The sequence below is a fragment of the Hyaena hyaena genome, unplaced genomic scaffold, assembly GCF_003009895.1.
Source record: "Hyaena hyaena isolate Hyena2069 unplaced genomic scaffold, ASM300989v1 scaffold_19, whole genome shotgun sequence".
Taxonomy (NCBI): Eukaryota; Metazoa; Chordata; class Mammalia; order Carnivora; family Hyaenidae; genus Hyaena; species Hyaena hyaena.
The window spans coordinates 103915-245737 of NW_024080651.1; the positions used below are offsets into that span (position 1 = coordinate 103915).

The 141823-nt window shown below is 50.1% G+C and overlaps 2 protein-coding genes and 1 long non-coding RNA gene across 5 annotated transcripts in view; 1 reads left to right on the plus strand and 2 right to left on the minus strand.

Moving 5' to 3' along the window:
• The window catches only part of LOC120227860, a 24671-nt gene extending 16105 nt beyond the window's left edge, over nucleotides 1-8566 (minus strand). For all 3 annotated transcript variants that reach the window (XR_005527352.1, XR_005527354.1, XR_005527353.1), the window contains exons 1-2: nucleotides 8519-8566; nucleotides 1170-1368 (exon numbers count right to left, since the gene is read on the minus strand). This is a non-coding gene — a long non-coding RNA (uncharacterized LOC120227860). The remainder of the gene's footprint in view (nucleotides 1-1169; nucleotides 1369-8518) is intronic.
• A 2911-nt stretch (nucleotides 8567-11477) lies between these two features.
• On the plus strand, nucleotides 11478-107574 carry SGSM1 (small G protein signaling modulator 1). Its single transcript, XM_039225925.1, has 25 exons — nucleotides 11478-11534; nucleotides 11633-11676; nucleotides 44791-44866; nucleotides 48104-48266; nucleotides 49822-49974; nucleotides 53548-53615; nucleotides 53866-54011; nucleotides 54142-54273; nucleotides 58345-58469; nucleotides 63493-63560; nucleotides 65083-65246; nucleotides 65660-65792; nucleotides 72088-72226; nucleotides 73701-73765; nucleotides 76001-76146; nucleotides 79692-79820; nucleotides 84743-84925; nucleotides 86205-86273; nucleotides 88003-88593; nucleotides 90542-90666; nucleotides 93093-93175; nucleotides 99218-99327; nucleotides 100183-100279; nucleotides 101658-101825; nucleotides 105392-107574. The coding sequence occupies exons 1-25, from the start codon at nucleotides 11516-11518 to the stop codon at nucleotides 105478-105480; spliced, it is 3285 nt and encodes a 1094-aa protein (XP_039081856.1). The 5' UTR covers nucleotides 11478-11515; the 3' UTR covers nucleotides 105481-107574.
• A 7549-nt stretch (nucleotides 107575-115123) lies between these two features.
• Nucleotides 115124-118715, minus strand: TMEM211 (transmembrane protein 211). The gene is made up of 3 exons (XM_039225281.1): nucleotides 118515-118715; nucleotides 117411-117549; nucleotides 115124-115386 (listed from the first exon to the last, which is right to left on the minus strand). The coding sequence occupies exons 1-3, from the start codon at nucleotides 118713-118715 to the stop codon at nucleotides 115124-115126; spliced, it is 603 nt and encodes a 200-aa protein (XP_039081212.1).
• Between the last annotated feature and the right edge of the window lie 23108 nt (nucleotides 118716-141823).

Below are 141823 nucleotides of genomic sequence, written 5' to 3' on the forward strand. Positions count from 1 at the left end.
CGGTTAAGCGTCCGACTCTTGGCTGCGACTCAGGTCACGATCTCTGTTTGTGAGTTGGAACCCTGCATCTGCTGACAGCATCCGGCCTGGTTGGGATTCTGTCTCCCTCTCTCTCTGCCCCTCCCCTGCTGGTTCTCTATCTTCTCTCAAAATAAATAAACTATAAAAACAAAACAAAACAAAACAAAAACCTTTTTTAGGGGCACCTGGGTGGCTCAGTTGGTTGAGCGTCCGACTTTGGCTCAGGCCATGATCTTGTGATCCATGAGTTCAAGGCCCACATTGGGCTCTGTGCTGACAGTGTGGAGACTGCTTGGAATTTTCTCTCCCTCTTTCTTTCTCTCTGCCCTGCCCCCCTTCTCAAAAATAAATAAAAACTTAAAAAAAAAAAAAGAATAACCTGAGGTTAGAAGGCACTACTTCAAGTCAGAATCCCAGGGGCTCACCAGGGGAAGAGCCCTGTTATTGCAGAGTGGAGGCCCCAGGGTCGCCCAAAGCAAGGTTGAGCTTAGACTCATGCCCACCCTTGCCGATAGCCTAGCAGCCCCACATCCGCAGTGGGCACAGTGAAGGGCATCCCTGCCACCCAGGGCCCCTCATCAACTGCCCGGGGCTTGGCTGGACACAGAACTGTCCATCAACCAGCTCCCTTCCCTCTGGTTCCAGATCTGTGACCCGAGGAATTCTGCTAGGAAGCCGAAGCTGACCTTAAAAGAGCAGCTGGCTTGCCAAGGTAGCTGGCAGCCAGCTTCCCGCACCCCGGGCCTTGTTTCTGCTTTGTCTGGATTCCTAGCACAGGCTGATCTCTGATGTCTGCATTCTACCAGGAAACTAGAGGCCCAAGACCCGTGAGGGAGCGTGAGGAGGAGGAGGAGGCGGAAGAAGCCAGGCGGAAGTGGGCCTTTTGCAGTGAGAATTCCACCGGGGAGCCAGGAGGGCAACAGGTCTGTACTGTCACCCTGGCCTATCCCACCCCAACCCCCACTCCTGTGGGAGCCCAGTCGGGGTGTCATTTCCTGGTTGTCACTGTAGACCTCCCTATCCTCACATCATTGCAAGCGAGGCATGAGTCTCCCTAACCTCTGCCTTGCTTGACCTTATATAGAAAAGGTTTCTTTCCTCTGCAGCCTCCACATCTGTTCCCTCAGGTTCAAGTCCATGTAACTCACCGGGTCCTTGGTCGAGCGTCAGGGGAGATGCTCCGAAGTCCAGCCTAGCCCTGGGAACAGTCCCTGGGTGTGCTCCTATGGATCCACTCTTCCCACCGTGTATACCAACCATGCAGAGACACGGCATTCCACTCGCACTGCCTTCCCTCTGGTTCTGCCTCAACTTTGGCTGGTCTGAGGCTGTCAGATCCTGGTGATTCTCCTGGAACAGAAGAGGGAGGCCCTGGGCACGTTTCCCTGCAGACTGGGAGCAGATGGATGCTCCACCGCTGCCTCCGGTTCCTCTCCCCACCCCCGTTTTCCTCCCATGACATGTCTGTCTTCTACATGTTTTATGAACAGTCTTGCTACTGCTCCTTCACATAATTCACAAAGGGTGTCTTTGCTCTGTACATCAAGGGTGGAGGAAGTATCCACTTGTATTAAGTGAAGGTATGGCAGAAGGGTGGAGCCGGGTTCTTCACGGCTGGGGTTGGAGCAAAGGAAGGAGTCTGGAACGACCCACGTGGTGATGGAACAGAGATATCAGTGCCAACTTGTGTTTGGCTTAATAAAGACACACAGGTGAACATACACACATTTCCTGCCTCTGTCACCTGACATGATCTGGAGGCAACGACACCCCAGTAGCAACAACCACACCCGGCCCCCAGATCTTGGTTCCTAAAACCACTTTCCAAAGCAACAGTCCAGGGCTCCCTAGAGAAATTGTTGTTTCACAAGGAGACAGGATCCCCAAAATAGGCCAGTACTTTCAACTCCATCTGAGACCAAACCCATAATCTCTATCATTATCATTATTATTTTATGTTTTGTGAAACATATTAACATATGTTCACAGTATTTAAGAAGCACACTACTGGGGAGCCTGGGTGGCTCAGTCAGTTAAGCGTCCGACTTCAGCTCAGGTCATGATCTTGCGGCTTGTGGGTTCAAGCCCCATGTCAGGCTCTGTGCTGACAGCTTGGAGCCTGGAGACTGCTTCACATTCTGTGTCTCCCTCTCTCTCTGCCCCTCCCCTACTCTTGCTCTGTCACTCAAAAATAAATAAATGTTTTAAAAAAATTATAAATAAAAAATAAAAGTCACACTACTGAGGGGTACCTGGGTGGCTCAGTCAGTGAAGTGTTTGACTCTTGATTTTGGCTCAAGTCCTGATCTCACAGTTTGTGGGTTCAAGCCCCATGTTGGGCTCTGCACTGTGTCAACATGGAGCCTGATTGGAATTCTCTCTCCGTCTCTCTCTCTGCCCACCCCCCACTCATGCTCTCTCTCTCTCTCTCTCAAAATAAATAAACTTAAATTTAAAAAAAAAGTCACACTACTGAAAAGAGGTCACAATTAAAAGTAAGTCTCCTTCCCATACACTAGTCAAGGGAGAGAGGCCCATTGGCAAAGAGAAAAAAGGTACATGGAGCTAGAGACAAAATCAACAGCTCAGAGATTGCAGGATGATGCCTGACTTGCACTTTTCTTCTTTTCTTTTCTTTTTCTTTCTTTTTTTCTTTTTTAAGTTTATTGCAGAGTCCAATGCAGGGCTTGAGCTCACAAATGTGAGATCATGACCTGGCCTGAAATCAAGAGTCAGATGCCTAACTGACTAAGCCACCCAGGCAGGCACCCCACTCTTTTTTTTCTATCAGATCCCCCCATATCTTCCATTGACTTAAGTGACTCAGTGTGAGCATTTTTTCTGTCCCAAGAATCTTGATTGAGATCTGCTTTAACACCTCAATAGAACAGTTTTACCACTTCTTTGGTAAATGAATGAGCCAATTACTTCCAAGGCATTTACACCCAGAGTCTCCATAAACACGATGCCCTTGGTTGCTCCTCCTCTGAGGTACAGTTGAAGACAGATAAACAGAAGTAACACCTCTCCCATTCTGCAGATGAGAAATGAAATCCTTATAACAATCTCAAAAACTATTTTTGCAGAAAAGGAAAAACTGGTCCTAAAATTCATAAGGAATATAAAGATTCCCCAAATGGCCAAAACCATCTTGAAAAAGAAGAACAAAATTAGAAGATTCATCATGCTTCCTTACAGTGATCAAAATGATAGTACGAATAAGAACAGCTATATAGATCAACTGAATAAAATTGAGAGTGCAGAAATAAACACATACATCTATTATCAATTGGGTTTTTTTTAATGTTTTTTTTTTAAATTTATTTCTAGGAGAGAGAGAGAGAGAGAGACAGCGTGAGCAGGGGAGGGTCAGAGAGAGAGGGAGTCACAGACTGAAACAGGCTCCAGGCTCTAAGCTGGCAGTCAGCACAGAGCCCGACGCGGGGCTCGAACCCACGAACCGCGAGATCATGACCTAAGCGAAAGTTGGACGCTCAACTGACTAAGCCACCCAGGCGTCCTCCCCGATCAATTGGTTTTTAAGAAGCTGCCATGACCATTCAATGGGGAAACACTAGTCTCTTCAGCAAGTGGTGCTGGGACATCTGGATGTTCACAGGTGAATACAGTTGGGCCCTATCTCATACCACAAAGAAAAATCAACTTAAAATGGATTAGAGACCTAAATATAAAATCTGTAACTATAAAACACTTAGAAGAAAATATAGGGCCAAATACTCATGACCTTGGGTTTGGAGATGGGTTCATAGATATGGCGCCAAAACCACAAGCAACAAAAGAAAAAATAGACAGATAGGACTTCATAAAATTCCAAAACTTTTGGGCACTATCTCGATAGTCCACTATCAAGAAAAAGGCAACCCACAGAGTCAGAGAAATAATTGCAAATCGTATGTGTAACGAGAGTCTAATATCCAGAATGTGTACAGAATTTGCACAACTCACCAACAAAAAGACAGTCCAACTTAAAAATGAGCAAAGACTTGAATAGAACTTCTCCAAAGAAGTTTTACAAATGGCTCACAAGCATGGGGAAAGATGCTCAATATCATTAGTCATTAGGGAAATGCAAATCAAAACCACAGTGAGATATCACTTCACACCCACTAGGATGACTATCATTTTAAAAATGGAAAATAAGTTTGGGCAAGGCTGTGGAGAAATTGAAGTCCTTATACATTGCTGGTAGAAATGCAATGGTGCAGTCGCTACAGAAAATAATTTGGAGGCGCCTCAAAATGTTATATGTAGAATTATTACATACGACCTGTGACCTGTCTGTTCAGGTGGCTAAAACAAAGTACCACAGACTGGGTGGTTTAAAAATAACAGAAATGATTTATCACAGTTCTGGAGCCTGGGAAGTCCAAGATCAAGGCATTGGCAAATTCATGGTCTGGTGATTCATAGATGGCTATTCTTCTCATTGTGTCCTCACGTGGTAGAAGGGGAAATAAAGAGAGCTCTCTGGGGTTTCTTTCATAAGGGCACCATTCTCCTGACCTAACAGCCTCCCAAAGGCACCACTTCCAAACAACACCTCCAAAGCATCTCCCAATATATAGGGATTAGGTTTCAACATAGGAATTTGGTGAAACATGAACATGCAGTCTTTAGCACTCAGCAACTACACTTCTAGGTATATGCCCAAGTGAAATAAAATATATTTGCCCACTACAAGAACTTGCACACAAATGTTCATAGTAGCACTATTCACGGCAGCCAAAAGGTGGAAACAATCCAAATGTCCATCAACTGATGAATGGAAAAACAAAATGTGGTCTATCCCTGCAATGGAATATTATTAAGCCATAAAAAGGAAGTAGTGACCCTGCTACGACATGGATGCATCTCAAAAATATAACTGTAAAGGCACCTGGGTGGCTCAGTCGGTTAAGTGTCTGACTCTTGGTTTTGGCTCAGGTCATGATCTCACAGTTCATGGGATTGGGCAGGCACAGAGCCTGCTTGGGATTCTCTCTCTCCCTCTCTCTGCCTCTACCCTGCTCATACTCTATCTCTCAAAATAAAGAAATAAACTTAAAAATTTTTATTAAGAGAAGATTTTTATTAAAAGAGAAAAGTATAATTGTATGTGAAAGAAGCAAGACATAAAGGCTTCATGTTGTATCAGTCCATTTACATGAAATGTCAAGAAAAGCCAAACTCTTAGTAGGGACAGAAATCAGATTAGCGGGTGCCTGGGGCTGCAGGGTCAGGAAAATGGGGAATGACTGCTTCGTGAACACAGTTTCTTTTTGAAGTCAAAGAAGTGTTCTGGAACTAGATAAAGGTAATTGTTTCACAGCATTGTGAATGTACTAAATCCACTGAATTGTCCACTTTAAAATGGTTCAAATGGTGAATGTAATCACCATAAATTTTTTTAAAAGCTTGCTGCTAGACAGATGGTGTGGGCTGAAATGATAAGAGAGAAATCAAGACTCTCCTGGTTTCCTCTGGGGAGTTATGGACTGCAGGAACCTTGAGCACTCAGTGGGTTTCAGCTTCCACTGCATCCTTTCTCTTCTTTGCCTAGGTATGTTCAATCTCACCCCAGGGCCTTTGCACCTGCTTTCCCATGTGCCTGAATGATTTTCCAACACTTCTTGGCCTGGCTACTGCCCTCTCCATTCATGTCTCAGCTGTGCTGTCACTCCTTAAACACTCTTCCACAAGCCTGACTGGCTCCTTCTCATCTCCTTGGAGTCCTCACCACAAGGCCCCTCCCCAATGTCATGCCATTCAGTTCACATGCTTCACAGCATTGGTGACAATCTGTTATTTTATGGATTTCATCACTTGCTTATTGTCTGTCTCCCTTCGGCTCAGATACGAGTTCCATGAGAAAAATAATGTCATATGGTCACCAGCTAGACCCCAAGACCTAACTTTACTCAACTGCTTGTACTCATTGATCCATTATCCCACAATTTCCCTTAAGTTCTTCTTTCTAGTTTATCTCTTAGCTCAGGCAAAAGATCCAAAGGGCACAGCATCCACTGATGGAAACTGGAAATACCCCTTAAGCAATAATGACCGCCTGGATGAAGAGATCTGGCAGTCAAGACCACTCAGATCAGTTTCAGCTTAACCACCAACTCATGCCCACAAAGACGGATGATGAGGTGACCCACAGAGTGGTCGACAGTTACCATTACCTCATTATAATATTAAAATTTCCATCCACAGAGGAGCACAAGCCTCATTCACATAACATGTCATGTATGTAAAGTCATGTATCCTTAAGGTGCACATGCAAACTTATGGCCACCTCTACATATGATAACAATTCTCCCCTTTCTAAATGTTCATCCTGACCCTAAATAAAAGGAACCCATTCACCATTGCTTGTGGAATCACAGCTTCAGAAGTTATTCACTGTGATCTACTTATTTGCTGCCAATAAAGTATTCTTTGTGGGACAATTCTATCCAGTGTAGTTTCTACCTGTGACTCACCAAGGAGTGAATTTGTATTAGTTTGGTTGCAATATGACTTATCTACATCATATCCCCAATGGTGGGCATATAGTGTGCTCTCAATAAAGACTTGAACAAAGGAATGAATGAATGAAACTTGCCTGGGAAAAAAATCAGGGGAAAAAAAAATCCAGTCTTGTTAAAATGAATTCAAGCAGATCAAAGTGGAGATTAGCAGTTATTATAAGGAGGAAATGAGATTTTTTTTGGCCCCAATTTTAGAAATTTATCAGGATGAGATCATCTCATCCAATGACCTGGTACGTACCTAGCTCCCCAAAATGCTTTGCTACAACACTATTTACTCCATACCTGATCTGTTACAATGTTAAACCTGGCACAAACCTTTGAGATTAGATCTAAGAAAATAATTAAGGGTGCTCTCCATTTACAATATCGTTTATGATAGCAAAACCTGAACCAAGCTAAATATGCAATAATAAGGGCACCTGGGTGGCTCAGACGGTTAAGGGTCCCACTCTCTATTTCATCTCATGGCTTGTGGGTTCGAGCCCAGCATCTGGCTCTGTGCTGACATTACGGATCCTGCTTGCGATTCTCTCTCTCTGCCCCTCTTCCGTTCATGCGCTCGCTCTCTCTCTCTCTCTAAGTAAATAAACATGAAAAATTTTGAATATGCAATAATAGAGGATAGTAAAAACTCTGAATGATCCATATTTGTGAAATCCTTTTGTATATCTGAAAATTAATGATATAGATCTATATTTGTTAACATATAAAGATGTCTGTTTTTCGGAGCCTAAAAAGCAAGTTACACTTTTTTTTTTTTTTTGCTATTCATGTTCATGGAAACAGATAAATATATTATCTTGAATAATTGTATCAGGAAGACGTTTTCAACTTCCAGTAAGAGAAAACCCTAAGTCAATGAGCTCGCGTTGAGGAAATTAACTTTGCAAAGTAAGAAAGCCAGAGTCGAGGAGCTCTGATCCCACTTCTCTGCGGGTCTGTCTCCTGGCTCTACTCACCTCGCTGTGTTGGCCTATCCTTCCGGCCGCCAGACACCCGCAGCGCGTAAAATGCCAACACCCCAGATGGGTGGACTGCATTATGGGTCTCTCTTTAAGAGCAAGTGCGTCTTTCCCAGAAGGCACCGAGCTGACTTCCCTTATATCTCATTGGTCAGAACTCGGTCACGTGCTCACATCAAAACCAATCACTGACAGAGGGGAGGGGAGCACCATGATTGGCTTGGACCAGTCAGGACCTACCCAGGATGGGGAAGGGGGTGCCTCCTCCCAGGCACGGGGAGAAGGGTGGATGCCGGGACAAATTCATTTTCATTAGGAAGACGGGGAGGAGAAAGGATCCTGAGGTGTCAACTCTTATCAGTAGGGGTTCTCTATTGAAACAGAACCAACTGGACTTATTTTCATTTTTTACAAGGAATTGGCTTATGTAGTAATGGAGCCTGACTAGTCCCAACATCTGCAGTTGGCAAATGGGAGACCCAAGAGAGCTAATGGTGTAATTCCACTGCAAGCCTGTAGGCTCGAGCCCCAGGAAGAGCTGGGATTTCTGTCTGAGTCTGAAGGCCCCAAAAGACAGATGCTTCAGCTCACGCAGTCGGGCTGGAAGAGTTCCCTCTAACTCGGCCTTCTTTGTTCTACTCAGGTCATCCATTGGTTAGCTGAGGCCTCCCCACACAAGGGAGGGCCATCTGCTTTACTCAAATGTGAATCCCATCTAGCAACACCCTCACTGACACACCCAGAGTCAAATTGCACCAAATATCTGGCCACCTCGTGACTCTGTCAAGTTGACACATAACAATTGGCCATCACAGCAATGAAAAGCAAATGCTACACGGGGCCCACAAGACGATGCTAAGTACGATTTCTCTGCAGAGCAAGTTGGCTAAGAGCACCTGGGCTTGAATCCAGCCTCTCTAGGTTCTAGCTACATGTCTTTGGTTAAGTTGTTCAACTTCTCTGGGTCTTCAGTGCAAAATACAGATAATGAGAGGAACTTACATCATGGGGTTGTTTGGCGAATTAAATGAGATAATATGTAAGACGTTCATAACCCAGTGCCAGACACATTGAAGCACTCAAAAAATTCCAGCCACTCGTATCATTATTATTATATCAAGCATTGTGAGGTCATCCTTCAGGCAGTTATCAGCACATTGCATCTCCATTCCAAATTCTCCCTCCAATGCTTGTTCCTCTGTAATAGGCAGGGATTCCGAAGCATTTTTAATTTATACTGAGCACTTTGCTGAGCTTCCTTAAGGGAGGCCACAGAAGGGGAATGGCAGGAGAAAGCGACTTTCCCACTGGTTCTGGCTGCTGCACCATTGGTCCGCACAGCGAGTATGAGGCATAGCCCGGGATGCAGGTGTCAGATGAGTCTCAGACCCCGGGAAGGCTTTGGCACGCAGCAGTTTTTCTGCTCTGGCCTCAGGTAGCATCCAGTACTTCCCAATCTGATTCTAAATGATGGCGCCTGTAAGTGGTGAGTGCTCTAACTGCAGCAGACGCAGTCGGAAGATGAGCCCGTAAGGAAGGTAGGAAGGTAGGGTTTGCTCAGAAACCCCGAGCAAATCCTGCCAGGTCCCACTCGTGCCCACCTTCTGCTTCTACTAAACCAAACACTACCCAGTCCTTTACTTCAGAAGAAAATCTCCAGGCTTTCATGGAAGGACCAGCACAGGTCAGCTTCTCAGGCTTAGTGCTTGTCAGGGAAAGGAGAACCGTGAGTTTTGAAAAATGGTTTCCCAGAGTGATGCGTAGGCACCCTACTTTTCTAAAGTACCCCAGTTAACTTAGGGGTACAGTCAAGGGGGAGAAGCACTGACTCAATCTCTTGGGCCTTGATGTCAGAAATCTGGCTGTGGCTCACTTGCTGTGTGAAATTTGGACAAAACCCTCTCTAGGTTTGGCTTTCTTCTCACAGGATATTAAAAACAACAACAAAAATCACAGTGTGGTGGGGGTGGAGCAGAGCCAATAAGATCAAGCAGACAACACCTAAGCCCTTAATGCAGTGGCTGGCACAGAGTAGCTCCTCAATATATGGTTCTTTTTTTTTTATTTTTTATTTTTATTTATAGGAGAGAGAGAGAGAGACAGCGTGAGCAGGGGAGGGTCAGAGAGAGAGGGAGTCACAGGCTGAAACAGGCTCCAAGCTCTGAGCTGGCAGTCAGCACAGAGCCCGACGCGGGGCTCGAACCCACGAACTGCGAGATCATGACCTAAGCGAAAGTTGGACGCTCAACCGACTAAGCCACCCAGGCGCCCCTCTCAATATATGGTTCTAATATATGGGGGGTTGGGGAGGGATTGGCTACCAAGCAACCATTTCACATTCTCTGGGCTCCCTGGGGAGTCGCCACACTCTCCCTGGTGATAGTGGGGTGGTGGGATTGTGGTTGAGAGCCCCCTTGCCCAGCAAGGAACAGGCGTGTGTCTCATGCCAGGCTGATAGGATGCTCCCTTCTTGGAATGGGAACCTTCAACAGCTGGAGCTCCTTCCACCTGAGCGGTGGCACCCTAACCATGCTGTCCTTGGCAGGGGATTATTCCCAAGGGTCTCTCTTTCTGGAGATACCTTGCTTTCAACCCAGTCCCCCAAACCCCTTGGACTCTGGAAATGCCCATTATCCTTCCAGCTTACTTTCTGTTCCCTAAGCTACTCAAAGTCATCTTCTCTGGCTTATGGCACTGACAAATGGAAAAGAGGGGACTCTGAATTGCCTCGGTGAGAGGGCACACTCTAAACTGTCCCCAGTCCTAGTGACAGGAGGGCTGAAACCTGGGGGGCTCTTGAGGGCAGGACGAAAGTCCTTTAAGTGGACTTCAAGGCCTTAACACGACCTTGGCTGACTGCCAATCCCCCTAGTTCATGCCACTCCAGCCCCTCTGGTCTAGATATTTGTCACACCCAGTGCCACACTCCTACCTCAGGGCCTTTGCACTTGCTGTTTCCCTTGCCCGGAGTGCTCTTCCTCCAGAAATCCCCCAACCTATTCTTCTCTTCTTACTTCAAAAATACAAACCCCACCTGTCTGCACTCTCCCTGTCTCCTTTGCCTACTTAATTTTTCTCAGAGACTTCCAACATACCACATCATCTGCTTATTTATTTTGCTGTCTACCTCCTAAGCCCTGCGAGGACAGGCTTTTGCCTGTCTCACTCACTTCAGTATCCTCAGTACAGTAACCTGGCACGTGGTAGATGGTCAATAAATGTTTGTAAACTGGAGTTGCAGTCTGGGTGGACGCTGTCAGGAACTTGGTGGAAAAAGTGTTGGTCCTAAAGAGTCTTGGAGATCCTGGCTGTCAGGATCCTGGCTGACAAGTCCTGGGAGGATCCCACTCTCTCAGTGACCTGCATGTGGGGGAGGGAGCCACTTCAGGCCGGGCCGATCCTGGATGGAGAGCCACTATATCTTGGAAGACTCAATAATAATGATGATGAGGAGGAGGATGATGATGAGGATGATGATGGCAGCTTTACGGTTGGTGGCCTTTTTTGCTAGGTCTCTGTTAAGTGCTTTACATTCACTATCTCATTTATGTCTCAGCATTCCGATTAAGTGATCCTATTATATTCATTTTAAAGATAACACTGACGCTTGGAGAGTGTCAGTCGTAGGCCCCACAGTCTCCCGCCGCTTCCTGCAGCCTGGCAAGGAGCGGACCTGGAATAAATGATGCAGCTCTGCCCTGCCCAACTGCCCAATAGAGGGGACGTGGGACCCGGGGCGCTGGGCGTGGGAGGCGGGGCTGCCCGCAGAGGCGGGGGCGCTGGTGGTGCGGGGACCCGAGCGTGCGTCCCGCCCAGAGGACCCTCCCGCCCGCCAGGCGCGCGGGAGCGCGGCGACGGCGGCTCTCCGGAGGGGCGGGGCGGCTGCGCGGCGGGCCCTGACGTCATCGGGCGCTCGGCCCTGCCCCGCCGCGGCTGCAGCTGCGGAGCCGGAGAGCAGGCACCGCCGCCGCCAGGACCGGGAACGCAGCGCGCGCGGCCATGGCCTCGGGCGCCGCGGGTAAGCGGGCGCGGGGCGCGGGGGCGGCGGGAGGGCAGCCCCGGGCCCCCGCCGCCAGCGCTCGCCTGACCGGCTGCCCCCCCCGTCTCGTCCCACAGAGGCGGACACTCGGCAGAGGCTGCTGCGCACCGTCAAGAAGGAGGTGGGTGTCGGGGCGGGGGCGGGGAGGGGGCGCGCGGGGCGCGACCCAGGGGGAGGGGGCCGCCGCAGCCTCCCGGGGAAGGGTCTCCGAAGAAGAGATGGCTGGTGGCGGCGGGGACGGCCATCTCCGGTTTGGGGCTCACCTGGCTGGGTATTTACCTCCCGCAGGACTGGGAGGCGGGTGAGTTTGGGGGTGGGGGTACTGGGGGGCTCTGGATGTTTTTATGCGGTGTGCAGGGGCGGGTGCAGCGGGAGGGCCCCCCAGGTGTGGGGCACACCTGGATGTGCCTGGGTAGGGCCCCTCTTGAGGAGGAGCAGGTGGTTGGGTCTCAACTGAGGTGAGGCAAGCACCTAGGGGTGCTGACTGGGCCTATTAGAAGGTGGGGGGGGTGGGGGGTGGATGGAGCTGCAGGAGGAAGACCAGACTTGGGAAGGGGGAAAAGGTTCACTCTGGGGAAATGTCCCTCCTCCCAGAGCTCCCCCTTCCCCTAAATTCTTGGTCCTCGGTCCTGGGAGCCACCCCCAGGAGCCAGGGGACTCCTCCCTCCCTGAAAGTCCCCGGGGAGAGGGTTACTCCATTTGTGGGCATGTCCCTGTTGTGTGGCAGGTGGGTTTCCCTCATCCCCTACCCCACGCCCCACACGCAGTAGAGTGAGAATCAGGCAAGGCTCAGCTGCCCCTCTGCCCCTTCACTCTCCTTGGGGCCCGCTGGGAGCGCAGTCCAGCCTTTAGTTTATAGCCCTGGACTGGCTGCAGAGGGAGGATCCATAGTGGTTGGTCCCTGGGAAGCATTTAGATGCCTGGACTGTGTGCGCGCGCGTGTGTAAAGCATGCACACGGCTGTGTGGGTGAGGACATGTGGCTGTGAGCGTGTGCCTCTGAGAATGTCTGTGCATCTGCCTGGAGCTATCCAAGTATATCTCCATATTGCGTGTACCTGTGTCTGTACGTTTATGTGTTTTTGTGAGTATGAGGTGTATCTGTGTCATGCAGGAGTCTCTGTGTGCATGAGTGAGGCTGTAACCACGTATGTATGATTGTATGTGTGTATATCGCCTTCCTATGTCACCCCACATCCTGGGACCCCATCACTGCTGAGCTGCCTCACCCCAGAATCTTGAGTCCTCAGCCTGAGACCACAAATGCCCACACACCTTGGGGGCTGGCTTCGTGCCCGTGCCTGTGTCTGTGTGTTGAGGGTGTCCGCATCTGGTGTCAGCGCTGAGCACCAGGAAGCCCCTCCCTGCCTGGTTGCAGACAGCCGCCAAAGGACAGCCATGAAGCCAGCACCTGTTGCTGCCCCTCCCTGCTCAGAAAGCTCAGGCATATGTCTATGTCTGTGTATACACACTCTGTGTGTGGCGTGTCCCATGTTGTTTAAAGAATCAGCTCCAGGGCTGATTGTACATTCTAGCATTTCTGAGTAAGATGAGAAAGGCCCAAATCTTTCCAGTGTAGCCCTCTCAGAGGCCCTGTGGGGACCCGAAGAAAGCTCTGTGTGGATAGAGCATCTTCCCACCAGAACACACAGACCTACAGTATTCTGATGACTATGTTAGGGAAGGATGTCTCTAGAACCTGGAGGGCATTAAATCCTGCAGACTGTGTTCATTGTTTAACCGAACCTGGACGTAATATGTGCTCTCCAGATGTGTGCACCTGGAACGGCTGTGTTTTCAAGGAAATGGTTGGCTGATTCAACTGGGAGGGAGGCTGCAGGAAAAAGAATGTGTGAACAAGGCATCTGCCTCTGGGCGGCTCTGCCAGCAGCTGCCCCGATGCCCTGGACAAGTCCTTTCCCCTCTCAAGGACTCAGTTTCCACATCTGGAGAAGGACGCGTTGGCCCAGTGTCCTTGGGGGTCCTACCCATGTCAGTCCAGTTTGGGTTATTGGCCAGGCTGTGGGGGATACTTTGCCCCTGGTGACCAGAGGTGTGGGCCTGCATCCTCTCTCCTGGGAGCAGCTGAGTTTTGGGGCCTGGAATGAACTTCGTGCTTGACATAAGGCCAAGGGCATCACCTGATCAGAGGGACCTGCTGGGCATCCTGCTTGGCGCCTCGAGGGGCGGGGGCAGGGACAGAACCTTGCAAGTTTGGGCAAAGGGCCTCAGGCGCCCATTGGTCCCGGATCTGCAGTCAGAAGTCATGGCTCACAGTAGCGAGTTATGGCTGATTCTGATTTCTGCATTTCTTGGGGGTGCTTCGTTTCAAGAATCAGAGCTCCTGTTTACTGGGGGCTACTTTGTGCCCTACCCTGTGTGTGTAGGTCACTTCATGAGGTGAGTGAGATTGTCCCCACTTTGCAGACAAGGAAACTGAGCTTGGAGGGGAGGCGTGAGCAGTTCAGGAGCACCCCACCGAGAAGATGCACAGCCGGGGACTTAGGCCCGGGGTCTGTCGGACATCAGAGCCAGGCTCTTACCTCTTATAACCCACACGTGCCCATCCACGTCCACACAGCACGGCAATCTCAGCACGTGTGCTGGCATGATTTCCATCGCACAGATGTGAAAACTGGCCCAGAGAGAAGAAACGATGTCTCAAAGGCGCAGAACCAGTAAAGCAAAACAAGTTCAGTTCTTCTGTTTGTGAGCCCTTTGTTCAGCATGCGTGCCCCCTAAGGGCATGGCAACAAGCCCCTGTCCCACCAAAGCAGGCTTCCTCTCTCCTTTCCTCCTCTTTGGGGAGCATCTCCCCATAGGATCAGAGAGCCAGAGTCCAGTGGGGAGGAGGAGGGAAGCTCTTTGCCTAGAAATCCAGGAGTCAAGTTAGCTCTTCCTTCTCCCCATCTTCTGGATTCAGAGGAGCCTGTCACAGCCTTGCCCTAAGACACCTCCCATCCTTCTTTCTGGAACTGGTGGCTTAACAATCAGTTTCTTTTTTATTTTTTTTTTAATTTTTAAAAATGTTTTATTTATTTTTGAGAGAGTGATAGAGACAGCATGAGCGGGGGAGGGTCAGAGAGAGAGGGAGACACAGAATCTGAAACAGGCTCCAGGCTCTGAGCTAGCTGTTGGCACAGAGCCTGACGCGGGGCTCAAACCCACGACCTGTGAGATCATGACCTGAGCCGAAGCCGGATGCTTAGCCGACTGAGCCACCCAGGCGCCCCAACAATCAGTTTCTTTAGACAAGGGGTGCAGGCTTGGGCTGAGCCAATGAAGCCACGAAGGGCAGCAGAGGCTACGGGACTGGTAGCTCTGGCCAGTGCTGATCTGGGGAGCCAGTATACCCAGCACCCACCATGAAACAGGTCAGGAAGGAGCTGGGGTCAAATTATGGTTCGTTTGTTTACGGGCGGCGGGGGTTGGGGGGGGGGAGCATCTGTGTGCCAGACACCGGGCTGGGCTCTGTGGACACAGCAGTGAACAAAATAGTCCTGCCCTCTTGAGGCTGACATCCCGGTATGGTAGACATTCTGAGTGTAATTAAAAGGCATATTACAGGATTTGCACCACGGTGTGAAGGAGAGGCGCTTGGCATCACCAGAACGCATAACCTCATGCAGGTGGCCCAGGAAGGCTTCCTGGAGGAAGTGATATTTAAGAAGATATGTGAAGCACCAGTAAACCCTTTTAGGTGAAGGCAGAGGGAGCTGCATCTACAAAGACTTTGTGGCTGGAGGGGGCACCGTGAGCTCGAAGAAAAGAAAGGGCTCAGAAGTGGCTGGAGTACAGAGAGAAAGGAGAATGGTGCCAAATGCAGAGGGGCAGGGCACATGGTCCTGTCCTAAAAGCACAAGGAGAGGAGTGGGAAGGAAAAGAGCTATGTGGAAGGGGAGGGTGGAGCTAAAGTCGATTGCTTGTAAATCGCACAGTCCTAGACCACGTCTGTCTTTACCTTCCGGAGGGCCTGGGGTTCCGTTTATCCCTGATGAGGATGAAAATCACTCACCTGTCAGGATAAGCCACGGGAAAACAGCTACCGCGTTAGCCTGACTGCTGCTGGGCAGCCATCTAATGTCTTCTGTCTCCTCGGTGTCCCCAAGGGAGAGCTGGGGACACGGTGGCCTCAGCAGGAGTTCTTCCAGTTAAGATCCAGCCCGCTCTTACCCTGGCTCCAGCCAGGCTCTCTTCGCCCTCCCCTCCTTTCCTCTCCCCGCCTCCACCCCTTAATTTTGTTTTGGTTCCCAAAGCAGCGGGGACTGGCTTCTCGTTGCCATGACAACTGCCATTAAAGGAGCCAGCCACGTGACACAAGTTGATCACGGAAGCAAAGTGACTAACAGCCCTGTTTTCTGGCCTCGGGCTGGGCCTGGCAGGCCTCTTAATGGGCTGGAAGGCAGGTGCTTGAGGGCTGGTGGAGGGACCCCCTGGGAAGCCAGAGGGGGGCGAGGAGGCGGTACTGGAGGGGAGGCCACGTGTGCCTCTGCAGACTGGAGCCTCTGTCACTGCCGCTGAGCTGGGTGTGTTTGGGGAGCTGCACCTCCCAGCCCTTGGGTGTGGGGTGATGGGATGGGGGAGGAGGGCATCACATGCTAAGATTGGAGGAAAGTGAGAGAGTCAACCGGTGTTTCTACCAAGACCCCGTGGCGCTTCCCCTCTAACCCAGTGGTACTTAATGAACGAGGGGTGGCAGTTTTGCACCCCCCCCCCAGGTGTAGGGCTGCCAGATAACATAGAGGTCACACAGTTAAACTCGAATTCCAGATGAACAGCACATACTTGTTGAGTATCAGTATGCACTGCGAAGTCTGGCAGCCCTGCTCCGGGGGACACTTGGCAGCGTCTGGAGACATTCCTTGCTGCCACAATAGAGTCCAGGGCTGCTGTTCCACTTCCTACAGTGCATGGGACAGCCCCCACCACGGAGAAGTGGGCAGCCCAGAGTGGCACCTCCGCGGAGGTTAAGAAACCTCTGTGTTAGGCGCTGTGCTGAGGGCATGCCGGATGCTCCTTCCTTCACTCTCCACAACAGCCCTGAGAGGGAAGGATAATCATCTTCACTTGATAGAGAAGCTGGAGGCCCAGAGTCATGAAGCAGCTCGCTTTAAGGCCCCACAGCCAGTCCTTGGAGAAGCTGGGATTCAAATCCTGCTTTCTCCAGCTCCGAAGAGTGGCCTCATGGAGGTTCAGCTGAGACCCTGGAAACGTGGCTTGCGGTCAGGTGGGGGGAGGATGGATGAGGCAGGGAAGGTCCATGAGTCACAGCTCACTGTGGGGCTGTGAATGCCAGGCTGCGGCGTTTGCTCCGTCAGGTAGTGGGGAGCTATGGAAGACTTAAGAGCAAGGAGCGTCTTGCTTGGACTTGGACTTCAGAAAGCTTCAGCTCATAGTAGGGCCGGGATTGCCCCTTTCTGCCGTTTCTTAGAAGAAAACTTCTTCCCTTCCTTCTTTCCTCCCTCCCTCCTTCTCTGCTCCTTTTCTCTCTCCCTCCCTCCATTCCTTCCTTCCTTTCTTCCACCAGTATTTACTGAGCATCTGCTATGTACCAGGTACAGCTTAGGAACTGTAGAGAAGGAACAATTCTATGCTCTCACGTGCTCTCAGGCATAGAATCTAGTTGGGGGACAGATAGACAAACAATGCATATATACAGGCACACCTGTGAGACATTGCGGGTTCCATTCCAGGCCACTGCAAGAGAGCAAATGTTGTGATAAATCAAGTCAAAGGAATTCTTTGGTTTCCCAGTATAGATGAAAGTTATGTTTAGGGACCTCTGGGTGGCTCACTTGGTTGAGCACATGATTCTTGATTTCAGCTCAGGTCATGATCTTGTGGTTCAGGGGATCGAGTCCTTGGTTCCCAGGTTGGGCTCTGTGCTGATGATGTGGAGCCTACTCAGGATTCTCTCTCTCTCTCTCTCTCTCTCTCTCTCTCTCCCGCCTCCCTTGTGCTTTCTCTCTCTCTCAAAATAAAAAAACCTTTTTTAAAAAAACTTATGTTTACACTATGCTGTAGCATTATGTCTAAAAAACAATGTATGTATCTTAACTTAAAAATACTATGTTATATAATTATACTAATTTTATTTTTACTTTATGGTATATATTGTATACATTTTTAAAAGTTTTTGTGATAATTTTTAAGCTTATTTGTTTATTTTGAGAGAAGCAGCACGAGCAGAGGAAGGGCAGAGAGAGAGAGAGAATGAGAGAGAGGGAGAGAGAATCCCAAGCAGGCTCTGCAGGGTCAGCGCAGAGCCAGACGTGGGGCTTAAACTTAAGAACCATGAGATCATGACCTGAGCTGAAATCAAGAGTCAGATGCTTAACTGACTAAGCCACCCAGGCGCCCCCATTATATAATATTTTTTCTTAAATAGTTTATTGTCAAGTTGGTTTCCATATAACACCCAGTGCTCATCCCAACAAGTGCCCTCCTCCATGCCCATCACCCCCTTCCCCTCCCCCCCACCCCCATCAGTCCTTAGTTTGTTCTCAGCAGTCAAGAGTCTCTCATGATTTGCGCCCCTCCCTCTTCCCCAACTAAATATACATTTTTTAAAGGGAGTGAGAGGTGTAGGCTTCCCTAAATAACACTTTATGTTGAAAAATGCTAACCATCATCTGAGTTTTCAGCGAGTCATAATCCCTGATCACAGATCACCATAACAAGTATAATAATAATGAAAGGGTTTGAAATATTGTGAGAATTACCAAAATGGGACCCAGAGGCACAGAGTGGGCAAATGCTGTTGGGAAGATGGTGCTGATATAGACTTGCTCAATGCAGGATTGCCACAAACCTTCAGTTTGTAAAATAAATAAAATAAGATAAAATAAAATAAAATAAAGCTGGAAAGTGAGTGGAGAGGTGTGAGAAGGTCTCTCCAGAAGCAGTGGTCAGGGTTGGCGTGACAGTTGAACAGAGACCTGAAGGGAAGGAGGGGACCATACTGACATCTGCAGGAAGGGTGTTCCTGACCGTGGTAATAGCATATGCAAAGGCCCTGAGGAGGGAACAATGAATAGGGAAGAGGCTAAGGTGCCAGGAGGAGGAGGAGGAGGAGATGAGGGAATAGAAGGGGCAGGAGGCCCCGCCCACAGGGTCTTCTGACCCTAGGGAGTGAGACGGGAGCGTGGGAGGATCTTGAACAGGGGAAGAGACATGAACTTGTCCATGCGTGGACCACCCAGGCTGCAGGACCAGCAAACAAGTGTGGGGGACACCAAAGCAAGGGAGGAGACTTGTTTTCTGAGCTTTCGTTTCTTGGGCTGGAAAGCACAGCCCCCCGACTCTTCCCATTTCCCCGCTGGCCTGACCTCCTAAGGGTTCCAAAAATGCTTGCCAGTCGAATGCAGGAATACTGGGTGCGAATATTTTTGGGCTCTCTGATGCTTCTAGGGGTGACGCAGATCAGCTCGTGCGTGTCGTGTTTTCAGGCTTAAGACGGCAGAGATGGTCCTCATGAATAATGCAGCCACATCCGTGCGCGCGGTGCGTTTTGATGCTTTTTTCAGGTCTCTGGCAGTGTGGCTTCCGGGAGCTTTAGCTGGTGCAGGGCTTGGGCCTCGGCATCCCGGCTCGATGCGAAGGGGGTGGCAGGAGGCGCCTGGCTGCCCGGCTTGGTGATGTGTCCTGGGCAGTCTGGCTGGGTCTCCGCTGCAGTCACCCCGTGAGGGGCTCCCGGAAGTGGCAGTAGCTCTTGTTGCCGGTTGGCAGGTAGAAAAGGGCATTTTTGTCACCCCAGTGGCCTGCAGTTGCTGGCTGCTGGCCCCAGGATGGGAACTGAGGACACCAGAGTCCTTGTCCCAGCTCTGCCCCAAGCCACGGCCCTTCTCCCTGTGTCAGTCTGCTTTCTAAGTGGACGAGGTTGGACAGCTCCGGGATTCTAAGAACCTCAAGCCATCATATTTGGCCAGCATCGCTTTCTGAGAGCCAAGTCTTCCGTTTTCTGGACTCCACGTTTGCCAAGCCCGTATTGAAGACCTATTAAAATTCAGTAGCTAATAAGACTATTTTGGAGCCTTCCTTCCGCTCAGGAGACACAAGGGTTCACCTGAGGGCATTCTAACAGGATAAAGACTCTTGTTTTTTAACCAGCACTTGCTGAGCATTTCATATAGATGACCTCAGTTAATTGTCCCCTTGCCACTTGACATGGGTAAAACGCTGATAAGGAAATTGACACACACAGAGGGCGAGTAAAGTGCCAAAGGTCACGGACGTTGCCAGTGGTAGAGCTTAGGGTTCTGGCTCTAGAACCCTGCTCTGCGTTACTCTGGAGTCGCAGCCAGTGACCTCCATACAGTTGTTAGCTACTCTGAGAACGTGGAGTTGGGGAAAGGTCCCAGGTTTGCACCCGGACAGCCTTGAGTTCGAGTTCCAGCCCTGCCGTTTAGTAGATCCGTGACCCTCTCTGGCTTCAGTTTCCTCGTGTCTGGGATGGGAAGGGGGTCGTGTACCACGCAGCGCTGCACCGTGCTGTCGCTGCCGGATGTTGGCCAGTACTTGTGCAGGGACCACGCACAGTGTTTGGCTTACCCATTTAAGAGTCGTAGAGGGGCTCCTGGGTGGCTCCGTCGGTTACGTGTCCAGCTCCTAATTTTGGCTCAGGTCATGCTTTCGTGGTCCTGAGATCGAGCCCTGCATTGGGCTCAGCGCGGACGCTGAGCATGGATCCTGCTTAAGATTCTCTCTCTCTCTCTCTCTCTCTCTCTCTCTCTTCCTGTCTGTCCCTTTCCTCTGCTTGCACTCTCTCTTGCTCTCTAGAATAAATAAAATAAAGTGAAATAAAGTGAAATAAAATAAAATAAAATAAAATAGAACTCAGTTGCAGAAGGATGTTTTGCTGCCCTCTTTGCTGCAGATGTTTTCAGCACAAGATCTCTGCCTGGGCAAGCCTGGGACTAGGGGGTGTTGTAGACTGGGAAGGGGGTGTTTCTTGGGGTCCAAAGGAATGAGCCCTCAAATGGAGGTCAGGAAGGCTGAGTCTCGCCTGCCGACTTCCCCGTCCTGAGGGCAGCCGGATCGTTCCCCTGGGCCAGGTACTTCATTGGCCCCATGGAGGTAACCCCTTAGCCAAAGAGCATCCAGGGCCCACGTGAGCCTGCTGGCCCTCCCGCTTAGCCACTCTGAGCCTCGGGAGCAGCTGAGACTGCTGAACTCCAGCGGGAGGCAATGTGTTTTTCGTTTAGCAGGTGCAGGAGGACTAACGAATAGATTCTTGTGCTTTTTTCCCAACAGAATCTCGAAGGAACTCCAGTTTATAAAGGATGGTAACATCTCCTTTTGCAGGGAGCATCCCTTCAAAAATCAGGTAGCTGAGAGGCACCGCGTGGCCCGGTCAGCTAAGCATCCAGCTCTTGATTTCGGTTTGGGTCTGATTTCTCAGTCCTGGGGCCAGGCTCTGCGCTGACAGCAGGGATTCTCTCTCTCTCCCTCTCTCTCTGTGCCTTCCCCACTTGTTCTCTCGTTCTCTCTCTGTCTCTGTCTCTCCCTCTCCTTCCCCCTCCCTCCCTCAAAGTAAATAAAACTTTAAATTAAAAACAATCAGATAGCTGAAGGCCCAAGAGTTCAAGGGATTTGATGATGCCTGGAGCTTGAATGAATTCTCCTTTAGTTTGTATTATTTAGTAAGTTATGTTTAATTAGTAAATTCAAATTATAGCAACTATCATGCATTTTTTCTTCTTTTGTTTTTCCTCCCTCTTTTTGAGAAATAAAGACATCTTTCCAACTCCCACTTATTAAGCCCTGCTCTAAATTGCTAATCCACAAAGCAAGCTTCCTGTCGAGTGGGTACAAGTAGCAACTCCTCTTTTTTTTTTTTTTAATTTTAATGTTTTTTATTTATTTCTGAGAGAGAGAGAGAGAGACAGCGGGAGCAGGGGAGGGTCAGAGAGAGAGGGAGTCACAGAATCCGAAATAGGCTCCAGGCTCTGAGCTGCCAGTACAGAGCCTGACGCAGGGCTCGAATCCACAAACTGTGAGATCATGACCTGAGCCGAAGTCGGATGCTTAACCAACTGAGCCACGCAGGTACCCCGCAACTCCTCTTTGTTGATGAAGGAAACCAAAGCTTAGAGAGGTTAAGAAACTGGACTAAGGTCACACAACTTGAGAAGCAGGACAGCAGGGCACTGTAGCCAGCTCCACCCATTTCCCTTTGGGGAATCACTTGCTAACAGAACTAGCTAGAACAATAAATACATACAAACATAAAGCCAAAAGAGAAAGAGGCCAAAAAATGGATATTCATTGTTTCAAGGGTATGGGAAGTTTGGGGTGATGACAGCTTCAGGTGCAGCTCTGTCCAGGGGTTCCAGTGATGTCGTCAGGACCTTCTCCATGCTGATTTTCCATGCATTGGCTTTATGCTTTGCCTGTCTCTGCAGGGAGGGAGGGGTTACCCAGCAGCTCTCGGGGTACAACCTGCCAGCTTGGCATCAGCAGGCGGAGATCCTCCCTTCCCCTTGGTTCGAGGGGAAGATTTAGGATTAGGTTCCATCAGACCAGCCTGGGTCACATGCACCTTTTGCCCCTATCACTGTGGGACTCATTGCTCAGATTGCTCAAGCCTGAGAGGACAGTGTGGCTTCAGCCCAGTGAGAGTGAGGGAGGGGACTCAGCGGAGAGTCAAGGTGAAATGACCAGACAGGGACGTGAGAACTAGGCAGACAAGCCACAGATGTCCAGTGTGACAGGGTGAAGGCACTGGCCTCTGGAACCCAGCCCCTATGTGTGGAAGTGCTTGGCTGTGGTACCAGGTGCTGCCTGGGGACCTGCCAGATGTCTCCCGGGTCACAGATTCGGCTCTAGAGGGATGCAGAACCCTGAAATTGTGCACACTTTGTACTTGCTGTAGGGAGAGCATATCCTCAGTACCTCTAAGGAGTCCACACCCAAAACCCAAATACGGTTCAGAGCCACCTGCAAGGTGCTGGGAAGCAAATGAGTACAGTTTCTCCGACCTAGGCAAGCTCAGAGATGAGATGCACCCTAATTGCTAACCTGGTGAGCCTGCTAATAACAACCCCTAATAATAGTCATAATTAGCATTAGCATTATGGCCACCTACTGTGCTCCAGACCCACAATGTCCAATGGGAGCCACTAGTCACATGTGCTAATTTACATTTAAATGAAGCAAAACTCAGTTGAATAACGGATACTGTTCCTGAGTCACATTCGCCAAGTTTCAAGGGCATAAGAACGACATGGGGCTAGAGATCCTGTTTTGGACAACACAGGCATCGAGCATTTCCAGAAAGTTCTATTGTGTTCTAGACATTGGTGCTAAGTGCTTTACATCCATTAACATATTTAACCTTTTTTAAAAAACCCAGAAGGGTAAGTTCTGTTTTACCCCATTTTATAGATAGGTAAATTGAAGCATGGAGGAAATAAAGTGACTTGCCCAAGGTCACACAGCTGCTGAGCGGGAGAGCCAGGATTCTCATCCAGCCCTTGGATGCAACACCTGCCTGCTTCTCCTCCTGACGTGGGCTAGACGTGGTTAGTCTGTTGTCTAGCTCGCTCTGGGCATGTTCGAAGCAACTGACCAGGAATTTCGTTCTTACTTCCTGCAGCTGCCCAGACCCCCAAAGGGAACGTAGGCACGCTCCAGGGCTGTGCGTGCCTTCCTCATCCAGCAGGCCCATGGGTCTGCGGAAGTGGGGCGCGTTGCCAGGGGAAACGCCTCATGCGGCAGGCAGAAGCACCCAGAAGAAAGCTGGCCGGTCTCCAGGGTGTGGGCTGGGAACGTGAGACACGCAGGCCATTTTCTCTGGGAACAGAGGGGCGGTGTGTGTGTGGGGGACAGAGAGGTGGCCGGGGTGGGACTGTCTTCACAACTCCGTCATCTCTAGGAGTGGCTTTGTTGGGGGGGGAGGGGGGGCGTTGCCAAAAGGACCTTTTTGCCACGATGCCCCCAGGTGAATGCTCCAGAACCAGGCCCTGGGGGGACCTCCTTGTCAAGGGGCTTCTGAACACCCCTGCGAGGCTGCGATGGGAGGCCTGTGTGCGGGAATCCCCCCACCCCCCCCGGCCCCAGGTCAGGGCAGGTTGGCGGCACTACCCTGTGCAGAACGATGCCCGGTGCCTATTTATAGCACCCCAGTAAACGATTAACTGGGGCCAGGCTAGCAGCAGCCGAATGAGAGAGAGGCTCCTGCTTCCCCTGCAAGGCCAACAGCCACATTTAGGGCAGGTTAAGAAGGTCGTGTAGAGGGAGGACTTTTCTAGCGCTCCGAAGAGCCACGTGTCAGGCTTTATCACTGTCTCCCTGCTCCGCGCTCTCTCCTGCACAGACGGGGCTGTGGAATGACCCTCATGTGTCTTTGCTTTCACTGTCCATCCGTGTGGCTGTGGAGGGCAGGGTGGATGTGTGTGGGTGGGAGGCTGGGGCAGGTCTGTTCTGGAACTGCGCTTGAGAGTGTGTAGGAGGGAAAGCTTTGATCCATTCACCAGTGCCTGCTGAGCGCCTGCTGTGTGCCGGGCCCCTTCTCTGCAGCGCATTGCAGGCCCGAGGGGCTGAGGGCGCAGAGGATCCCACCTTGAAGGAGGGCTTCGCCCATGTGCCAGATCACTGGGATCCCTGCTAACATCCTGCATCAGCAGCAGAGCACAGAAAGGATATTTCCCTTTTCCTTTCTTTTTAATAGACTTTATTGTTATTTTTTTTACAGCAGTGTTAGGTTCACAGTGAAAATCAGGTGGAGAGTACAGAGATTTCCTATATATCTGTCTCTTTATCTGCCCTAAAACTCTTCCGTGCTCTGCCCATTCATCCCTCCCTCCCTCCCCCAGCCCCTGGCAACCACTGAGCTTTTTACTGTCTCCATAGTGTTGCTTTTTCCAGAATGTCCTGCAGCTGGAATTGCACGGCATGTGGCCCTTTCGGATTGGCTTGTTTCACCCAGTAACAGTATTTCAGGTTGGACATTTTCCTTTTGTTGCTGTGATTCTCCCTCCGAAGCCGACGTGTGGCGTGGGAAGCGGTGGGGGGCTGTGAGGCCCCGGGCACGCCGGGGAGGTGAGGGGCGAAAGGTGATGGTGGGGCACAGGTTGAACGGGTGGGGCCGCAGGACCCGGGCTCCAGGAGCAAGCAGTTGGCAGTGGCTGTGACTGGCTTCGGCCCTGGGCCGAAGGAGCAGGTGCGTTGGCCACCTGGGGCTTGGGAGCAGGAGACCTTGATTCACATCCCAGCTACTTCACAGGCCAGATGGTCTCTGTCCCTCCTGGGTCGGCAGCCTCAGTGGGAGAACGGAACGACAGCAGTGACACCCACATTGCACGTTTGTCGTGAAGCTTTTTTTAAACATATATTTTAAAATAAAAATTTCTAACGTTTATTTTTTGAGACAGAATGAGCACGAGTGAGGGAGGGGCAGAGAGAGACACACACACAGAATCCAAAGCAGGCTCTTGGCTCTGAACTGGGGCTCGACGTGGGGCTCAAGCTCATAGACTGTAAGATCATGACCTGAGCCAAAGTTGGACGCTTAACTGACTGAGCCAGCCAGGAGCCCTTGTTATGAATCTTTTGTGGGATACACCTGTAGGTGTCTGTTGAATGAATAAATGAACCTAATGTGTGCCAGGCTCGGTGCAGGGTGGATAGTCACAGGTTGAAGTCCCCACTCTGCCGTCCAAAAGCTGTGTGCTCTCGGGCACGTATCTAACCTCACCAAGACTCAGTTTCCTCATCTGTAAAATGAGTACTAATACCCGTCCTGATGACCCTGAGGATTCGATGAAGTCACACACCAGGCAAGCCGCCAGGCTCAGAGAACACTTTATAAATAAATGTATAAAGTGCTTATGGTGTGGCTGCCACTGTGTTAAATGCTTTTGATGTATTGTGCCTGTGAGACTAATATAAATATTACCCATTCTCCTGATGGGAATGTTGAGGTTCAGAGAAGCGACCTGGTTTGCCCAAGATCATCTGTGCAAGAGCTGGGGTTTGGATTCTGGAAGTTTGATCGAGATCCTGGTGCTCATGGCTGACCATAGGGAGCTTGGAAGAGAGGGGAGTCATTTCAGCTTTGGGGGGGGCTCTCGGGAGGGAGTGAAGAGAAAGGCGTGTTAGTGAGTCCCGGAGGATGGCGTGGTTTTCCCAGAGTGGGAGATGGAGGGAGGAGTGGGTGGGGACATCAATGGAGGGGATCACACAAAGCAAAAGCTGGAGGTGGCAGTTGTGTGAGTCACACAGAAGGAACGGCACGTGTGACCAGAGCTGAGTGCAAGCGGGAAGGGGAGGGGACGAGATTTGGCAGGACCACACAGGAAGGTCAGGCCACAAAGTGGAAACAGTCACAACTTGCTGTCCTACCCCAGCCCTTCCCAACCCACCTCCTGTGCACCCCACCTATAACAAGTTTAAAATAGAAGCTACCAGCTATTTCCATGTAGTGCTTTTCCCTGCCACATTGTCCTTACGTCTGTCCCTTGCTGTGAGCTCCAGGGTGACTCTGTGGGGGCAGTTGTAGGAGAGAGCGTTTCCCCCCTCTGCTTTAGAGTTGGAGAAATCATGGACCAGAGAGTTCATTTCTGTTCGTTCTTCAGATCTTAAGCATCACCTCCTCCAGGAAGCCCTCCCTAATCTCCCTACCTCCTCGGGTCAAGATTCTTTGTTACTTGTTCTCAAAGAACCAAATTCTTTTGCTGTAGAGAACTAGCCTCACTTTGTCATAACATACCCATTTGTGGGACTTGGCTAATGTCTATCTTGATGGACTGTCACCTCCACAAGGACAGCGATTCTGTCTGCTTGGCACCTAGTACTAGACTCGTAGGAGGTGCTTCATAAATGTTGCGTGAACAGGCTACAGTTTTGGCCCCTGTGATAAATGCTGGGAAGGTGGGTGTTCCTACAACATGGAAGAGGCACACTGATCCCTGCTTGGGTAGGGAGGATCCAGGAATGCTCCCAGGAGGAGGTGACATCTGAGCTGAAGCCTGAATTGCACTTAGCTGGCTGGAGCATGTAGGGAGGGGCACCTGGCAAAAGGTGTGTGTGAGCAAAGGCATGGAGGAGAGCCCACAGCGCTGCCTTCCGGGAGCAGCATCCGAGGGTCAGTGGTCCAAGGCAGGGCTGGAGACGCCGGCCTGCTGGGCATCTGCTTCTGGTCCTCACAGCCCAGGGTGCCCGCAGGGGGGAGGCAGAGTGGCACAGCCTGCCCTCTGCTCATTCCCCTCTCTCCTCCTCACTTTGCCCAGATGCTGAGAGCTATTCTTTTTTTTTTTTTTTAAATGTTTTATTTATTTCTAGGAGAGATAGAGACAGCGTGAGCAGGGGAGGGTCAGAGAGAGAGGGAGTCACAGACTGAAACAGGCTCCAGGCTCTGAGCTGGCAGTCAGCACAGAGCCTGACGCGGGGCTCGAACCCACGAACCGCGAGATCATGACCTAAGCGAAAGTCAGACGCTTAACCGCCTAAGCCACCCAGGCGCCCCAACTGAGAGCTATTCTTAAGGCCATCCTGATGGCCCTCCAGACATCCTAAATTAACCGGCTTCTCCACTGTGAGTTTTTCGCAGACATGAGAGTCTGGGGGCCCTCATCGCTTTAGCTACTGCTGGCTCAGCGTTACTTACCCACCTGCACGGCTGGACGCCAACCACCTGAGGCCCCAGCCAGGGTGAGGTATGCCTTGAGTCAGGACGGAGGCAGCAGGCCTTGTAGGAGCAGATGGCTACTCGGCTGGTTTTTATTTTGGCCTCATATGCACCCCAGATATGGTGCTGGGTGCTTTATACCAGGCAGTCCCCTGGGCCAAATGTAGCCTGTTTGTGAAACTCTTAAATGCTCTTTGCTCTTAAATGAAGAACGGTTTTTACATCCTAAAAGAGAGTTGTAAAAACAAGAGACAGAAGGGGAGACACAGCATCCGAAGCAGGCTCCAGGCTCTGAGCTGTCAGCACAGAGCCTGACACGGGGCTTGAATCTACAAACTGTGGGATCATGACCCGAGCTGAAGTCAGACGCTTAACTGACTGAGCCACCCAGGCACCCCTGTGCTTTTTTTTTTTTTTTTTAATGAAATCTGCACATAGCAGCCCAGAGAGGTGGTGTGTCACCTCCATTTCACAGATGAGGAAACTGAGGCCTGAGGTCACCTCACTAATGGCAGAATTGCAGTTTGACCTAGGCCTAGTGGCTTTTTGAGCTCATGTTTTACCAACTTCACTCAGACTCCTTCCTTCACATGGTGCCAGCCATGTGCTGGGTCCTGGTTGAGGCCCTCTGCCCAGATTTTCCATAATCCTTCTGAGAGCCCTGCACACTAGGCTGTATTACTCCTATCCTGGCACAGAAGAGGTGAGCACAGAACCATGCGGAGAGAGTGGGGGAGGGGTTGAAGCCAGGCAGGGTTCAAGGTGGGCAGCATGAGGGTACCCTGTGTGGGTGGGGCAGGTGGCGGGAGTGAGGAGAGAAGATAAGGCTGGGCCCAGAGCCCCAGGAGCCCTTTCTTCCGTCTTTGTGGGTTGGTCTGGCTTTGCGGGTTGGCCCGGATTTCCCTGCCTGATTCCCTCCTGAGATTACGCCTCCTATGCGTTGTTTAAATATTTGCAGGTGAAGGGTTCGAGGGTGGGGCTGGTTTCTGCATGGTTGCAGGGTGGGGCTGGAAGTGGGCAGGGCTCACTGGTCCCACATGGAGGGGTGGGGCCGCAGCCCCAGAGGCCACTGAGGTCCTGACTAGCCTGTGGATGAGAAGCTGGGCTGGGTGACTAGAGCCCAAGGGCCCCTTTGCAATTGCCTGTTCACCCAACTCACACTCATGAGCGTCCACTGTGGGCCAGGCAGTGAACCCCACAGTCACGTGTGCCAGGTGCTGTCTCATTTGCCAATGAGGTAGGCCTTCTGTTATCCAACGCCCCACTTTACAGGTGGGGAGACCCGTGCAGCATCATGAGTGGTCAAGGATTCGACACCAGGTCAGTGACCCCACATTCTGGCTCCTAGCCTCCTAGCTTCCTGTCATTAGAGCTAATAAGCTGGTTTCAAAAGAAGTGAGCTCCCCATCATTGGAGGAATGCAAGGAGATGTTGGAGGACTCAGAATGGATGCTGGATGAAATCTTCCTGACCACTTTGACCTTTGAGGTTTCCCCCCAAAAAGACCCCCACAGGACATGGTTGTAAGAGCCATATCCAGGTGAGCCAGGTCTCCTGACTCCCAGCTCAGTGCTGTTTTGGTCCCCACATTGGGCGAGACTGAGGAACCCCTTCTCATAGATTTCTCAGCACTTTGGGATTTCAGAGGCCTGACTCATTTCTGGGTAGGTTGTAGGCAGAGCTGACCGTCAGACCCAAGTTTAAGTCCTGACTGTGGCCTTTCCTGGTTGTGTGACCTTAGGGCAAATTGCATAAACTCAGTTTACCCATATTTAAAAGGCGGACAAGAGGGGTCCCTGGGTGGCTCCGTCAGTTAAGCGTCTGAGTCTTGATTTCAGCTCAGGTCATGATCTCGTGGTTTGTGAGTTCAAGCACCATGTCGGGTTCTGTGCTGACAGCACAGAGCCTGCTCAGGATTCTCTCTCTCTCCCTCTTTCTGCCCCTCCTCCACTCACATGCACACAGGTGTTCTCTCTGGAAAAAAAACACCAAACTTTAAAATAGGATGATAATATTCTTGTCAGGATTAAATAACGTATTCTGTACAAAGTATGTGGCGCATAGTAGGTGCTCAGTAAACATATTCTTTTACTCTAAGCTGGGCAGTAACAAAAGCTGTTTGTTTCAAATGGTCTCCAGCTTCTGCTATGAGGCAAAGTATTTGTTAGAATAAAAGCCCTAGGTCTGAATCCTGCCTCCTCTGCATGACCTTAGGTGGGTTATCTAATAGCTCTCTGCCTCAGTTTCTCCATCTGTAAAATGGGACTAATTCAGTAATCTGTCTCATTCGGGTTGTCATGCCATAAACAGTCCCAGGAACACCGTGACTGCTCAAAAAAAAAAAAAAAAAAAAAAGCAGTGAGCTTTTAGCATCACAAAACTCCTACTGTGTGCTAGCCAGGCCTGCCCTTTTGCAAATAACACCCCATTGAATCCTAACCCCTGAACATGAGGGGCTGAGCTGGGATGCAAACGCGGGTCTCCGTGGCTGCAGTCACACCACCCAGAGCCACTGCCTCTGTGCTGCCTGAATCAGGCGTGATTAGAAAATCACATGGGCTCTGCAGGGAGCCAGGATGCCACACTCCCACTGCCACCATCCCCAGACCACCTGAGGTCAGATCTGTCGACCCCCACAGCAGACCGAGTCCAAGCTCGTGCCTGGAAGGCTGAGAGGGGAAGGGTACTTGAGCTGAGTGTCAGAGCCCTCTGTGGCCCTCCGTCCCCCACCACCCCATGCCCACAGGTCTGGTCAGTTCCCCGGGGAAGGTCCTCCCCTACCCCTTGTGAGTGTGGGCCCCAGCCTCTTCCTGAAGTGAGACAGTGCCCTCTCCTGTAAGGCTCTCAGGGACCCACCTTCCGGCTTCCACCCCCCACCCCCGCCTTTTTAATTTCCTCTTCTGGCCTCAGGCTGTCAGCGCCGTTATTAACTTCTGGGGAAGTTGGGAGCCAGCCTAGTGGGGGAGGCACCTCCCTTGTCAGAACCCCTCCTTAGGGCTGAGAACGACACCCTCCGTGCTGTGTTCCCACCTCCACTACTCACCCCGCCGCAGATCCATCATACCCAGGAGCCTGCCTTCCTGGGGGTCACCCTTTCAGAGTTTCAGGGTCCACAGCTCCAGACAGCCTTCTTCCTGCAGAGTTTGGACTTGAGATGATGTGTGTATACCGTCCAGGGAACAATGGGAAACAGATGATTCCTCCAACCTGAGCACATTAAGGGGAGTTTAATAAAGGTGATCTTGACTAAGGCAGGGTGGGGTGGGTGGGGAAAAGGGTGCAGCACCCTGTGATTGTAATAGTGGGGAACTGGGAACTGTTACCTGCCCCAGTCTGATACGGGGAGCAAGGTGAGCTGGCCAGAAGGGACTGGCTGTGTGGGGAAGGTCCCCAGACAGGAGCCGTGATTGCTGAGTCTCTTCCTACGGGTTTTGGGTCTGAAACCCGCCGGTGCAAGCTGAGCATGCGTGAGAGTAGCTTGCAGAGCTTGATAAACACCCCAGAGTTGCCAACTCCACAGGTCCCCAGTATTTGTATCTCCAGCCCGCTCCCAGCTGGTGCTGGTGCTGCTGGACCCTGTGTCAGCAGCTCTGCTCGGCCGCGTCACACTTGCTCTGTACCTGTCTTAGCTTGTCCTACCTTTTGGCTCTTTGGACTGAAAGGTCTTCCAGGGCAGGTCTGTTGGACTCCATCCCCGCTGCTCCATGCGCTCAGGGCATCAGGGCCTCTGCCCAGCTGAATTCGCCAGCGTTTGAACGGTTTGCAGCTTGTTGACTGTTGACTGTTGCCTGGAAGCACCCGTGTTGTGGCTTAGCGGTCCCTGAGGGGCGGATGTCGCCAAGATGGAGGTCCGTGCGCGGGTTTATTAGGGCACGCCTTTGGGATTAACACCCAGGGGGTGCAAAGTAAAGCAAGTGGCGGTGGACAAGGGGAGAAGATGGGTCATGAGGCTTTCATGGAAGCCACATGGGGAGTTCTCAAGTTGCTGGGATGGCCCTTCACTCTGTTCCGAGTTGGGGGCAGGGATGCCAGATCTCCACAGCCTACATGTTCCCATCACTGGATGGGATCCTCCCGGGGAAGCAGTGGGACCTTGAGGGAGGGTTTCCCTGTAGCCAGAGGGATCCCTGTCCCCTAAGGGGCTGGCAGCTGAGGGTTCTTACCTCCTAGCAGCCCCCAGTCCTGAAGGGGTCTATGTGGCACATTGTAGCACCTGCCACATCCTCAAAACCTGTCCAAGGAGCCGGAGAGGGGCCAGAGGCTGTCTCGTGGCCCCCAGTGCCCTCCCTTCTCTATCCCTGAGTCCTGTGGCCCCTGTTCCCTGACCAAAAAACGCTCTTGCTAACCCTCAAGCACACAGAACCTCCTGCCCATGGTTTTGCCAACAGCCGACTTCCGAATCTTAGCTTTGCTGGGCCCGGCCATCCTGCGACCCAGAGAGGCAGAAGCCCCCCGGACCCCACCCTGGCTTGTGCTGCGATGTGGAAGAAACACATCAGTGCTGTTATTGGCCATGTGCAGTGGTTACGGGGTCCTCCAGGCCTTCTGGAGAGAGGGAGAGGAAAGGGAAGGGATTGTACTATGTGATGTGTCATGTTCCTGAGGCCGGAGGTCCCAGGGAGTGCTTCTGACCCCTATTTCTGGGGCAGAGTGTGGTGGGCAGAGGCTCCCCTTGGAGTCATATTGACCAGCATATAAACCTCAGCAGGATTTATATGGATTTTCTGGTGACTTGGGCTAGGTAGTAACCAATACCTCCGAACTTATCTGTAAAGCTTGTGCTGGTGGCCGCTGTGAGGATCATGTGGGGCCTGCTCTGTGTCTCAGCTCAGGCAGTTGAAGCAAAACATCACAGATGGAGTGACCTAAACAGACACTTATTTCTTGCAGTTTGGAGGCTGAGAAGTCCAAGGTCAAGGTGCTAGCCCATTCAGTCCCTGGTGAGGGCTCTCTTCCTGGCTTGCAGATGACTACCTTGTCACTGTGCTCTGATTGTCTTCTTCTTTTAAGGACACCAATCCCATCATGAGGGCCTCTCTTTTATGACCTCATCCAACCCTAATTTCCCCCCAAAGGCCCCACCTCCAAATACCATCACACGGGGGCTGGGGTAGGGCTTCAGCGTATAAATCTTGGGGGGACACAAGCATCCAGTCCATGACACCATGTATGCTTAGCCCAGTGCTGTGTACCTAGTAAGTTAGAGCATTATTATTTTCAAAGACAGGCCATTGGCTGAAGCTTCTAGAATAGCATCAAGAGCCTGGGTGTAGATTCTGCTTCTGCCTCCTGTTCCCTGTGTGACCTCGGGTCTGTTGCTTAATCTCTCTGATCTTCATTCTCATGGTGTGAGAAATCGGTATAAAAAACCAACCACGGGGCACCTGGGTGGCTCAGTCGGTTAAGCGTCCAACTTCAGCTCAGATCATGATCTCGTGGTTCATGGGTTCGAGCCCTGCGTCGGGCTCCCTACTGTCAGTATGGAGCCTATTTTGGATCCTCTGGCCCCCTCTGTCTCTGCCCCTCCCCTGCATATGCTCGCTCTCTCTCAAAAGTAAATAAACTTAAAAATATATAAAAAGTAAATAAATAAAAATAGAACCAAGCCTCACAGAGCTGTGGAGCGGGTATAGCGAGTTAATAATACAGGTAAACGTAGAATTCATTCATTCATTCATTCATTCACTCATTCATTCATTCATTCATTCACTCATTCATTCATTTTCTGGCACTGAAGAGCTCATTTGGAGAGAGAAGGGTGGTGAGGATGCTGATGGTGGAAGTATCAGTCTGCCCTGGGTGCTATAACAAGGTGCCACACACTGGGTGGCTTAAACAGCAGAAATGTATTTTCTCACAGTGCTGGAGGCTGGAGGTCCAAGGTCATGATGTCAGCAGGGTTGGCTCCTTCTGTGGTCCACGAGGGAAGGCTCTGTTCCCGGTGTTCCTTGTGGATGGCCCTCTTCTCCCTGTGTCTTCATGTGGCCCTCCCTCTGTGGTGGTCTGCCTTCCAGTTTCCTCTGTGAGGACACCAGTCAAACCAGATGAGGCCCCACCCTCGTGACCGCATCTTAACATCATTACCTCTGTAGAGATCTTGGCTCCAAATAGATCACATCCTAAGGTACTAGGGGTTAAGATTTCCACTTGTGAATGGGTGGGGGTGGGGGGGGCAGTCACGGTTCAGCCCATCACAGTTGGGGAGGTGAAGCCATCCCTGAAAAGTGGGAGCCGGGTGGGTCTTTGAGGCCAGAGGGGTAAACTGAGGCCCCACAGGGCAGTGCCAGCCTGGTTGGTAGCACAGCCGGAATGTAGGGCGGGTCCTGGCTGCCTCTCATGGCTGGAGCAGATGGGTGCCGCGGTTTCTGCACCTGCCCCGGGGGAGGGCGCGGACAGGCAGCAGGGCTCCTGCGTCATGTCACAGTCACTCTAGCAGGCGACAGCGGATGGCCGCCCCTGAGGGCAGGAGGGCTACAAGCTGCCTACCAGAGCGCTGGCCCTGCGCGTGGGGCCGTCAGCTGCGTTAGCCCTCCCCCATGCTGTCCCCCTCTGTGACACTGGCACCGGGCTGGCCCCGTGCTGCCAGGCATTCTCGTGCAGGATCGGTGAGTTGGAAGAACACACTCCTATGTATTTCTCCTTTACCTCACACTCTCACCGGACTGGACGATATCGCGGGCCCCAGTGTGTGGCTTTGCTACACATTGGGCAGTTCCCTGACACCAGCTGATGGCCTGCCCTTCATTGAATTCTGATGCTACCTGCCTGGAGTTGGTGCCAGGTCCCACAGGTTAGGGGCCCCATGCCTGGAAGACCCCCCCCCCACTTTAGGTGCAAGTCTCAGATTGTCATGGTACTTGTTTTTTTGTTTGTTTTGTTTATTTATTTTTGAGAGAGAGAGAGAGAGAAAGAGAGAGAGCGTGTGTGTGCACAAGTAGGGGAAGGGCAATGAGAGAGAGAGAGACACAGAACTCGAAGCAGGCTCCAGGCTCTGAGCTGTCAGCACAGAGCCCGACACGAGGCTTGAACTCACGAACTGTGAGATCGTGACCTGTGCTGAAGTCAGATGCTTAACCAATTGAGCCACCCAGGCATCCCGTCCCCTCTACTTCTCGACAGCTACATATTGGGGTTCTCCTAACCCCTTCCTGGGGTTCAATCGTTTGCTCATAGAAGTCAGGGAAACATGTTTACCAGTTTATTACGAACGGGCATGGTAAAGGATACAGATGAACATCCGGATGGAAGAGATGTTAGGGCAAGGTCTGGGGGGAGGGGCATGGAGCTTCTGGGTCACCTTGTGCCACCCTTTCATCACCTCCATGTTCAGCAACCCAGAAGCTCTCCAAGCCTCATACTTTATGGAGGCTTCATTAACACACACACACGATAGATAGTTAACTCAGTCTGCCTCCCCTGTCTCCTTCCTGGAGGATGGGAGATGGGGCTGAAAGGTCCAAGCTTCTCACCATGGCTTGGTCTTTCTGGTGACCAGTCCCCATCCCAAAGCGATCCAGGGGCCCACCAGGCATCACCTCCTTAGAACAAAAGACATTCCTATCACCCAGGAAATTCCAAGGGATTTAGAAGTTCTGTGTCAGGAACTGAGATCAAAGACAACAGAAGATGCTCCTAGTTCTGTGATCATTTAGGAAATTAGAAGGGTTTTAGGAGCTCTGTGCCGGGAACTGGGGGCCAAGACCAACAGATATATGTATTTTTATTATTTCATAGTCAGTAAACTATTGCCCAAAGGACAAACCTGGCTCTCCACTTGTTTTTGTAAATAACGTTGTATTGGAACAGAGCCATGCTCATTCATTTACATATGGCTGCTCTCCTGATGCAAGGGTGACGTTGAATAGTTGAGACAGAGACCAGATGGCCAGCAAAGTCAAGAACACCTACTCCACAGATCACAGTTTGCAGACCCCTGGCTTTGTGCCTTGCTGACTTTAGTTCTAGGTACCACATCTGCCCCTGGAACTTCCTTGTTGTGCTGACTTGGAGAAGTGTCTTCATCCATTTGTGCAGCTAAAACAAAAATATCACAGAGGAGGTGGCTTAAACAACAAACATTTCGTTCTCAATGGTTCTGGAAACTGGGAAGTCCAAGATCAACGTGCCAGGAGTTCAGTGTCTGCTGGGAACCGGCTTCCTGGTTCAGAGACAGCTGCTTTCTCTCCGTGTCCTCACATGGCAGAAGAGGACAGGGAGCTCTCTGGGGTCTCTTTCTTTCTTTTTTTTTTTTTTTAATGTTTTATTTATTTTTGAGAGAGAGAGAGAGAGACAGCATGAGCAGGGGAGGGTCAGAGAGAGAGGGAGACAGAATCCGAAGATAGGCCCTAGGCTCTGAGCTGTCAGCACAGAGCTTGACGCGGGGCTCAAACCCACGAACCGTGAGATCATGACCTGAGCTGAAGTCGGACGCTTAACTGACTGAGCCACCCAGGCACCTCTCTGGGGTCTCTTTCATAAGGGCACCAATCCTCCCCATGACCTCGTCACCTCCCGCCGGCCCCACCTCATCCCACTGGGGATTTGAATTTCAACACACAAACTTGGGGGAACTTAAACATGCAGTCCATTGCAAGGAGCATCCTCCACCCCAGAGTCTCAGTTTTCCTCCTCTGTAAGTGGGGAGAGTATTACCCTGAGTTGTCGTGATGACCCCATGAGGCAAAGCAGGCAGGAGAGAACTTCACAAAGTGCGACACTCTCGGGACTTACCAGTTCTGTCCGTTCCACCTGCTTATAGCCTCCACCTCCATCTTCGAGGCAAAGCCCCTTCTTTCCACACTCCCTGCAGGTTGCCGTTGACAGCAGTTTCCTCTGCAAGGTTAGTCTTGTTTCTTTTTAACCTGGTTTTGCCTGCATACGTGTGCTTGATAAGCAGAAGAGTGTAGTGCAGGGGCCAGGTGTGACTTGTTACAGGGCAGGAGGGTGTCTGTTGAGTCAGCATGTACTCTGGATCAGGCACTATGCTGAGTGCTTTACCTATAGTGCTTCATTTAAGCATCACCATAGAAGGTTTGCCTTCATCCAACAGATACTTACTGAGTGCCTGCTGTGTACTGGGCATTCTTCCAGGTCTTGAGAGTAGGGCAGTGCATGACATATGTAGAACTCCTGACCACACAGAGCGTAGAAGCCCATGAAATTGGAGATGCCAAGGACAAAATAAGCCCAGTGTATAGTGTGTTCGAGGCAAGAGGCACTATGGAGAGAAATAGGTAGAAAATGAGTATGTTGAGTGTTGGGTGGAATAAGGGCTGAAGTTTTTTTTTTTTTAATGTTTATTTTTGAGAAAGAGAGAGCACATGCACGAGCAGGGGAGAGGCAGAGAGAGGAGGGGACGGAGGATCCAAAGTGGGCTCCGTGCTGACGCAGAGAGCCCAACGTGGGGCTCGAACTCATGAACCATGAGATAATGACATGAACCAAAATCAAGGGCCAGACGCTTAACTGAATGAGCCACCCAGGCGCCCTGGGTTGCAGTTTTAAATAGCACGATCAGGCCTGGTAGGTGGCATTTGAGCACAGAGTTGAACTGTGTTTGATTTCTGGGGAGAGAGCATTCCAGTAAAGGAAATGGCACATGCAGAGGGCCATGAGATGGGCCTGTGACCATCAAGTTGGGCAGGCAGCAAGAAGTGGTGTGTGGAACTGTGGGGGGGTGGGGTTCAGAAGGTTAGTGGTGGGTCCAGGTCGCATAGAACCTTGTGACCCATCAAGAGGACTTGGGCCGTCACTCCACGTGATATGGGAGCCATGGCGGACCTCTGAGCAGGGGAGGGGTGTGATCTGACTTACCTTGTTTTTGTTTTTCTTTTAAACTGAAAAATATTTGGGGCCCCTAGGTGGCTCAGTTGGTTAAGTGTCCGACTTTGGTTCAGGTCATGATCTCACAGTTTGTGGGTTTGAGCCCCACATTGGGCTCTGTGCTGACAGCTCAGAGCCTGGAGCCTGCTTCCCCCTCTCTCTCTGAACCTCTCCCGCTCACACTCTCTCTCTTTTTCTCTCTCTCTCTCTCAAAAATAAATAAACATCAAAAAGTTAAAAAAAAATAAAGTGCAAAATATTTATTTATACTATATTAACACATAATATCCACACTTCTAAAAATTGTGGCAAAATACACAGAACGTAAAATTTGCCTTCTTCATCACTTCTAAGTTCGGAAGTGCTAAGTAATTCACATTGTTGTGTGGTCAGTCTCTCTTCATCTTACAAAACTACAACTCTCTACCCATTATGTACTAATTTCCCATGCTTTCCTCCCCTCCCCTTTCCAGTCCCTGGCAACCGCCGTCCTTTTTTCTGTCTCTGTGAACTTGCCTCCTTTAGGCACCTCTTATATGTATATTGTCTCTTTGTGCCTCGCTTATTTCACTTAGCATGACGTACTCAAGTTTCATGCATGTAGTAGCATTTTTTTTAAGTTTATTTACTTATTTTGACAGGGAGGGGCAGAGAGAGAGGGAAAGAGAATCCCAAGCAGGCTCCACACCATCAGTGCAGAGCCTATGCGGGGTTCCATCCCACACACCATGAGACCATGGCCTGAGCCGAGATCAAGAGTCAGATGCTCAACCAACTGAGCCACCCAGGCGCCCCACAATTTCCTTCATTTTAAAGGCTGAATTATATTCTCTTGAACGTGTTTGCTACATTTTGTTTATCCATCTGTCCATCAGTGGACACTTGGGTCGTTTCCACCCTTGGCTGCTGTGGACAGTGCTGCCACGAACATGGGTGTGCAAATCTCTCTTCAACACTCTGCTTTCCGTCCTTTGGGGTATATACCCAGAAGCAGAATTGCTGGATCAGATAATTTTCTGTTTAAGTTTTTGAGGACCTGCCATCCTATTTTCCTTAGGAACTGCATAATTCTACATGTCCATCAGCAATGCATGAGGGTTCTGATTCTCTGTATGCGCCCTTGCGTTTATTTTCCGTTTTTCGAGAGGAGCCATCCTAATAGGTGTAAGGAGGTCAGTATCCCATCACGGTTTTGTTTTGCACTTCCCTGATGATGAGAGATGTTGAACATCTTCTCGTGTGCTTATTGGCCATCTATAGACCTTCTCTGGAGATGTGTCTGTTCAGGTCCTTTGCCCATTTTGGAATCAGGTTGTTTTTTGTCATTGAGTTGTAGGAATGCATCATAGAATCCAGATATTAGCTCCTTATCAGATACACGGCTTGCAGGTATTTTCACCCATTCCGTGGGTTGCCTTTTCACTCTGTGTATTGTGTCCTTTGATGTACAGAAGTTTCGTTTGTTTGTCTTTTTACTTTAATGTGGTCCAGTTTCTTTTTTCTTTCTTTCTTTCTTTCTTTTTTTTTATTTCTAGGAGAGAGAGAGAGAGACAGCGTGATCAGGGGAGGGTCAGAGAGAGAGGGAGTCACAGACTGAAACAGGCTCCAGGCTCTGAGCTGGCAGTCAGCACAGAGCCCGACGCGGGGCTCGAACCCACGAACCGCGAGATCATGACCTAAGCGAAAGTCAGACGCTTAACCAACAAAGCCACCCAGGCGCCCCGGTCCAGTTTCTTTTATGTTAATTTTTGCCGCCTTGACTTTTGGTGTCACAGCCAAGAATTCGTTGCCAAATCATGGTGCTTCTCTGCTATGTTTTCTTTGAGGAGTTCTGTAGTTTTTGCTCTGGTATTTAGGTCTTTGATGCATTTTGAGTTGATTTTTGTGTATGGTATAGGTGAGGGTCTCACTTCATTCTTTTTTCATGTGGTCATCCAGTTTTCCCAAGAGCATTTGTGGGAAAAACTGTGCTTTCTTCCACTGAATGGTCTTGGCATCCCTGTCAAGATCATTTCATATGTACTGATAGACGTGAGGGTTTATTTCTGGGCTGTCTATTCTTACCATTGTGTTTACGCCAGTACCTCAAAATATGCTAGTGTTTTGATTATTGTAGTTTTATAATGAGGTTTGAAATCAGGAAATATCAAACCTCTAGCTTTGTTCTTCTTTTTCAAGATTGCCTGTTCATGGGATTCCATACGACTTTTGGAATAGATTTTCCTTTTTCTGCAAAAAAGCACCCCAAAACAACATCAACAAAATGCCATTGGGATTTTGATGGGGATTACATGTAGATTGCTTTGGGTTTTATTGACGATGATATTAAGTGTTTCAGTCTCTGAACACATGGGAAACCTTGCCATTTATTTGTATCTTTAAAAAGTTCTCTTAGCAGGTTTATTGTAGCTTTCAACATACAGGTCTTTCACCTCCTTGGTTAAGTTTATCCCTAAGTATTTTATTCTTTTTGATGCTACTTTTTTTTTTTTAGTGTTTCTTTATTTTTGAGAGAGAGAGAGCATGAGCAGGGGAAGGAGAGAGAGAGAGAGAGAATCTAAAGCAAGATCCATGCTATCAGCACAGAGCACGACACGGGGCTCAAACTCACAAACTGCAAGATCATGACCTGATCCAAAGTTGGATACTTAACTGACTGAGCCACCCAGGTGCCCCTCTTTTTGATGATACTGTAAACAGAATGTTTAACACTTTGTTTTTGGATTGTTTATTGTTAGTGTTTAGAAATACAGCTAGTTTTCACGTGTTGAGTTTGTATCCTGCAACTTTGGTGAATTTATTTATGACTGCTAACAGCTTTCTTGTGGAATTTCTAGAGTTTTTTGAGCATAAGATCAGCCAAAATCAATTTACTTCTTCCTTTCCGATTTGCATACCTTTTATTTATTTTCCTTGTCCTAAATCATCTAGCTAGAGCATCCAATACTACGTGGAGTAAAAGAGGCGAGTACAGACATCTTTGTCTTGTTCTTGACTTTGAAGGAAAAGCTTTCAGTCTTCCACCATCACGTGGAATGGTAACTCTAGGTTTTTCATATATGACTTTTATTATGTTGAGGTGGTTTTTTCCTGTTCTTAGTTTGGTGAGTGTTTTTATGATGAACAGGTATTGAATTTTGTCATCTTCTTTTTCTGTACCAACCGAGATGCTCATGTGGTATGTTTTCTCTTTGTTACGTTAAAAAATTTTTTTTAATGTTTTATTTATTTTTGAGAGAGAGAGAGAGACAGTGGGAGCAGGGGAGGGTCAGAGAAAGAGGGAGACACAGAATCTGAAGATAGGCTCCAGGCTCTGAGCTGTCAGCACAGAGCCCGACGCAGGGCTCGAACCCACAAACCGGGAGATCATGATCTGAGCCGAAGTCGGGCACTCAACCAACTGAGCCACCCAGGTGCCCCTCTCTTCGTTATGTTAATGTTGATGTCTTACATTGGTCGGCTTTTGTGTCTTGAACGCTCCCTACATCTTAGCAATAACTCCTACTTGGTCATGGTGCGTGTGGTCCTCTCTGGATACTGCTGAATTCTGTTTGCTAGTGTTTTGTTGACGATTCTGATGGAGTCATTCATTGGAGACATTGGTCTCTAGTTTTTGTGTCGTGTCTTGCTTGGCTTTGCTTTCCCAAGTAATGTCGGCCTCATATAACACAGGTGTTCCCTCCTGTTTCATTATTATTATTATTATTATTATTATTATAGAAGAATTTGAGGAGGATTTGAGTTAATTCTGATTTTAGTTGAGTCTTCTTGTTTCTTTTTTGTTCTTAGTCTGACTTAGAGGTTTGTCAATTCTGCTGATCTTTTTGAAGAATCAACTCTTGGTTTTGTTAAAACCTCCCTTCGTATTTCTGTTTTCTATTTTGTTTATCTCTGCTCTGATGTCTGGGATGACCTTCCTTCTGTGAGCTTTGGGTTTCGTTTGTTCTTCTGTAGTTCCTCGAGGAGACAGGTTAGATTGTTGATTGGAGATCTTCCTCATTGTTTGAACGTGAGCACTTCCAGCTATAAATGCCCCTTGTACCTGCTTTCTTTGCATCCTGTGGATTTTGATATGTTGCCTTTCCCTTTCCATTTGTCTCAAGATACTTGCTAATTCCTCTTGTGATTTCTTCTTTGACTCCTTGGTTGTTGGAGAGTGTGTGGTGGTAGGGTGCTGGGTGACTCAGTCTGTTGAGTGTCTGACTCTTGGATTGTGGCTCAGGTCATGATCTCATGGTTCGTGGGACTGAGCCCTCATCCTGTTTAGCATTCTCTGTCTCCCTCTCTGTCTCTGCCCCTCCCTTGCTCTCTTGCTCTCTCTATCTCAAAATAAATGAAAATAAAAGAGTGTGTGGTTTAATTTCCACACATGCCCTTTGTTTCTAGTTTCACGCCATTGTGGTCAGAAGAGACACTTTGTACGATTTCTGTCTTTTAAGGTTTGGTAAGACTTGTTCTGGGCCCTGTCTAGAACTTGCCCTGTCCTGAGGAATGCTCTGTGTGTACTTGAGAAAACCGTGTCTTCTGCTCATGTTGGGTGGAGGGCACCGTCTGCCCCTTAGATCCAGTCAGTCCATGATGTTGCTCAGCCTCTCCGTTTCCTTATTGATCTTCTGTCTGGTTGTTCTGTTGACTTACCATCTAACAAGATCCTTGCGGAGCCGCTGGGCGGTGGAAGCAGGGAGACAGTGAGAGCTGTCCAGGCGACATGTGACTTGGAGCAAGGCCAGCTGGACGAGACAGGTGCTGGTGCAGAGGATGAGAAACGGTCAGGCTCTGGGGTGGTAGAGCCAAAAGATTTTCTTGACTCTGGGAGTTGGTACCCGGTAAAGGAATTTGCTTCGGATCCTATAGCTAGGAAGTGTTTGTACCAGGGTTTGAACCCATGCCTGTTTGGCCCCAGATTCGTAGCTCTTAATTAACCACTATGAATCACTATTATCCCAGCTGCCTGGACACCCCTCTCTATTCTCGAAAGATGTCCCGGTCTGGGTGCTTGTCAAGCCCCTTGTGGCAGGTTCTCACACACTGGGTTGTCGGCCAGCCTCAGCGTATCCTGCCTCGGGGAGCAAAGGAAAGAAGGAGGCGGGTACCTGGAGAGAAAAGAGAGGCAGGTAAATGCTTTGAGACTTGTGGGCTTAGTGGCGTGTTGTAGAGGAACTCAGCCCCTGGAATCGGACAAGCCTGGGTCCAAGCCTTGACTGTCCTCCTCACAAGCTCCGTGACCTGGGGCCGATCACACCACCTCTCTGTGCCTCTGTTTGCTCCCTTGACAAGCAGGGCTGATAATGCTTCTGCCCTGTTTACCCACAGTTATGATGCTAGGAAGGCGTTTTTTCAACTAACGTGTGTACCAACGCAAAAGTCATTCGTGACCTTTCTTTTCGTTAATTTTAATTTTATAAATTTTTTTCTATTTAAATTCAAGTTAGTTAATACAGTGTAGACTTGGTCTCAGGAGTAGAACCCAGTGATTCATTTCTTAACATATAACACCCAGTGCTCATCCCAACAAGTGCCCTCCTTAATGCCCATCCCCCAGTTAGCCCCCCCCTTTTCCCTCCTGCACCCTCAGTTTGTTCTCTGTATTTCAGAGGCTCTTGTGGGGGACGCCTGGGTGGTTCAGTTGGTTAAGCATTTGACTTCAGCTCAGGTCACGATATCCCGGTTTGTGGGCTTGAGCCCCACGTCGGGCTCTGTGCTGACAGCTCAGAGCCTGGAGCCTGCTTCAGATTCTGTGTCTCCCTCTCTCTCTGCCTGTCCCTCACTCATGCTCTGTCTCTCAAAAAATATATAAACGTTAAAAAAATTTTTTTAAGAGTCTCTTATGGCTCAGTTCATGATCTCACAGTTCGCGGGTTCAAGCCCCGCATCAGGCTCTGTGCTTATCAATCTGATGGGTGTTCGGAAGCAGCCCCTGTGGGGACTCTAAAAACAGGGGAATTTTATTCTCCTGAACAGGTTACCATTTCAGCCAGAATAACATTAAAAGAAGCCAGGTGAGGTTTTAGGCAACTAACACTTACTGCAAGCACCCTGTGTGCCAGGCTCTGTGCTCAGCACATGGTGTGCGTTACCTTGTTCAGTCTTCCTGTAGCCCCACGAGGGAGGTGCTATTCCTGTACGCCCTTCACTCAACAAGAAAACTAAGGTTCAGAGAGGTGATGTGATTTGACTGTGGGCACACAGTCAGTAGCCACAGTGGCCGGGATACGGAGCTGAGATGGGGAAAAACAAAAAGAACAAAACCAAAACGTCCTAAGCCAAAAGTCTGGCCATGGCTTCCTAGCTTTGTGGCCTTAAGTAGGCCAGTTTGCCTCCCTGAGCCTCAGTTTCCACCCCTGTAAACAAAGTCAGTGCCTGGGCTTTGGCTAGATAGTTTCAGACGTAGAAATGCAGCTGGCAAAGCCCAGCTTAGGGCTCGCTGAGCTCAGCGGTCAGCGCTGTTCACGGCTCCAGTGCTGACTTGGTTGTGTGACGCTGTTCACAGCGCTAGTGCTGACTTGGCTGTGTGGGCAGACGCTGCAGAGCACGGCCCCTGGGGATGCTCTGAGTTCTGTTTTCCCCTCCCAGAGGCGACCAGGAGGAAGGGAGGAGGGGCATGGGGAGCCCAAGATTGCTTTCTGGTGGGTGTATTGCTGAGCTGGTCTGGCGGAGGCAGAGCGGGCCATGGGGCAGCCAGGAGGCGAGCAGCGGCTCATGGAGGGGGTTGGGGCCAGAACTGCTCCTGTTACTCCCACATTGCAGCCCTGGCAATGGAGAGCCAGGACTGGCCTTTGAGGTGCTCTCTCTTGGCCTCCTCAACCTCAAGGTGGGGAAACCGAGGTTCTAGAGAGGAGAAGTAAGTGCTTTGCTAAAGCCCTGTAGTGACGCTGGGCAGAGTGGGGGCCAGAATCCAGCAAAGCAGAAGGGTGTTCGGGCCACCAGAGAGTCATCTCTGTGAGCAGGGGCACGGCTGTCCTTTCAGCACTGTGTCCCTCATGCCTGGCACCTCAAAGGTGCTCAAAAAAGATTTGTAGAGTGTGTGGGGATGATAGGAAGACACATGCCTGGGGAGTCAGACAGCCTGGAATTCGGTGTCCGCTCTAGGCCGGCTTTACTTCTCTGGGCAGTTTGCTTCACCTTGCTGACCCTCAGTTTCCCCACATGAGATCACAAACCCAACTGGTAGGTGCCTAAGCAGGGATTGGAACCCAGGTCTGCTAGATTGCAGGCTTGACTTGTCACTATACCTTCCTGATTCTTTATTATGTACTTGTTTCCTTCCCCCCTTCCTTCTTTCCTTCCTTGCTTCGTTCCTTCCTTCTCTTCTTCCTTCCTTCCGAAAATATTTATTGAACACCTGCTATGCACCAGGTTCTGTTCTAGTCTCCGTGGATACAGAAGTGAACAAGGCAGATGAGGCCCTGTGCTCAGCGAACTTATATCCTAGGAGAGCGTGATAGGAAGCAAATAAACAGGGCAGGAATAGTGTACGTACCCAGAAGGGCTGTAACAAGGTGTGGATGGTGTCAGGGGAGGGCTCTCTCACATAAGGGGCTCAAGGAAGATGACATTTCATGTGACACCTGAGAAGAAACCAAGCACGCAGAGAGCCTGAAGAAATAATTCAGTAAAACGCTAGGCTCTCATAGGCCCCAGGCCTCAGACTTCCAGAAGGTGCGATGAGGAAGGAAAGCAGTTATCATGGCACTGAGAGGGCCAAGAAGGATGGCGTGGCCCGTGGGGGTGACCGCACCCCGAGTCGCCCTTGGGGCTCCTCGTCCACCTGCTTCTGCCTTTCCAGGTGAAGCAGATCATGGAGGAGGCAGTCACACGGAAGTTCGTCCATGAGGACAGCAGCCACATCATCTCCTTCTGTGGTGAGTCCATGGCCCCTGGCCTTGAAAGTGGCTTCTGTCTTTGTGGGCTGCCCTGGGGGCATGGCATCTCTGTGCAAGGATTCACTGGTTTTTGGCTTTGTGACTCTGGAGCTATTTCTGGATTCCCTAAGGGCTCTGTGAGGGAATTTGGAAACACAGGGGTTGAGAGAAGAAGTTAAGAATGGCCTCTGCATCCCCCAAGAGTGAGTCCTGCTGACGCCGGAGGGACTGTCTTCTCCTCCTGTGGGCTCAGTTCACGGTGGCCATACCCCCGGTGACGCCTCACATCTGGCCACAGGCTCTGCACCCCTTCCTCACCCTGCCTGTGGCTGCTGCCAAATAAAGGGAGAGGATGGATGGGCTTTAAAACTCTAGGGAATTGGGAGCCCCTGACCTATCCTGAGCAATCACGTCCACCTGGCTCAGCAAGGAAGGCGGGCCCGGTGCTCGGAGCTGGACTCAAACTTCTGTCCTTGAACCAGCTCTGCTCACAAGACTCCAGAAATAACGGTGCTGCCAGGTTCTTACCGTACTTCCACAGTGGCTACAGACATGCACTGTGCGTGTCCCCAGAGTCAGGGTTCAGCTTCTGTCCACGCGTATGTATAAGTGGGGAGGTTTCTTTCTCCCTGAAAACCTTTTCGTTCAGTGGCCGGGATGTCTCAGGGTGGAGGACATGCTGTAACTCCCCTCTCGCACTCTCGGCCCCGTGGAGAGGCCAGAGCGGGGAACCCGAGTGGGTCCTCACCTTCATCCATATGGCTGGACGCACCACTCATGCGCGCATGCACCGCGACCTGGGAGCCCACTGATATTGGCTTAGCCCCTTTGCAGCCAGGCAGACCTGGGTTCAAATCCCTCCTCTGCCATTTGTTAGTTGGGTGACCTCAGCACACATACACACAAATCCGTTTATTTGGAGAGAGAGAGTATGGGCAGAGGAAGAGCAGAGAGAGGGAGAGAGAGAGAATCTCAAATAGGCTTTACACTCTCAGCACAGAGCCCGATGTGGGCCCCAATCCCACAAACCATGAGATCATGACCTGAGCTGAAGTTGGATGCTTAACCCACTGAGGGACCCAGGTGCCCCCAAATTTAAAAAAATTTTTAATGTTTATTTTTAAAAATTTTTTTTTAATTTCTGAGAGAGAGAGAGAGAGAGAGAGAGAGAGAGAGAGAGAGAGAGCATTAGCAGGGGAGGGGCAGAGAGAGAGAGAGAGAGACACACACAGAATCTGAAGCAGGCATCGGGCTCTGAGCTGTCAGCACAGAGTCTGACGTGGGGCTTGAACTCACAAATTGTGAGATCATGACCTGAGCTGCAGTTGGACCCTTAACCGACTGAGCCACCCAGGTGCCCCCCAAAATTTTTTAAAAATGAGATCTGTTTATTTAAGTTACATATATATATATATACACCTGTATTTATATACTTATGTGTATGTGTGTATATGGGTACATATATACGTATGTCTACATATGTACATATGTGTATATATGTGTATGTATACCCATAAATGTGAATATGGGAATATATATCATTTTTTTCCTCCTGGGCATCTCCATTTGCAAAGAAAATAACAGGCATGTCCATTTCAGAGTGTGTGAGCGTGCTTACCCCCTGAAGACTTAGAGGAATAGAACGTGATAAAATCGCCATTCTCTAGTTAATTACCTTTTTGCAGTATAAACAAAAGTGTGGTGTGTGTAAGCAGAACTGATGATGTTGAAGGGATGCTTACCCAGAATATATGAGGCCCACGGCAGGTGAGGCAGTAGGGTGGGCATCCATTCAAGGCCAAGTAATTGCTGGGGCACCCGGCTGGCTTTGTCGGTAGAGCACATGCCTCTCAAGCTCAGCGTTGTGAGTTCAAGCCCCACATTGGGCATGGAGCCTACTAAAAAAAAAAAGAAAAAAAAAGTATAATAATAAATTTTTTAAAATGTCAAATAATTGCTAACAACAATAAATCAAGACAAGCAGTTGCACCAAAACCTCTCGGTATTTCTCCTTGCACGCAACAGAACCTTGGCCGGGTTCTTAACCCTCAGACTGCTGGTGTGTTCCTTCTGTGGTTACAGTAACTAGAATGCTCACTTCATGGGTTTATTCCACAAGGATTAGGTAAGGCAAACCTTAACACTGGCCTCACACCCAGCAGATACCCAGTCAGGAGTGGCTCTTATAATATGCGCACTTTTTCCATCAACATTGATTATGCTCCTATTATTTACCAGGGTGAGCTTCCTCTAAGACAGAAAATAAGAAAATACTCAATAAAGGGAAGCTGAAAGTATCAGAAATAAGATAGAGGCCATCAGAATGGCCTGCACAGGGACCGTTTCCCAGGGGGAGAACACAAAGGCCCAGAGAGGGAAAGCGGTTTACCTGAGGTCACACAGCAAATTAGTGGTAGAGTCCAGGTTACCACCCAGGTCTCCAGCTCTGGGCAGGGTGTCCAGGGGAAACGCAGACACAGGAAGATGATGACAGTCCTCTCTTCAAATCCTTTGTGGAGGTGTAAGGGTTGTGAGCACACCTTGGGCTCAGGCCTGGGTTCGGATCCCAGCTCTGCCTGGGTGGCCCTGGGCTATTCGTTTCCCCTCTTAGATCCTCAGTTTCCACATCTGAAAAATGGGGATGGCGTTCCTTTCTTCCTGGGCTGTGGCAGAGATGGAATGAGATCCATAATGTTAGCTGTTCCTGGAATCACAGGAGTAATGACGACCGTGTGATTCTTCACCCGAGGTAAAGCTCACCAGTCCGTGGTCAGTCTCCCCTCCCTCACCGGCAGGAGTAATAGCAAATGTTCCTAAAGCACTCAGTATTTACCAGACTATGTGAAGGGCTTGCTCTGCATTTTCCCCGCCTCGCTCACAACAACCATGTCAGATGCCTGTTCGTACTATCCCATTTCACAGATGAAGAAACTGAGACACAGAGAGAGGAAGTCATGCCCAAGGTCACACAGCTGGTTACTGTCTAGGAGAGGATGTGAGCACAGACAATCGGACCTCAGGCAGCGAGCACAGGTTAACTGCTAAGCTCTCTGGCTCCCTTTTGAGGGAGCGGAAGGCAGAGAGGCATACGTGACTTTCCTATGACGCTTTCATGGGTTTTGTGACTCTGGGGCCCGCCGCCCTCCAGCGCGCCTCTGTGTGCCTGAAGATCTGAGCTGGGCTGGGTGCTGGGGAGCAGAGACAGGGCAGGGCCCGCTGACCATTGTGTCCCCACAGCGGCGGTAGAGGCCTGCGTCCTGCACGGGCTGCGGCGGCGCGCAGCGGGCTTTCTGCGTAGCAACAAGATTGCAGCCCTCTTCATGAAGGTGGGCAAGAACTTCCCGCCGGCCGAGGAGCTGAGCCGCAAGGTGCAGGACCTGGAGCAGCTGATTGAGAGCGCGTGAGTGTGGAGCCTGGGGTCTGGCTGGGGCACTCCCGCAGAGGACAGTCCAGGCTCCTCCCCGAGCTCTGCCAGAACCCACACCTCCTGGCACTGTCTGCACTCTCCTTTCTGCTCCTCAGACCCGCCAGACTCTTTCCTACCCCAGGGCCCTTGCACATGCTGTACCAGCCAACCCGATTCACGCACCTCATCTTCTGGGGCTGGTTCCTTGTCATCATTCAGGCCTTCCCCCAGTTCAGGGTAAATTCCAACCCTCACCCTGTCTTCTCTTATATATCACTCTGTTTGTTTTCTCCCCTGTGGTCATCACCACCTCTAATTTTTCGTTCCTTTGTGTACTTTTCACTTGACTGTTGTCTATCTCTTCTACTTGGCTCTGAACTCCATGAGAACAGGCAGCTAAAGTCTGTTATTCCCCATTTTGTCCCCAGTGTCTGGACAGTGCCCGGCACCTGGTAAATGCTCAAGGAATGTTTGTCGAATGAGTATGTGTCTGCTGGTAGGCCAAACCCGTTCCTCATGCAGGAAGCCCAGAGTTTAATGAAACCACTTTAGCCTCCGTCTGTACAGACCAGACGCTGATGCTGAGGCAATAAGGGGAACAGTGGCTTCACTCACATGTCTTGAGGGCTGATTTACTGGGGGAGGCTCATGGGCTGAGTGTGTGCCTATGACCTTCCACCAGAGTCCCGACTGTACGGTTTGACTCTACGGCAGCGCCTCGGTCTGGAGCCTGGGCAGGGGTGCACATAGGTTCTGCTCCAGTTGGTGCTCGTGGCCTCCCAAAGGAAAGGTTCCGGAGCTGTGATCGGGCGTCACGGGAAAGAATGTGTGGATGGATTAGCCACGTCTGTTACGGGCAAGAGAAGGGAGAGAGAGGCGCGCATGCTGCCTCCGCTGTGGGTGATCACTCCACTTCAGTGGCTGGAAAATGGCCCTTTCCTTCCCTTTTGGGCTGTGCCAGCCCAGAGCTGCTGGCCAGAACTGTGGGATGGTCTAGGCTCTGGACTTAGCATTGCCAGCTCCCTTTTGGAATCTGACTCCTCAGCCACTTGGTCTTCAAGGTGCCTTCCAATCCATCTGCTAACTTCCCAAGTGTTTGCTGAGAACTTCTGAAAGGGATGGATTTCCATGGGCCTTCCATAATATCAGAAATGACTTTCTAATGGAGGAATTAGAGATACCCATGCCAGGTGGTAAGGGAGAGCCATTCATTCATTCATTCATCCATGCAATCGCTCATTCTTGACAAAGGGAGGGAGAGAGAGAATGAGAGAGAGCGAGAGAGAGAGATGAAGAGAAATATCACTATGAGAATCTGGCTTGCCCATCAACAGCATATGAAGGTGTCTGTTTTACCGCATCTTCACGCTCACCAGGTATTATTTTTTTAAGCACTTTCCCCATTTTCCAGGAGCAATATGGGTTCTTGTTGTTTTAGCTACCATTCCTTCATTTCCTAGAGAGGTGGGGCATTTTGCTGTTTGCATCTGGGTCCTGCTGGATTTCCTTTTTTGTGAATAATCATCCTGCTTCTGTACTGGTCTTGAAGGCGAAACCAGATCCAGGGCCTCCAGGAGAATGTGCGGAAGCTGCCGAAGCTGCCCAACCTATCCCCGCTCGCCATCAAGCACCTGTGGATCCGCACTGCCTTGTTTGAGAAGGTTCTGGACAAAATAGTGCATTACCTGGTGGAAAACAGCAGGTGAGTGAGAAAGACCAGCCACCTTGGCGTGCTCTGCCACCACCTTCTGGCCATCCTGGGAATTGCACCCTATTTCACAAAGCAACTTCCTTTTCCCTCCTATTGATGTGCACTTGATTTGAAAGCGATTAGATAAAGGCCTTCTGGATGTTTGCCTCCAAATGAGCCTAGCATAGGACCTTGGGACTATTCAGGTGCTTATTTGTAATATAAGATCTTCAAATTTGGAGGGAGGAACAGAGATCTTGCAACCTGAGGGATCTTTTTCCTCCCATGAATTAAGCCTACAGTCTGCTTGCTAACTGTGGTTCTAGAAGAGTCATGTAGCTTCTCTGTGTCTCTGCTGTTTCTTTTTATAAATGGGACAGGGATTGTTGCCATTCCGGAGAAGAGGTGAGAAGGGGAGTTAGTGAGAACACAGTATTTAGATATGATGATACTTGTTTAGATTTTCTTTTCTAGCTCAGATTAACCTGATGTAAAGGTTTTATAGTATGAATACTCTTGGCAAGCATTTATCCATCCATTCATTCATTCATCCAGTAAACGTTTAATTAGCACCTACCCTGTGCCAGGTGCTAACCAAGATGTTGGAGATACATTGGTCTTAACTGTCATGTTAAAAGCTTGGATGTTATGCTAAAAGCATGAGGGAGATGGCAAAGAATGTATAATCTGAGGCTCTTCATGGCTAAGTCTCCTTCCGGCCAGAGAGAGAGAGACAGACAGACAGAAAGACAGAGGGAGAGGGAGAGAGAGAATATGATGCAGGAAATATCTGAGAATCTCTTCCATCTCTGCATTTCTTGGTATATGAAAGTGCCTGTTTAACCACATCTTCACATGCAGTGGGTATTATGGTTATCTTTTATTCTTTGCCTGTTTGGTAGGAAAATATATATGAAAGTACAGAGCAGAGTCCTTCCTCTCATGAACCTCACATTGTTGCAGGGAAAACAGGTAAAAAGTAATTGTGATAATATGTGATGAGTATCCCAAGTCGGGTAGGTGGTGTTTAATTTCCTCTGGGGGTCAAGAAGAGCATCCTGGAAGACATGGCAGTTAATCTTCAGTTTGAAGGGCATGTAGGCATTAACCAGGTGAAGTGGGTAGGGAAAAGAGTATTCCCAGCAGAGGGAACAGCAGGTGCAAAGGCCAGGAGGCAGGAGACAAGCTGGAAGAAATCCAGGCTCTGGAGTCCAGTTAATCTCTTCACCTTCTAGTAAATTGTGCCACGTCTGTTCCCCGTGCGCAAGCATGGTGTCAGGCCTCTGTAGTTATTGCCTTTGGCATACGACCTTGTGTTCTCTGCTGAATAAGTCGGTCAGAAGTAATGAATCATTTATTTGAGCAGCAATGCCAGCCTGTTTATTAAACTTCATTTTTTAGATTCACATAGACATTGTAACATGTGTAGAGAGCTCTCGCCCACCCTCCGTGATAACATCCTACATGACCACGGTACAAATACCAAAACAGGAAATTGCCATTGGTACAATACTGTTAGCTAACCTACACACTTTATTTGGATTTCACTCGTTTTTACATACACTCTATTTTTTCTGTATAGTTCTATGGAATCTTTACACATGTATAGTTTTTTTTTAATGTTTTTATTTCTAGGAGAGAGAGAGAGAGAGACAGCGTGAGCAGGGGAGGGTCAGAGAGAGAGGGAGTCACAGACTCTGAAGCAGGCTCCAGGCTCTGAGCTGGCAGTCAGCACAGAGCCCGACGCGGGGCTCGAACCCACGAACCGTGAGATCATGACCTAAGCGAAAGTCGGACGCTTAACCGACTAAGCCACCCGGGCGCCCCGACACATGTATAGTTTTGTATAAGCAACACCGCAATCAGGACACAACTGTTCCAGGAAAGCCTGCCACCCCAGAGAAGCTCCCTCGAGTGACCCCTGATGGTCACATCTTGCCCCCAGTCCTACCTGCTATTTCTTAAGGTATTATTTCCAAGGTTTATGATCACGCCACAGCGCTGGCTTTCGGCATAGAGACTGAGTGGCCGAGTGGAAATGGTCTTGAAGTTTTATCTTTAGATCTGACACCAAAGTGGATAAACTTGCTGCTGAGAATGCACAGAGCATGTGAGTTCTGCCCCAGCCAACATCCCGGGGGATAGATGATTCCTCTGGGGTAAAATTACGACGATGTTGCCACCACTTAGCGAGAGCTTCCTGGCGTCAGAGTCTGTGCTGTTGCTTTAAAAGAAGGTCACTGTTTAATTCTCCCAACAACCTGGGCAGGTGACTTCTGTCATTCTTGCCATTTTATAGCTGAGGGCATTAAAGCTCAGAGGGGGTCATCACATGCCTGGGGACGCACAGTGACGGTGGGAATGGCTGAGCTGGTCTCCCACTCAGCCTGTCTCGCTGCAGATCCTGTGTTCTTCACTCCCTCCTGTAGGATGGGAAGGGCCAAACTGGCTGGGGGTAGCTGGCATCCATCCACCTGCTGTGTGGCCTCCAAGAAGTCATCTACCCTCTCTGAACCTGACATCCCTTGGGAAGGTAGAACAAGGTCCTTTCCAGCTCTAAAATTTGGTTCCTAAGTTGTAGGAGTTTGCAAAGAATTAGAAGGCACTGCACAACAGCTTAAAGAAGCAGAACCCAGAAACACAGCACATTGTCTTGCCCACGTGACAAGGTATTTTGAAGAACCAGAACCCAGGGGGTGCTTTTGAGCATGACAGGCCAGCAGCTTCCACATAGTTATCCACTCAAGAAGTCCTGTTAATACAGCTTTTCCAGGGGCGCCTTGGTGGCTCAGTCGGTTAAGCATCCAACTTTGGCTCAGGTCATGTTCTCACAGTTTGTGGGTTCCAGCCCCACATCGGGTTCTGTGCTGACAGCTCAGAGCCTGGAGCCTGCTTCGGATTCTGTGTCTCCCTCTCTCTCCGCCCCTCCCCCATTCACGCTCTATCTCTCAAAAATAAAAAATAAACATAAAAAAATACAGCTTTTCCATACACACTGCAGCTAAAAGGCCTTTTATTGCCTCAATAGTATTAGAAGAGCTGACATCATCTGAGCTCCTAAGCAACTTGCTGCCTGAAATGCCTGAGATGGAAGATGTGATAGAAGCTGATAGAACTAGCCAGAAGCAGCCTTCTAATTTTTATTCTTGTTACTTTCATTAAGGCTGTATCACAGCCATGTTTTAAACAGTTACATGCCAAGAATGGTACTAAGTGCCTCACATCTGTTGTCTCTTTCAAAAGTCCTTTTTTTTTTTTTTTTTTTTAATTTAAGTAAGCTTCACACCCAGCATGGAGCCCAAGATGGGGCTTGAACTCACGACTGTTAGATTAAGACCTGAGCTGAAATCAAGAATCAGACGCTTAACTGAGCCATGCAGGTGCCCCTGTAAAGTCCTTCTGATGGCCCTAGGAGATATATTTTTATTGTCCCCATTTCACAGCTGGGACATTTGAGGCTCACAGAGGTAACTGGGTAACAAGAGGGAGACTGAACACAGTCGGCTCTGAGCTATCAGGTCAATGTCAAATTGTGCACCCTCTGGTGGTTACTGTCCAAACCTGCCTGTCCTTTTCTCTTGCTAGTAAATACTATGAGAAGGAAGCCCTCCTGATGGACCCAGTGGATGGCCCCATCCTTGCGTCTTTGTTGGGTAAGTGGTCCAGTGCCCTGAGCATCATCTGGCTCACTGTGCCCCTCCTAAGGGCCTCTCTCATCTCCCTCAAAACTTACCTGTTCCCTGGCTCTTGCTCTCAGAGTCTTGTGCTGGGCTCTTTAGCAGGACCCTGAGGCATACTCACTGGCTGGAGGGGAGAGGCAGTGAAATTGGTGGCCCATCCAGGGGTAGACGGGAGGGTGGGCTTTCCGGGGCCATGGATTCCCAGCCCCCGTAATACCCGCAGTGGGGCCCTGCGCCCTGGAGTACACCAAGATGAAGACCGCAGATCACTTCTGGACGGACCCCTCGGCCGACGAGCTGGTCCAACGGCACCGCATCCACAGCGCGCACCTGCGGCAGGACTCGCCCACCAAGCGTCCGGCCCTCTGTGTGAGTAGGGGTGGCCTGGGGTCTCACAGGGACTTGGGCTGCATTCCAGACTTGGCGTGGAGCTGGGGAACGGAGTGGGGTGTTAGGGGCCACCGCAGGCCTCACCCTCCACCTCCCCTCACACTGCCAGATCCAGAAGAGGCATTCGAGTGGCAGCATGGACGACCGGCCATCCCTTTCTGCCCGTGACTATGTGGAGTCCCTGCACCAGAACTCCCGGGCCACGCTCCTCTATGGCAAGAATAACGTGCTGGTTCAGCCGGTGAGAGATACTGGGAACCGGACCTCCCACAGGGGATCTGGCTTCAGGTTATACAGGGAGTTCCTTCTGGCTCCATGGTGCTCATCCATCCATCCATCCACATATCCATCTCTTCATCTGCCAGTACTCTATCTCTCCATCCATTCATCCAAAGGACATTTGCTTCTATCCATCCATCCACCCACCCATCCATTCACCCACCCATTTTTATGTAATCCATCCATCCATCTTTACATCCATTTACCCATCCTTTCATTTATCCATCTTTACATTTATCCACCCATCCACCCACCCTTCCATTCATCCATCCATTTTTACATTATCTATCCATCCATCTTTACATCCATCTACCCATCCTTTCATCCACCTACCTATCTTTACATTTATCCATCCACCCATCCACCTATCTTTACTTCCACCTATCCATCCATCCACTCATCTTTACATGCATCCATCCATTTGTCCATCCATTTATCCATTTATTTTCCAGTCCATCTCTCCACCCACCTGTCCACCTAGCTGTCTATCCATCCATTCTCTTTTGTTATCACTCACTCATTCAGCTAGTATTTGTACTCAACTTTCTATGTGCTAGATGCTTGGGATATCAGGATAAACATCTTCATGGCTGGTATATATTTTTAAATGCTTATCTTTGAGAGAGAGCATGTACGGGGGAGGAGCAGAGAGAGGGGGACAAAAGATCCGAAGCGAGCTTCACCCTGACAGCAGAGAGCCCAGTGCGGGGCTCATGAGCCATGAGATCACGACCTGAGCTAAAGTCAGACGCTCAACCGACTGAGCCACCCAGGCGCCCCCTTCACGGTTGATATTTATTGAGCGCTTCCTTTGTGTTAAGCACCATGCTAAGTGTTTTTAACTATTATATTAACTCATGGAAAGCTCGCAGCAACCATTTGACGCAAGTAGTGTCATCAAAGATGATAACGCTGAGATGTGCACAGTGGGGAGTAAGCGGCAGAGCTATGCTCTGAATTCAGGCTGCTTGATGTGGGAGTCTGAGTCATTTATGTCACCTCTAGGCCTGGCTGGGGCAGGGCCAAGAGATGGGTGGTGAGCACAGCACAGGAAACCTCTACCCCCATGCAGTAGATACCTCTCTGTCCTCCCTTCCTGAGACCACAGAGTGGTCAGTGTGGTGTTTGGGCTCCGCTGGGAGGAAATTGCCAGTCACTCCAGCTCTGTGGCTGCAGTTGTGATCATGGGGTGACCCTGAGCAAACCACTTCTCCCTGTGAACCTTGATGTCCACATCACAATGGGTACAAGATCCTATCTCCTCAGATCTAAAAAGCTATGAATTTAAGATCCTCCATTTTTAAACAACCATCAGGAAGCAAAAACTGATAGTAAGTTCTATAAAATGTTTTCTCACCCTTTAGAAATTTTATTTGACAGTTTTTGAAAGAGCTCTTTGAGCTCTTTGATTTGGATAAAAACAGTTTTTTGGGGAGCGCCTGGTTGACCCAGTTGGTTAAGAGTCTGACTCTGGATTTTGGCTCAGGTCATGATCTTGTGGTTTGTGGGTTTGAGCCCTGTGTCAGGCTCTAGGCTAGCAGTGTGGAGCCTGCTTGGGATTCTCTCTCCCTCTCTCTCTACCCCCGCTCCAGCTCACCTTCTCTCTCTCTCTCAGAGTAAATAAATAAACTTAAAAAAATAAAAGCGTTTTATTTAACATTTTTTAAAACATTTATTTAGTTTTTGAGAGAGCAGGAGACAGAGAGTGAGCAGGGGACGGGCAGAGAGAGAGGGAGACACAGAATCTGAAGCAGGTTCCAAGCTCTGATCTGTCAGCACGGGGCTAGACGCAGGACTCAAACTCCCGAACCGCAAGATCGTGACCTGAGCCGAAGTTGGACGCTTAACCGACTGAGTCACCTAGGCGCCCCTAAAAGGTTTTTTGTAATATCATATATTGCTTTTATAACTACGCATAAGGGAACTTGTAACTGGCATACATTAGTTAAGATAGTTCTAAAATTTCACATTTCAGGGTCTAATCTTCTGTATTACTTTTTGGCTTAGTCATCACTGCCCATATTTTTCCACTAAATATTGTTTTCTTTTTTTGTTTTGAGAGAGAGAGAGAGAGAGAGAGCAAGCACTTGCACATAGGGAATCCCAAAGGGGCTCCACACCCAGCACAGAGCCGATGTGCGGCTTGATCCCATGCCCCTGGCATCGTGACCTGAGCCGAAATCAAGAGTCAGACAGTTAACTGACTGAGCCACCCAAGCACCCCCAGATGACGTTTTCTGTTTCATCCACAGAAGGGGTCAACAAACTATAGCCCACAGGCCAAATGCGCTCCGCCTGTTTTTGCAAATAAAGTTTTATTGTAACAGAGCCACGCCTATCACCTATTGTGTATGGCTGCCTTCACGCTGCGGCAGAGTTGAGTGGTCATAACTGAGCCTGTATGGCTCACAGAACCAAAATTATTCCCTCCCTGACCCTTTATAGACAAAGCTTGCAGACCTCTGATCATGAGAGTAGGAGGTACGACATTCCTTACAAGGGCATGACCTTGGTGGTTGCTTTGCAAGACCATCTGGAATTGTGGGCATCTCTGTCGTGGCGAATAATGTGTCTGCTTTGCCAAAATATCAAACCAGTGCTCTACTGCTCTGCTTCCAGCATTCCTGCGTACGCAATGACTTTTTAATTCAAAGATGAATCACAGTCTAATCTTTTTGAAGACGTCTAAAATAGCACCCCTTCTCTGCATGTGAAGTAACAACGTAGGAAGAACGAGGGGCGAGTTTGCATGAGGTCTGGCAATGACGGCTGTGTCATGGTGGTGAGATGCCACTCGCTGCAAGACGCATCCCCGCTGCGGAGACAGGAGAATGTGGGAAAAGTTCATGACCCAGGGCTCTGCCGTGGGGCTGCAGGCATGTGTGGCTAAATTGAGACAGTGTGGGTAAAGTTGAGGCATGTTTGGTACACACTAGGTGCTCAGTAAATGTTGGCTGTCCGTCTCCACATGTTGTTGAGGTGAATTTCCTTTACGTGGGATGCTCAGAGAGACACCCCCTCCCCCGTCACACCCCACTTGGGATAAAGCAGAGCGAGCAGGGGAGAAGTTGTGCAGGCTAATGGGGAAGACAGAGGATCAGGCTGCTGGGCAGGGAGTATGGTGTGGGTGTTTGGGGAAGGGGATTTGGGATGATGTCTGTGGATGGGACAGAACTCAGCTGCCCTCTTTTTCTCCCTAAAACTGGCCAAAACTATGCCAGATAAATGCCTCCTATTAAGGAGAGAATGGTGTTGGGGTGCCTGGGTGGCTCAGTCGGTTAAGCATCCGACTTGATTTAGGTTCAGGTCATGATCTCATGGTTTGTGAGCTCAAGCCCTGCGTTGGGCTCTGCCCTGGCAGCACGGAGCCTGCCTGGGATTCCCTCTCTCCCTCTCCTTCTGCCCCTTTCTCCTCCCTCTCTCTTACAAGAAAGAAATAAAACATTTATTTATTTATTTTAATTTTTTTATGTCTTTATCTTATTTTGAGAGAGAGGCAGAGTGTGAGTGGTGGGAGGGGACAGAGAGAGAGGGAGAGACCCAGAATACCAGGCAGGCTCCAGGCTCCGAGCCATCAGCACAGAGCCCGACCCAGGGCTCGAACTCATGGATCGTGAGATCATGACCTGAGCCGAAGTCCGACGCCCAACTGGCTGAGCCACCCAGGCGCCCCTAAAACACTTTTTTTTTTTAAAGGAGAGGGTGGTATTAAAGAGGGATAGAGCCCCTTCCTGATTCTAAAGAGTTCTTGGGCCTGATTCCTGCACCTTGGCTGGGGGGTGGGTGGGAATGTGAGAGTGTAAGCGGGCAGCTTTCCGAGCTGGTTCTCTAGAACCCTTCCTGGGTGCTTGGCTGCACACTGCTTTGCTTAGCATGGCCATCTGGGAGAAGGCTCAGGGTCTTCCAAGCGGCCATAGCCTTGGAGGCATGACCCAGCCTCTTGGATCTGGCTATGCCTCCTTGAGTCAGACGGGCCAGGGCCTATGACCACGGTGGCTCTGCCACTCTGACCTACGCCTTCCTCTCTCTGCAGAGGGATGACATGGAGGCTGTGCCAGGGTACCTGTCCCTGCACCAGACAGCTGACGTCATGACCTTGAAATGGACGCCTAACCAGCTGATGAATGGGTCAATGGGGGACCTGGACTATGAAAAGAGGTAGGGCGCCGGGTCCTTCTCTGCCCTTTGGCACAGGGAAGTGTGTGCTGTCCTTTGAGTCCTGCCCTGGTCCGCTGCTGTGTCTGGTTGTCGCGGCCGCTTGGGCCAGCCTCCCTGCTCAAGATCCTCACTGGGAGGATCTGGAGACCCACTAGATGAATCTTAGGGTCTGGGAATTAGGTCCTGGCCAAAACACCACCCAGGGGGAGAAATCTTAACTCAGAGCTTGGAAGCCTGCCAATGGCAGACATTCCCCCATCCGCTGCCACCTTTCCCGTCCCTCCGTAATGAAGGAAAGTGGGGGGAGGGGGGGTTGGTTGGTGGTCCTCTGGTCCAGGGCTGTGTCTCTTGTGAGACTCTGGGATTTATAAGACTCCACAAAGGCTTTGGAGTCACGCGCCGAAGGAACACAGAAACCAAGGATTCCCTGCTGCAATCCTCTGTGTTCCCGCCCAGTTAGGGACGGCCCTCAGAGGAGCCCGAACAGAGGGAAGGCTCAACCTGATTACTTCAGCTTGAGGCATCATGGCAGCTGTATATAAAATAAGGGCATTTTTCAAGGAACACAACCAGAACACTGTTCTTGTGTTCTGTTTCATGTTAAGCTCCAGCGTGAGCAACAGCAGGCCTGCGTGTGATTAATGCCATTCTCTAAGCCACTTGCTGTGCAGAGGTGGCCATCTGTCTTCAGACACAGTCGGTGGGAGGTAGAGTCAGTTCTCGGCTGAGACATGTAATTCTCCAGATAAACTCCAGAATTTTTGATCAAGAAGCCCTCACCGAGGAACAGCGTGGGACTGAGGAGATGCCCTTGGCCTGGGACATTATCAATGGACTTGGCTTAAACCTCAGGCCTTCCCCAACCCTTCACATGGAGCCCTGAACCTCCTTCATAGCATTTATAGACTCGTGTATTATAATAAATCTGTGCTTACTTGTTTATCAACCAATGCCTTCTAGACCTCAGTTCCGTGAAGGCAGGGCATCTGTCTTGCTTATGTCTTCTCTCCGGCATCTGCCACAGATCCTGGCACAAAGTAGGTGCTCAGATAATCTGTGGAACAAAGCAGAGAAGTTAGGGGACCTGGATCCTTTCATCAGATCTGAACAGAGCACCTACTATGTGCCAGGCACTATGCTAGATACAAGAGACTTAGCAGATGAACAGAAAGAGAGGAAAATCTTTACCTTCTCAGAGCTTCCTCTGAATTTACTTTATATTGGAGGAGCCCACGAATAAACAGGTAACTGGATAAATGTATGTTTTGTGCCCAAGTGCTTGCTTGGCCCTCGTCTTGCTGGAGGACTTGGGGTGTGGCTCTCCCCGCCTCAGTTTCCCTTCTATCAAATGAGAGGCCTGGACAACGTGATCTTCCCGGAACTCAGAGGGTTTACAGGGGCTCTCCCTACACTGAACTGTCTTCTGCCAAATAGCACAGCCGGGGGCCCTCTTTGCTAGTTGGACTTAACACTCAGGGTTGTGTGGGCAGAAGACTTTTTGTTTTTAATCTTTCTAAACTTTTATTCATTTTTAAGAGACAGAGACAGAGCACGAGTGGGGGAGGGGCAGAGAGAGAGGGAGTCACAGAATCCTAAGCAGGCTCCAGGCTGTAAGCTGTCAGCACAGAACTAGGTGCAGGGCTCGAACCCATGAACCGCAAGATCATGACCTGAGTGGAAGTTGGAGATTTAACTGACTGAGCCAACCAAGCGCCCCTGGGCAGAAAACGTTTAATGCTAATGTTTTGGAGAAGCATTGCACCAAATGACTGCACCTCCCACCCTGTCCAGCTCAGACCAGTGGGGACTCCATCTTTCGGCATCATCTTTTCCTCTGAGAACAGGCATAGCATAGCACATCAATATTTACTTCCAGCTGAGCCTGTACTTCCCAGGTCACTACTGATGGGGCTAGAGACTCCTCCAGCCCCGGGCTCTCAATCCCCGTCTATCCTTCTGACTCTTACCTGAAACCCAGAGCTCAGTGAAACAGAAAAAGCCAGGGGTCAGAAACATGGTGGCTAACCTGTGGGAAGTGGGGGTACCCAGGGACTCTGGCTTCAGTTTGGGGACCACGAGACAATGACAATAAGGGGTATGCTCCTTGTCTGAAGAGCTTCAGTACCTCTTTTCTTGTCCCAGCCAGCCCCCCATCCCCTTGTACAACCGGGATCATAGCTCTCCAGCTAGGTTTCCTCGTGTACGTGAGGAGGTATCACCAGAGAGTGGCTATTTGGGCTCTGGAGTCAGACTGGACATGGCTTAGATCTCACACCCTGCTGATGGCTCAACCACTCTATAATCCAGTGTGGAAGTGTTTTATGACCTACCCTTCCCACGTGACCTAGCAGCTCTAGTCTAGGAAGCTGTTAAAACTGTCAGATGAAAACAAAACCTCAGCTCTTGTTTCTTCCCAGTTGAGTGATCTTGGACAGTCAGCTTCACCTTCCTGAACCTCAGTTTGTTCATCTGGTGTAAAACGGGGATGTGGTAATGGAACTTCTGAATGGGTGTACAGGAAGGAGTCCATGAGAATATGTGTGTAAAGCTGTCAGCAGGGAGCCTGGAACCCAGAAAGGCCTCTCAGTCATGGGGCTATTGGTGTGAAGTTTACACAGATCCAAAGGGACTGTGGCCACAGAGATCTGGTGTCTGTGCTGGTGTCTGGTGGTAGTTGGAGAGTTGCTTTGTCTACTGGGCACCCTAGGGCATTCACCATTCACTCTGAATATTCTCTGAGCATTTTGCAGAAGTAAAACCCAGGCGCTGTCGAGCTCAGCACCTCTTAGGGAGACCAGAGAAAACAGACAATTGCAACCTATGTGCTGGGTGCAATGTAGAAGCCCAGGGAAGGACCTCCTGGCCAAGACTCACCTGCGAGGGGCTCAGCAGAGGCTGCTTTTCTGAAAACGTTTGTGCACTTGGCTGCCCTCCAAGGATGTTCATTCCATGGACGCTGGCGAGGCTGACTGTGGTGCAGACAGACCAGTGCAGGAATGTCTCTTAGAAAATTTCTGTTCCAACTTCCTTATGTTGCAGCTGAGGAAACTGAGGCCCAGAGAGGAGAGGGGCTGAGTCAGTATAGTTGGTAAAGTGGGATTTGAAGTCGGACCTTGAAGCCTGTGTCGGTTCAAGTCCTCCAAGAAGCAGACCCGGACAGAATTAGACATGCAAAAGAGACTTCCTGTGAGAGGAACCCATGAAGGATGGAAGGGAAGAGCAGGAAGAGGCAGTCAGAACGTCCAGACCATGAAGCTGGTCTGAGCCCTGTGAATGGGGAGGGGAAAGAAGGAAGAGACAGAAAGAGTTTCAGATGCTGTGGTTCTTAGAATGTTCAGCCAGCAAACTTGGGAGCCCCTGGGCTGAAGTTAACCATCAGAGGAGCCCCTCCATCCAGCAGGAATAGGCCTACGCTGGCACCCCCATGTGCCTAGGCCTACCTGAGAGCTGTCCAAGAAAAGTGAGGTCTTGGCACAGACTTGGTGGTGGATCTGGGGAGGTGGCCCTTGAAGCTGTTGGTCAGCCCTGCTCCGCACAGCAGGATCTGAAGGACACCTGAGCAGTGCATTCCCCTGACTGCCACAAAGCCCGAGTTCCCGTGAGCCCCACCTCCATGGTGTTCTGAGGGGAAAAGCGATCTGTTTCCAGACAGCAGTGGGCTTTGTGGGGGAAAGGGAAAACTTCAAGTACGTAAGTACAGAGACCATGAACCAAGTGCTTTTTTCTGTATCAGCACGTTGACTCCTTCAAGTATGTGATTCCATACTACATGGCAATGAGAAAAAATGAAATCTGGCCATGTGTAGCAACATGCATGGACCTTGAGGGTGTTATGTTGAGCGAAATAATTCAGGCAGAGAAGGACAAATATCATATGTTTGCACGTATAGGAGAATTAGGAGGAACTTAACGGAGGACCATGGGGGAGAAGAAGTGGGGAAATGGTGGGGGAAAGGGAGAGAGGCAAACCATGAAAGACTCTTGAATGCTGACAAAAACTGAGGACCGATGGATGTGGGGGGGGGATGGGCACGGAGAGGGGCACTTGTGGGGATGAGCACTGGGTGTTATATGGAAACCAACTTGACAATAAACTATTTGTAAAAAAAAAAAAAAAATTAAAAAAAATAAAAAGACAAATGGATCAAGTAAAATACCATTTACAATACTGAAAAAAAAATGATTCCATTTAACTCTCATAGCCGCACTATGTGGTGGATAATTATCATCCCCCATTTTACAGAGGAGGAAACTGAGGCTCATAGAAGCCTTCTGTTCACACTGCTGGGACCTGCGGGGTCAAAGCTGTTGAGTGGTTCTTCTAACCCCATGGATGCATGGTGGTTTGACATTGGGGTCTGAGTCAAGACGCTTAGATACCTGTGACAGAAAACCACACTCAAGTGGACTTGGGGATTGGTTCCCATGAATTGAAAAATTCTGGGATAGTGGCTTCAGGCATGGCTGGATCCAGGGACTCAAATGATAAGAATCTGAACATCTCTTGGTTTTGCTTTCTTGACTGTTGACTCCATCATCAGGCAGGCTTTTTCTTGCCATGGCTCCCTACGTTTCCAGACTTCTATCATTTTTGCCTCGACTCCCCTTGCAGAAACGATCATCCTCTTCCCAGTGTATTCTAACATAAATCCAACCACTGAGTCTCATTCATTCTTCTTGGGTCACGGGGCCATCTCTGAACCAATCACTGTGGCTGGAACAGTAGAATGTGCTGATCGGCCAGGCCTGGGTCTGATGGCCATTCCTGGAATCCTGGCGTAGAGGGCGGGTGGAGTCAGCCTCCTCCACATGGATGGGGGTAAGGGAAGAGTGTTCCTTAGAAAATTGGGGTACGGGGACCAGAAGAAGGGGAGGTAGGTTCTGGGAAGACTAGAATACAGATGTTGGGGACAGATGGGTCCTGGTGAGAAGGACCATGGGTGTGGACTTCTGGCCTCATGGGTCCTTCCCCATGACGAGGTGAGCAGGCATCCTGTGGACCTAACCATCCCTCCCCTTCCAGCGTCTACTGGGACTATGCCATGACCATCCGCCTGGAAGAGATTGTATACCTGCACTGCCACCAGCAAGGTAGGGACTGCTGGGGCGGGGGGCACAGGGCTGGGGTGTTCCTTCCACTCCCCTGCCTGCTCCCACCTCCTTATTACCTGTGCAGCCTCAGACAAGTGATTTCACCTCTCTGAGCCTTGGTTTCCCCATCTGTAACATGGAATCACAACAGCACCTACTCATGGCATTGTTGTAAAGATCAAATGACATATGTTCAGGGCTTAGCATCAAACCCACGGTGTTAGCTGCTAACGGAGAGCTTATGATGTGCCAAGCCGGGCTCTAAACAGGTTGGCACAAAGTTACACAGTCTGTAAGTTCCAGAGTTTGGACTCAGACCCAGGTCTTTGTCACCGCATAGTCAGTGCTCTGAAGATCTGGGGTTAATAACTAGAATTCTCCTGGGGCGCCTGGGTGGCTCAGTCGGTTAAGCGTCCGACTTCGGCTCAGGTCATGATCTCACGGCTCATGGGTTCGAGCCCCGCATTGGGCTCTGCTGACAGCTCAGCCTGGAGCCTGTTTCAGATTCTGTATCTCCCTCTCTCTCTGACCTTCCCCTGCTCACGCTGTCTCTCTCTCTCTCTCTCTCAGAAATAAATAAAAAACATTAAAAAATATTTTAAAAAATAACTAGAATTCTCCTTTAAAGCTCAAAGAAGGCACACTCAGAACAAGCAAAGAGCTAGCCTTTTGTAGAAAGCAAGGGATCTGGGCTCTACAAAGGCATGACACATTAAGCTTATTTAAAATTTTTTTTAGCGCTTCTTTATTTTTGAGAGAGAAAGAGAGAAAGAAGGGGGGAGGTGCAGAGAGAGAGAGGGAGACACAGAATCTGAAGCAGATTCCAGGCTCTGAGCTGTCAGCACAGAGCCCAACGCGGGGCTCGAAGTCACAAACCATGAGATCATGACCTGTGCTGAAGTTGGACGCTTAACCAACTGAGCCACCCAGGCGCCCCACGTTAAGCTTATTTAATGAGACCTGGGTTCAGGTCCAGGCCCTACTGTGCGACCCTGAGCAAATTGCATAACCTCTCTGAGCCTTGGTTTCATCATTTGTAAAATAGGCAATAATAGGGAGACCTCATGGGTCTATTTTGCATATTTGAATAAGACACTGCCTTTAACGTGCTGTGCTTATATACAGTAAGTGCTCACTACATGCTAGCAAGTCAGCTACTGCCCTGAGAAGGGGTAGATCTGAAAGCCTCCATATAAAAATAGGTCAGGTTGATGCATAGAGGGTGCTTGAGGGACATGGGGCGTTTGGGGGCATCATTGCCCTTCGGTGGGTGAGCTCAGGGGAGCCGACCACATTCTTCTGGACCACATCCCTCAGTTCTGAGTCTGCAGCAGTGGCAGGTGGCATGGAAGGGGCTCTGGGACTTCCCCTGGCCTTCTGCCCAGGCCTTCCCCAGAGCCTTGGAGCAGGTCCGTGGGTCTGGCTTGGCATGCCTAAGGCAGCGTGTGTGTCGGGAGGGCCCCATCCCCAAGCCTCATAGTGACTTCGCACCGGGTCTCCTCTGGCTGGGTCGTGGTGGCAGTGGACAGCGGCGGGACAGTGGTGCTGGTCAGCCAGGACGGGATCCAGAGGCCGCCGTTCCGCTTCCCCAAGGGGGGGCACCTCCTTCAGTTCCTCTCGTGCCTGGAAAACGGGCTGCTGCCTCACGGGCAGCTGGACCCTCCACTCTGGTCTCAGCGGGGGAAGGTGAGTGATCGTGGGGGACCCAGGGAGTCTGGGATGGGGGGGTCAGCCTTGGGGAGTGGTCATTCTTTGTTATTTTAATATTTTAATGTTTTACTTATTTTTGAGAGAGAGTGTGAGCAAGGGAAGGCCGGGGGTGGGGTGGGGGGGAAGGGACAGAAGATCCTAAGCAGGCCATGTGCTGACAGCAGCAAGCCTGATGCGGGGCTCAAACTCATGAACTGCAAGATGATGACCTGAGCCAAAGTCAGATGGTCAACTGACTGAGCCACCCAGGCGCCCCAGGGTGGTCATCTTGCCCGTGGCTCCTTATGTGGCTTCGTGGGCTCATACACACCCCACTGAGACGCTCAGGCTGTCCGGGTTGTGGGGACAGATGTATCCCCAGGGCTGTGCACTGGGACATGTGCTTTCAGGGCAAAGTATTTCCCAAACTGCGCAAGCGAAGCCCTCAGGGTTCTGCCGAGTCCACGTCGTCGGACAAGGAGGATGACGAGGCCACGGATTACGTGTTCAGAATCATCTACCCCGGCTTGCAGTCTGACTTTGGTAAGCTGCCCGGTCTCTGGGCCCCCGAGATCCAGCCTGCTGGCTGAGCCTGAAAATAACTCCAGTGCTTGGAATTGGACAGGTGGCCTGGGTTCTGGGACCAACAGTAGGGAGACTTGAAACCAGGAAGTGAGTATCTCAGTTTCCCCCAAATGAGAACCATGCACTACTTAGCTTATTAAAGATGCACCTGGAGCAGGAGGTGCCATAGGGTAGCGGGTGGGCTCTGGAATCCTGGCCGAGCTGGGGCAAGTCACTTCAGCCTTCTGTGCCTTGGTTTCCTTATCTGTAAGATGGGGGTGTTCACATAGCACCTGCATTGTAAAGCCCATGTTGGGATTAGAGAAGGCTCTTGGCCGAGAAGATGTAAATGCCAGCTGCTGTCATGTGGTTGTTGGCATTTCATTTCACTAGACTGTTGTCTGGATTCCCTGAGATAATGAGGTACTCAATGTAAAGCCCCTCAATAAATATCGTACACAGTAGGGCTTCAGTAAATGATAGTCAAGATGGCAGAGGCGGGAAGCAAATCACCGAGCGCTGGCACACAAGACGCTGACGTATGTCTGGCACTTGGGATGGTGACTGCTGTGATATAGATGCTTGGTTCATGGAGACTCTTACCATTAAGGTCATCATTGCCACGGAGGTATTATTTGGATCAAAGGAACTAATGTTTGGAAAGTTCTCAGAGGCCTGGCATTTATTTTTTATTTTATTTTATTTTATTTTATTTTATTTTATTTTATTTTATTTTTTTATTTTATATTTTCGTTTGTTTAAAATGTTTAATGCTTGTTTATTTATTTATTTTGAGAGCGAGAGAGAGCTGGGGAGAGGCAGAGAGGGAGAGAGAGAATCCCAACCAGGCTCTGAGCTCTCAGTGCAGAGCCTGATGCAGGGCTTGAACTCAAGAACCATGAAATCATGATCTGAGCCGAAACCAAGAGTCGGACACTCAACCAACCCAGTGGCCGAGGTGCCCCAGAGCCCTGGCATTTATTAAGCACCTTGTGGATGTATTGGTTCAACAACTCAGTGTTAAACTGTAGGTGCCTTCTGTCAACCCCGTTTTATGTAACGCTTGGTGGGCCATTGTTCCATTTGATGGGTAATGGCTCTAGCCTTCCTTTGCTTCAGTGGCTATGGCTGGGCCTTGAAAGGCTCTTCTGAGAGCAGACGTCCCCCCTGGCAGGAGTGGGCTGATCGTGCCGGTCACTTCACGCTCTGGCTCTCGTCCCCCACTCAGTTGGATCTGGGGATGGGGCAGTAAGGTCTTGTATTGCTCAGGCTAGTCTTGTGTCTTCACCCATATGTTCATTCCTTCCTGGTCAGTTAGGGCCAAAGCCTTACATCTCCACATCGCTAGGAGCCTTAGGGTGTCCTGAAGTGTCCATTCCTACCCAGGCTCAGGGTCTGGAGCTGTCCCAGCCTGTCAGTGAGACCCCCGCTCATACGGCCCTGCCTGAGAGCTGATTGAGCAGAGGGGCCAGATGCCCTGTGTCTGCTTTCCCAGGGAACCGTCTCCACAGAGGCTCATCCAACATGTAATTTGTCAGCTCTGCTGGGAGCCAGGCTGGGGGCCCAAGGTCTTACTTACCTGGGAAATGCCCGCGTTAGCGTGTCGGGGCTCTCGTGTGCCAGCAGAACAGACGCGGGCGGTGCCCCCCCCACCCCTCAGTGCAGGTTCTGCTGCTGGCTCCATCCTTAGCGTCTGTCTGCCTGAGGGCCCCTCTGCCTGTGGGTGGGGGCAGCGTAGAGGCGTCAGGGAGTCAGCACCCTCCCTGGAGCAGCCCTCGGCCCAGGACTGACAGGAAGCAGTGTATAAATGCCCCGGCACCCTCACCCCCCCATCCCGGTGAGAAAGCTCTGATGTGTGTGCTTACATGTCTCCCAGAGTCCCCTCCACCCACCCCCAGGAGATCAGGCACCAGTTGCCCATGGCAGTAACCAGAGCGGTAACCAGCCCTTCGCTCTGCCTTCTCGTGTCACCTCTCTCCTACCTGTGCTTCATGGAAACATCTCCCAGACGTACTCCCGGCACTTGGATCCTCGTCTGCCTCTGAGGAAACCCCAGTGAGCCCCGTTTATTTAGAACAAAGCTTCTCACTTGTAGCGCTGCTGCTGTTACAGATGGAGGAATTCTTGCTGATTGGTGGGGGGGTGTCATGTGCCTTGTAGGATGCTGAGTACCATCCCTGGTCTCCTGCCACCAACAGCCACGTAGCAACTCTGCCCTGTCCAACCTCCCCCGCCCCGACCCCAAGCTGTGACAACCAGAAATGTCTCCAGACATTGCTGAGTGTCGTCTAGGAGCAGAAGTGCCCTTGGCTGAGCAAAGCGCACATTACTGCGGTCACCTCTGCCACGGCAGCGTGGCCAAGTGACTTGCCCTCTCCAGGCCTAATTCCCTTGTCTGTAGAATGGGGAGAACAGCCCCTCCCCACCCAGGGTCGTCTTCTGAGGAGTCAGTGTGATGATGTATCAGGCACCTAGTGCGATGCGAATCCTCACCACAGCCCTCCTCCTAGGCAGGTACCACTGTCTTCACCATCCCCTACTTTTCAGAAGAGGAAGCTGAGGCACAGAACGGTTAAGAAACTGGTCCAGAGACGCACAGCTAATCCTCGGCGTGGTTGGGGTTTGAACCCAGGTGTCCTGGCTCTAGAGCTTGTACCTCTCACAACCACCCCATGCAGATTGTTTTTGACCAGGATTGTGGGACACTGTGGTTTCACCCCCTTCATGCCCAAGCTCAGGTTCAGCCCACATGGAAATGGCGCCCCATCCTTGGTTGATTTTCTCAGGGGCCTAAGCCTCACAGAGCTAACCCAATCATGTATGGTTTTCATCTCTGAGAACGAAGAAGTCCTTTCTGAAGAAGTGTCTGAATCAGAAACGGGCAAGCTCCTTCCTCTGGTCTAAATTCGGCCCACTGCCTGCTTTTGTAAATACAGTTTTATTGGAACACGGTCCATACCCATTCGTAGACATAGTGTCTGTGGCTGCTTTCATGCTACAACAGCAGACTGAGATTGTTGTGACCAAGACCGTATAGCCCACAATGCCAAAAATATTTACTATCTGGCCCTTTCTAGAAAAAGTTTGCAGATGCCTGCCTTCAATAATAAGAGAGAAGAGTTTTTCCCTGTGGGTGGGATGGTGTGGCCATAGATGGTTCTAAACCCCCTTTCAGTGTCTTCTTGCCTATGTCCACTGCCTGGTCCTTGTGCACAGAGGAGGCAGAGGGTCATCCTGAAACATTGAGGGAGGTTCAGAGTCAGAGGAGGGCATTTCCATTCTGGTGAAACTGTCTACACCGCCTGTGATGGCAGGCATGAGCCGTGTGTGCCTCCCAAACACTTGAGATGCAGCTAGTTCAAATGGAGATGCTCCTTAAGTGTCAAATACACACCACATTCTGAAGACTTAGAACAACCTCTCCTCAGTATTTTATATCGATTAGGTATTAAACCGGTAACATTATGGATATACTGAGTGAAACAGAATATACTGTTGAAATTGATTTCATCTGTTTCTCCGTCCCCCTCCACTTAGTGTGGCTTCTAGAAACTTCTAAAGTAAGCATGTGGCTCAGGTTGGGTTCCTGTTGAACAGAGCTGGCCTAGGGCAGGTTTTCTCAACCTCCGCACTGTTGATATTTTGGGTGAATAATTGTGTTTTCAGTGGGGGGTGTCTGGTGCATTATCCCTGTCGTCCACCCACTGGATAGATGCCAGAAGCATCCAGCAAATTCCCAGGTGGTGACAACCAAAACTGTCCCCAGACGTCACAAGATGTCCTCAAGGTGCCAGAATTGCCCCCGTGGACAGCTGCTGGTCTAGCAAGGGTGGCGTTGGGGGGATGTGAGTCGAGAGAGTGTGAATGGGATCCTGGGGTCTGACGCCACCGTTTGGTAGCCGGCCAGTCCTGGATGCTGCTTACATACTCTGTGCCTCAGTTCCCAACCTGCAAAAGGGGGTAATGGTGGAACTTGTGCTCACTAAGTGAGAGCTGTTGGTGGTGGAAGGAGAAGGGGGACCTCAGTCAGAAAGGGATGTTATGCCAGTTACCACCTGCTGGGACTGGGGCTCATACTGAGCCTCAGTTTCCACTTCTGCAGAATGGGAGGAGACACATCCCTCGGGGTCATTGAGGACAATAAGGCAATCCTGTGCCTGCACAGCCACCAGCACATAGTAGGCACTTTATGAACACAGAACTGTGAGAAGTGGGGCAGGGGAGAGGTTCATCCCCGAGGAATTGGCTCTTCGGCCGTGTCAGTGTTCTGCCCACCCCAGACATTCCATTTCACTGGTGTCTTTTGTTTTGTGTCTCAAGTTGCTCCTGACCACTTGGGCGGTGCTACCCCTGTCTCCGTGAGCCCTGCCTGGATGGTGGTTCCTGCCGGCCGGTCTGTGCTGGTGGTGGCCAGGGGCGGTCAGTGGGCGCGAGCCAGATGGAATGCCACCTTCCCCATGCCGGGCCTGCAGCAGCAGCCCCCCAGTAACGTCTGGGCTACCCCCACCCTGGGGCTTGGTGCCGGCTACCTCTGCCATGTTGTCATTTGAGTCTTGGTCCCAAGGGCGAGGGAAGCAGGAGACAAATGTGCCCTCACGCTGTCCAGGGTATTGTGGGTTCTGTAGCAAAGGGATCCATTGGTGATGCCTGTGGGGTGTGAGGGGATGGGGTGCAGGCAGCCTTGCCCCAGCTCACTGAAACTGATCAGGGAGGCAGAGAACTGGGGATGCTTTTCTTGAACATTTTACAGGGGCTCACTGTTCTTTCTTGGCCAGCTCATCTGTGAGTTGGCTCAGGGAAGAACTTTCTATGGGACATTGTGAAGATAGTTTTCTACGCTGTCAGTGGGTAGGGCTGGGCCCTATCAGCTACTGAGCGCTGGTGACAAGTAGCACCAGGTCCACAACCATTCCCCTCTCCACCCTCCCCACCTTGCAGCCCAAGGGAGGAGGCCAGCGATTACCCATCATCCTTGAGGAGGCGTGGCTGGTGGGCCAGATGTGCATCCTTCTCAATCTCCTAGGGCAGGGCTTGCAAACTAGGGCCCACAGGCAGAGCCAGCCTCATTCTGTGCAGCCTGTGAGCTAAGAATGGCGTTTATATGTTTTTATTAGTCGATGAAAATCAAAAGAGTAGTATTTGTGACATGTGAAAACAATCTGAAATTCAGGTTTCAATGCCCATCAATAAAGTTTTATTGGAACATACCTGGGCTCACATCTCTGCATTTGGTGCATGGCTATTTTTTGCATTCTGAAGGCAGAATTGAGTGGCTACAATCACATCCAAGTGGTTCACCAGCCCTAAAACGTTGACTGCCTGGTCCTTGATGGAAAATGTTTACCGAGCCCTGTCTTTGAGAAAAGAACATTTTTGTACCTGTCTGGAGCTGCCACGAGGCTGGGAAGTTAATGAAAGAAGGCAGTGAGGGAAATGCTAAGTCATTTGGAGCGCTTGGTCAGGAATCACCAGTACCCAGACGTTAGGAGACCTGTCATGCTCTCTTGGTTCTCGAATGTGGCTGCTGTTATCAAACTTGCTTTTGATGTACAGGCTTAAGGGCTCTGTCTCTAGGAGGCTTCAATTCAGTAGATCAGGGTGGGACACTGGCATCTGGCCTCTCAGCAAGCCCTCTATATGATTCTGGGTGGGGGTTGCCAACCTGCTTGACACATGGTGATGGAACAGCTGTATGGCTCAGGCTGGTGGACAGTGCAGGGAACCTCATCAGCGGGGACTCCACTGGGTCCCTTGCCCTTGGGTGCCCTGCCTCATCTGTTGAGTTAGGCTCCCTTCTGCCTCCCCAACAGAGATTCTGTCTCCCAGAGAGTCTCCTGGGGACCCAGGATCATCAGGCTTCCCCAGAATCCCCCAGCAGGCCCTCTTCCTTCTTGTCAGCCCCCTGGGAGGACAGCTGAATGACAACATGGTGAGGCTTGGCCTCCTGATCTGGAGCGGGGTCTATTTTCTTGGCTCTTAGTGTGCGTTCTCTCTCTCTTTCTCTTTCCTCACCTCCCCCACTTCTTCCTTTTTCTCCATTTCTTCACTTCCATCTGGTAAGGGCCCCAAATCTTGCTGGTGGCTTTCATTGGATCAGGTGGGCTCAAAGGCCTGGGTCAGATATGATTGGGGTTGGGGGTTCCGGCTGTCACATTCAGAGCCTCTCCTTATCTGGGTTCTGGCCTAGGGGCGAGCTTCTGGCTTCGGGGTGAGGTTTCCGTGACCCACGGAGGCTTAACTGAGACTCTCGCTTCATCCCTCGCCTCCACCACAGTCCCCCAGGACCTGATGGATGTCTCTGTGAGCAGCCTGCCACCCTTGTGGCAACCCAGCCCCCGGAAATCCTCCTGCTCATCATGTTCGCAGAGTGGCTCCGCTGATGGCGGCTCAACCAATGGCTGCAACCATGAGAGGTACGAGGGGCTTACACTGTGGGTTGAGGGAACGGGAAGATTCGTGGAAGATTTGTAGGCACCCATTTCTTGCCCAGGACTGAATTCAGAGGCATGATATGGGCTATGGGATCACTCAGGTCTGGGTTAAATCCTAGCCTTGTGAAGTCCTAGCTATCGGAGCTTCCTTACGTGTATCAGGCAGGATAAACAAGGCTATGTTGCAGTAACAAACAGTCCCTGATATCTCAGTGACTTATTACAGCAAAGGTTTTTTTTTTTTTAATCATGCATACTCTGTGCCTGTCATGGGTCAGTTAGGGGCTCCCCTTGCTCCACATTAAAGGGCCTGGCCACACCAAATATTACTTAATGCCAACCACGCATGCCTCAGTTTGTTCCTCCACTGAATGGGGATATGAATGCTTGCTTTATATAGCTATTGTAAAGACAAATGAAACACTGGTCTAAAGTGGCCAGCATACGGTACCTGGCCCATGGTAATGTTCAATAAATGACACTTGTTATTTTAGTGGATAAGGTTAAATCCCCAGATCATGTGTTTAATGCCTCCATATATGTAACTGGAGGGCCTTAGCCAGGTCCTTCTTGTCTCCCTGGGTTTTTCTGGGCGTCCCCCAGGGTATCCTGAGAAAAATATGCAGCTCTTCTTCTAGTCTGTTCTCTGCAAGAATGCACGATACTCCCTTCAGCAGTCCTTGATTTCCCCAACACTGCTGGGGTCTTACTCCCCTCTCCTCGTTCAGCCAAAACAGCACCCAAAATCCCCATGCGAGGAGAAGCTCTGAGGCATCACCTCCGCCATCCGGCAGACTCTGAATCCCAGTCTGGCTCAGTTTGGTTCAGCCGGGTCCCTTTAGAAGTCAGAACACTTGGCGCAGGTCACAGAAAAGCCACTTCAGACTAGTTCAAATACAAAAGAAAATCTCAGCAGGACTGAGAAGTCCAGAGGCATGGTGACTGGGGGCGTGGTTAGCTCCAGAGGCTCAAAACAGAAATCTCTCTGCTTCTTCGGCTCTCGTCTCTAGTTGCCTCTGTGGTGGTTTCATTCTCAGGCAGGCCCTTCCTATGCAGTGGCCAAAATGGGCCCCAGCAGCCACTGCCCTCTATCCCTCTGGTGTAGGAACTCGAGCAGAGAAAAGTGGGTCTGTTTCCCTGTAGTTCCAACAGAAGTCCCAGGGCTCATTCTCATTGGCTCAGGTTGGATCACATGACCGCCTTGTAGTCAGTGGCTGTGATTCCAACCTGAGCCAGCCTCATCCAAATCACAGGTCCTGAGTGTGGGGGAGACAGTGACCCCTAGGATGAGGGGAAGTGGCAATGATGCTGAATGGGTAGAAATAATAGTCCCCCCCACAGTCCCCTTAACTGGCTGGTTTTAATCTGCTCCCTACAGGCGACAAGGCTGTGCTCCTCCAGAAAACCTGGGCTCTCTGTGGTCTTTTCTAAGTGTTCTCTTTTCCTCCACCTGCAGGGCTCCCCTGAAGCTTCTCTGTGACAATATGAAGTACCAGATCCTTTCCAGAGCCTTCTATGGATGTGCGTACTGGCCTTACTTGCCACTGTGGTCTCTGGGGGCATTTATGAAATGCCTGTTGTATGTCAGTGGTGTCAGGGGAAGGTGCCTGGCTCTGGCGTGCGGACCTCTGCTCCCCCATTTCCTGAATGTGTCTGTTTATAGTGTAGTCAGAGATTGAGGATGAATTGTATTTCTAGATGCTGAGAGGGCAGCAAACAATGGGGCCTCTTGGTGGCAGGGGTCTGGTTAGTCACCATTGCATCCCCTGTGCCCACCTTAGAGGGCTTGTTTTCGGGATTAAATGAGAAGCATGTACAGAGAGCCCCTGGCATCTGGCATGACATGTCCTAGGTGCTCAATAAAAGTCAGTTCCCCTCACCTGTGGGCACAAGAGGAAGGTGGTCCGATCCCTGCCCATGAAGTTAAAAATTAAAATTTAAATATAGGCATGCCAGTGATTTCCCTTTAATAGATGAGGAAACTAAGGCACAGGGAGGCAAGGTGACTTGTCCAAGGCCATACCGCTAACACGTGATGGAGCTGGAGTGCAAGCCTAAGCCTGCCTGACCACAAGCCTGCTTTGTTTTATTTTTCCCTCTGCTGTGATTCTTAGCACCTTTTCCTTCCTCAGCCTCCCAGCCTAGAGCGGGAGATAAAACGTGTATTTTCAGGGATCCTGGAAAAGCGTTACCATATCCTGCATGGGCCTGCGGAATAGCAGTGCGGGCCGGTTCCCCCGGCGCCTGGAGAGGCAGGGAGCGCGAGCTCCCAAGGTCAAGGTTTTTGCCTGTTGTGTCATCACCTGTCCCCAGTGCCTAGTGCAGGGCCTGGCGTGGAGCCAGGGGAGTGTGGATGGGCATTTATAGAGCCCAAACGGAAGCGCTTCCTGGAAGGCGGGGCGGGGGTCCAGGTGGCTCTCGAGCAATGTTGTCGCAGGCCGTGGCGCGTCCCTGGTGCAGGTTGAGAGCCCAAGTTCTGGGCCTGGGCAGCTTGGGGTCAAATTCCATGTCTGCACTTCCCAGTGATGTGACCTGGGCAGGTGACACGAGCAGTATGTGCCACAGTTTCCTCATCTGTAAGATGTAGAAGATAGCAGTACCTGCCTTGTACTCTTGTGAGAATTTAATGAGTTAAGTTATGGGAGCTCTGGGCAGCTCCCTGGCACGCAGTATATGCTTGTATAAGGGTTAGCCATTTCCTCTTCCCCCTCCCCTTCCCCTCCCTCCCCTCTTTCCTCCTCCCTCCCTTTCTTCCTCTTCCTCCTCCCCTTCCCTCCCCTTCCCCTCCCCCTCCTCTCTTCCTCCTCCTCCCCCTTCCCCCTCCCTCCCCTCTCCCACCTCCTCCTTCCCTCTCTCTCTCTTCCCCCTCCCCTCCCATCCCGCTCTTCCCCCTCCTCCTCCTCTTCCCCTCCTCCTCCTCTTTCCCCTCCTCCGTCCTCTCCTCCTCCCCCTTCTTCCCTTCCTCCCCCTTACCTCCTTTTCCCCCTTCTTCCTCCCCTCCTCCTCCCTCTCGTCCCTTTCCTCCCCCTCTTCCCTCCCCTCCTTCCCCTCCTCCCTATCATCCTTCCTCCTCCCCCTCCTCCCCCTCATTGCTGGGAGGGGCGAGTTCTCAGGCTCCAGAAAGCCCAGTGTCCTCTCCAGGACTTGATAAGGGACAGCCAGAGGGAGGGGGCATGGTCAGGGCAAACTCAGGCTGGCATTCGCTGAGTGCCTCCTGTGTACCAGGCACTGTGCCCTCCAGGTGCCCAGTGTGGAGTGAGCGAAGGGTGGCAGATTGGCAGGCATTCTATAAGAGTGCGGAGCCATCTTTGAAAGCAAACCAGGCACGTCTCCCAGGGCTTTCTTTATCTAGCGCACCATGAACACGAGTTCTCCACCTCTGCCATTCTCTTCTCTCTTGGGACGGATTGGAGGCACCCAGAGGTCCAGAGAGCATGTGGAGTCCCTGGCCCTTCTCTGCCTCCTGCCCCTGGATTAAATGCCTTGGCTTCCTCAGAGGAGGCAATGCCACCCTGGCGCGGGCTGAGAAAGGTGACCGGGCTTCCCCAGGCTCACAGAACTATTGAGCCATCAAGCCAGCCAGTGACTTCGCCCCTCCGAGCCTTGCCTTCCTCATCTGGAAGAGAGGGATGGTGGGCTTTCTGGGTCGTGAGGCTTCACTAGGATTGTGGGGTGGGGCAGCGCTTCGAGATCCACGTGACGGGGCACAGCAGGCTGGACAGTGGATGATGGCGCCTTCCCTCCCTCCCTTGCCAGGGCTTGCCTACTGCAGACACCTGTCCACCGTGAGGACCCACCTGTCAGCCCTGGTCAATCACATGATCGTGTCTCCGGACTTGCCCTGTGATGCCGGTCATGGGCTAACGGCCAGGATCTGGGAGCAGTACCTTCAGGACAGCACAGTAAGGCTTGGCCAGGCTCAGCCTGCTGGGGTTACTGGCTTGGCATCTGAGCAATAGCCCCACCTGCTTGTGGAGACACAGGGAGGTTATGACCCTCCCTTCTTGAGAGTTCTAAAGCCCACAGCCCGCTTCTGCCCCTGGGTGTGAGGATCAAGAAGGATGGCGAGTACGCATCCTTTCCTGGAAGGAGCGAAGGACCCGTCACCAAGCATTTATTAAGCGTCAGCTGTATGCTCAGCGCTGCGTGAGGTGCAGTGAGTCCTCAGCAGGAAGGCTGAAACTACTTAGGATGAGGCAGGTAGTGAAGTTAGAGGAGGTGGCCGGGCCCAGAAAACCCCACCAACGTGCAGAACCCTTTATCTTGGCCTCAGAGCCTGAGAATCCTCCAATTAGATATTTCCCCTGGAAACCTATACCTAAGATTTTCTTATTGGAAGGCAAATATCCCTGCAAGGAAGATGTTTATGTTTGAAAAGAGTTTCACAGTCAAATAGTTTGGGAAACAGAAGGAGTCCGCTTTTCTGTATCCAGCAGAACTTTCCAGAACCTTGGCTAGGCTGATATGCTTATTGCTCTCAAGAAACCGGGTGGGGGGAGGGGGAGGGGGAGAGCATCAGGAATAGTTCCTAAATGCATTGGGCCACAGGGACCTTTGTTGGAAAAGTACCTCCCATGGCTGGTGGAAGGCCGTATCTGTTTTGATAGCACCAGTTTAACTGCCACCAGGAGCAGGCATTCGGAAGAGGTACCTGCTTCCACCCCCCAGATGAATCCAGAGGCCCAGTCCACCGGGCGCCACTGGGAAGGGCCAGGCTGGTGAGCACCTGGGTCCCATTTTGGGGAAAGGTGCTATTTTGTGTATTAGTCTGGGAACACTGGGGAACTCGGGGTGGGGGTGGGGGCTGGGGACAAACCAGTTCAAAAACCTCGACAAGCAAAAGGATTGTTTGCCTTTTTTACCAAAACGAGTTGTTTTTCTACATGACAAGAGGAATGTCTACTTACTGTGACAACTCAAAGAATAAGGAATGGAGGTGCATGGAACAAAAATTGTTTAGATGGCATCTCTCTGCTACACTGTTCTGGTTCTCATCCCCTGAGTTAATGAATAGTGTCAGTTATGTGTACAGCCTGCCATCCATTTCCTGTGATTATACATCCGGAGATCTATCTATAGAGATACGCTTGTAATCCTTATTTTTTAAAATGTTAGAGGGAGAGACAGAGAGAGAGAGAGAGAGCATGAGCAGGGAAGGGGCAGAGAGAGAGAGAGAGGGAGAGAGAATCCCAAGCAGCCTCCGCGTTGACGTAGGGCTCAGTGTCATGAACTGTGAGATCATGACCTGAGCCAAAACCAATGGTCGGACACTTAACTGACTGAGCCACCTTGGTGCCCCTGTAATTCTTATTTTTAAAAAATGAGGTGACAAAAAATGAAGTGACATTGTGTTTGTACTTTAAGCAGCAACTTCATTTTACAGCAAAGATGTCTTTCAGATCTCTAGGTAAAATATTGAATGCTAGAACCTTAGCATCTCATTGATGAGTAGACCATACTTTACTCAGATCTCCCCCTAATGATAGATATCTGGGCTCTTTCTCTTTTTAAAAATTATTTCAAACAGTGCTTCAGTCAACATCTTTATAAGCACATTTCATCTTGATTAGTGCTTTTATTTCAAGTGTAGATTCCTAGAAATAAAATGGATTGATGTGCATTTAAAATTTTAATAGATGTGCCAGCTTATGTTTCACAAAAAGTCCTGCTGTTCATAATCCTGGCTGGCCTGGGAGAGTGCACATTTCCTGAGGAATTCAAAAGATTTATAGACTTCTGGGCTCCACTCCAGCTTTACCAATTTAGCATCCCTGGGAGTAGAGCCCAAGAATTTCTATTTTTTGAAAGTTCCCCAAATGCCTCTAGTGATCTCCCCAGTTTGGGAGATACTAGTCTAAGGACAAGTTGGTTGAAAAAATAGATGAGTCGAAAGTGAGTATTTTTTGTCTAGCGCTTTTGCAACACTTTCACAAACTGGCCTTATTTTTACCCTTCTTGGTTGCATCGTTGCATTAAGGTGGACTGAACTATAATAACCAGTAGTCTCTGCTGTTTGAGTTGCTTGACATCATGGGGTGTTTTTCTTAGTCACTGAAGAGTTCTCAGTGGGCATTCCTGGTGAGTGAGCATCTGTCCTCCCTCCAGAGGCTCAAGACTCTTTCATTCTTGTGGCCCCACCATCCTTCCGGGGCCTCATGGTCATCTAACTCCAGGCAGCGGAGTGGAAATGCAGAATCTGAAGGGAGTACACCTGCTTCTTTAAAGCTCTGGTCTGGAAATGGCTTGAGTCACATCCTCTCACATCCCATTGGCCAGTACCTAGTCACATGGCCACATCTAACTGCAAAGGAGGCTGGGAAATGGAGTCCAGCTGTGGGCTCCTGGACCCGAGCAGGTGGATTTTCAATGAAGTGTTTACAGCCTCAGCCACAAATAGTTCTCTGATTTTTAAACTGCTTTGACAAGGCGGTCGGCAGAATGTGAATTAAAATTTCCAACAGAGACAAAAGAGTGGCTGGTTTTGCCATTGTCTGTGGTGAGGGACATCTAAATCTAGCATCAAGATGGGAAATCTGTGGGGCACCAGGCTGGCTCAGCTGGTAGAGCATGGGGCTTTTAATCTCAGGGTCATGAGCTTACACCCCATGTTGATGCAGCACCTACCTAAAAATGTGAAATATGTTTGTAATTTTGGAATGTAAAGAGATAGGAAGAGATGGGACCCCACTGCCCTTCAGAGTAGCTTTTCAGCAGTCATGGCATTTTACACACACACACACACACACACACACACACGCACGCACGCACACACGACCTTCTGGTCCCTCCCAGTGTGACTAATTATAACTGAAAAAAAAAAAAACAAAAGCGAATTTTAAAAAGAGGGCAGATCTATTTGACAATCTAGCAAACAGTTGTTAAAGTCACCATAGTGTGCACAGACATTATTAGTGCATGAAGAACCAGCTGGAAATGTGCATTTTGGATTGATTTGCTTTTAAACAGTTTTCTCTGAGCTGAGTCAAGGTTAATAACTTTGCAGTATGGCCAAATAAACACAATGTACAAAATTGAAGCTAAGTATACATGTTAATTCATTATATACTGGCCTTTTTAAAAATTTTTTTTTGTAAGAATGGGCTCACACTAGATGTGTCCTGCACCTTATTTTTTCCTGCTTAACAATATACATTGAACAACTTTTTTAAGTTCTCATGGATGCACTTTGGCTGTTTTTACTCTTTGTTTGGTATTCCCGTGTAGGGATGTACCATTCCCCACCCACCCCCGTCATCAGAGGGCAGTTGGGGGCTTTCCAGGGTTTTGCTTTCTCACATGATGCCATGATGGATATCCCAGTAGACTGGCTTTGCTTATTCACCCCATGACCTCTAGGGCCAGGTCTGAGAAGTGGGACTGCCAGGTCACAGAGCCCACCTTCTGGGTTTCTGTTGACCAAACTCTTTACTTCCTCCACCTACCACAGAGTTACGAGGAACAGGAGCTGCTACGCCTCATCTACTATGGGGGCATCCAGCCGGAGATCCGCAAGGCCGTGTGGCCCTTCCTCCTGGGCCACTACCAGTTCGGGATGACGGAAACAGAAAGGAAGGAGGTTGGTTACACCTGACGGGCAGGGGGTCTTTGGCAACAAAAGGAGCCGGGTACTGGGGGGATGGACGCGCTCTGGTTCCGTGTTGGACCAAGATGGCGCAGGGGAACGTGGGGGAGCCGGGAGGCTGCAGGACAGTGCTGTCCGGTAGAAACCCAGCCCAAGCCACAGATGCCATTGTGTAAAATAAACTTAATTTTGAGAGAATTATAGAGTCACATACGGTTCTAAGAAATAATGCAGAAGGATTTCATGTATCCCTTATCTAATTTCTCCCAATGAGAGCATCTTATAAAACTATACTATCACAATCAGGGCATTGACATTTGTGTGTGTGTGTGTCTGTGTGTGTCTGTGTGTGCGTGTGTAGTTCTCCACAATTGTATCACATGGGTAGGTCTGTGTATCACTATCACGGTCAACAAACTGGACATTTCTGGCGCTACCAGGGTCCTCCTGTTGCCCTATTGAGGCCACAGCCTCCCAGCTCTCACTCCCAGCCTAATAACACCTGACAACCACCAGAATGTTCTTCCATTCCTGTAATTTTGTCATTTCCAGGACATGCATACGTGGAATCATATAGTACATACCCCTTGGGGATTGACTTTTTCACTCAGCACGATCCTCTGGCAATCTCTCCTTTTTTATGACCAAGTGCTCTATGGAGTTCCATGGAATGGATGTTGGATGATTCCCCTGTTGAAGGATAGGGGGGTTGTTGCCCGATTTGGGCTTTACAGGTAAAGCTGTTGTGAACGTTCATGTTCTCCTGTGAGCAGAAGTTGTCATTAAGTGTGGGGCACGTGGTGTGCTTGCCCAGTTTTGTAAGAGACCGCCAAGCTTTCGCATTGGCGGTGCCATTTTATCTTCCCGCCAGTAACATATGAGTGATCCACACCTGCGTCCTCACCGGGGTGTGGCCCCGTCATGAGGTCATGAGTTTTTATGCCAGCCTCTCAGGCAGGGGTGAATGACGTTTCATTGTGATTTTAACTTGTGTTTCCCAAATGACCAGTGGTACTGCGCGTCTTTGCACATGCGCATTGCCCTCTGTGCATCTTTGATGAAATGTCTGTGTATGTCTTTTGTCCATTTTCTAAGCTAATCGTTTAGGTTTTTACTGTTGCCCTCGGCCTCTTCATATGCTCTAGATAGTCATTCTTTGTTGGATGAATGGTTTGCAAATATTTTCTCCCCAGTCTGTGTCTTTCTTGTCTTTTCCTCCTCTTTTCGTTTTAGTATTTTTCATTTTAGTATTTTTTAAAGTTTATTTATTTATTTTTGGGGGAGAGAGAGAGAGAGCAAGTGAGAGAGCAAGTGAGCAAGGGGCAGAGAGAGGGAGAGAGAATCCCAAGTAGACTTCACGCCATTAGCACAGAGCCCAATGCGAGGCTCAAACTCACAAATCGTGAGATCATGACCTGAGCCGAAGTCAGATGCTTAACTGGCTGAGCCACCCAGGCACCCCTTGTCTTTCATCCTCTTACTGGGATGTTGTGCGGAATAAATTTTTTTTTTAATGTTTTATTTATTTCTAGGAGACAGAGAGAGAGACAGCATGAGCGGGGGAGGGGTCAGAGAGAGAGGGGGTCACAGACTGAAACAGGCTCCAGGCTCTGAGCTGGCAGTCAGCACAGAGCCCGACGCGGGGCCCGAACCCACGAACCGTGAGATCATGACCTAAGCGAAAGTCGGACGCTTAACCAGCTAAGCCACCCAGGCGCCCCAATGCAGAATAAATTTTTAAAAGTTTGATGAGGTTCAGTTGATCAGTGTTTCTTCATATACATTGTGCTTTTTGGTGTCAAGTGGAAGAACTTTTTGTTTAGCCCTAGATCTCAAAGATTTTCTCCTGTTTCTTTTCTCCAAGTTTTATCAAGATCTATAGTTGTACTTTTTTTTTTTTTTTTTTAATAATTGTACATTTTACACTTAGGTCTGTGATCCGTTTTGAGCTCATTTTTTGTAAGTGATCACGATTTGTTTTTTGGCCTATGATGTCTGGCTGCCCCAGCACCATTCGACAGCAAGGCTGGCCTTCCTCTGTTTTGCAATCAAGTGGGCATATTAGTGCAGATTCTCCATTCCGATTCATTCGTCTAATGTAATGAGAAATCTTTAGCTGATGCCACACTGTCTTGATGACTGGAGCCCATGTGTTCATTTTAAGTGTTTAGTTAATGCTATGGGGCACCTGGGTGGCTGAGTCGGTTGACGGCCTGACTTCAGCTCAGGTCATGATCTTGCAATTTATGGGTTCAAGCCCCACATCGTGCTCTATGCTGACAGCTCAGAGCCTGGAGTCTGCTTCGGATTCTGTGTGTCCCTGTCTCTCTGACCCTCCCCTGCTTGTGCTCCCTCGCTCTCAAAAATAAACTGTAAACAAATAAATATAAATAAATAATGTTAAGTTAATATTTTAGTGGTCCTGTTTCAAAAAGTAGAAACAGGTACTTTGAATTGTTTTTAAAAATGATTACCAGTTCACAAGAAGTTGCAAAAACTGTAATAAAGAGGTCCTGCTGTACCCATTGCTCAGCTTTCCCCAATGGAAACATCTCCTAGAGCAGTAGTGCATTATCAAAGCCAGGACATTAGCACTGGCACAATATCGCTAGCTACACCACAGACCTCTCTAGAATTTCAGTCGCCTCTGTGTTACCTTGTGCACACATGCATACATGCGCGCGCGCGCGTGTGTGTGAGTGAGTGCATGTGGGTCTGCATCATTTCATTAAGATGAAATTTAATTTAGTAATATGTTTTATTTAACCCAACATACCCAATACATTACCGTTTCATCATGTAATCAATATGAAAAACTATTGTGATATTCTACTTCTTTTATTCATACTCAGTTTTCAAAACCTGGTTGTATTTTACATTCCATACGCATGTACCACCTGTGCTACTATTTACTAAATATTTGTTAGTAAATTGATTCACTGGAAAATGTACATAACTTATTTAAATAGCTATTCCATATCCCTGTCATCGATGGAAGACTGACATGGCTTGCCATAATGGGAGGAAATCTATAAAAATAAATAGAATCTGACAAAATGATGGAATTCGGTTCTATGTAGATACGTAGCCTGCCTCGGGCCTGCTCTAGAAGTTAAGAGAGGGGATTATGCAGTGTTGCTGGGGGCGTTCAAGACACAGTAGCACCACACTGGCCTTCCTTGTAATCAGGAAAGTTGAAGGGGAACTGAAAGTAGACATCACACTGTGATTCTAGATGATGAGACCCGGTGCTAGTGAACTGTCTAAAATCATCTCAGGACCAGCATGAGACCCCCTCCATGCTTCATCCCCTGTCAGGAACAGAGTTCCGGGATGCCAGCCTGTGCTTGGGACCGGGGACCCAGCGGTGCCTTAGATGAGGTCCTTGCCAATTTAGTGGGGGTTTGTGCAAACTCCAATGGAGGCAAACCCAGGGGTTGTAAGAGGGTATCAGGGACACCTATGCCAGGCAGGCCACCTGCTTCCTTTCCAGGCAAGGGGGTGAGGAAGGGCCTCTCGGAAAAGGGGCCAGCAAGAGCAAAGCCCTAGGGGAGACACGGGTATGATGCGGGGGGTGTGTGTGTGTGCACGCGCGCGTGCGCCTGTGAGGGTTTGTGGGGGGAGGGGTGGGAAGTGCATGGCAGACGTGGGTGGCTGGTACATGAAAGATGGGGGGTGGGGGCAACAGTGAGAGGTGGGGCTGGGGAGGAAACAGAGGAGGCCACTAGGGTCATCCTGGTTCAGGGTCATGGGAACCTAGCCTACGTAGGCAGTGGAAATAGGAGGGTCTGCTTGGATGCATCTTCTGGAGGTAGGTCAGTGGGAGGAAGGGCAGGACTTTGGGCAGGGTGGACCCCAAGCCTCTCTCCAGAAGCCCTGAATAGCTGAAGGATTTCCTGCCCCCCCCACCCCCCCAGGACGCAGGCTCCCTGCCCTCTCTCTTCCCCTTCCTGCCTCCTCCACACCCTTACTCAGATCAGCTTGTCCAGCCCCACTTGTGCCCAGAGGTCTGGTGGCTTCAGGACCTCAGTTATCCGGGCTGTGTAACAGAAACAATGCAAGCTGCCCTGCTGTCTGCTGAAATCCCACAAGGAAAATGCTTGAAATCTGTAGCCCTTCTATAAGGCTGGAGTCAAGGGAGAGGTCAAGGGAGAGGTCGGTTTTGTTCGTCTTTGTATCCTCTGCACCTGGCCCTGTGTTGGGTGCATGGAAGGCGCTCAGTAACGGTTGGGTGAGTGGATGGATGGATGCATGGCGTGAAGCATCTTGCTCGTCTTGTATCCCAGATGCCTAGTTTGGTACTCAGCATCGAGGAGGTGCTTCCTAAATTGAATGGATAAGTGAATGATGGAGAGAAAGAGAGAAGAAAGGTAATAAGAAAGGAAAGAAACAGTCTTCTCACTTCAGTTATCCCCAGGGTTTAGTACTCTGCCTGGCAGAGGAGAAGCTCAGCAAGTATTTGAATGTGTATAAAGGGAGGGAAGAAAGAAGGAGGGAAGGCAGGCAGGCAGGTGGGTGGGAGGGAGGGAGGAAAGGAGAGGTAGAAAGGAGGGAGGGCATGCAGGAGGAAGGATGGAAGGGAGGAGGGAGGGGAAAGAGAGGAGGGAAGGGAGGGAGGAAGGTGGGAAGGGAGGGAGGAAGAAAGGAGGGAAGGAGGGAGGAGGGAAGGAAAGAGGAAGGAAGGAGGGAGGGAGAAGAGGAAGGAAACATTGAAAGAAGTAGCTTTGCGCACGTTTGTGTATCCCCCCAGGGCCTCGCCAGTGCCCTGCGCATAGTAGGTGTTTGGTCAATGTCCTGTTGGACGTCCATGAATGAGGAGGGGTGTGTCCGGGGCCCAGGGTCCCAGGTCAGAGTTATCGATCCTTTCTGGGTTGGGCTGGCTCTCCCCAGGGGTGACGTTGCATCTGCCCCGGCAGGTGGACGAGCAGATTCACGCGTGCTACGCCCAGACCATGGCTGAATGGCTGGGCTGCGAGGCCATCGTGCGGCAGAGGGAGCGGGAGTCCCATGCGGCTGCCTTGGCGAAATGCTCATCAGGGGCCAGCCTGGACAGCCACCTGCACCGGATGATGCACCGGGACTCCACCATCAGCAATGAGGTGATGGGCGGGACGCCTCTGGGAGCACTGGGGGCAGTAAAGGCCAGGATCTGCTCCATGCGGCTGTTGTAGGAATGACGAAGGCTGGGTGTCTGGAGTTTTAGACTGAGTCTCACCCCTAGCGTTTGGGTGGAAGGGTTATTGTTGACTTTGATAGACATGTGTTTGAGTCTAGCCTCCCCATTTCCTAGCTCTGGGACCTCAAGCAAGCACCTTTATTTCTGGGCCTCAGTTTCATCATCTATAAAATGGGAACAACCATTTGGAATAGGAGGCATTGTATACAGCTCAAATGAGGTAGTGCCTGTAAAGCACCTAGCACAGTGCTAGGCTTCCATTTTTTCAGCCGGTGCTCACTGAAGACCTACTACGTGCCAACAGCTGTGAGGAATGTCCTGGAATGCCAGGAACATTCCAGTGCCCAAGTCACAGACATGCCTGCCCTCTCATCCAGTTTAGAGGAGTTGAGAAGAAAGTTAATTCTCTTCCCCAGTGCCGCACACGCATCCTGTGCCAACAATAATGCTGCATAGGAGAGCAAGCAATCCCCAAAAGTCGGTGACTTCTAACCTTAACCCCTTTCTCGTATACTCCTGAGTCTGCCCTGAGCGGGGCTGGCCGGGCTCACTTTTGTGCCTGCTGTTGGTACCTGCTCAACTGAAAGGCTTGTTCGTCTTCGCTGGGCTCTGTCACATGTCTGAGGTGCCCGGGCTCTGACCCACACGTCCCCTCCTCCAGCAGGCTGACCTGGGCACGTTCGCAAAGTGAACGCAGATCATAGACAAAGCGGAAATACGCAGCGCTTGTTAAACCCCTGCACTGGTGAGGTTGCTAACTAACATCGCACTGGCCGAAGCAGGTCACATGGCCAAGCCTGGCAGCTGAGTGGGCAGGAACTAGAGCTATAGGGCAAGAGCATGTGCACAGAGAGGGGAATTAAAAAAAAAAAAAAAAAAATCAGGCCATTTGTACTGCCAGTCACTCTGAGTTGAACTTAAATATTTAGCCAGAGATCTCCAGGACAGGGCAGTTAAAGGTGGGTTTTACTGATGGCAAGAGTAGGAGGGTGTCCCGTGGCCGCTGTGGCCCCTGGGGGGATGCCAGGGAGCAGAGGGCGTCCCCCGTTCTCCTGGTACAGATAGGAAGCTGCACACTTGTGGAATCTCCCTGCCTGAGCTGAGTGCGGGGCCCCAGAGCCAGGATGCAGCCTCACACCCTCAGTCTCTCTCTCTCGCTCTCGCTCTCTCGCTCTCTCTCTCTCTGCCCCTTTTTCTATCAGTCCTCCCAGAGCTGCAGTTCTGGCCGCCAGCACGTCCGCCTGCAGAGCGACTCCAGCAGCAGCACACAGGTGACCCTCGGGAGGCACCCCACCCTCTCTCCATCCCTTCCCCCCACAACTTGGAGTAAAAGGATTGGATGTGCATCTTCTACAGGCCCCTTGCAGCTTACTTGCTTTATGCTAGCATTAAAAATGGAGTTTTGGGGGCGCCTGGGTGGCTCAGTTGAGTGTCCGACTTCGGCTCAGGTCATGAGCTCACGGTTCGTGGGTTTGAGCCCCTCATCGGGCTCTGTGCTGACAGCTCGGAGCCTGGAGCCTGCTTCGGAGTCTATGTCTTCCTCTCTCTACCCCTCCCCTGCTCACACTGTCTCTCTCTCTCAAAAATAAATAAACATTAAAAAAATAAAATGTTTTAAAAAATGGAGTTTTTAGCTACACAAGTAATCTCTTCTCCCTGTACAAAATTAAAATATTGCAGGGAGAGCTGAATTTGGCTTTGACCCTTCCTAATCCCCCACTTGCCCTCCCTAGAAATGTCATCATTTTGCCGTGTATCCTTCCAGACCTTCTGTTTGCTTTACATACACAGAAGTATGTACACAGTATGAAGGCAACACATTGCAATGTTTGGTAATTTTTGGAAATTTCTACATACATTCTATGATATGTGTTGTTGCACAGCTCTCCATTTTATTCAGTGAAATGTCAGTTCATCCCACTCCATATTAAATAAAAAGCATACTGTGAACACCTTTGGCATTAAAGCAGGAAATGTTAATAGATCTGTTTTCAAAAACAATGGATTAAAAAAAGCCAGAAGTGAATCGGAATGGTTACCTACAGGAGGCAGGGAAGGAAACTCCATTTCCCTGATTATCCCTTGTTTCCTACATCTTTGGAGTTTGGAGTTAGGCAAATTTTGTTTTGACATAATTTAACACAATTGAATCAAGGAAAAAAATTTCTTAACCAGAAACACATGAAATTAACAACATATCACATTGGTGACATAAACACACAGAACAAAGATTTCACGTGACCTTGGAGCATGGTCTTATAGTACCTATCCTTGATGGGATGTGGCCTCAAAACATAAAGAACCACAAATAAATCCTTGCCCCGTGTCCCGGAGACTTTTCCATCGTGTCTCATCTGCATCTAAGTGCTTTGGAAAATGGATCTGTAATAGTCAACCACGTGGATATAATATGCAGTTTTTTAGCCTGTTTCTTATGTTATTAATTCGTTTTTTACTTTATTTTATTTTATTTTTTTTTAAATGTTTTGTTTTTATTTCTAGGAGAGAGAGAGAGAGAGACAGCGTGAGCAGGGGAGGGTCAGAGAGAGAGGGAGTCACAGACTGTGAAACAGGCTCCAGGCTCTGAGCTGGCAGTCAGCACAGAGCCCGACGCGGGGCTCGAACCCACGAACCGCAAGATCATGACCCAAGCGAAAGTCGGACGCTTAACCGACTAAGCCACCTAGGCGCCCCTCGTTTTTTACTTTAAAAAGTTATGTGCAAATAACTTTTTGTGAGGAAAGGTCCACTTGCCTAGTCCTCTTAGTTTCAGTGCTTTCGTATTTCTGGGTTATTCTGGGCATTTGCATGCAGTCGGTCACTTTTTTATGTGGGAGCATGTACTACACCTGGCCCGTCCCGCTCTTTTCCCCGACTGCACAGTATTCCGCATGCATGTTCCGTATTCGAACCGGTCCCCTGCTGGCGGATATTTCGGTTGCTGCTGGAAGCAAACAGAGGACATCCTAACCTCTCTGTGTGTGCACACCTCGTCTCCAGGTGTTTGAGTCTGTGGACGAGGTGGAGCAGGTGGAGGCAGAAGGCAGGTCGGAGGAGAGACAGCCCAAGATCCCCAATGGGAACCTGGTGAATGGCACGTGTTCCCCGGACTCCGGCCACCCGTCATCCCACAACTTCTCCTCGGGCCTCTCGGAGCCCTCGGAACCCAGCCTGAGCACGGAAGACAGTGTCATGGACGCCCAGCGGAACGCCCCTCTGGCGCTTCGGCCTGGGGACAGCAGCGTGGATGACGGGCAGAGCAGCGAGACCACCACCTCCCGGGATGAGGCCCCCCGTGAGGAGCTGGCCGTGCAGGACAGCCTGGAGAGCGACCTCCTCGCCAATGAGAGCATGGACGAGTTCATGTCCCTCACTGGCAGCATGGACGTGGCCCTGCCCGAAAAGGAGGGGGCTGTGATGGAGGGCTGGGGGAGCAGTGAGGTGGAGAAGCACGGCCATGTGGACAGCGAGGACAACCTCTCCGAGGAGCCCGAGATGGAAAGCCTCTTCCCTGCCCTGGCTTCTCTGGCCGTGGCCACTTCTGCCACCAACGAGGCGTCCCCCGTGTCTTCCAGCGGCGTCACTTACTCTGTAAGTCACCAGGGTCCTCCTCCACTCAGTTTCCTTACCTGACAGCTGTGGGACAGTGGGTGTGACCCACGAGCCTCAGTTTCCCAGAACGACCTCCTATCGATTACATGTTCCCCATCACAGAGGCTGCACTGGAGATGCCCTTCTGAAAGGGGAGACGATATAGTATTTAAAGCCCATAGGCTTTGCAGTCAAATCATCCCGGGTTCAATCCCAGTAGAGGCCCCGCTCTTTGTCTGTCTGAGCCTCAGTTTTCTATCAGTCGAGTGCCTTCCTGCCTGAGCTATTTTCAGAATTAGTGAGTCCAGTCCTCTGTGCCTCTATGCAGTGAGCTTTCCACCCATAGCGATGATGGGCATCTTGGGGCACACTCAGGTCCAACCTCTTTTAAATACTCAAGTTTACTTTCTTGCCAAAAAGTCCAAGCCCAAAGGATGTCAACTAAATGGGAGGTTTTCTGAGCCAGGCACTGTGGGTATCCATTTTCCTTTAAAGAACGTGTTGTTTCTAAGATATACATCACACGGTGCAAATTTAGAGTCAAACAGACCAGTCTGAACACAAAACCCAGAAGTGCCCCCAATCTGCCCCCACGTAGCCCTCCCCAGAGGCAACAGCAGTTACTTTTTCTGCCCAAATCGCCTGGTGTTTACCCCCATGTCTGTAAATAACGTACTTGTATTGCTACTTCTTGCTCTTTTTCCTTTGTCTTAAGTTCCAGACATGACATTTCACCCCCCAACACACGAGAGACCCCTTCCCAGCCCCATCCATCTGCTACAGTTGTAATAATTTTAGTTAAATGACTACCTGTTATTCACACTAGTATAGCAACGTAATGTATATACACCATGCAGTAAGTGGCATTTATTTTTTCTTTCCTGCAAGAAAATTTCCTTTTCCCTGGATGTGTTTTCATTGCCCCCGTCTCTGTTTTCTTTTCCTATGTTTGCTGCATATGAATCGTTAATTCACTCCCCTCCCCCAGCCCCCAAACTGCCAGTTTTCTAAATCTCTTCTAGAACATTCAGACACATCAAGGGTTTCTGTTTGTTTTGTATGTCTCAAGAATGCTCTCCAGGAGCCTCAGGCCATCCCCAGTCTTCCTGCTCCTGGCAGATAGTTGTCGCCTTGGATTTTTTTCTCCACCTTCTTCTAGGAGTTAATTTTGCTCTTGGGTTATCCACCTGCATAAGCTATAAACCTGGTCTGAGGCTGTTAATTATCCTGGGAGAGATATTTTACACTTCATTTGACACTGATATAAAAGACAGGTAGTCTTTGAGGCCCCAGATGCAGGTGGCATTTTCTACAGTTCCCTTACTGGGGGTGTGGCTCTTTGGGGGTCCTGCCGAAATGCGCGACAGCCTCTTACTAGATTCCTTACCTTCAGGGAGACGGGTCCCCAAACCATTAAATCCAAGCTTAAATTTTCCCCATTTGGAAGCTTCCCTCAAGGCAAAAGCCAGATTTCGTAATTCTTGCCTTTGTGGGTTAATTTTTGGCTTTTAAATGTTAAGTTATATTTCTTGCCCTGTCATTGAACCTTCTCAGATGGGGGTCAAGGCAGCAGGTCCAGCGTATGCGGGAACTGGACTCCTGTCCGCTTTCTCCGTTCTTCCTGTCCCCTGTTCGCGGGCGGGGCGGGCACGCCCCCAGCTAGTTACAGTACTGCACACAGTGCCGAGAATTCGTCTATGCACCTTAGAGAGCTGTTTTGTTTCATAAAAGGGAAAGGAAGAAAAGGGGCTTTCATCATACAGAGTGAAGAGAGGCCTTCTCGGAAAACCACCAAAATGAAATCAGACACCCACGTGGTCCGGGGGGAGGACGCTCTTTTCAGTGGCAGCAGGAGAGGGTTAGGAGGAGGGCGACTGTCTGGAACACGATCTCTCTGCGAGGAGCTGGGGTGTGACCGTTCTCTCCGTCCCCTCCCGGGGGCCTGCAGCCGGAGCTCCTGGACCTGTACACGGTGAACCTGCACCGCATCGAGAAAGACGTGCAGCGATGTGACCGCAACTACTGGTACTTCACGCCCGCCAACCTGGAAAAGCTGCGGAACGTCATGTGCAGGTGGCTGGGGGGCGGGGTGTGGGGGTGAGGTGGGGGACGGTCTCCAGGGGAGCAGGAGGGGCGGGAGCTATAGAGAGGCCAGCCAGACTGCAGCCTCTGCCGTTGGCACCTTGACCATCTGGCATTCATTCCAGCCCACCTGACAATAAGGTGACCATCTTAGTAACGATGACAACAGAGAGCACTTATCAAGCACTTACTGTATACCAGGCACCATCCTGAGCCCTTTACTAACATCGTTTCACTTAGTCCTCACAGCAAGCCTATGGGGTAAATATTATCCCCTTTTACAGGTAAGGAAATGGAGGTTGAGGGGCACTACATTGCCCAGAGTCCCCAGCTGGGCAGTGGCTGAACAGAATCTCTTGCCCACATCTCTCGGGGTCTAGAACCTGTGCTTGTTTTCTTTCAGCCAAGATCTGGAGCTTCTTATTACTTCTTATTACATGTTAAATATTTTATGTAATATGAAAGAACTCGGGCTTATTAAATACCTGAATCAACCAAGGAAACTAGAAGTTCACAAGGTACAAAGAGAAACAGCTTCCCTGTCCAGTTTTCAGTGTGTCCCTCACCTAAAAGAAACTACTGCTAACGATGTAGTGAATATCCCCTTGAGCCATATGGATGTAAGATAACGTCATGGATACTATATTATATAACATGAGAGCATATGTGTTTTAATGTCTTTTTAATTTTACCTACGTGGGATTAATATTATATTTTTCTTCCACTTGCTTCTTACACTTGATGTATCCTGGGGGACTCCTGGGGCGCACAGTCGGTTGAGCATCCAACTGTGATTTGGGCTCAGGTCATGATCCCAGGGCATGGAATCAAGCCCCACATTAAGCTCTGTGCTAAGCATGGAGCCTGCTTAAAATTCTCTCCCTCTCTCTTCCTCTCCCTCTCTCTGCCCCTCCCTCCCTCCCTCTCCTTCTCCTTCTCCCCCTCCCTCTCTCTCCCTCCCTCTGTCCCTTCCCCTGCTCTCTCTCTCTCAAATAAAATGAAAAAAAAAAAATTGCATCCTGGACACCTTTCCATACTACTCTAACTCAGGGGTTCACAAACGACTAGTACAGGGGCGCCTGGGTGGCTCAGTCAGTTAAGTGTCCAACTTTGGCTCAGATCATGATCTCACATTTTGTGGGTTCGAGCCCCACATCGGGCTCTGTGCTGTCAGCATGGAGCCAGCTTCAAATCCTCTGTCCCCCTCTCTCTCTGCCCCTCCCCTCTGGTGCTCGCTTTCTCTCTCTCTCTGTCTCTCTCTCTCTTTTTCTCTCTGTCAAAAATAAACATTAAAAAAAAAAAAACCTACTAGTACAGCCCACAGGCCAAATCCAGCCCACCACCTGTTTTTGTAAATAAAGTTTTATTAGAACTCAACCATGCCTGTTTGTTTGCATAGTATCTATGATTACCTCTGCAGAGTTGAGTAGTTGAGATAGAGAACATATGGCCTGCAAAGCTAAAAATAGTAATTATCTGGACCTCCCAGAAAAGGTTCGCCAACTCCTGCTCTAACTCATTTTTATTAATAAGTACCCCCTGTTAACTGTTCTGTCTTCCAGTCTCCCAAGCAATCACTGCCTCTCAAAATTGAGTTGAGGAGATACAAATGTAATTAACTTTAATATATGTTACATTAAAATAGAAAGGTGCTGGGGAGAAGGAAGGATAGACTGACTTTTGCTGGGTATGGCCTTGGGAGAAAGCATGGAAGCCTCCATGGAGGTGGTGAAATACAAGATAGCCTTTGGCAAAATTAGGAGAGACTGAATAAACCACTAGGCATACACATACCCTGTGGTGCAGCCACTTGGGTTCAAATCCTGCCCTTGCCATGTATTATTAGGTGTTTGACACTACACATATCACTTATCTCTCTGTACCTCCGTCTCCTCATCTGTGAAATGGGATATGACAATGCCCTTTGCATATAATTATTTTGAGAATTGCATGGTGAGTGTGTGTTTAGTGGCTGAGCCTACGGTAAATGCTCAGTAAATAGTTATATTCAAGGGCCGATGGGAACTCCAGGCACAGGACCGCTAGGGCAGAGCACCGGGATGTGAGTGTGTGCCAGAAGGGGAGACGTGCTGGGAGGAGACGGTGGGCCTGTGAAGATGGATGGAGGGAAGACAATGAGGGCCTTGTACCCCCAGTGATGGGGTTTGCACGGTATCTCGTGGTGGGGAGCCCGTGAGCACGCGGTAGCCTCTTTGAGCTGGGCTCGAGGAAGGCCATCCTGGCGGCTGAGAATAGGATGTTTGAAGACAGTGAGACTGGGGAAGGGATGGAGGCGGGAGCGGAGGGAGTGAGGGGTCCAGGTAGGAATGGGGGGCAGGAAGGAGGAGAAAGACGAGTGGCTTGGAGACACGGTGGTCGTAAGTGCCGTCCTCGGGCCCCTGCTCCCTCTCTTGTAGCTACATCTGGCAGCACATTGAGATCGGCTACGTCCAGGGCATGTGTGACCTCCTGGCCCCACTGCTGGTCATCCTGGATGATGGTGAGTATGTCCTGCCCACCGCCCCAGGGCCGCAGCTGCACACTCCTTCCCACCGCAGAGGAGGGATGCTAACCTCACTTCGTTACTCTATGGAATGAGTCAGTACAGGTGCTCAGAGGACCCGATAGTGAACACGTCGGGGTCCTAGGGAAATAAAAAGCCTTGTCGCCAGGCCCTTGCTAGCGACTGATTGTACAAACGTGACGGGGAATGAAGAAAAACCCACACCCAGATGTCTTCAGTGGTGACTTCTACCAAACGCGTAAAGAAGAAGAATTAATACCAGTTCTTTCCAAGCTCTTCCAAAAAAATAGAATAGGAGGGAATACTTCCCAACTCATTGTATAAGGCCAGCCCTTAAAGAGGACCCATTGGTACCTTGATACCAATACCAGACAAAGATACACAAGAAGAGAAAACTACAGACTGATGTCCTTGAAGACAAAAACCCTCAACAAAACACTAGCAAACTGAATCCAGCAAGATATAGAAAGGACTATATACTATGACCAAATGGGATTTATCCCAAAACTATCTCAGGACTATAAATGGGATTTATCCCAGAACACAAGACTGGCTCAATGAATGAAGATCAATCAGTGTCAGTCACCATATTAATAGAATAAAGGACAAAAATGACACAGTCATCTTAGCTGACAAAGAAATGGCATTTGATCAAATTCAATACCCTTTTGTGTTAAGAACACTCCACAAACAAGGAATCAAAGGAAATTTCCTGAACATGATAAAAGGCACACCCAAGGAAAACCTACAGCTTGTTCATACTTAATGGTGAAACACTGATTGCTTCCCTCCAGGATCGGGGGAAGGACACAGATGCCCACTTTTGCCACAAAAGGTTCTAGACAGGACAGTTAGGGAAGCAAAAGAAAGAAAAGGTAGCCATACTGGAAAGGAAGTAAAACTATCTCTACTTGCACAAGGTCTGATTTTTATATATAGATAATCCTAAAGAATAAAAAAATCTTAGAGCTAATAAACAAGTTCAGCAAGGTTGCAAGATACAAGATATATATACAAAAGTCATTTGTACTTCTATACACTTAGAAATTAGGAAGCCATTTCCACTTGCAATAGGATCTAAAAGAAGATACTTATGAGTAAATTTAATAGAAGAGGTGGAAGATTTGCAGGTTCAATTCCAGACTGCTGTGATACAGTGAATATTGCGATAAAGCAAGTCAATGAATTTTTTGGTTTCTGAGTGCATATACAAGTTATGTGTACACCACACTGTAGTCTATTAAGTGTGCAATAGCATTGTGTCTCGAAAAATAATGTATGTACCTTAACTTAAAAATGTTATTGCTAAAAAATGGCAGCCATCATCTGAGCTTTCAGTAAGTCAGAATCATTGATTACCAATTGTTGTAACAAATACAACAATAATGAGAAAGTTTGAGGCATTGCAAGAATTATCAAAATGTGAAACAGAGACACAAAGTGAGCAAATACCATTGGGAAAATGACACCGATGGACTTTCCCAATGCAGGGTTGCCACAAACCTTCAATTTGTAAAAAACAGATGCAGTATCAGGAAAGCACAATAAAACAAGGTATGCCTGCGTACTAAAACTGTAGAACGTTATTTAAGGAAAATTAAGGAGCTCAATAAATTGAGAGACACCTCATGTTCGTGGATTAGAAGACTTAGTACTGTTAAGATGGCGGTGCTCTCCAAATTGATTTGGACTCGGTGAGATCCCTATTGGCATCCCAGTTGCGGTTTTTGCACAAATGGGGAAGCTGACCCTAAAATTCATTTGAAAATACAGGGGACCAAGAATAGCAAAATCGTTTTGTTTTGTTTTGTTTTTTTAAAAAGGAGACGGTATTAGGGGACACGCAGTTCCCAATTTCAAAACCTACTACAAAGTTATAGTAATCAAGAGAGTGTGGTACTCCCTCCAGGATAAACATGGAGATCAATAGAATAGAATTAGATATTCTAGAATAGTCCAGAAATAAGTGTTTCTGGTACATTCCCATCACTTGATTTTGATGAGTGTGCCAAGACATTTCAGCTCAGTGAGGAAAGAAGAGTCTTTTCAACGTATGTTAAAACAAGCAAATATCCACATGCACGAGACCGAAGTCAGACTCCTGCTTCATACTATATACAAAACCACTAACTCAAAATGGATCATAGACCTGGGGCACCTGGGTGGCTCAGTTGGTTAAGTACCCAACTTCAGCTCAGGTCGTGACCTCATGGTTCAGGAGTTTGAGCTCCACGTCTGGCCTTGTGCTGACAGCTCAGAGCCTGGAGCCTGCTTCGGATTCTGTGTCTCCCTCTCTCTCTCTACCCCTCCCCCACTCGCGCTCTGTCCCTCTCTCTCTCACAAAAATAAATAAACATTTAAAAAAATAGATCATAGGAGCACCTGGGTGACTCAGTTGGTTAAGCATCCGACTTTGGCTCATGATCTCATGGTTGGTGGGTTCGAGCGCCACATCGGGTTCTGTGCTGACAGCCAGCTCAGAGCCTGGAGCCTTTTTCAGATTCTGTGTCTCCCTGTCTCTCTGCCTTTCCCCTGCTCATGTTCTGTCTCTCTGTCTCAAAAATAAATAAACTATAAAACAAACAAATAGTAAAAAACTTAAAAAAATAGATCATAGACCTAAATATAAGAATTAAAACTATAAAATTATAAGAAAACATAAGCATATATCTTTCTGACCTTCGATTTGCGTCCTTGGGTGTTAAGCAATGGTCTCTTAGATATGACACTAAAAGAATAAAGTGGCAAAATTAAAATTGAATTGGACTTGAACAAAATTTAAAACTGTTGTGCTTTAAAAGGGCACCATCAAGCAAATGAAGAGAGGCCAAAGAATGGAAGAAAATACTTGCAAATCACATATATCATATTGGGGACTTATATCCAAAATATGTAAAGAGGGCCACTTGGGTGGCTCAGTCAGTTAAGCCTGACTCTTGATTTTGGCTCAGGTCATGATCTCATGGTCATGAGTTGGAGCCGTACATCAGTCTCTGGACTGGGTGTGGAGCCTGCTTAGGATTTTCTCTCCCTCTCCCTTGCCCCCCCCCACTTGTGCTATGTAAATAAATAAATGAATACATAAGCAAATAAATAAAATATGTAAAGAACTTTTATAATTCAATAATAAAAGGCTAACCCAATTAAAAATGGGCAGAAAGTTTGAATAGATATTTCTCAACAGAATGAAAGATATACATGTAGCCAGTAAGCGTATTAAAAGATGCTCCACATCTTTAGTCCGTAGGGAAATGCAAATTAGAACCACAATGAGATACCACTTCACACCCACTAAGATGGCTAGAATCAAAACAATGGAAAATAACAAGAGTTAGTGACAATAGGGTTACATTGTCTCCGAGATTTTGGAAAGCAGTCTGGCAGTTCCGCATAATGTTAAACATAGTTACTGTAAGACCCAGCAGTTTTGTTCCTAAGTATATCCCCAAGAGAAATGAAAACATAATATTCACACACACACTCTATGCACATGTGCAGGGCGGCAGCATTATTCACAGTAGCCCCAAAGTGGAAACAACCCAAATGTTCCTCAGTGGATGCATGCGTGCATAACCAAAATGTGGTACAGCCCTGCAATGGAATAGGATTTGGCAAAAACAGAATGACTTGACTCGTGCTACAGTGCGGATGAACCGCAGAAAGGCTCTGCTAAGTGAAAGAAGCCAGACACAAAAGGCCACGTAGCATATGATTCCATTTATTTGAAATGTCCAGAAGAGGCAAATCTGTGGAGACAAAATAGACTAATGGTCTAATAGACTAATGATTAAAGGGGCAGGGGGTGGAGGTGATGGGCCATGACTGCTGATGTGTGCAGGTGTCTCTTGGGGTCGATGAAAATGCTCTCCCCTTAGAGATGATGGTTGCACAATTCTGTGAATATACTAAAAACCTGAGCTCTGCATTTAAAATGGCGAATTGCATGCGATATGCATCTCAGTAAGACTGTTAAGTACATGAGGAGTGAAACTCCCTGCTCCTTAGACATGGTTTGTCCACAGTGACTTCCTTCCAAAAAGTTCAGCATAGAAGGGGGTGCGGGCAGGAGGGAAACTGCGGTGGAGAAACCTAACAAACGCTGTGTCAGCCCAGTGACCGAAATCACCACGAACCGTCATAAGTCATGTGGGTAGCAGATGCCTTTGACGTGTTGTGATTAAAAGGACACATTACTTGGGGCACCTGGGTGGCTCAGTCGGTTAAGCGTCCGACTTGGGCTCAGGTCATGATCTCATGGTTCATAGGTTCGAGCCCTGGGTCAGGTTCTGTGCTGACAGCTCAGAGCCTGGGACCTCCTTCAGATTCTATGTCTCCCTCTCTCTCTGTCCCTCCCCTACTTATGCTCTGTCTCTCTCTGTCTCAAAAATAAATAAACGATATAAAAAATTAAAAAATAAAATGGCACATTACCCACATGGTCTTTCTCCCAATGACCCCAAGCCCCAGTATCATCGTGAGAAAAACATCCATCAAATTCCAGTAGAGAAGCATCCCCTAGAATATGTGATAGCCGCTCTCACAACTGTCAAGGTCATCACAACAAGGAAAGCCTGAGAAACTGTCATAGCCAAAAGGAGCCCCAGGAGAGATGCCGCTGGTATGTAATGTGTTATCCTGGATGGGTTCTTGGCATAGGAAATAAACAAATTAAACTACGGAGTTTAGTTAATAATGGATCATCAGTGGGTCGTTAATTGTAACCAATGTAGTATACAGAAACTGTCTCTACTCTTCTCAAATTTTCTATGAGTCTAAACTGTTCTAAAAAATAAAGTATTTTTATTAAAAAAAATTTAATGTTTATTTTTAAGAGAGAGACAGAGCACGAGCAGGGGAGGAGCAGAGAGAGGGAGACAGAATCTGAAGCAGGCTCCAGGCTCTGAGCTGTCAGCACAGAGCCTGATATAGGGCTCGAACTTACAGACTGCGAGATCATGACCTGAGCTGAAGTCAGACGCTTAAATAATTGAGCCACTCCGGCACCTCTAAAAAATGAAATGTTTTTAAAAATGAATGAGGTCTTACTGTGCCTTGGGAAACCTTCCAGTCTAATGTAACTTTCTCCAGAGTTACCAGGTATTAAGAGAGAAAAAAAAAGGGTACCACTTTCAAATAAAGTTTTCTAAATGTCAGCTAATAAACGATATGAAACAGGTTTCTTTATTGCAGGACTTCGCAGAGCCTTTACTTTTCATTATATGTAGTTGCTCTCTAGCATTTCCCAAAGTTATTGGACTCTTTCTCTGCATAATGCCTGTCAGCACCCTTCCAGTATTGACAATTGCTGTTTTATTTCAGTGATTCCCAGACTTGAGAATTTCATGAACTGGTAGAATTTCGAAAAGGAAAAAAAAAAGTTTGGAGACTAAAACATCAACTTCTTATTAAAGCAAATTAGGGATCTTTAATTTTTATTTTATTTTATCTCACTATACATTAAATGTTCATTGAGCTTAATGCATAAAACCCCCAAACTAAATAATGTAAATGTCCAACAAGGAAAGAATAGATAAACAAATTGTGATCTAGTCACACAATGGAATATGCCACTCAGCAATACAAAGGCATGAACTAACACTAAAGCATCTAAAAGTTTATATACTAAATGGAAGAAGCTACAGATTTAAAAAATGCATACTTTCTTATCCCCTTTATAGGAAGTTCTAGAAGAAAGAATGGGAGGTTGATATATAGAGTTGAAGGAAAGATTTCAGACGGTACCAACTGGCAAATAGCGATCTTTTAAAAAGAGCATCTGTATCACCATCCTTTCCTGAAAGGAAGGCTATTTCAACCCCTCCAAGGAGGGCAGTGTGTATTTAGATTGAGGAGCACGCCCTGAAGTGCAATACCCATTGAAGTGCTCCATTGTCTGTTTTTCCTTTTGCTGTGGATTTCATCAACGAGCTCTGAGGCTTCGCCTTGGGATCACCTTGGGAGCTTGGGGTTCCTTGGGCAGGGGCAGCGTTGACTGCTTCTCCTGTACTCTTTCCCCAGAGGCGCTCGCCTTCAGCTGCTTCACCGAGCTCATGAAGAGGATGAACCAGAACTTCCCCCATGGAGGCGCCATGGACACCCACTTTGCCAATATGAGGTCGCTGATCCAGGTGTGACCCAGTCCTGTTCACCAGTATAACTTATTCCAGCTCAGCCCAGTGGACCTCAGATCAACTTAAGAGCCACGCTTAGTGTAACGCAGCAGAAACCAGTTCATTCGTTTTGTTTATCCCGTCGTACATTCATGGCCATTTGGGTGGTTTCCACGTTTTGGCCGTTGTGAATTGTGCTGCTGTGAACATTTGCTTGTAGGTTTGTGTTTTTTTAATGTTTGTTTATTTTTGAGAGAGACAGAGCGCGAGCTGGGGAGGGGCAGAGAGAGAGGGAGACCCAGAATCTGAAGCAGGCTCCAGGCTCTGAGCCCAACGTGGGGCTCGAATCCACGAACCGTGAGATCATGACCTGAGCTGAAGTTGGACACTTAACTAACCGAGCCACCCAGGCGCCCCTACTTATAGGTTTTTATGTGGACTGATGTTTCCATTTCTCTTGGTGACACATAGGAATGAGATGGCAGCAGCACCGTGTTACGTTCCCACCAGCCACATGCAAGAGGCCCAGCTTCTCTCCTTCCTCACTAACACTTGGTTGTCCATCGTTTTGGTTCTTGCCATCCTAGTGTGCATGTAGTGGTACCTCATTTCGGTTTTGATCTGCATTTTCCTAACTAATCACGCTGAGCGTCTCTCATGTGCCTTGTGGTTACTTGCATATCTTCTTTAGAGAAGTGAACAGGGTTGGCTTCGGCTGGGTTGATTTTCACGTCGCATCTTTTGCCCATGTTTTAGCTCCACCTGGCTGTAGGGGCTGTAGTGGTGTCCCGTAGGAGGATGTGCTGTCATTCTGTCCCCTCTGGTCCAGCCTCATGCCAGGAGGCTGATGCCAACCTTTTCTCCTGCTGGCAGATTCTGGACTCCGAGCTCTTTGAGTTGATGCATCAGAACGGGGACTACACTCACTTCTACTTCTGCTACCGCTGGTTCCTGCTGGATTTCAAGCGAGGTATTGACTTCAAACCGGGGTCGTGTTCCCAGAATCGGCAGCAGACCCTCAGGGGAACAGGTACCGAGGAGGTGAGGCTGGGGGTGTGGGTGCAGAGCCAGAGGAAGAGAGTAACACCCAGGTATCAAGTTCTGCCTGTTGGCTCAGCTGCCTTATTTTGCAGTCACTCTGTGGTAGGTGTCATTACTGTAACAGGATTCTCACACAGAGTCGTGACACCAAGGCTTTTCTTTCCAGGAAGCAACTTTATTCCTGCCGGCACCGCTCAGTTGGGTTTGTACCAGAAGAACTGAGCCCTGAATGCTGTGTGGCGTAGTTTTTTTTTTATATATTTTTTACTTCTTTGTCTCTCATATATGGTAGCACACAGAAACATGCAGTCTGATTAAGTGGCCTCATGTTGCAAGGTCCTGAGGCATGTTGTCACATGTTCACATAGCCAGGTTATCTTGAGGTTTTTTTTTCTTTCCTTAGGAGGGGACCCCATCACATTACGGTCCCCATTTTACAGATGGGGAAACTAAGGCTGAGAATTGAATTCAGAAGTAGGGCCAGTAGAGCCAGGATCTCAGGCCATCTGTGTCTCCCTCCCAAGCCCAGTGAGTTCCCATCCATTCTTTTCTGCTGCCTGTGAGAGACAAGGTGTCCCAAAGCTCCCTCAGCATGTTGCACGTGTGATTTAGAGATGATGTGGAGCAAGCACAGTGCTGTTATGCAAAGTCATAAGAATATCTACCCTAGGAAGGTGTTGATTACATGCTGGGCAGTGAGCTAAGCCATTTCTAGGTATTAGCTCTGCAAGCCTCACCCCATGTACAGAGGAGAAGAGAGAGAGGCTGGTTGAGGGGAAGTAACTAGCCCAAGGTCACCTTGCCAGTAAACGGTGGGGCCGGACCAGACTGAGTTTATTGGACAGAGGAAGCCTTGCTCTCAACCATTGTTCTCTCGAGTTTCTTGACCAGCCCCGGAGGCAGCAGCGAGCTCAGCGTGCGTACAGGGGCAAGGGGTGCCCCTTGGGTGCTGAAGAAGATATAAGGTGCACAGAGAAAGGGGATTGCTAGTCAAGAGGCGGGGCAGGGACAGGCCAGTGTCAATCAGACCCGGTTATGCTGAGTTCCTCCCCTTCAGAAGCTGGAAACTGACACCCCCGCCCCCAGTGTGCCCAGCCTCTCCCACGGATGGGGAAACGGATGTCCCAGAGATCAAATGACAGAGTCTGGGCCTCCTACCTCCTGACCTGAGCCCTACCTGCTGTCTGCTGAGCTCAAACAGGCGTGCAGGACGCAGCTGGCCTGGGGCTTCCCCAGAGGGAGGGCGGCCCGCTCAGCTCTGTGGCTCACCCTCTCCCCACGCACGTGCGTGCTGGTGTCTCACGCAGAACTCATCTACGATGATGTCTTCTCTGTCTGGGAGACCATCTGGGCGGCCAAGCACGTCTCGTCCGCCCACTACGTCCTGTTCATCGCGCTGGCTCTCGTGGAGGTCTACCGTGACATCATCCTGGAGAACAATATGGATTTCACAGACATCATCAAATTCTTTAACGGTACCTACGTGCCCGCGACGTCCTCTGAGGGGTGCTGGCCTCTGACAGGCCCCTTCCTGGGGTCGTGGAGGGGATCCAGGGGGTCCCGCCCACTTCTTGTGTCTATTTCCAAGTGGAGGGGTTGACATCTTGTAACGCCGAGAATGCATTTTTCTCAAGAACCTAGCAGAAGGAGCATGGATGTTGATTGAGGCTCAGGGGCAGACCCTGGCTCTCCCACTAACCAGCTGTGCCCACGGATAAGCCATTTCCCCTCTTCCAAAGCATCTGCTTCCTCATCTGTAAAATGGGGTGAAAGTGTCTGCTTCGGAGGGTTGACATGCACAAAAGCAGACATAGGAAGGCATTTGAAGTGGCATGAGAAGGGCACGACCGTTGAAATCAGACAGATAATGGGTTCTGATTCCAGCCACCCATGTGCTGTGTGACCTTGGGCAAGTGACTTTATGTCTCTGGGCTTCAGATTCCTTAAGATAGAATTCTACTAACACCTCCCTCCCAGAGATGTTGGGACAATTAAATGAGACAGCATGCATAAAGCCTATCATGTGATACTGAGCTCATATGAGGGGCCCCATAGCTGGAAACTATTGCTACTGTTACCACGATTTAAAATTATTTAGGAATAAGGGGCACCTGGGTGGCTCAGTCGGTTAAGCTTCTGACTCCGGCTCAGGTCATGATCTCACAGTTCGTGAGTTCAAGCCCAGTGTCGGGCTCTATGTTGACAGCTCAGGGCCTGGAGCCTGCTTCAGATTCTGTGTCTCTCTCTCTCTCTCTCTGCCCTTTCCCCACTCACACTTTGTGTGGATGTCTCTCTCTCTCTCAAAAATAAATAAACACAAAAAAATTTAAATGTTTTAAGAAAAAAAAAGACATTTTTTAAAGGGGGAGGGCGCCTGGCTGGCTCATTCGGTACAGCATGTGACTCTTGATCTCAGGGTCATGAGTTCAAGCCCCACATTGAATGTGGAGCCTACTTAAAGATTAAAACATTTTTTATCTTTTAAAAACTAAAGAAGATTTTGAGAAAAGCAAAACAAGGAAAAAAAAAGCCACCTTTGACCTTACCCCAGAAACATGATTTTTTAAAATAAGCTTTTCATTTTGGAATAACTGTAAGTTTGCAGAGAAGTTGCAAAGATAGCACAAAGAATTCCCACTCTCCCTCGCTCAGCCGCCTCTAGGGTCTCTGCGTTGCCCGGTCCTAGGACTCGTCACGACTAGGAAAGTAACATTCGTACATTGCTGTCAACAAGACTTTATTTGATTTTTTCTGCTCCAACATTTCCCAGCCCAGGAAACCTCATGGCCTTTAGTGGGTTCATTAGAAAAACTTCTTTTTCCCCCTCCCATCTTTTCTAATCATGTACTTGTTACCATCACAGAATCCAATTGTACATTTTTTCCATTTAATACTTTAATAACTGTCTTCCATCTAACCATCTTTAAGACTGTAGAATATGGGGCCCCTGGGTGGCTCAGTCAGTTAAACGTCTGACCTCAGCTCAGGTCATGATCACATGGTTCGTGGTTCGAGCCCTGCGTTGGGCTCTGTGCTGACGGCCAGCTCAGAGCCTGGAGCCTGTCTTCAGAATCTGTCTCTCTCTCTCTCTCTGTGCCCCTCCCGTGCTCATGCTGTTTCTCTCTCTCTCTCAGAAATAAATAAAAACATTTAAAAATTAAAAAAAAAAAAGACTGTAGAATATACCCTTCAGTGACTGTCCACAGCTTACAGAACCCTCCCCTACTGTTGGGTAGAGAGACTGCTTTCAGTGTGAGGCTGTGATTGAGAAACCAAAGTACCCCTTGTGTCCCTGTAAATTTTTCACAGCCCCCTAGGCCCAAAGTTACACTTAGCAAGTAGTTAGATCCAAACCACTTGATAACTATTTATATCCTAACAACTTAGCAGCTGTTTGCAGATATAATACATATGGGTCCAAAGAAAATAATATGTTTATGTCCTTCTCTTATTTTTTTAAGTGTATTTATTTATTTTTGAGAGAGACAGAGACAGCACGGTGGAGGAGGGGCAGGGAGAGAGGGAGAACCCGAAGCAGGCTCCTTGCTGTCAGTGCAGAGCCAGACACAGGGCTCAGACTCACAAAACTGTGAGATGGTGACCTGACCTGGAGCCAAGAGTCAGACACCAACTGAGCCACCCGGCTGCCCCTTTATGACAATTTTTTTTTTATGTTTATTTTTAATTTTATTATTATTTTTTTATTTCCAGGAGAGAGAGACAGACAGACAGCGTGAGCAGGGGAGGGTCAGAGAGAGAGGGAGTCACAGACTGAAACAGGCTCCAGGCTCTGAGCTGGCAGTCAGCACAGAGCCCGACACAGGGCACGAACCCACGAACCAAGAGATCATGACCAAAGCGAAAGTAGGACGCTTAACCGACTAAGCCACCCAGGCGCCCCCCTTTATGACAATTCTTAAATAAGAGCAACAATTACTGGGATAGGTGCACCTGTTTGGCTTTGTGCCCCTTCTCAGGCACTGGAACCAGACTGGACACCCTCGCCTTCATTTATTTCCTGTTTCACAGTGACTTTCATGAGGTTTTTGCTCTTTCTCAAACTTGCTTTTTCAACTGCTTACAGAAAACCTAGCATTACAAAGGTATGAAGTCATTGATGGGAACGTAGGGCAAGGTGTGACCTCCCTCATGCTACCAGTTTATATGGTGTTGGACAGAGATGGAATGTCATTAGGTTTCACTCACAACTCACAGAAATGGCACCCTGGGGTACCTTGGTAGCCAGTTTGGAAACTCGGGTCTTAGTGCCTTTTTTTTTTTTTTTCCCCAGAAAATGATTTCCTTTTTTTTTTTTTTTTTAAGTTTTATGTACTTATTTAGAGAGAGAGAGAGAGAAAGAGAACACATGAAGGGAGGGCCGGATCGAGGAAGAGAGAGAATCCCAAGCAGGGTCTACACTGTCAGCACAGAGCCTGATGCAGGGCTTGAACTCATGAACTGTGAGATCATGACCTGAACCGAAATCAAGAGTTGGACTCTCAACTGACTAAGACACCTAGGCACCCCAATCCAGTAAATGATTTCTTTATCATAAATGTCTAGGTTTAGGATTATTCTGCTTTCAAGATCCAATCATTTTATGTAGCTCTTAATAAAATTATTTTTTTTGCTGCCCCCTCTCCTGTTTTTCCCTTCTTTTGTGTCTTTTAACATCTACGATGTGCCCAGCAGCGCTTTCTCAAAAGGTTCCCAGTCACTGTGTTTATGTGAGACAGTGAGAACACCTAACTTCTTTCAAGCACTGTGAACCAATATCGTGTCGTTTGATCTCACAGGTTTGATCACACAGTAGCTTTGTGAAGTGGATACTGGTGCAGTCCCCCTTTTACAGATGAGGAAACTAAGGCCCAGAGGTGCAGGCCTTCTCCAAAGTGCTTCCGGAGCTGCTCTGGAGATGACGCCAGATGATGATGATGGGGATGCCCCAGAGATACCCTGCCCCCCTTCTAGAAGCTGCAGGTGTGGCCTAAGGATGGACACAGAAGGAGGCTCATGAAATTTTTGCCTTCTGCTCTTTCAGAAATGGCTGAGCGGCACAACACCAAACACGTCCTGAAGCTGGCCCGGGACCTCGTGTACAAGGTGCAGACTCTGATTGAGAACAAGTGAGGGCCACCTCACCCAGGCCCGGTCAGCCGTGTCACCACCCGCCCGTCCAGCCCACTTTCCCTCCCGGCTGCCCCGGGAGCGAGGCCCTGGTGTCTGTTCACGAGCACAAAGTTCTGTGCAAAGAGAAACCGCCCCGACTTTGGCCGCCAGGCAAGTGGGGTCGAGGGTTTGCCCCTTGAGTTCAGCCTTATGTTTTCCCGTTTGACCAAAGATTGTCCAAGTCTGGGATTTCCCCCTTGTGGGAGTTGGGGTGTGTCAGTGGATGGAGGGAACACTTTCGTTTGTGGTTGCCTCTTTCTTATTCTGTCCCAACCCCTCCAAACTGTATAGTCAGAGGAGACTTGGGGAACCGCTGTAGGAGAGGCCCGCGGGGCTACCTCTCGACTCTGAAAGGGGCCTTTGGAGATGTTCCAGAACATGGCTGGCAGGCTTGGAGCAGAGTTTCTGCACCTCGCTTGGCACTATTGACATAGTGCCGGCTAACCTCTCTCCTGAGAGGGGCCGTCCTGTGCACTGTAGGGAGTTAAGCAGCATCCGTGGCCCCTACCTGCAAAACACCACCAGGGCCCCCTCCCTAATTCGGCTGTGACAACCCAGAACATTTCCAGATATTGCCGACATCCCCATTGGAGAGCCAGTGGCATAGAGGAGGGGCTGCGGGTGTATCTCCTTCCCCTCTTTGATTTAACCGCCTGCGTCCTAAGGCTTCCTCCCATTCAGAAAAGGCACATGGGACTCAACATCTCTCTCGGCAGGTCTCGGTGTCTGGATTCTGTCTGTTGTATTCTCTCATTTGTTTTCCTCTTCCACCTGACCCAAGGAGAGACTTCTTCTTTTCAAGAAAGCCTCTCTCTGGAAGAGCAATGTAACAGTGAGAAGTGTGGTAGGCGTGAGTTAGCCTGAGGCTCCTCTGGGAACGGCCCAGAGCCCTCCAGGCAGGGCGGAGTCCACATCCCTTTCATCACCTGCTAGGGAAGACCTGGCTTCTGCCGCACTTTGGGTCTGGGGCTCCAGAAGCTTGGAAGGTGTGTGTCGGTGGAAGCCCCTTCCAGGGAGGTCAGGGAGGCTGGCATTTCCTTAGGTGCCTTGGTTCATGCAGGACAGAGGAACAAGAGGAAGGCAGAGGTCAGCCAGGGTAGGCTGTGATGGTGTTTTCCTGGGAAAACACGCTGAGGATCTGGCACTGGGAACATGGCTAAGTCTGGAAACGGTCCCCTCCGCGTCTTCACACAAAGGGTCGCCAGTCACAAACAGACCCTGAGTTAGCTGGTCCACCCCGCCTACCTGTCCTTCTGATGGAGCCGTCCTGCCAGCTCTCTTCTGAGAATGCGTGGGAAGGAATTGGGAGAAGGAATTGGAAGGCTCCTCCCCTGAATGGGAGGTAGGATTTTGGAGAGGGAAGGAGACTCATAAGCACAAGGAAGCATTCATTCATAGAGAGGATACATTTGTCCTCTGTCCTGGGCAAACCAGGAGGGGAAGGAACCCCCCATCCTGCGTGCCTGTGAAGGTTCTCCCCTTGGCCCCAGTGCCTTCAGCTGCATCCGAACCCCCCAGCCCCCACGTGGGGCCTCTTGAGCAGGATGGACGAGACCTAAGTGACCCTTGCCCCCGAGGAATGTGCTCTATAAGAACTGCATCTCCTTGCTCTGGTCCCCCGGCTTCCCAAGATGAGGGGAGAGTGTGCACAAGGCCCTCTACATCAAAGTTCACTAGCCACTCAGCTCTTCGTCACAGAGGACATCGTTTAGCAAGACCCAGGTCCCAGACCGTCCGATTCTAATTTATTTTTCTCGACAGACGAGTCCCAAAGCATAGCACACGATCTCCTCTCCGCCTTCTCTTGTGGTGTTCCAAGGAGTGTCCGTGATTGTGATTTGGAACAACTCCTATTTACGCGGCTTACTGTGCTTGTTTCGGTCTCCGTACGTTGTGTGTGCGTCGTGTCCGGGAGCTGAGCGCGTGGGAGTCCATCTGTCTGTGGAGTGCCCTTCTCCTTTTCTCACTGTTGCCAACATACCTTGTAACTGTTTGCTGGAGAGCTGTGTCTGTATAGAGAGAAAATATATATAAACAGAGACATGTGTGAACATGGGTTATTGTTTCATGACTGCGTTTCGGGAATTCTTTTAATACGAAGGAAAGAAGGGTTTGCTTTTGAAGACTGTGTCCTCCCAACCCCACCCCAGTGGCCCATACCCAGATGGGGACAGAGCCTCACGGTAGCTGCCTGGTCTTTCCCCAGGAGGTTCAAGGCAGAGGGAACACTTCTCACCCCTTTGTATCGGTTAGCTGTCACCATGCATACTGCCACGTAACAAACCACCCCAAAACTTAATAGCCTCACACAGCCGTTTATTTATTAGCTCGCTCTTCTGTGGGTTGACATTATGGGCCGCATTCATCTGGGAGGTTCTTGTGGTCTGAGGTGGACTTCTTCGTGTGCCTGTGGTCAGCCAAAGGCCAGTGAGGCAATTCTGTTTCCAACAGTTGGCTGACTATTGGCCAGGAGAGTAGGGGAAACCTGGGGCACGTGTGTCTCGTCCCCTGGCCGGCCCGCTCAGGCTTGTTTATGTGGCCACGGTGATGGTTTTTCAAGACAGCAAGCAGAAGTATGCAAGGCCTTTTGAGACCTAGGTTTGCAGTCAACATAAAGTTATTTCTGCTCTGTTCTGTGGCTCAGGGCAAATCACAAGGCTGAGCTCTGATTCAAAGGAGGGAAAAATAGACTCTACCGTTTGGTGGGTGGCTCTGCAAAGAGACATGGAAAAGGAGAATGGATACAGGCACAGAAATAACTGAGGCCATTTTTGCAAATGGTTTGCCTGACCCCCAATATCCAGGGCACAAGAAGGGTCCCCAGAAGGTCAGCTATTTGACTTGAGGTCAGTCTCTATGTTGCCACCCATTGAGATTGCTCACCTCTTCCCCCCCGAGGTGCCCACAAACCCCCAGCTACTCTCCCAGACACCTGCAGTCCCCACTCGTGGCTACCATTCAGAACCTTAGTCATCGGGCAATAGCGACCTCTCATGGGGTGTGCACCCCCAGCAACCTCTAAACACGCGTCAAAGGGAAACAACTAGCTTTCAGCTCCAGAAGCAAAACTTGATTTAACCTAAAGAGCACCCATCAAAACTTCAGGATTTATGTAGAAAAAGTTAGGTTTCCAAATAAGCCTGCAAAGTAGAGACAGACTTTGCAGGTGGCATCCGGTCTCCATGTTCTTAGAAAATGGCCAGCAGAGGTAAGTCTGAAGGCACACTGCAGTGGGTGGGTGGGGATTTGTCTTTTGTCAGCTTGGACAGGGGCTTTCTCAGCGGGGAGGTCTGCTCCTTCCTGGGGGTAAGCTTCTCTTTTTAAAAATTTTTTTGAATGTTTGTTTATTTTTGAGGAGGGGGGAGGGGTAGAGAGAGAGGGAGACACAGAATCCAAAGCAGGATCCAGGCTCTGAGCTGTCAGCACAGAGCCCGACTCGGGGCTCGTACCCACGGACCGCGAAATCATGACCTGAGCCGAAATCGGACACTCAACCCGCTGAGCCACCCGGGCGCCCCAGAGGAGGATTTGGAGAGCAGAGATCGGCCCTAGTGCTCCAACGGTGCTTCAGATCTTCCCAAGTGTCATTTCTCCAACTCTAGCCATAGTTTGGCACACGTGGCTGTCCCCGAAGGGCCCCACAATTGCTGACACCAACAGACCCAGGTCGCACCGGCATCACGGTTCTACCCACACAAATGCCTGGTTTACGGGCACCGTTGACTTACGGTCACTGACAATGTGTGTTACGGGAAAAGAAAGCTTAAAAGAATATGAGCACTGGGTGTTATATGGAAACCAACCTGACAATAAACTATTTGTAAGAAAGAAAGAAAGAAAGAAAGAGAGAGAGAGAGAGGGAGGGAGGGAGGGAGGGAGGAAAGAAAGAAAGAAAGAAAGAAAGAAAGAAAGAAAGAAAGAAAGAAAGAAAGAAAGAAAGAAAAAGAAAGAAAGAAAGAAAAAAGAAATAAAACATTTAAAAATTTTAAATAAATAAATAAGAGTTCATAGCAGCACTCTCCACAATAGCTAAAACATGGAAGGAGCCTAAGTGTCCATCAACAGATGAATGGATCAAGAAGATGTGGTTTATCTATACCATGGAATACTACATGGCAATGAGAAACAATGAAATCTGGCCATGTGTAGCAACATGGATGGACCTTGAGGGTGTTATGCTGAGCGAAATAAGTCAGGCAGAGAAGGACAAATACCATATGTTTGCACGTATAGGAGGATTAGGAGGAACTTGACGGAGGACCAAGGGGGAGAAGAAGGGCGGAAATGGTGGGGGAAAGGGAGAGAGGCAAACCATGAGAGACTCTTGAATGCTGACAAAAACTGAGGACTGATGGGTGTGGGGGGGAGGGGGGGATGGGCCTGGAGGAGGGCACTTTGGGGATGAGCACTGAGTGTTATGTAGAAACTAATTTGACAATAAACTATTTGTAAATAAATAAATAAATAAATAAATAAGAGAATATGTTTGTCATAAAGACTTTCCTAAATGCGTGCATTTGAGCTTTCCGTATATGGGGAAAGGGGCGTCGTGGATCACTGGGCATATGATCCCAGACCCTCGGAGCAACGGAGAAGTGGCCTTGGTTTCTGTGTTTATGGAACATGGTGTGTCTGGACTCTGTCATCCTTTGCCTCCTCCTTCCCCACCCCCCTTCTTTCCCTTCTCTCTCTCTCCTCCCCATCCTCCCCTCCCTCCCCTCCTCTGCCTCCTTTCCTCATAGCCAAGAACATTTGGATGGTATCTCGTCCCCATGCCGCACTGCTTTGTACCTAGAGCTTTCCTCCTTGGGCGTGTGGGGCCGTGTGCACTTCTCACGCAAAGGGTTTGGGAGGCCCTAACCATCCCATTTCGGAGTGCCCAGCAGCCCTTCCTGCATCTGGTTTCTCCTTCCTTCCTGCATCTCCCCACATCCCCTCCCAGGCCCCAGGTCCCCAGGGAGGAGGGAGGTACAGTCAAGACGGGGAAGCCCTTCTGATGGCCTTCCTTTCCAGCTATACTTCCTTTCCAGCTACGCTGAAGTCTGAGAGACATCAGACCCATCGACCAGTGAATCTTCTCCCACGTTTTCTAACAGCCATTTCCAACTCAGGTTACCTGCAGCCCACCTTTATGATTTTGACCATATCTGTGCACCACCTGCATGCTTGTATCTTTACTAGTTTTCTTTAAACCAACTCACTTTAGGGGCGCCTGGGTGGCTCAGTTGTTTGAGTGTCCAACTTCAGCTCAGGTCATGATCTCGCAGTTCATGACTTGGAGCCCTGCGTAGGGCTCTGTACTGACAGCTCTGAGCCTGCAGCCTGCTTCGGATTCTCTGTCTCCTTCTCTCTCTGCCCCTCCCCTACTTGCACTCTGTCTCTGTCTCTCTCCCTCAAAAATAAAAATAGACATTTAAGAAAATAACAAAATAAATCAACTCACTTTTTAAACTTCTAACTATGGGAAGCCAATATCATTTGCAAAAACATGATAATGACAAAAATAAATATGATTTTATTTTACCCAAATACTGTTTGCTGCCTAAAAAAGGCTTTGAGCCTGAATCCTGCTCTCTTGGTTAAGATGTAGCAAGTTTGAGAGGGTGTGAAAGACACACGGGCACCAAACGAGCCTCTCTTGGAGGGGCATAAAGGACAATCGAAGTGGGCGTGGCTTTCTCATTGTGCGGACTATAATCATGTCCCACATCTCTGCCCTGTGTTTGGGGGAAGTGAGGATTTCGGATCCCAGCTCTGCCACTTCCTGGCTGTGTGGCCTTGGGCACGTGGCTGGACCTCTCTGAGCCCTAGTTTCCATTCCTGTGAACTGGGGGTAACAGTGTCCCATTATTCCAGATCCAGGCCCAGCCCCCTCTATCCCTGGGACCCTCTGCTCCTCAGGGCCTCTGAGGATGATTTCCTGGCTGAGACTTCAGCGGCCCTGAGCCCCCAGCATCTACCTAGGTCAGGTTCTCAGGTGAGTCTTTGGAACCTGGAGGACAGCACGGGGAAAGCGTGAGCTCCCTGCCCCCGGGGGTGTGACAGAGGAACACAGCAGTTAGGTGCCGTGGGGCTGTCACAGAAGCAACGGCCAGGCTGACTCAGCAGTTAGAGTCTGATTTTGCTGAGTCAGGAAAAGGCTCACCGGTCTCTGCTTTTCTGGATTTTTTTTTTTTTAATGTTTTATTTATTTCTAGGAGAGAGAGAGACAGCGTGAGCAGGGGAGGGTCAGAGAGAGAGGGAGTCACAGACTGAAACAGGCTCCAGGCTCTGAGCTGGCAGTCAGCACAGAGCCCGACGCGGGGCTCGAACCCACAAACCGTGAGATCATGACCCAAGCGAAAGTCGGACCCTTAACCGACTAAGCCACCCAGGCGCCCCTCTGGATTTTTTTTTTAATTTTTATGTTTTTTTATTTCTAGGAGAGAGAGAGAGACAGTGTGAGCAGGGGAGGGTCAGAGAGAGAGGGAGACACAGACTCTGAAATAGGCTCCAGGCTCCCAGCTGGCAGTCAGCACAGAGCCCGACGCGGGGCTTGAACCCACCAACCGTGAGATCATGACCTAAGCGAAAGTCGGACCCTTAACTGACTAAGCCATCCAGGCGCCCCTCTGCTTTTCTGGATTTGAAGCCACCCGCCTGGCACACTTAGAGTGGGAGCCCGGAACAGGGGTAGACGCCAGAGGGGAACAATTTGATCTTCCTGAAGTGCCAGCTTGCCTCTCTGCTGCGAAGTCAAACCCTAGCGGAATTCAGATGCCCCACGGGACCACGCAGTGCCCTGGGGATTTTCTGTCACAGCAGGGGGTTGGGCAGCAATTCTCCAGTGTCTTCCTGGCTTGCTTTATTCAGACTTGGGGGGCCTTTGTAGATGCGGGGCTCCTTGAAATCGCAGATGTCCCCTGTTGTGATTACAAGAAAATAAGACGGAGAGATTTCTCTGCCTCAAATAAAGACAGAATCTCTGTAAATGCTTCCGCGTTACGGGCTGGAGAATTGCTCCCTGTGGCCTTGCTGAAACAGTTCAAAGGGAACATTAAGGAACTTGGGGCCATTGTGAGGTTATTGCAGAGGGGACATGGGTGACGGGGCGGGGACTGAGTTTGGGATTCTACTTGGTGGCATCCACTTGCTGCTTTTTGCACTGGGATGCTGCTGGGGTCTGAAGGCGGCTTCCCATAGAAGACCCACCTGCATGGAAGTTCCTGCTGATACCAACATGTGCCCCTGGGGGGCACCTGAGGGGCTCAGTCAGTTGAGCGTCCGACTTCGGCTCAGGTCACGATCTCACAGGTCGTGAGTTTGAGCCCCATGTCCAGCTCTGTGCTGACAGCTCAGAGCCTGGAGCCTGCTTCAGATTCCGTGTCTCCCTCTCTCTCTCTGCCCCTCCCTTGTTCACACACACTCTCTCTCTCAAAAATAAATAAACATTAAAACAAAAAAAAGATGAGTTGGGTCGGGCAAAGGGAGCAAACCCAGGTGTTATTTTGCTTCCACCATAGAGTCTGATGGACCTGAGTTCAAATCCCAGTTGGCTGTGCAGACTTAGGCGTGTGACATACCTCTCTGAGCCTTAATTTTCACTTCTGTGAACTGGAGATAATAAAGCTACAAGGGAGCTGGGCACCGAGTGTTTTGGCCACCTAGCATCCTTCTCCTGGCCCCCCACAGCACCTTCTCCCACCTTCTGGGGAGCTGTGTCTCTTCTGTTACAACCAGGGCCTTCTAGGGAGACTACTGACATGTCCCTCCCCCCAGGGGGTACATGACCTTCTCTGGCCAATCAGAATCCCCCCCCGAGAAGAGAGAAGGTCATGCTTTCCTTCTGTGGCAGCCAAGCTAGGAAGATGCCAGCCTGGAGCCTATGGTGGCCGTGTCTCCTGCAGGTTGGGGAGCAGGCATGGCTGGATCCAGGTGTTCAGATGAAGTGCTTAGAGCTCCACCTCTGTCCGTCTCATGGCTCCACTCTCCTCTGGGCCGGAATACACTGGTTCCATGCTCATCTCTGAACCAGTTTCTTTGACCAGGCTTTATTGGCTAGAAGGGATCGTTTATCCACCCTAAGACATGGAATGGGTGCCTGGTGGCTTAGTTGGTTGAGCATCTGGCTCTCGATACCAGCCCAGGTCATGATCTCACTGTCTCGTGGGATGGAGCCCTGAGTTGGGCTCTGTGCTGAGTGTGGAAACTGCTTGGGATTTTCTCTCTCCCTCTCTCTGCCCCTCCGCTGCTCACGCACTCTCTAAAAGAAATAAAATTAAACTTAAAAACAAACAAAAAACACGAGATACCGAGTTGCTGGGGGTCATCTCTCAAGGAAAGATTAAGGCGCCGCTCCCAAAGAATGGCAGTGGGTCATGGTAGGCAGCAGCAACAGATCGACGCCAGCAGAGAGTCGTGTGCAAGGGGTGGAGGAGTGAATGGCCTTCCACGGGCCCAGAATTCAGCGTGGCAGAGGGAGAGGCACGGGGAGCTGACTGATGAGAGAGGTTGGAGTTGGATCTGAAGGGCCACAGATGCCCCGAGTAACACCTGAGACTATTTGCAGGGAGGGGTGAGACACACCCCTAATCCCCACCCCAACACTGGACACACTTGCACAAACTCTTGTACATATAAGCACTTACTAAATATTTGAATAGGAAAGAAATAATTCTCAAATTCTCCAGGAAAAGAGGAGTTATAAAGGTGGAGGGGAGATAAGGAGAATACGCATGTCTGGTGAAAGACGCAGTATTTTTTTAAAAATTTTTAATGTTTTATTTATTTCTGAGAGAGGGAGAGGCAGCGTGAGCAGGAGAGGGGTAGAGAGAGAAAGGGAGACACAGAATCAGAAGCAGGCTCCAGGCTCTGAGCTGGCTGTCAGCACAGAGCCCAACGCGGGGCTCGAACCCATGAACCTTGAGATCATGACCTGAGCCGAAGTCGGATGCTTAAGCGACTGAACCACCCAGGCACCCCAAGATGCAGTATTTTTAAAGGTTTTTGTTTTTAATGTTTAAGTAATCTCTACACCCAACGTGGGGCTCAAACTCACAACCCTGAGATCAAGAGTCACATGCTCTGCTGACTGAGCCAGACAGGAGCCCCTGAAAGATGTGGCATTCGAGGGACAGCTTAGATGAGGAATTGTCCTGAGAACCGCCCCCCCCCATTTTTTTTTCTGTAAGTAAACTCTACGCCTGGTGTGGGGCTTGAACTCACAACCCCGGAGATCAAGAGTCACATGCTCTACTGACTGAGCCAGCCAGGTGCCCCTGTCCTGGGCACCCTTCATGAATAAATGTAATTCTCCTCCTGAGGAGGCCTGTGAGGTTAGGGATTATAATAATAACAAGCTGAAGTTTATTGGATACAATGTGCCTAACATGGTGTTAAGTGTTTTATTTACACAGAGCATCTCAAGTTTATTCTCATAACAACCCTATAAGGCAAGCATTATTTCACCCCCCATTTTACAGAACACATGGGGGTCCAGAGAGGTGAAGTGGTTTGCCCAAGGTCACATAGCACAGAGATACCAGAGCTGAGATTTGAGTGTGGATTTGTAGTGATTTCATACACCTCTGAAGTGGGATTTTTTTTTTCTCCTCTTGGGAAATTTTTATTTGTTCATTTCTGGCATGAGGATGATTTTCTCAGTGTCACTGGAGAAGAGGATGGTCCTTTCCTGGACCTGGGTCATGCGGGGCCACCCAATCATAGGCAGGAGGCTAGCCAGGACTGCGCTGAGGATGGCAGTCACATAGCCCCAGCCCAGCTGACACTGGCCACTGTAGTACACAGAGGAGGCTCCACAGGCTTCCTTGGCAAATGGAGAGGCCAGGCTGATGGGGAAAACGAGCAGGCCCACAACGGTGGCAGTGGCTGGAAATAGCAGGAAGGAACACCAGTGTGTCAGTCAAGGGGTTCTGGGCCAGACTCCACCCTCCTAGCCACCCACTCATCCACCAGTCCATTTGCTTATATCTTGATTCATCATCTTTCCTTTTATCCACCCATCACTCAACTAGCCTTCCACCCAACTATTCATCTACTACTCACCTGTCCATTCATTTCTCCATCCCTCTATCCAGTCACTCATCCATCCATCTACCCATGTGCCCACGTAGCCACCTGCATCCCACCCATCCATGCATCCACCCACCCAACTGTGCATCCATCCATCCACCCCATCCATCCGTCCACCCATCCATCCATTCATCCACCCACCCACCCATCCATCCATTCATCATCCATCCATCCATCATCCACTGATATATCCATAGATCCACCAATCATTTCACCTACCCACTCATTTATTCATTCACCAAACCACCTATCTATGCATGCATTCATTCATCAAAACTATTACAGGTGCTGTAGTGGGCACTAATGATATTAAGGAAATGGACTGGATCCCTCCTCACCCTCAAGGCACTTCCAGAGCAGGGGAGTCACATGACCCCAGCCTCCCTTGTTGTTCTTCAGCCACATTGGTCTACTTACCGTTCTGTGAATGTGCCTTGCTGTCTCCATGCTTTTGCCCCTGATGTTCCCTGAAATTCCCTTCTATATGTGACCAACTCCCATTTGTACTTCCAGGCTCAGCTCAAGTAATACCTCCTCCGGGAAGCCTTCCTTAACACCCCCCACCCTCCTGGAGTTTTGCCTTGCGTCTTGTGCTCATCCCTATTGTGTCAAATATACATTGAGCTGTGACCACCTGGTGTGCCCCACGCCCACTAGACCCTGTGCAAGCCTAGGACAAGGACTGTAGCTCCATCCATTGAGTCAACAAATATTTAGTGAACATCTATTATGTGCGAAGCACTGTCCCAGGTGCTGGTGATGTCAAAGCAGACATGTCCTTGTCCTCAAGTAGCTGATGTTCTAATGGACAGAGATGAACAATAATCAAGCAGGCAGATAAGGTAAGTGCTGTGAAAAAATACAGAACAAAGTATGAGGTAGGAGAATCTCAGGAGAGGGGGGCTCCTTTACCTTGGGTCATGGAAGACCCCACTGAGGCAGTGATACTTGAGCAAAGTAGGGGAGCAAGACATGTAAGATCTGAGGAAAGAAAATCCCAGACAGAGGGAGGAAACATGGTGTATCTAAGCAACAGAAAGCAAGCCATGTGGTTGGATCATGTGGAGCCTGGCTGAAGGGGTAAGAGGTGAGATTGGCAAGGGAGCGAGGGTTTAATCAGGCGGTGCCTCATCAGCCACGACAAGGAGTGTGGATTTTACTCTGAGTGTAACGGGAAGTCACTGGAGGGTAGATAAGCCGGTCTGAGTGGCCTGATCTGATTTCAGTCTTAATAGGACCTGTTTGGCCAACATGGCAGACAGATTCTAGGGGTCAAAGGTGGCAGCAGAGAGACATGTGAGGTGGTTATCTCTCTAATCCAGGTGAGAGATGGTGGAGAATTAATTGGATGAGGGTTGCAATGAAGGCCTCGGCTAGACCATCCAGAGCCCATGTATGAATTAGAAAAAAGCAACCCTTCTGGGGAGCTGCAGCCCTGCAATTTTGCAGCATAGCGAGTGGAACATAGGCTAGATTTCAGCATCTCTCAGCCCTCAGCTGGGCACCCCTGTGCAGTGCACAACTTGCCCAACTGTGCATGGTGGTCCTGGCAAAGATGATAAAAAGTGGATGGATGTGAGAGAAACAAAGGGGGACAGACTATTACGACTGAGTTTAGCTAAAGGCAGGAGAGGCTGACGTTAAGTATGCCATTCCCTCCCCACCGTTTCTGGCTTGCTAAGGAAGCCTGTAATCCTAGGATTTACCTCTGAGATTCAGCGCAGGAGGCCAGACTCTGCTCATAGTTTCGTTCATTCATTCACTGATTCATTCACTCCACAAACACGTCTGGAATGCTTACGATGCGCCAGTGGATTTACCTGCGGCTGCCTGCACCGCTGGCATTGGGCCACTGCCCCTTCTGAGACACAGCCCTTTGGGGGCCAGGGCCCGAGACAGGTGGAGAACAGCGTTGAAGGCCAACAAGAGCCACCCTCCAAGGAGAACTGCAGCTGAGACCTGTCACAAAGAAAGAGGAGGGAGAGAAAGTGTTGACTGGGGCAGGTGGGGCAGGTGCAGATCTCTCTGCTTATTGGTCAGCTACTGAATCCTCAAAACCCCAAGAGGTCTGTGCTATTAGCATCCGCATTTTACATATAAACAAACCGAGGTCCAAGGAGGTGGAGTGAGTCATTTGCCTCAGGGCACATGGTAAAGCCAGAATTAAAATCCAGATTTAAGACCACCATACTCCACCTTTACTAAGTACCTGCTCTATGACAGGATCGCCAGGAGAGGCACCGTTGTAATTATAGGTTCCTTACAGGTGCCGGACGGGGAGTCCTGACCCATTTGGTAACGTGCAACATAACTGAGACTTTCTTTTCTTTTTTTTTTTTTTAATTTATTTCTAGGAGAGAGAGAGAGAGAGAGAGAGACAGCGTGAGCAGGGGAGGGTCAGAGAGAGAGGGAGTCACAGACTGAAACAGGCTCCAGGCTCTGAGCTGGCAGTCAGCACAGAGCCCGACGCGGGGCACGAACCCAAGAACCGCAAGATCATGACCTAAGCGAAAGTCGGATGCTTAACCGACTAAGCCACCCAGGTGCCCCCATAACTGAGACTTTCAAAGCCTTAGCTGTGGTTTTTAAACTTAGCGCTTAGAGGGTGGACACGTAGGTATGCGCGGGTTGTACACTGCACAACTCCTGGAGATGCAGTGGGATCATCATAGATTTGCATATTGATTACAGTTCTTTTCCAGCAGATGGCAGTATAGTGTCCCAAAGAAGGGGAACCTTTTCCTAATTTGTGCTAAGGCACTAAATGGATGTGGAGCTGCCTTGAGAATCATCCTGGATGTTTGCTAAAATGCAGATAACCAGACTCTACCCCACACCTACAGAGTCAGAGGCTCAGTGTGGGATAAGCAGTGGGAGCCAGAACTTGGCCCTTTTTTTTTTGAGCTGATGAGCCCAGGTCTCACCTTCCAGGCAACGTCAGGGATGTCGTCCAGGGACTGGAAGGTTGCACAGCTCTGGTTGCAGCTGTTACCCCGAGGCCAGGAGCAGTAGGTGAGGACGCCAAAGGAGAAGGTGGGGGTCTGGAACCAGACCGGAGACATGAGGCTGAGGGCTGAGATGCAGGCGAGGGAGAGGCCCAGCGATGCCCACACACTGCCCACCATCAGGGAGTGTCGATGACCTAGCAGGCAACAGACAAGGTTGGTGGTGGAGACGGCCAGAAAGGAGAGAAATGGACTGGTGAAGGTCCCCTGCCCCCCAAGTCAGGGACCTGGTCCTCTGTTCAGACCCCAGGCAGGTCATCAGCCTCCTTTTGACCCGGTGATGCAATGGGAGGTGTTAATATCTGGGGAGGGGGTGGGGCTTTGCCCTAACAGATTCTGGAGTAGAATAACCCCAAATCGTAGAATAAATAGCGGTGCTTAAACAGAACCTTGAACACACACACTCTGCATGGGACATCATCATCACTGGTCCAGGCAAGGCCCCTCCTGTGTTTCACTCATTCATTCATTTGGTCTTTCATTCATTCTCTCCACCCATCAAGTCTTGCACTGTCGCGAAGGGCTTCTTCTCCCCAGAGTGAGTACCTTTTTCTAGATCACACACAGATACGATATTTCCAGCAACTACCCTGCCCGTTAGCTCACGCCGTCTAATCACAGACCATTGCAATTACTTAATGTGTATTTGTGTTTGGAGGTGGTTTTGCAAAATTGGGATCACTCAGTATGTGTGTATTTTTCATTTATGCAAATGACATTATTTTGTATGTTACATTTTGCTTCCTACTTTGGGCAGTAAGCCTAACGTTTTTAGGGCTGATCCATGTAACCGTGTGTATCCCTGTTCCACTTAACTTGGTTTGAGTTTCCCAGACGCAGATCCTGAGACAAGGGTTTGGGTCCAAGTAGTATACTTGAGAGGAGTTCCCGTGGAGGAAGAAGTGGGATGACAGGAGAACGCAGCCAGTTAAGAATGTGTTGTGAAGCCGGCTGGCCCCAGGGTGGCTCTGGGGGATGCCGACCGCACCCCAGAGTGATCCTTCCCGAGGGCTGAGGGAGGCCTGGTTTTTACACAACCAATTCTCGCCAGCCATTGGTTGAGGGCTGGCCCCAGCGGTGGGTGGCAGCAACATGTGGGCGGCCAAAGAGGCTCCCACAGGGACGGACACTGCTGGCAATAAAATGCAGCGCAGGTAGATGGAAGCCCACTGCTGTGCAGAGGCCCCATGATGTTGAGGGGTAGGGCGCTGACCCTGACCGAATCCACCACACCATTGCCTCCACCTGCCGTGTGGAATTCCTTCTGCATTTCATCCACTCCAGCCCTCCGCCACAGGCAGCTGTGCCGCGAACATCCGTGTGCACGGGCTGACATGAGAATTTAGTGGGACACACTCGTGTCTCAGATGGTATGTCTCTGTTTCCTCCGAGTGAGAAATCCCAACTCCTTGCTACAGTCTCTCCTTCTGGGCCGGAAGGCGCCCAGAGGCCCGCATGCCCAAACAGTAGACTTTTAATCTAGTCTCCTCCCACTTTACAGATGGGAAAGTAGAGGCTCAGGGAGGGTAACAGACAGGTAGTCAGTTTGGGTGAGTGAATTGAGTCTAATAATAACAGCCACTGCTGTCCACACGGCGTCATGTGCCAGGCAATTAATATGCATCACATGACTCATACGCTTAGTGCCTCCCCAGCCCTACATCTGGAGGAGAGCCCACTTGTAGCCCAGGCATTTGCTGGGCTAAACAGCAACAGAGGAGGGTGGGTGCTATGACCTCCTCTTTTTTAAGATGATGGAGATGATGGAGGTGATGATGATGGGGATGATGGCAGTGGTGATGGTGATATTGGTGATGATGATAATAATGATGATGATGGTGATGATGATGGTGGAGATGATGGTGGTGATGATGATGGAGATGATGGTGGTGATGATGATGGTGGAGATGATGGTGGTGATGATGATGGAGATGATGGTGGTGATGATGATGGTGGAGATGATGGTGGTGATGATGATGGAGATGATGGTGGTGATGATGATGGTGGAGATGATGGTGGTGATGATGATGGAGATGATGGTGATGATGGTGGTGGAAATGAGGGCGGTGATGATGCTGGAGATGAGGATGATGACGATGATGGTGGTGGTGGTGATGGTGATGACGTGATCGGGAGGGTGACGATGATGGGGGTGGTGGTGTTACCTGCGGTGTCAACGGTGACTGTTTGCAGTAGTATCAGCATTATTCACAGTTGTCTTGTTGCTCATAATTAGGATTAGAAGATACTTCAAACAGATAAAAACCAAATGGAGACACAGATTCCCCTGGAAAATCAGGGGGAACCTGGAATCTAAGCCAAGACTCCAGCTCCCAGACTGACAAGCTCCACTCAGAGCATCCCTACAACTCCTGTCCCCCAGTGTCTGTCCCTTTGGCTTGCTCTCGGAGAGGAAGGGGAGCAGATGGGTGGGAGAGACAAGGAAGGAAGGGACGGGTGCCAGCAGTGGAGGGAGAACTGAAAATTACCCCAGAGGACAGGGGCAGTGAGGTTGGCGGGGCACAAACCGCTCCGAAGGGAAGCTGAGACCCTGAGTCACCCACTGACCAGCAAACACCCACTGCTACCTGCTTGGTGGTCTCTCTACCCCTCCTGGGAGGGTTGGGCAAGACCCCCTTCCCTCCATCTCCTCCAGCACACTCATCAGCAGAAAGAGAGTTTACGACCTAGCCTAGCGGTCCACGGGCCTCCCTAGAATAACCACGCTGCAGTTTTCCAGAGAAATAACGCCAGGTGCCGTGGTGCCTCACATGGTCCCTGGAGAATATCTGGGGTGGCACCTGGACCTGGCCTTATATGTCACTAAATCCTTGAATGCCAAAGTTACTTAGTTTTCAGTTTTTTTGCAAACATCAAGAAGAAAGTCCCTGTTGAAGCAAGTCAGTTTTTTTTTGTTAATGTGTTTATTTTGAGAAAGAGCAAGTGAGAATGAACCAGAGAGGGGGCAGAGAGAGAGCAAGAGAGAGAATCCCACGCAGGCTCCGAGCTAACAGTAAAGAGCCTGATGTGGGGCTCGAACCCACAAACTGTGGGATCATGACCTGAGCCGATGTCAGACAATCAACCGAGCCACCCAAGTGTCCTAACTTTTAAAAAGAATTATTAAAAAAATGATGGGGAGCCTTGAACAGGCAACAAAGTCGAGTGAGAATTCGGGAGTGTGGTTGGGGTTTCCTTTGTACTGGTGATTTTATTCAGTGTTTTGCTGTGATCCTGGTTGTCTGCTGGGAACTAACATGTATTTTCATGAAAAACTGAAGTCCAGTTTTATTTAAATAATAAGAGAGGCGGCTGGATGACGAGCAGGGAAGGTGGTTTGCTAATAGCCAACCCTATTGATGACCGGAAGTGAGGCCCAGCAGGGTTGAGCCAGCTCAAGGGCACCTACACAGACTTCCTGGGGCTGGGTGCTTTTCAACCTTGGGTCTCACTTTGGGCTCGAAGCCCGACCAGCACTTTAAATGTGGCAGGAATCCTGGGCTTGGAGGCTGGCCAGTCTCTCTATCACTTCCCAGCTGTATGAGCTGGGGCAGGTCACTCCATGGCTCTGGGCCTCAGTGTCCCCATAGATACAAGCAGAATGGACATCCCAGGGGGTAGGGAGCATTGGGTTCAATCACTGAGCTGGGTGATGTCATAGAAAGAAGCGGACAGACCGTCTTCTCCTTCCCAACATCATGACCTTGGGGAGGCCATCCCACCTCTCTGGATAAGGGGGTAGGGGGTATTGTGAAAGTTTAAGTGGATAGAATCATGTATGTGGCCTTTGAGGGAGGAGAGAGAAGCCAGGGCAGGTAGGTCAGGGTTACAATGCATAGACTTTTTATTCCTAGGATTAGAAAGACCTTGTGGCTGCCAGCCAGCAAGTGAGATGCAGCCCCGTGAGTGAGGGAGAGTGGATTTTTCTATCCCTGCACCAAAACCAGCCTCTCCTGTGGGTCTGGCAGGGTCCTGAGGCGTGTAATTCCAGCCAGGAAGCTGGGGAGCCCAGAACTGCCTGAGGCCCACGATTTTGCCTCTCCGGGCGTTCCTGACCTTGAAAAGCGTTTTGTTCTCCAGATAATGTGCTCAATGTCACCTGGGAAAATCACGCCGCCCGTCCAGGTGCCCAGAAACCTAAATGAGGGATTATAACCCGAAACCACATCCGGGCAGGCACCAATGAGCTGGGATCCACCTAGGGGAGCTTGAAAGGGGCTGAACATTTTCTCCTCCCAGCTCAGCGTTTAACTGTTGATGGCAGTGCAGGATTCTTGAGCACTCACTCTCACTGAGCCCCATTTGAAACACATTCGATGCCTTAGGTCATTTAAGCCTCCCGGCCACTCTACTGCAGGTGCTGTTATGGGAATTCCTGTTGTTGGTTTTTTTTTTTTACTGTTTATTTTATTTTTGAGACAGAGAGAGACAGAGCATGAGTGGGGGAGGGGCAGAGAGAGAGAGGGAGACAGAATCTGAAACAGGCTCCAGGCTCTGAGCTGTCAGCACAGAGCCTGACGTGGGGCTCGAACTCACAAACTGCGAGACCATGACCTGAGCCGAAGTCGGACACTCAACCCACTGAGCCACCCAGGCGCCCGGGAATTCCTGTTTTTACAGAAGACAAAACAAAAGCTCAGGAAGGAAGTGGCAAACCCTGCACTCAGGCTTGGGCAGTTGGGCTTCCGACTCTGGGTCCTGAGCCCGAAGTGATACTAAGAGGTTAGTTTAAAAGTCAGATACATACCCAGCAGCTTCCCGGGGCTGTCCAGGGTTAGGGCTTGGTCCGCCCTCCCACCTGATCTGGCCAGAGAGCATGCGTGTTCCCAGAGGAGCCACAGTCAGCCACAGCAGGCGGAGGTTAGAGGTGGCTGCTAGTGCCTTGCTATGTCCCCGCAGCCAAGTCCCTTTCTTTCTCCTGGCTTTCGTGTCCTTATCTGCTAACCAAAGAGGTTGGTCATTCATCCACTCAACCTGTATGTGCCCAGCCCTATCTGACCCTCATGGATAGAGCAGTGAACAGAACATAGTGCCTGCCTTCTAGGAGGATTGGGTTTTGTGGGTAAGACAGAGAAACAGGATTGAACAATGTGGTCCAACCATCCATCCATCCATCCATTCAACAAATATTTATTGTCCATTATGTTCCAGGAAGCATTCTAAGTATTGTAGATTTAGTAATGAGGGAAATAGACAAAACAGCTGCCCTCACGGAGCTTACACTCTAGGAGGAGAACAAGACAGTAGGGATATAAACAAGTCAGAATATAACATGCCAGATGTTAATAAATGCCATAGAGAAAAATGAAGCGGGGAAGGGAGAGTCTGTGTGATTGGAGAGGTCACAGAAAGCCATGAGAAGGTGACCTGTGGGCAAGAGCCAGGTGGATTTGTGGGAGAGGAATATTCCATGCAGAGGGAGGTGTGGGTGCAAAGGCCCTGTGGTGAGCAGGTGCTTGGCAAGTTTCAGGCAGCAAAGAGGCCAGGGGATGGGAGAGAGTGGAGAACCTTGTTGGCAATGAAGAGCTTCGTCTTTTAATTTCTGTGTGAGATGCAGAGTCTGTGGGTAGGCCTGAGCCGGAGTTTGAGGCCCTAGGTTGTGTTTTATAAAGATCATTGTAGCTGCTGGGGGAAAGAACCGGGGGGTGGGAGGGTAGGGAGAAGAAGGGGGAAGCAGTCAGCACCTTTAGTCTGTCAGGCAAGAGACACTGGTGGATCAGAGGCAAGGCAGAGAGGGAGGGAAGGAGAAAGGAGTGGTCAGATTCCAGATCTCTACTAAATGCCAAGGCCAAGCCCACTGGATTTGCTCACGGGTTTGACACAAGTGTGAGGGTGCCTCCAGAGCACCCAGGATGTGGGAGCCACAGGCGGAGCCGGTTTGCTAGGGGAGGAGGAGGTATCTAAATGTGATGCAGCCTAGGGGACATTTGGCATGTGTATTTTGCAAACCCATCACTCAACAGATGCGTACAGACAGACACAGCTTCAGACCAAGAGAAAGCCCAGGACAGTGTGGGGCTCAAGCACAGAGGAGGAGCGCCCGAAACACCCTGGGGAGTGGAGGGGGCGGGTGATGTCCAGGCCGAGATGGGATGGACCGGTTGGGACTGGAGAGGACCTTGACATGCACTCGTCTCTTGCTCCCAGCTACGCAGCCGGCTAAGCCAGATTTCTGCTTCTGGTCTAGGCTCTGTTACAAGTTGGCCGTGTGAGCTTGGAGAATCCCGCGGTGTAATGGCTCTGAGCCTCAGTTTCCCATCGCAATGGACTGAATGTGTGTGTGCCCTCAAAATTCAGATGTTGAAATCCTGCCCCACAAGGTCATGGTGCTCGGAGGCAGGCCTTTGGGAGGTGATGAGGTCACGAGGGTGGAGCTCTCGTGAATGGCATTAGTGCCCTTATAAAAGAGGCCCCAGGGAGCTCCCTCACCCTCTCTGTGAGGACACAGAGAAAAGATGGCCATCAGTGCAGTACAACCCCAAACGTGCCTGCATCTAGATCTTGGACCTCCCAGCTTCCAGCACTGAGAAATAAATGTTTCTTATTTATAAGCCACTCAGTTTGTGGTGCTTTGTTCTAGCGACCTGAGAAGACTAAGATACCCACCCACAAAAGGATGGCCATGTCCTAGACCGGCGGGACTTACCTTTGGGAGGTGACAGAGTCCTTTGAAAATGTAATTTAAAACTATGGATGCAAAGGCGACTGGGTGGCTCAGTCGGTTATGCATCTGACTTCAGCTCAGGTCATGATCTCATGGTTTGTGGTTCGAGCCCCACGCTGGGCTCTCCACTCTTGGAAGAGCAGAGCCTGCTTTGATTTCTCTGTGTCCCTCTCTCTCTCTGTCCGCCCGTGCTCTCTCTCCCAAAAATAAACATTTAAAAACATATTTAAAAATAATTAAAAAAAAAAAAGCTATGGATGCATTCATTCCCCATGCAGGCTTGTGTACACACACACACACTCACACACACACACACACGTTATTTCAGGGGCTCATGGGCCCCTGTAGCCCATTATGGCCTCTGGACAAGACTTTCCCCTCTCTCCACTCCAGATTCTTCCCTCCAGACTCACCACACTTCAGGCCAAAGCTCTCCAATGTGGCCTCTTCTGCTCAGGCCTCAGCTTTGAACAGAAGTCTATGACCTTGTAAAATGTTTCCTTCCCTTTGAAGGAAACATTCAGGTTGAATAAAGCCCAGGTGGGTGATAAGCTGGTCTGGGGTGTGTGTGTGTGTGTGTGTGTGTGTGTGCGCGTGCGCGCGTGCGTGCGCGCAGTCCTTAAATCAACAGGCTTTCACTCCGGGCTGCTGGATGGGCTGGACAAAGAGGGAACAGCCTGCCCCAAATCGGAATGGGGTAAGGGTATGGTGTTTCCTGGGTAGGAGAAGGCATGAATAGGGATTAACTGATCTACAATTAAACAGCAGTTGTTGAAATTCTTGGCACTGTGCTCTCCCTTCTGCCTTGGTAATTCTAGTCCAGGGAAAAGACTTACATATTTGCCTGGGACCTGAGGATCTTCGCTATAGGCTGTGAACATCCAGAAAGTAGGCACTGGATCTGAAAATCTTTATCTCCAGCATCTACCAGAAGACTTGGCACAGAGTAGGTGCTTGTCTTGTCTTTCGCCATAGGTGAGAGAATTGTAATTCCAACTGGCTCAAGTAGATATGAGAAATGTATTGGCTTACGTAACTGAAAATTTTATGTTACAGCTTCAGGCACAGCTGGGTCCAGGTGAATAAGCAGTATCTTCAGGACTTCTTTCTCCCCCATCTCTTGAGCTCTGTTTTCTGCGGAGTTGGCTTCACTCTCGGGCAGATTCTCTCTGGCTCCTGACTCCTGGCTGGCCTTCTGAGGCCAAAGGAAAGCCATCCCAGGGAAAAGAAAGTTTCTCATTGCACAGGGTTGCAGCAGATGTTGTGATAAACTCTGGTGGGGCAAGCTTAGGTCATATGCCCAGCCATGAACCAATCATTGTGGCCAGGAAGTTGGGTTGTTCTCATTGGCCAGACCTAAGTCCTGTGCCCTAGGATTTGGGGTAGAGGGTTGGGGATGGCGATACGGTAGGCACGTCACAAGTCCCTCAGAACTACTCGGACTAAAGGTGGAGGATGGGGTGGTTTCCAGGAGGAAAACCAAGGTTAGCAGAGGACGGGGGATGGATGCTGGGCAGGTGAGAACAAGAGACATCGCTCTAATGCTATAAATGCTGCCATGACAAACGGGGACACACTGGCTGGTGCTGGAGGAAGCATGAGGGTCCAGAAAATTAAGTGCAGAAAATGGAGTGAGGCCTGAGGCCGAGGTTAAGTCCAGCTCGGCCACCCGCACTTAGTGTGACATTGGTCGGGGCATCTCTACCTCCCTGGACCTCAGTTTCTTTACCTGTAAGATTGGTGCATCTGGAGTACATTATTGCTAGGGATTTTCCATTCATTCAGTCACTCGGTTCTTCATTTGTTTCTGTCTTTTTAAAAATGTTTATTTATATTTGAGAGAGAGAGAGAGAGAGAGAGAGAGCGAGCGCAGGAGAGGGTCAGAGAGAGAGGGAGACACAGAATCTGAAACAGTCTCCAGGATCTGAGCTGGCTGTCAGCACAGAGCCCGACGCAGGACTCGAACCCATGAACCATGAGATGATGACCTGAGCCGAAGTTGGACACTTAACCGACTGAGCCACCCAGGTGCCCCAGTTTCAATCAATACTTATTGAAGGGCTTTGGAGTTCGTGCAAACTGGATCTGAATCCCAGTTCTGATGCTCACTGGGTGTGTCAGGCTTGACAGGTGCACCTTCTCAGGTGTGCTCAGCTGTTCCTTTAGAGCCACCCAGCCACACTGGCTGCAATCTGCCTCTGCTCGCCTCTCCCTGCAAGCAGCAGCCGTGGGGGGGGGGGGGGACCCTTGCTGCAGCCACTTGACCAGCTCAGCCTGCAGTGCCTGCAGTGGCCTGAGGACTGGACCAGCCTCCCCACATCCCCAGCTGTCGTCTAAGCTGACGTGACCAGACCCTTGGTAGTGGCGGGTCTGGCGCCTCCTCTTCCAGACTCAGGTAAAGCTCTGGGTGGGAGACTGGCTTCCCACATGGCTGCCCAGTGGCGCAGGTGACACAATCCAGAAGTGAGAAGCAGCTGGACCCACCTGTGACGGATGGCAGATAGGGGATGGGACGTGTCAGCAGATGAAAGTCTTGCCTCTCATCCCTGCGGTAGTTCACGTGGCTTCTCTGGAGATGCCCTGAGTGCTGGAACTCGCGGCTGGCTGTGTTTTCATGAGAAGTTATGGCCAATCCAGTAAGGCATGTGTTGCATTTACTCATGCTCTTTCGTTGCCTCACAGTCCCTTTCCTTCACTCTTGTTGGGCTGGGATTACATTTCCAATAAAGCGTTAGCAAGAAACTTCTGCCTCGGGCTCTGTTTTCCAGGAAACCCAGACCGAGATACCATAGCTGTGTGACCTTGAGCAATTTACTTAACCTCTCTGAGCTTCAGATCTTGCATCTGTAAAAGGGAGGTAATAATAGAGCATCTCATAGGATTGTCGAGACAGCCACAGGCAAAGTGCTTCGCTCAGTAAATGATAGTTTCCGTTAATCATTGCTGAGAACCAGGTGCTGGGTCACGTCATGGGAAAACAGTTATTCAACATTGAACTCCATGGATATTTCTTGTGTATCAACTCTGTGCCAGTCCCTGCTTCCAAGGAGATCACAGTCTAGAAAGCAAGGCAGGGATGTAATTGGGCAATTATACTACAGTGTTATTAGTGCTTTAGTTGTGGGTGGAAGACTCAGTGGCTGCAGTATGGTAGTCTGGGATGGTAATCAGAGGTGGCTCCTCAGAGGAGGTGATGTTAAAGCTAAGATCTGAAGAATATTTAGTTGTTACAGATGATGGGCAGGTGAAGGGCCAAGTGTTCCAGACAGAGGAAATGGCATGGGCACAGGCCTGGTGTTGAGGGACAACATGTCAAAGAATACACTGGCTTCCCCCCTCAAGAGGCAGCAAATTACAAGGGAAACAAAATGGTGCAAACCAATGAAAATGCATGAATATGGTCTTTGCCAAGGAATATGTAAGTTGTTCAATTCAGTAGCCGAGCCACATGAGGCTATTTAGATTTAAATTAATTAAAATTAAATTTAAAATTCAGTTCCTGAGCACAGTTCCAGTGCTCAGTATTCAACTGTGGCTATTGTTGGACGGTACATATATAAAACATCTCCATCATTCCAGAAAGTTCTATCGGACAGAGCTTCCAGAAAGCCTAAGAACAGAACTGCCAAATCAAGGCCGACTTCCTGGAGGAGGGGGCAGAAGATCACAGAGTAGGAGTACCAGGAGTGTCGCTGGGTGGCATTGTCCTCTATCCCCAGGAAAAGAAAAGCCAGGGCTAGGAGTCAGGGTGGGGGTGTTGGCTCTGCAAACGATGTACAACCTCTTTGGTCAGGGTATAATCTGGGTGTGTGCTGGCAGGCAGCCTCACCCCTGGATGGGAGGACACAGGAATGCAGGGGGAATCAGCAGAGGAGGGGATGAACCAGGAAGTCCTCCCCCTTCTCAAGGCCAGGAGCATTCTGGGAGTTGTAGTCTGGCATCTCTGGAGTGCCCAAGAGCTGATGCTGGATGTGGGCTGGGCATCTCTTGGGGCAAAGAGTTGGGGAGGGCTGGTCAGGCTGGGGATGGATACCCCTGGGTTGGGGGTTTCTGCAGGTGCTGGCAGAAGGAGGACTGTGTTCTCTCCTCTGGTGCTTACATTCCGGGAGAGGGAGAGATGCCAAGGTTGAGCACTAATGGGAGCTGAGAGACATTCAGTTTAAACAGAGCCCTCAGTCCACACATTGTGGTTAATCAAGATTTGCCCAGGAGACACAGGAAGTTCCTATAAGGTTGGAGAGGAGAGGTGTCAGATGATACACTATCAGCTCTTGGCCATTTGTGCATTTAACCCAATATTTATTGCGCTCAACGTTTATTGAGTGCTTACTGTGTGCCAAGCCCTGCTCTAGGCACTGGGAATCAGGAGTGAACAAGAGACAAAAGGCTGTGCTTCCAGGAGCTTTAGAGAAGGGAGCAGACAATACACATTGAGTGGCCTTTGCTGCGAGGACGTACACCTGTCATGTAAAAGCCCTGGCTTACACGTGGATTTTGACAGGCTCTAACTTTCAGTTCAACCATTCTGTCTCCTACCACCGGGGGTGGCAGTCATATTTAAAAGCCACTGAGCTGGGTCCTACTGATGATTGTGTTCGAGGCATCCAGATGAGAGGAGAGGGTCCTAAGGTATTAGACCTTATGGGGCCTCTACTTCACCATTTCAAGCCCATTAGAGAGCCTTGGCTGCTCCTTGGTAAAATGGGGCGGGGGGGGTCCTACTTCAAAAGGACTGTTGTGCTGATGGGAAGAGTAACAGACACAATGTGTGTCCCGTGCGACAGAAATGTCTTTTCTTACACACACGTACACATCAAGATGAGGCAAGTGAGCCTCCCATCAGTTCTCCCAAAGCACACACTGCGATGTTCTTTTTCTCTCTCTTCACCTTTATCGAGGTCTAACTCACCTTCAGTAAATGCACATGATTTCAAGTCCTCCAGTTATTCATGCCTGGTGCCTTTTCTTAGGAGACCTTGTCACCAATGCAGTTCAATTTGCTTGTGCAATTATTTCTGAAATGTCAGGAAGTCCCACAGGAGCATGGAGCTTGCCAGCTGCTTAACCACTGTGTGCCCAGCACCCAGTAGGTGCTTAATAAAGACGTATGGAATGGAATGAGTGAAAGATAGCAACACAGGCATTTTCTTGTTTAGGGGCGACTTCCTACGAATCCCTCAAGTTCTCCAAAAGTCTTCATGGCCCTGGCTTCCCACTGCAACACAACAGCAGCGGCCATCGCACACAGTAGGCGCTCCCCACCCCATAAATGTGGTGAACAGCTTCCTACAACGCCCGCGGTCCCCTGCAGCTTGGGTGAAGTTCCCGTGCCCGCCGCGAGGGGGCGCAAACGCCCTGCACAGATCCTTCTTGCTCAGAGGCTGGCGCCAGCAGCCGGGATGATTCAAAGGGCGAGTCTTTACCCAGCGCCTCCCGAGTTCGCGGGCTGCCTAAGGCTCTCGGGAGTGCAGGCCCGCAGCGGGGGATCCCGGCCGGGATCGAGGGGTCGTCCCGGGAACACGGGCCGGGATCACGAGAACGCGCCAAACTGCGCGCCGCGGGGTCGGATTGGCAGGCCCGGAGCGCTTCCGGGAGGAGTGTTCCCGCTGCACCCGTGACCTCTGACCCGGCGGATCGTCCCCAGGCCTAGGAGCCTGCGGGCGCTCGCGGGTCTGGCCAGCCGCGCTCCGCCCAGGACCCCTCCGCGCAGGCGCTGCCCGCCGCGGTTCCCATGGCGACGGGGGCGCTTCCCCGCCCGAGGCCCCGCCCCCAGCAGGCTAGGCTGCGCGGGGCCGCGGCGGCGCGGGCAGGTGCCGCGGGCTGCGGGCAGGTGGCGGCGCGGCGCGGGCAGGCGGCGGCGGCTGCAGGGTAGGTTGTGCGGCGGCCGCCGGCGGTGGGGGCGGGCTGTCTACCCCCACTACCCCGCTCGCGGAGGGGCTGGGAAGGCTGCGGTGGGCGATGGCCGCCAAGTTTCTGCGCGGCTGAGGCCCCGGGAGAAAAGTTGGCAAAGTTGGCCCGGGAAGAGGTGGGGACCCGGTGGATCTCCCCTGGCTCTGGGTCTGCGTGGAGGGAGGATCCGGATTTGGGAGCCGGGGGATCTGTCTCCCGAGACTTGGGAGTGGATCCCGCGGGAAGATCCCGCACAGGGCAGCCAATGGATCCCGCGCCACCAGGCTGAAGACTTGGGAATCGATCCCGGGAGTGGATCGGGCACCGGCGGCCTGGGGTCCCTCCCATTCGATCTCCAGCCTGAGGATGGCGGGGGTCAGTGATTGGAGACTGGGAGCTAGTTGATCCCTCTCCCTCCCCACGCGTGTCCGAGCCGTGGCAGTGGATCGCGAGAGGAAATCTGGTAGCCGGGAGCTGGGGGATCGCCGGAGATCCGGGGTACCCAGCCTGGAGCGGCTAGGATCTGGATGTCCGCGCGGGTTGGAGGCCCGGAGGTGGGCAGTGGGGAACGGGGGTGCCCGGCGAGGCCGAGCCCGGAGCGAGGGGATCCTGCGGGCAGCGGGGGCGGCGGAGAGAGCGGCGCGCGGGGCCCCTCGGACCCCGGGGCTCCGGACGCGCCCCCCGCGAGGGGCCTGCGCTCTCCTCCGCGCGCCTTTCCAGGGCTGAGACGCCCTGATGGGATTACGGCTCCGTCCCCCCGCTAGGCTGGCTCGGATGGCCTTCATCCCGCTGGCGGCGCCGCCCTGAGCCACAGGCGGGGCCCTTGGGAAGGGAAGTAGCCCGTTGACCCCCACCCGAGCCCGATCTCTCCACACCCTTCTGGCACACACTCGCTTCGGAGCCGGGGGCGCCGCGCCCTGAAACCCGTTCACGTCCTGTATCGGGGTGTGTGACCTCCGCGCGCCGCCTAGATGGCCTGGGCTTCCTGCCGGCCGGCACTGAACTTTCTCTACCCAGGAGCAGCCATTACCTTTGGGAAGGGAAAGGGCTGTACCTGTTGCACAAAGAAAGAGCGTTTTCTTTGCAGCTTCTTTGTGACCTTGGGAAAAACACTTAACCTCTCTGAACCTCCGTCTTCCCTCGGAGCAAAATGGGGCAGGGTTGGGAGGGGGACCAAAGTCTTCTGAGTGGTCGGCGGGATCAATATGTGTGATAGATGTGAAACAGGGTCTCTGTAATTACCACTGGGTCCTTATTCTGTGGCCATTTCTTTTCCGTGCCCCACCCCCTGCACTTCCCATACAGTATCCCAGGGAAGCTCCAGAAAGGCAACTTGCTGTCTTTTTAAACTGCAGGATTAGAGAGATATTTAACTTGGTCTTTGCTCCAAAGGGGTTTATTGCCCCTCTGATCCCCCTCGCGGAGAGAGAAGCTCCGGGGTTTGGCTAATCAGTAACCAGGGCGTTTGGACAAGGCTTCTCCCTTCGCTCAGCTCTCCCCTTTCCCAGTCCGTGGAGGTTCCTGGACAAACATCCATTCACCTCTAGACACTGGCTTCTCTTCCCCGGAATGGTTCCCAGGGGAGCTGTGCAGACACTAGCCAGGTCTTGGTGGTTCTAAGGGGAATCCTTTCTAAAGGATTTGGGTGCTTGACAAGGGCGTGACCACCGAGAGGTGCCGGGTTCCTCTACGGGGTGCAGGCACCGGTTTCAGCGGGACACACGAGGCCGCTCATTCAGTCAACCAGTGTGTGTGTTTGAGCACCTACTATGTGGCACACCCAGGGCAAGTTAGGATCTGCCCCCCTGGCATCACCTTCTAGCTGTGGAGCAGTCAGCTTGCCACTGAGGCAGCCATGCTGATTCTTGATGTTGGGGTTGCAGCCCTCACCCCAGATTCTGAAGGTGGAGGACCCCCACCTTGGAGGTGCGGGGGGCTTTTATTTGAGGCTGACCTTGACGGGAAAATGGAACAGCCCCCTGTCTGACCCTGAACATATTTTCCTTCGCACCATCTCCAGAATACATCTCTTGACCAATTCAGAAAAAGAACCCCAGAGGAATAGTTTAAACCTACTTCATTCATTCATTCATGCATGCATGCATGCATGCATGCATGCAATAAATATTTCAAGACATTGTGTCAAAGAGGAGGCTAGCAGTCACAACCTTGAGGGGTAAAGCCTGGTGAAAAGAGGCAATTGTCTGGAGGGGAGAGCTCTTGATAATAAGCAGCGGGGTGATGCCTTCTGGCACGCAGCGGGATGGGGGTCAGGGGGGTTAGTTTCTTGGAGAGCTTGCCAGTGGGAAGAGGATGGTGTCACGGGCCAGAAAAAGGGAACAGAACGGCCTGAAAACCCGGGAAGGAGGTTGGGGTGTTGACAGGAGATGCCGGCCAAAGCCAGGTTCACCATTCTCAGGGGTTTGGACTTTATTCCAGGGCTGTGGGGTGCCGTGGATGTCTCCCTGTAGGAGTGGATGGAGTCAGATGTGTGTTTTGGGAGGCTTGCTCTGATTTTCTGAGGAGGCTGAGAACCAGTGAGAGTGCTAGAAAAACCCAGATGAGAGGTGGTTGTTGTCTGAACTTGCATAGAGACATTGGTCAGTATTCTTTTTTAAAATAACTTTTTAAAAATGTTTTTATTTATTTTTCAGAGAAAGACAGAGCATGAGTGGGGGAGGGGCAGAGAGAGAGGGGGACACAGAGTCCGACGTAGGCTCCAGGGTCTGAGAAGTCAGCACAGAGCCCAATGCAGGGCTCGAACTCCTGAGTGGAGAGATTATGACCTGGGCCAAAGTCAGATGCTCAACTGACTGAGCCCCCCAGGCGCCCTGAGACATCGGTCAGTGTTCTATTTAGGGAGCCACTCGGTTGCAGCCCCCTTCCTGGAGGCAGAGCAGTGTTTCTGAGGAGGAATCCCCCGACTCTGGCCGAGGTGTCCCGAAGATTGTGTCTGTATTTCACCCAGTTTGGCAAACTTTCTGAGTGCCCCCCTGTCCGCTTGTCCAGGGATGGTCATAAGCATCCAGGTCCTTGGGACTTCACACTTGAACTCACCATGTTCCTATGTGAGGGAATGGGGCTCCTCATTCCCATTTCTTAGATGCAGGGCTCAGTAATGCAGCAAGGTCTTTGCCAGTCCCCGTGGCGGAGCGGGGATTTGAACTTGCTTCCAACTTGCACTTGTGGATGTTTGGAGTCTGTGAGATTGAGTGCAGAAGCCTCAGGGTGGTGAGGTTGAGTGAGGAGTAAACCCAGGGAGGCTTCCAGGAGGAGACAGGGATAGAAGGGGAGAGGGGAGGATTCCTGGGGGCAAACCCAGGCCCTGCCTTTCCTTCCCTGGCTGTGGTCTGGGACATTGTACTTGTTTGGAGACTCAACTTCCTCATCTGTAAAATGGGCTCACAATAGGCTATTCCCCTCACTCAAAGGGTTGTTCTGTGAGTTGAGTGAAGCTATACACAGAAGGGCCAGGCACAGTGTCTGCACCGGTCTGTGCTCACTAAGTCATGGGTATGATTATTATCATTATAGCTTGTTATCAGGATGTATTTCAGGCAGGCAGCTCCTCTCCCAACCTGGTGTGTGGGGGGGGTGGGGGGGTGGGGGGCGGGGCAGCCACAGGTGACACTTGAGCTGAGTCTTGAAGGATGAGTAGGAGGCAAAGGGAGGACATTCCAGGTAGAAGGAGCAGCAGGCAAAGGCATAGCTTAACTGGAGAATTGCATGCCAATTACTATGCCCAGAGCACAGAGTGTGCTGAATGAATGAAAGACCATCGGGAACAAAAAATTCTCTTTACACCCCCTGCCACTCCGTAAATATTCAAGCGGGAAAGCTCTGTGAGGTTTGGGATATAAAAGAGGGCAGGAAGATCCCTGCCTAGGAGTTTAGTATTCCTTACCCCACTGACCTATCCAGATAGAAGTGTGACCCCAGACAAGCCACTTCCCTCTTAAAACCTGTTTCTTCCTCTGTAAAATGGGATGATTGGAGAGAATGTAAGTAAAGCACAGAACACATCAGAATACTTGCTGTTCACTGAACCCTTCTGTGTGGCAGGCTCTGGGCTAAACTCTTTTGTTCTTTTTTTATTTTTCATGACAAACCTGGGCGATACCTGTTTTGGGGACCCTTGATTTTGCAGGTTTTGAAACTGAGCCTTGGGAGTGCCTTGTCCACTCCCACTACTCTCAAACTCTTTTATTTATTTATTTATTCTCAAAAAAAATTTTACTGTTTATTTTTGAGAGAGACAGAGAGAGAGAGACAGAGTGCGAGTGGGGGAGGGGCAAAGAGAGAGGGAGACACAGAATCCAAAGCAGGCTCCAGGCTCCGAGCTGTCAGCACAGAGCCTGATGTGGGGCTGGAACTCACAAACGGCAAGATCATGACCTGAGCTGAAGTCTGATGCTTAACCTACTGAGCCACCCAGACGCCCCTCAGACTCTTATCATTTAAAGGGACGCTGATGCACTGTTTCAGTCGAGGGACACACACACACACACACACACACACACACACACACACACACACTGTTTCCCAGTCAGCTTGATGAATATTTTATTGAGCATTGTATGTGGGCAGTTCAAAAGAGCTTCTGGCCTCAGGAATCCACTCCCCAGGAATCTGGTCAATCACAGGGGAGGAAAAGTGGCAGGGAGGCAAAGGGAGCCAGGTATGCAAATGATTATGGATTGAGTGTTCTGCAGGGTAGTTACCGCTGCTCCATTTGTTAATTGCTCAGTAAATGACCTTTGAAATGTACTGTAGCCTGGTCTCTATTAAGAATATAAATATGTCCTCAAAGCATGATCTTTGGATATTTGCATCACTGAGTCAGAAGTGACACACACACACACACACACACACACTTGCTATATATATGTACACATTTTTTTGTATTGTGAAAATAACATGTAACACACCAAATACTTCGAAGATGGCAAAATGCTATTGTTTTAAGTGGCAGGTGAGTCTCCCGTGCCAGCCCTTATCACGCCCTGTGGATCATCTTGAGTTACTTTTATGTTCACTCTGGAGCCACATGGAAGGAACGGAATCTTGGATCTGCCACTTACCGGCTGGGTGATCCTGGGCAGGTGACTTAACCTCTCTGAGCCCCCTTTCCTCGTTCGTTACTGGGGGTAAATTGTGGGTGGTGAGGGTTGCTAAGCTGAGTAAATGAGAAGAGCCTGGCATGCGGTCAGTGCTCTGTATGTGGTGATTGTTACTCTTGTCTTCTTGTTACTTGCTGTAGCCCAGTGATTGTTCCTTCCTCCTGCTTCTAGACTTTTTGCTCCAAGAAGGCAGAAACCCTATCTGTCTTCGCTTGTTTCCCCAGCCCACAGTTGTGGAGTAAACAAATGAATCAATATGTGTAGACATATTCTTTTAACAACAGCAATTATCAAACAAAGAATTTCACACATAAATTAAAAACAGATTTGGATAAATTCCCGTTTCAGAATGTTTAGACCTACCCTACTCTTGAAAAGCTGAATAACCCCCCAATGCTGAAGGTGCTGTTAGTTATGGCACAGATCCCCTGTGGATGGGCACCGAGTGGTTTGGTTTTTTGGCTGTGATGCACAGTGGTGTAGTAAACCTCCCTGTTCCTGGGTTTTGCACACTTCTTGTGTTCAACTGCATCGCAGTCTTGCAGGACGGATTCCAGAATGTGGGACTGGAATTCCAGGCTGTTTGGGATGTTGATCCGGCCCGCCCAGGTTCCCTCCTGAGCTGTTGAACTTCTCACATTCCTCCTAAGGCTGTGGGAGAGAGAACCTGATGGCATAGATCAGAGGGAGGGAACGGTGGTGGTCCCGGGAGCGACATCTGGCGTGACAGTCGGAAGGTGATTGTCGTGCAGGCAGCATACTTTGCAGCCCTTGGGTTTACATTCCAACCTGCTGGGGACCGTGTCCTGGAAGGTATTTGCCTATTGTACACAGAAAGTCCACGGGCTTCTCTCTAGAAATATGTGATTTTGTATTGGTCAGGTTTTCCTACAGTAATGCTGTGTAACAAGCATCTCCCTCATTGCAGGGGCCTTTAACAGCATACCATTTGTTCTGTGCTCCTGGGTCAATAGACGGCTCAGCTGAACTTGGCCAGGCATGGGTGGGCGGGCCGGACGTCAGGCTTTGAGTTGGGTGCGTGTCTGCCCCCTTGTGTCCTCATCTTGATGCCCAGGCTGATGGCATCCACTTTTCGGTGGTGGACAGTAGATGCTCAGGAGCTCTGTGGACACCAGCGGGTCCTTCGAAAGTCTTTATTAGGAACTTGGGGGTGTCCCTCTGTCCTTGTTGTGTTGGTCAAAGCGAGTCATGTGGCCAAGCCCAGCACCATGCAAAGACACATAGATTCCCCCAACGGAGGCTGAGAGGGAAGGAGTATATATTTTCTGAGCAGCGCTACAACCTGGCACAATCAGGTTTCTGACGGGGCAGGATGGAGTCCGGGTGGAGGGTCTGTCCAGAGTGGGAGTGGTGAGAACCATGGCACATGATTTGTTTGGGACACATCAGAGCATAAGGACACCCGATGAGGCTTGCTAACCCAGCACAGGAAGGTTGCCTCTCTGAGCCTCAGTTTCTTCATCTGGAAAATGGGAATAATAGGCCCTCTCTGGCAGAGCCGCTATGAAGCTCACACGTGGTATTAGATGAGGAGATGGTTTGTGTCTGTGACGTGAGGCGCAAAGGTGAAGCAGAACTGTTCTGATGATGGGTTTTGCTCTGGATTTGGTTTACTGTTTGTCAAGCTGTGGCACCTACCTCTGAGGCCCATGGAGTGGGGGAGCATAGTGAGCCAGGGGGAGGCCATGGAGGGGTCAGGTTCACATTCACATCCCGGCTCTGCCTACTGTGGGCTACGTGACCTTCAGCCAGTCTCATTACCTCTCTGAGCCTCAGTTTTCCGGTCTGTAAAGTGGACGTGGTACGGTCCGTGCTTGTGGCGGTTGGCAGTAAGGGCTGCCCACTTGGCATGAAGTGGAGGATAAGCACCTGGTGCCTATGAGCGTGGCGCTGAGGTGGTCCTGGCAGGGGTGGAATGAGGAATTCTGCAGAATTGGAAACGGAGTGTGCGGAATTGGCTCTTCCCAGTACCCCTTGGGACTATTGCAGGGAATCTGTATTCAGACTGCCTGGGTTCAAATCCCAGCGCCACCACTCTCCCGCTGAGTGACTTCGGGCCAGGCAGTTAGCCCCTTTGGGCCTTAGTTTCCTCATCTGTAAAATGGGAATGCCACTAGCGCCTGCCTCATTAAAGGGGCTAAGACACAGTACGCACCAATGAATATACAGGCGTCAGCTATTACCGTCTGTATTATCTCACATTATTGTTAGTGTGCAAAGGCCCAGCGAGGTTGCTTCTGGTCCTGGGAACCCCCAGGGCCTTGCGGGGAGAGGAGCGAGCCGAGAGGTGCTTTTAGGACCTCTGCTTCTGAGCAGGTACCCTGGCCCTTCGGCTGCAGCCGGAGGGCTGTCTGAATGGGTCCCTGTGCCCATGCCTTTCTCTCCCCAGGGCAGGCATTGCTTGCTGGGGAGGAGCCCAGTGCCTTCCCAACCACACTGCGCTCTCAAACCTGGGGCGGCCCCAGTCCAGCCAGGAAAGAGGCCTGGGAGGAAGCTGGGTGGGGGAGGTAGAGTTTCCAGGGTGCCCCATGCATGGGAATCCTGTGTGGCCCCGGGAAGTTCACCTCACCTCTCTGTGCGTTTCCTCATCCGGGAGGTGAGTCTCAGATGGACCAAGATGTCACTGGAGGCGGGAAAGGACAGCCTGTGTGAGCCAGGTCGTTTCTGCCCGGGCCTCCGTGCCTTCAGAAGTTTGGGGTTCATGACTGAGGCTGCCTTTCCTCCCCTTGCTGAGACTCGGCTTTTGAGAACACTGATGCTATGTGTAATAAAATATTTTTTTTAATGTTTATTTATTTTTGAGAGTGAGAGAGAGCACAAGCAGGGGAGGGGCAGAGAGAGAAGGAGGCACAGAATCCGAAATAGGCCCCAGGCTCTGAGCTGTCAGCACAGAGTCCGATGCGGGGCTCGAACCCACAAACCATGAGATCATGACCTGAGCCGCAGTCAGATGCCTAACCGACTGAGCCACCCAGGTGCCCCCTACTTGAAATAAAATAAAACCAGTAAGTAGACAGCATTCATTCTCTCCTAGGCACCGTGCTCATCAGTATTTCATTTGATTCTCATGCCCCCATTTTACAGGAGAGAAAACTGAGGCCCAGAGAGGGAGTCGCATGCCCAGGGTCACTACTGGGAAGGGGGATGCGGGTCCATGCAGCCTGACTGCAGCCCCTGTGTCCTGACCCCCTCCTTCTGCTGCCCACCAGGCGGGTTTGTGCATCATTGTATCTAATCCTTTCCTGTATCCTTTCAACCTACGGAGAAAGGTGCTGGCATTGGTTCCGTTTTACAGATGAGGAAACTGAGTCTGAGAGGTGAAGCGCCTTGCCCACAGCTACCAGCTAGTGGCAGGCAGGGAGCCCTAGAGCCCCTTTGTGCGTGAGTGTCCTCGGTGGGATGTCTTCCCCCTCCCCCCCACCCGGTTGGGGACCTAACTGTATTTTCAAAGGCTCCAGGTCAGGCTGCGGCTCCCAGTTGACTCTGTTTATATTTGTTTTCTTGTTGTGTCCTCTGTGATGAAAGCCCGTTTTGGGACCGGCCTGTTTACCCGTGCGGTGGTGAGGCACTGCTGGGGGAAGGAAACCCGGGGTGTGCGGGGCCTCCTGGCAGAAGGGGCGCCAAAAGCGGGTGCATTGGGTACACCGAGGTCACCGTGTGAACACGCGCCTGCCGACCTGCCCGGACATGAAGCTTGGGCCTTGGTGGGCACTGTGCCCACCAAGCCCTGCCCTGTGCCCTGGGCTGGGCCGGGGCATGACTGGTCGGGGAACTCCCAGGGCCCTTTGGCCTGGGAGGGCTGCCCAAGATCATTTCTTTCATTTTAGGTCCCAGCCCTGGAAACTCTTGTCTTTGTTTCTGGAACTGATCACCTGCTTGCTGGGGACTGTGCTGGGCACGTGAGGGCATCCCAGGTCATGGGAGGGCGTGGAGTGTAGGAGCATGTGTTCTGGGCTGGAAATTGGGACTCTGAGCTCTGGGACCAGCTTCTCTGCTGTGTGTCCTCGGGTAAGCCCTTTCCCCTCTCTGAGCCTCTGTACCCAGGAGAGGGACAACTGGATGGGTAGCTCCCAGAGCCTCAGGGCTCACTCAGCGGAAGGTAAAAGCTGCAGAGTCTGGACTCGACCTCAGGCCTGCCTTCTGCAAACCCAGAATCCCCCTAATAGCACTCAGGGCTGCCCGTTGCCTTCTCCCTGCCTCTGGCTGACCCCGTGGGAAATAGCACCTCTCCCCTCCCGTCCAGTAGTGCTTCCTTTCCTCCCCTGGGATGGTTGATCACTTTCATCTTTGTCCTTTATTATGTGCCTGCTGCATACCAGGGCCTGCCGTGGGCCCTGGGTCTCAGGGCTGCCAGGGCCCTGCCCTGTCCCAGGACAGAGAAGAGGGTGGTGTGTCCAGGGTTGTGTTGGTGGTGGCGGGGGGTCCAGGGGGTGCTGGTCTTCCCCCCCCACCCTGTCAGCTTTGAAGCCACACTGTTTCCCATGATGCACCCAGGATCTGGACGAGAGGGGATGTTTTGGCAACTAGTAGACACCACCTTCCTGGAGAGGCCACACGTGCCTGGTGACGGTCGGCACCAACTCGGGAGCGGCGGTGATGATACCTCCCGGTGTCGCCTTTGTCCAGAGGCCTTAATCACAGCCCCTGTTCTTCCTTCTTTCGGTTCCTTATAAAGGGGGTTTTGTTGGATGTGGGGGGCAGCTTTTAAACAGCTCTGGAGGCATTTTTGAAACGGCCAGAATGCTGGCTGAGTCAGCAGAGCAAGGGTGGTCCGTCTGCCCTGGCTCCCGTTGGGGTCAGCTCAGGTGTCCCCCAGTCCCTGGGGCCCCGGGGTTCTCCAGGTGTTACTTGGTTTCCCTTCTGAGGCCTGAGTCATCCCCAAAAGGTGGCTCTTTCGTGGGCCACAGCAGCCACCCGGAGACACTGCCCAGGTTTGTGACTCACCACGGGACTGGCTTCCCTTCTCTGCCTCAGTGTCCACACCTGTGAAACGGGGATGCCGACACCTGCCTCCCAGCTTGGCTGGGGGCTCTCAGTGAGTTCACTCGGGTGAACGGGGGGGGGGGGGAGAATGTGGGGGAGCGGGGAGTGAACAGGGGGTGAATGTGGGGTGAAAGGTGAGTCAGGGTCCATTCTGTTGGGTGGATGGTGATGTTCGGTAAAGCCCCCACTGTGTGCATGTATCTCCCTGGAGTGCTTCTGGTTTACAGCTGGTGGCCCTTCTGTCTTATATGGCTGTCACCTCCTCACCCGGCTGGTGGTGGCTTTGCACTGCTCCTGTCAAGTGACTCTTATTTCATTTAACAGATTACTAATTTTCATTCTCTTTTTGTTCTTATTTTTTTAATTTATTTTTTTACACTTATTTATTTTTTTTTAAAAGCATAGCTTTTTATTTATTTATTTATTTTTAATTTTTTTTTTTTAAATTTATTTCTAGGAGAGAGAGAGAGAGAGACAGCGTGAGCAGGGGAGGGTCAGAGAGAGAGGGAGTCACAGACTCTGAAACAGGCTCCAGTCTCTGAGCTGGCAGT

Excerpts from the sequence above, each read along its gene's own strand:
- SGSM1 (XM_039225925.1), top strand. Across the intron at positions 53,616-53,865 it reads CATCCTTGCGTCTTTGTTGG|TGGGGCCCTGCGCCCTGGAG; the intron begins GTAAGTGGTCCA and ends TAATACCCGCAG. Across the intron at positions 90,667-93,092 it reads CTGCGGAACGTCATGTGCAG|CTACATCTGGCAGCACATTG; the intron begins GTGGCTGGGGGG and ends CCTCTCTTGTAG.
- TMEM211 (XM_039225281.1), bottom strand. The coding sequence starts at position 118,715 with ATGGTGGGCAGTGTGTGGGCATCGCTGGGCCTCTCCCTCGCCTGCATC. Across the intron at positions 117,550-118,514 it reads TCCCTGACGTTGCCTGGAAG|GTCTCAGCTGCAGTTCTCCT; the intron begins GTGAGACCTGGG and ends TCTTTGTGACAG. Across the intron at positions 115,387-117,410 it reads AGCGGTGCAGGCAGCCGCAG|CCACTGCCACCGTTGTGGGC; the intron begins GTAAATCCACTG and ends TGCTATTTCCAG.